The sequence below is a fragment of the Chiloscyllium punctatum genome, chromosome 2 (assembly GCF_047496795.1).
Source record: "Chiloscyllium punctatum isolate Juve2018m chromosome 2, sChiPun1.3, whole genome shotgun sequence".
In the NCBI taxonomy this organism is placed as follows: domain Eukaryota; kingdom Metazoa; phylum Chordata; class Chondrichthyes; order Orectolobiformes; family Hemiscylliidae; genus Chiloscyllium; species Chiloscyllium punctatum.
Genome location: NC_092740.1, coordinates 4,489,351 through 4,633,529, shown reverse-complemented (window position 1 = coordinate 4,633,529; position 144,179 = coordinate 4,489,351). Strand labels below are relative to the sequence as shown.

The window sequence follows — 144,179 nt, the reverse complement described above, 5'->3', positions numbered from 1 at the left end:
TGCTGTGAGGCAGCAGTGCTAACCACTGTGCCACCGTGCCGCCCAAAGATGTGCAGGTCAGGTGAATTGGCCATGCTAAATTGCCCACAGTGTTAGGTGCATTAGTCAGAGGGGGAATGGGGTTTTTTTTAGATTACATTACAGTGTGGAAACAGGCCCTTCGGCCCAACAAGTCCACACCGCCCCGCCGAAACGCAACCCACCCATACCCCTACATTTGCCCCTCACCTAACTCTAAGGGCAATGTAGCCTGGCCAATTCACCTAACCTGGACATCTTTGGACTGTGGGAGGAAACCAGAGCACCCGGAGGAAACCCACGCAGACACAGGGAGAACGTGCAAACTCCACACAGTCAGTCGCGGGAATTGAACCCGGTCTCTGGCGCTGTGAGGCAGCACTGTGCCACATGGGTTACTCTTCGGAGGGTCAGTGTGGACTGGTTGGGCCGAAAGGCCTGTTTCCTCTGAAGATGGTTTGGTCTAGGACACTCCCCTGAGGAATTTGGGTGCTTGTGCTGCAGTGTGTCCCTGTCTCTGTGAGCCAGACCACCTGGGTTCAAGTCTTATCTGCTCCAGGGCTGTAACTGATGTGTAAAAAAAAATCAACCCCTGATGATTTCCTGATGAGGTAAATGAACTTCAATAACCTGATTCTCTTAGCAATGCACTGGGGTCTATTGACCTTGCATTATTACAATAACAAAAGTCATCACATCTTTGAAATTTGCAAAAAGCAATGTCATTACCGAGCAAGGCGGTTGTTTTCTAAAGAGTTGGGAGGCGGCTGCCTTCCCTCGTGGGCTGGCGGTTGTTGTTTGAATCCGGACCCAACCATCGCCGTCCGGCGGTGGGGGGCTGAATTTTACAATCGTCTCTGATATAACTGTTTTGGAGAGCCCCAGGAAATCCCTCGGTTTTTTCTTCTGAGAATATCGATGTTAACGTTTCCCGCAGGGTGCGCCTATGATTTGTTTTCACGAATCAATCCCAATCCCGGGCCTTCTTGCCGATTGGGCTGCTCCAACCGTCAGTTCGCTTTTGGCGGGAAAGGACTTCAACTGCGCGAAACAAGAAACCGAGTGAGAAACCATTAATGTCGGAGGAAAAATTGGGCATAAAGTGGGGGGTGGGACGGGAACTCAGGATATAGCGTAAGAAACTCGGAATAGAGACCCAGAAAGTCATGCTTGAGGGAAACGGCGGGCATAGAGAGCGAGAAAACCAGGATAGAGAGAAATAACAATGGATAGAGATGAATAACCCAGGATATAGAGTGAGAACCCAGGGACAAAGAGGGAAAACCTACAAAATCGACGAAATCCCCAAGACAGAAACCTGGGCTGGAGAGGGAAAACCTGGGGTATAGAGGAAAACACTGAGACAGAGAGAGACCTGGGCTGGAGAGGGAAAACGTGATTAGCCTGCTTCTGCATTGTTGGGATTCCATGAAGAGTGAAAAATCTGGGATAGAAAAGGAAAAAGCCAGGTCAAAAGGAAAAGCCTAGGATAGAGTGTGAGAAAACCCAAGACGGAGAGAAATAATCTGGGATAGAATAGGAAAACTGGGGATAGAGAACAGAAAGCCTGAGATGTAGAAGAATAACCTGGAATAGAGAGGATAGAATGGGATAACCCTGAATAGCGTGTGACTAACATAGGATAGAAAGTGAGAAAACCCAGGATGGAGAGGAAAACTTGGGATATGGAGGAAAATCCAAGGTAGTGAGAAACCTGGAATAGAGAGAGAACCCAGGGTATCTGGAGAAAATATTTGGAATATAGAGGAATAATGTGAGATGGATGGAAAAAATCTTGGACAGAGAGGGAGAAAATCAGATATAAGGGGAAAAGTCCAAAATATGGGGGAACACCCCAGAATAGAGAGGAAAGCCCTGGGATAGTCAGAAATCCTAGGATATAGTGAGGGAACAAAACTGGATATAGAGGAAAAATCAGGACAGAGAGGGCAAAACCTGGGGTGGAGAGTGAAAGGGAGAAAGTGAGAACTGCAGATGCTGGAGATCAGAGTCGAGAGTGTGTTGCTGGAAAAGCGCAGCAGGTCAGACAGCATCTGAGAAGCAGGAGAATCAATGTTTTGGGCATTTTCCCTTCATTAGGAGAGGTGAAAGCTTGGTATCGTAAATAAGAAAACCCAGGCAGAGATTTAAAAACCCTTAGAAGGAAAATCCGGGGTAGCGAGGGAATAACTTGGAATAGAGAGTGAAAAACCTTTGGAAAATTCCAAGATAGAGAGGGTGAGTTCAGAATACACAGGGAACAATGCAGGATAAAGAGGGAAAACCCAGGATTTAGAGAAAAAATCTGTGGTATAGCGGGAAAACTCGAGATGGAGAAGAAAATCTGGGATATAAAGAGAAAAACCCAGGAAATGTCGGGACTAGAACGAGAATACCTGTGGAGAAAGTGAAGACTGCAGATGCTGGAGATCAAGAGTTGAGTTGAAAAGGGTGGTGCTGGAAAAGTACAGCAGATCAGGCAGCATCCGATGAGCAGGGGACTCGATATTTTGTGCATGAGACCTTCATCGGGAATGTGGGTGGGGGGAAAGGGGTACAGCAGATATAGTGCATCGTCCTCCGCCATTTCTGCCACCCACAGTCAGACCTCACCACCAGAGATACATTACTCACCCCATCCCATCAGCATTCTGCAGAGACCCTTCCCTTTGTAACTCCCTCATTAGGTCCATGCCCCACCAACCCACCTTCCACTCCCGGCAGCTTCACTTACTGCTGCGAAGTGTCTAAAACCTGTGCTGACACCTTCATCAAAGGCCCCAAAAGATCCTTCCACATCCGATAGAGATTTTCTTCCACATCCAGCACTGCACCTACTGTATCCATTGCTCTTGATGTGGTTTTGTGTACATTGGGGAGACAGGACACCAATTTGCGGAACACTTCAGAGAACATCTCTGGGACACATGCACCAAACAACCCCACTGCCCCGTAGCCGACCACTTCAACTCCTCAAAACAGAGTTGGAGAGAGAAACCTTGGATGGAAAGAGAAAAGAAAACCGGTATTGATAGTAAAAACAAACCCTGGGATAGAGTGACAAGAGAAGAACCGAATATAGAGATAGAAACATGGGATGGAGAGAGATAGAGGAACCCAGATGGAAAGAATGATAAAAATGAATTAGAGAAAAACCAAGGGTATCAACAAAAAAAAGGGATGGAGAGAGAAAATTATGGGATGGAGAGAAAACAAAATCCACATTACAAGAAAAGTCTGGGAGCGAGAGAGACAAACTCAGGAAGGAGAGATTCAGAAACCCAAGATAGAAAAAAACCTGGGATGTGAGAGACAGAGAGAGACAAAACCCAGAATAGATAGGGGGGGGGGGGGAAACCCAGGATAGAGAAAACAACTGACATAGAGCAAGAGAAACTTGGGATGAAGAGATGAAAGTGGAATAAAGAGAGCCAAAACCTCAGTGAAAAGAGAGAAAGAAACCCAAGATAAATAAAAAAGAGATAGAGAGAAAGAAAAACCTGGGATAGAGAAAAATCTCAGGAAAGAGAGAGAAAAACCTGGAATAGAATGGTAAACCCCATGATGGAATGACAGAATGGGACAGTTAGAGAAACTTGGGATACAGAGAAAAACCAGTGTAGAGAGAGAGTGGGAAAAGACCTAGGATAGAAAAAGAAACCTGGCATGGAATGAGACAAAAACTTGGGATAGAGAGAAAAAATGTGACTACAGAGAAAAAATCCAAGATATCTATAGAGAAGAACACGACGATAGACAGAAAAGAAAGGTTAAGGAGAGAGAAAAGCATGAGAAGAAGGGGAAAAATCTGGGGTACAGAAAGAAACACAGGATAGAGGGAGAGAAGGTTTGGGGTAAAGGTTAAATAATGAGAGACATAGTAAAATTCCTGAGACGAAGAAAGAAAATCCACGATAGAAAGGTAAACCTGCATAGAGTCACATAGATATACAGCACAGAAACAGACCCATGGTACCAGGTATTGGGGTAATGCATTGGCATTGTAAGAGAGAGAGCGGGTATAGAGGAAAAACCTTGAATAGGAAGATAAAATTAGATAGAAGTAGAAACCTGGCAGAGAGAGATAGAAACCTGAGGTAGCGAGTGGAAAACCCTGGATAAAAAGAGAGAGAGAGAGAGAGAGATAACCATCCAGGTGGAGGGCAAGGACAGATATCCCACGGTTGCAGAGAGGGATATAGTACATACTTTGATAATAATCAGAGTGAGTTTGAGATAAGGCAAGCAGATCAGACAGAGAGCTATCATATTGGATTGCAACAGCTATTAAAAATCATATTTTGGAAGGAGTTGTAGATGGAAAAACAACCCTAGAGTTGGAGGGATTGTGGTTGGGAAGGAGATAGAGTAGCAACTAGAAATATAGCTAATGGGAGGGAAAGAGAAACACCATTGGAGATCATTAGATAAGTAACACCAGGAAGTATATAAATATATACATGTATAGTTGTTTTTATACATAGAAATGCAATAAAATAATTCAATGTAACTTTAGAAAACAAAGTTAAAGATTTGTTGAGGCCTAAACTAAGAAATTATTTCAGGATCTTACAAAAGCTGAGAAACGTAATCACAAAAATGAAGAAAGTGACTCATGCGGCAAATCTGGATAAGTTGGTAGAAAACTTTTGCCTTCTGGAACAGGTAAGCAGATGAGGAGAATTAAGGGTTAACACTGTAGAACGGTAGGAAATATAATGGGATTCTGAAATGAGCTGTTGTCACTGTATCCCTAAACAAAGCTACACAAAATGAACACTTAAAAGACCTTATGGAAATACATAACAAGGTTATAAATGAAATAGAAGTTGTGTTGCTTAAAATATGGAGAGAATTCTTTCTTCACCATGACAATGGAAAACTGGTCATTCATTGTCCATTTTCATTTTTCAATAGAACAGTTTCACGTACTTAAAACTGGACCAGACAATTAAACATCTGAAAAATGAGACTTGTGATTTGTCATTCATGGATTGTAACTCGACTGATAGCAAGTTCAGGTGAAAGTAAGGACTGCAGATGCTGGAGATCAGAGTCAAAAAAAGTGGCACTGGAAAAGCACAGCAGGTCAGGCAACATTCCTGATGAAGAGCATATGCCCGAACTGTCGACTGTCTTGCTCCTCGGATGCTGCCTGCCCTGCTGTCCTTTTCTAGCGCCCCACCTTTCAAGACTAATACCAAGTTCAGGGCAATGAAGGGAGCAAAGAATTAAAATACTGATGCTGTTTTTATTTTTCTCCTTATTTTCTAATCAACCTCTTAAGAGATGTTAGTAGACACCTGTACAACATGTGGGACTTCACCCTGGGCTTGCTGGCTCAGAGTTAGGGACACCACCACTGCACCACAAGGGCTTTCCTTGGATTATTGATTTTTTTTTAACCTATTTTTCCAACGAACCTGTTCAAAGACTTGAATCTGGGTCTCCTGGTTGAGAGTTGGGATACAATCACTGCATCACAAGAGCCCTTAGCACAGCTTTCAAATTATTGGTCAAAGAATGTGGTGCTGGAAAAGCGCAGCCAGTCAAGCAGCATCCGACGTTTCAGGCATAAGCCTTTCATCAGGAATGAGGCTTACGGGACAAGGGGGCTGAGAGAAAAGTAGCTGGAAATGCAATAAGTAGATGAAGGTGGCGGTGAAAGTGATAGGTTGGAGAGGAGGGTAGAGCAACTTGGTGGAAAGGAAGAAGGACAGGGTATCATTCAAGATAGCAGAGCTGAGTTGGAAGTTTGGGACTGGGATAAGGTGGGGGAAGGGGAAATGGGGAAACTGGTGAAATCCATATTGATCCTGTGTGGTTGGAGGGTCTCAAGGCGGAAGATGGCGCGTTCCTCCTCCAGGTGTCAGGTAGTTAGGGTTTGGCGATGGAGGAGGCCCAGGATCTGTGTGTCCTTGGTGGAGTGGGAGGGGAGTTAAAGTGTTCAGCTACAGGATGGTGGGATTGGTCAGTGCAGATGTCCCAGAGATGTTCTCTGAAACAATCCGCAAGTTGGCGTCCTGTCTTCCCAATGTAGAAAAGACCACTTTGGGTGCAACAGGTGCAGGAGATGATGTGTGTGGAAGCACAGGTAAATTTCTGTTGATGTGGAAGGATCCTTCTGGGCCTTGGACAGAGGTGAAGGGAGAGGTGTGGATGCAGTTTTTGCACCTCTTGCAATGGAAGGGGAAGGTGCCGGGAGGGGAGGGTGGGTTGGTGAGGGGCATGGACCTGACAAGGGAGTTGCAGAGGGAATGGTCTCTCTGAAATGCAAATGGAGGGGGGAAAGGAAATATATATCTGGTGGTGGGTTCTGTTTGTAGGTGCTGGAAATGGCAGAGGATGATATGGTGTATCCAGAGGTTGGTGGGGTGGCAGGTGAGAACTAAAGGGGGTGTCCTTGTTGCGATTGGCGGGGTGGGGTTTAAGACCATAGGTGCGGAAAGTGGAGCAGATGCACTGGAGGACATTGTCGACTACATGGGAGGGGAAATTCTGGTCTTTGAAGAAGGAGGCCATCTGCAATGTTCTGTGGTGAAATTGGGCCTCCAGGGAGCAGATATGGCAGATGCAGAGGAATTGGGAATAAGGGATAGCATTTTTACAGGTGTGAGGGCGGGGCTGTCCCCATCTCCTTACCTCTCCCTCTTTGATGGTCTGTATTGCTCTCATTGGGTTTTGCACATACAGTAATCAATTGGAAAACGTGGATGATTTACTGGTGGTGGTGAATAGCACAGTGATTTGGTGATAGAAATTAAAAAAAATTCAGTATGTGTAAGAGGGCTTGTGGATCTTGAGAAAAAAGAAAGCAAAGTTACAGACTGGACCCCCCGCTTCTTCCTCACCTTTGGTGGTTTGCATTGCTCTTAAAGGCTTATGCATGTAAATTAATCAGTTAGAGAATACAGGTGATTTGGTGATGAAAGAAAAACAATTTGGTTGTGTGTAAAAGCACTTCTGGATATAATTAAAAAAACAGAAGAAGAGTCCCAACTGGTTTTCATCTGTTTACCTCCTGGAGCTGAAGCTTAAAATAAAGGCTAGACATTTCTCACAGCTTCTCAAATGTTTACGCATGTACTCATTTTAGCAACTGGATATTTGAAAGTGTTGGGCCTCCTTATTACGAGGTTGCTGTCATGAATTCTAATAACAGTAAAGTAGGTTGAGAGAAAGAAACAGTCACTAGCAGGAGTAGAGAATGCAGACGCAGCAGTTAACAGAATCATGGAAGGAAGCCATTTGGCCTATCACATATGGATCGTGAGCACTATTACATATTGCCAGTCTGCTGCTTTCCCCCCATACCCTGGCACATTACTTATATCCAAATAACTATCCGATGTACTCTTGAATGCCTCAATTAGACCTACTTCTACCACACTTACAGACAATGCATTCCATATCCTAACTATTCATTGTTTCTTCTCAAAAGTTGGTTCTCACCTGAATTTGCTTCTTTTGGACATTACTTTAAATAGAGTCATGGTGTCATACCGCACAGAAACAGACCCTTCAGTCCAACAGTCCATGCTGACCATAATCCCAAACTAAACCAGTCCTGTCCAGCCTGCAGGAACAAATTACTGCAGTTGCTGGAATCTGTACTGAAGACAACAAATGCTCGAGCATGCGAGCAGGAGGCTATGCTAAGTGACTGGCTATGGGAAGGTCAGGGTCCAGCTTGTGTACAGACCAGAGGTGCTTTGCAAAGCGGTCATTCAGTCTACGTTTGGTTTCTCTAGTGTAGAGTAGGCCACATTGGGTGCAGAAAATACAATACACAAGATTGCAGGAGGTATAGGTGAAATGCTGCTTCACTTGAAAAGACTGTTTAGGCCTTTGGATGGTAAGCAGGGAGGAGCCAGTAATTTTAACACAGTATCCTGCTCGCATGCCCACATGTCTGTCTTTGGCATGCTGCAGTGTTAGAACATAGAACAATACAGCACAGAACAGGCCCTTCGGCACAGGATGTTGTGCCGAACATAGCTTAAGCACGTATCCGTGTACCTATCCAATTGCCACTTAAAGGTCACCAATGATTCTGACTCTGCCACTCCCACAGGCAGCGCATTCCATGCCCCCACCACTCTCTGGGTAAAAGAACCTACCCCTGACATCCCCCCTATACCTTCCACCCTTCACCTTAAATTTATGTCCCCTTGTAACACTCTGTTGTACCCGGGGAAAAAGTCTCTAACTGTCTACTCAATCTATTCCCCGATCATCTTATAAACCTCTATCAAGTCACCCCTCATCCTTCGCCGTTCCTATGAGAAAAGGCCGAGCACTCTCAACCTATCCTCGTACAACCTATTCTCCATTCCAGGCAACATCCTGGTAAATCTCCTCTGCACCCTCTCCAACACTTCCACATCTTTCCTAAAAGAACTGCACACAGTACTCCAAATGTGGCCTTACCAAGGTCCTATACAGCTGCAACCTCACCTCACGACTCTTGAATTCAATCCCTCTGCTAATGAACGCTAATACACCATAGGCCTTCTTACAAGCTCTATCTACCTGAGTGGCAACTTTCAAACATCTATGAACATAGACCCCAAGATCCCTCTGCTCCTCCACCTGACTAAGAACCCTACCATTAACCCTGTATTCCGCATTCTTATTTGTCCTTCCAAAATGGACAACCTCACTTGACAGGGTTGAACTCCATCTGCCACTCCTCAGCCCAGCTCTGCATCATATCTAAGTCCCTCTGCAGCCGACAACAGCCCTCCTCACTGTCCACAACTCCACCAATCTTCATATCGTCTGCAAATTTACTGATCTACCCTTCGACTCCCTCTTCCAAGCACCCAGAACTGATCCCTGCGGAACTCCACTTGTAACTGGGCTCCAGGCTGAATATTTACCATCTACCACCACTCTCTGACTTCGACCGGTTAGCCAGTTCTCTATCCAACTGGCCAAATTTCCCTCTATCCCATGCCTCCTGACTTTCCGCATAAGCCTACCATGGGGAACCTTATCAAATGCCTTACTAAAATCCATGTACACTACATCCACTGCTCTACCCTCATCCACATGCTTGGTCACCTCCTCAAAGAATTCAATAAGACTTGTAAGGCAAGACCTACCCCTCACACATCCAGTGAAACACAGTGCAAACTGGAGAAACAACGTCTCGTCTTCAGACTAGCCACTTTACAGCCTTCTGGACTTAATATTGAGTTCAACACCATTAAATTGTAAACCGTTTTTTTTCTTTTAGCTTGTTATCATGTACTCCCCTCCTCCACCCCATTTACTGTCCTTTCAGGAAATACACCATTGTTCTGCCATTCTTACATTCTGATCACTTAATATAAACTACTAACATCTTTCTCCAGCAGTACCCTACACCTACCACCAACTCCTCCCCTCCCCCATACTTCACTTCAGCTCTGATGAAGAGTCATCTAAGCTCGAAATGTTACTTGCTGTCTCTCCATTTATGCTGTCTATCATACCTGTCCTTGGTCCATACCCCTCCAAACATTTCTTGTTCATGTACTTACCTAAAATCCTTTTAAATATAAAAATTGCACAACACCAGGTTATAATCCAACAGGTTTATTTGGAAGCACGAGCTTTCATCAGGTGGTTGTCAGGATGAAGGAGCAGTGCTCTGAAAGCTCGTGCTTCCAAATAAACCTGGACTATAACCTGGTGTTGTGTGAGTTTTAACTTTGTAGACCCCAGTCCAACACCTCCAAATCATGACTTTTAAATGTTGTAACTGTACCCGCGTCAACTACATCCTCAGGAATTTCATTCCACACACAAACCACTCTCTATGTAAAATAATTGCAACCATGCCTTTTAAAAATCTTTCTCCTCTAACCTTAAAAATAAGCCCCTCTGTCTTGAAATCCCCAGCCTAACAAAAGATACCTGCCATTCACCTTTTCTAAACCCCTCATGATCTTATAAACCTTTGATAAATCTGTGTCCTCTGTTTCTCGATCATTTTACGAGTGGAAACAGTTTCTCTGTATTGATTCTATCCAGGGCACCTGTCATTTTGAAAACATCCATCCATCTTCTCTTAGATTAGATTAGATTCCCTACAGTGTGGAAACAAGCCCTTCGGCCCAACCAGTCCACACCGACCCTCTGAAGTGTAACCCACCCAGACCCATCTCCCTCTGACTAATGCACCTAACACTATGGGCAATTTAGCATGGCCAATCCACCTGACCTGCACATCTTTGGAATGTGGGAGGAAACCGGAGCACCTGGAGGAAACCCATGCAGATATGGGGAGAATGTGCAAACTCCACACAGACGGTCACCCAAGGCTGGAATTGAACCTGGGAGCAGTGCTAACCACTGAGCCACCGTGCCACCCTACAAAAGGCATCTCTTCATGATGAATAGTCCAGCTTTATCAATCTATCCTCATAACTGAAATTTCTCACCATTTGAAACACTCTTCTAAATTGTTTCTGCGCACTCCAGTGTGTTGACATCCTGTAATATTTCACCCAGAACTGTACACAATACTGTAGCTGAGGTCTAACAACTGTCTTTCACAAGTTCAGCATCACCTCCTTGCTCTTGTGCTTTTTGGCCCTATGTACTAAAGCTGAGGACACTATACACTTTATTAATTGTTCTCTCAATTGGATGGACCATCCCGCATCGGCAAAGGCATTGTAAATGCCAACAGCAAACATAGCCTTTTCGACCCTGCAAGGTATTATTAACATCTGGTGTCTGGTGCCAAATTTGGGAGCACTGTTTCGTAGACTAGTCAAGCTACAGTCTGACATAGACATACTGTCATCGCAGGGCACATCCAGAAGAGATAGCAACTTAGTGGTATGCTGTCATGAGGGATTTGCCCCAACAGCCCTCAGCATTAACTTCAGACCCCATGAGGTCTCATGACATCAGGTCAAGTGGGCAGGTAAACATAGAACATAGACTTCAACCCATTGATGAATCAGTAATCCTCCATGGTGAACAGCATTTGGAGCAAGCATTGAATGTGGTAAGGGTGTAGAATGAACTGTATCCCTTACTTCCATTTGAAGGTTAGTTTTCAATCCTTATGGGAACGAAAACTAATTTTCTCAAACACTGAATTCATGGAATAGGGCAGTGTGGTGCCTAATAAATCTTCAACTTTCGTAGAAGTATAGTCACAACTATAACACAGTAAAATGAGATCACGTGCTACACAGGAAATACTTAATGTGGAATACTAAAAGAATTCAGTTTCAAAGTAAACCCCAATTTCAAACAATGGGCAATGTTCATTGAAAGAAGAAAGTTTTCTTTTTGTCAATTCATTCACCTTGCTATTTTCTGAAATGACATAAAGAATGCCTTCATATTTTTTTCGTTTTCCATTTCCTTACTGGGCTTTGGCTCGGCTTTTCCTCATCAGAGCATTCTTCTGCATCTGAGTTTTTTTTTAATTTCCCTATTCTATCTCCATTTCTTAAGCTGTTATTATTTTCTCAATTCCTTCTCTGTATCATTTTCTCTCTGCTGAATCTCTAGTTTCAGATTCTTAAATTTTCTTTCTCTTTCTTTTTCCTCAATTTCAAGTCTTTTAAGTCCCATTTAAGTTTGAAGCTGCTTTAGTTCTTTCTCATGTTCAAGTTCTTTAGTAGCAATTAAAATCTTGATAACTAAAGTGAATCATCATTTGGTGTACCTACCCCTTTGTTCTTTTACCAGTCTCAAACGCTGTCCCATATATTAATTATTTCAACCTTCTTCGCTTTTGTAGGAAATTCCACCTTTAACTCCTTTGCTAATTTTATTACTTCAATCTTAGTTAAGTCTTGGAAATCATTTGCAGGACAGTTTTATCTGCTTCCAGTGACAGCTTATTTTATTGTATGAGAAACCTGGTGTCTGTCCTTTGACCTTTTACCAATTAATCTTACTCAATGGCCACTCTCACATGTTCAAAGATTCTACACTGACCCTCCCCCCACACCGAAGCATTTGCGAAGGTCCTGAGTGGGGAGTTTATAGGTAATAAAGCCCCACTATTTCACAATCCGTCATAGATGTTGAAATGACCAATTCAATCACTAAGATAGAGTCATAGTGATGAACTGCACGGAAACAGACCCTTCAATCCAATTTATCCATGCCAACCAGATATCCTAATCAAATCTACTCCCATTTGCCAGCATTTGACCCATGTCCTTCTAAACCCTTCCTATTCATATACCCATCCAGATGCTTTTTAACTGCTGTAATTGTACCAGCTTCCACTACTTCCTCTGGCAGCTCATTCCATACATGCACCACCCACTGCATGAAAATGTTGCCCTTTAGGCCCCTATTATATCTTTCCCCTCCCACCCTAAAACTATGCCCTCTAGTTCTGGACTCGACCACCCCAGGGAAAAGACCTTGATTATTTATCATATCCAGGCCCCTCACGATTTTATAAACCTCTATAAGGTCACCCCTCAGCCTTGGATGCTCCAGGGAAAACAGCCACAGCCTATTCAGTCTCTCCCTATAGTTCAAATCCTCCAACCCTGGCAACATCCTTGTAAATCTTTTCTAAACTGTTTCAAGTTTCACAACATCCTTCCGATAGGGAGAAGACCAGAATTGCAAGCAGTATCCCAAAAGTGGCCTAACCATGTAAAGCTGCAACATGGCCTCCCAACTGCTACACTCAATGGTCTGACCAATAAAAGAAAGTATACCAAATGCATTCTTCGCAATCCTATCTACCTGCAGCTCTACTTTCAAGGAACAATGAACCTGCACTCCGAGGTCTCTTTGTACAGCAACACTCCCCAGGACCTCACCATTAAGTGTCTAAGTCCTGCTAAGATTTGTTTTTCCAAACTACAGAACTTTGCATATATCTAAGTAAAACCCTATCTGTCACTCTTCAGCCCATTGGCCCATCTGATCAAGATCCCATTGTACTCTGAGGTAACCTTCTTTGCTTTCCACTACACCTCCAATTTTGGTGTCATCTGCAAGTTTACTAACTATGCCTCCTATGTTCACATACAAATAATTTCTATAAATGATGAAAAGTAGTGAACCCAGCACCAATCCCTGTGGCACACCACTGATCACAGGACTCCAGTCGAAAAAGCAGCCCTCCCCAAACCAGTTCTGTATCTAGTGGCAAGTTCTCTCTGTATTCCACAAGATTTAACCTTGCTAACCAGTCTCCCATGGGAAACCTTGTCAAATGCCTTACTGAGTTCCATATTGATCCTACCACATCAATCTCTTTGTTACGTTTTCAAAAAACTCAATCAAGTTCATGAGACATGATTTCCCACACACAAAGCAATGCTGACTATCCCAAATTAGTCCTTGCCTTTCCAAATCCATGTAAATCCTGTTCTTCAGGATTCCCTCCAATAACTTGCCCACTTCAATGTCAGGTTCATTGGTCTATAGTTCCCTGGCTTGTCCTTACCACCTTTCCTAAATCGTGGCACCATGTTAGCCAACCTCCAGTCTTCCAGCACCTCACCTGCGACTATCGATGATACAAATATCTCAGCAAGGGGCTCAGCAATCCTAACTTCCCACAGAGTTAATTTGCCTGACGTTGACTACTATCTAAGTCAAAAGAAACCCACACCAGATTCCATCAGTAAACAAAATAAGTACAAAATATAAAAAAAAACTCTTTAATATGCGGTCAAACAGATTATTAATGCAAATTTAAATTGTATCCACCTTAAACTGAAGTATGCACATATTAATTCACAATTAGGGCTGACAAGTCAGAAGATTCTGCAGAAGTATCGTGAGTGGAAAACATAGTTTAAAAAATCTCTGAAGCAAGAGTCCAAATCAAAAAGGTGAAATGAGATGACTTTTTCACTGTATTTTTTGGCTTTGGCAATGACATCGCATTGTTCTCACTCATGGGTAATAGAAGGTCCTCAGATCAGTATCACTCAGTCGGACCTTAGTCTCTGCTTGAATTAGAAATTCTTCTTTTCAGAGTCTTTTGAGTGCATTTTTTTTCATTCAGATAATAAAGAGAGACCTGTCTTTGCTTGTAGGGTTTCTGGAAATCTGAATGCAAGCTCCTTCTCAGGTCTATGGCAAACTAACTTAAAAATGCAAAAACCATGTTGATAGTTTTCAGTATAATGGTATCGAGTGCCACCCTCTCGAACAAAACTATCAAGTCCGGCTTCTCTAAACGTTGCATGACCTTGTCGCAGGAACACTGTGCAGATCCACTTTTGATCTTTTGAGTTGTGAAAATAAAAACATCTAGTACAGTCTGTGCAACAGCAACAGTGTTTAAATTTCCATTATTCCCAGTTTATATTCCAAAATTATCTGTTGTCTTTACAATTCTTGCTGTTTATTTATCATACATATTACATTAGGTGGGTAGATTTTTGACTGCAGTTTCAAATAGTGATGAATCAAGCAACATAATTTATCTAGACCAAGTGTTGTTTTTCAGTTTTTCTTCTCATGAAACGTATGTTTCACTGTTGATTTAAAAAAATGTTAATTTGGCCCCTCCATCAGTGATCCATTTTATTTCAATGCAGAGACAGATGCATTTAGAATATCAGGTAGGGCAGAAATATTTGTTCTGTAAGGTGCAAAATAAAAGCTAATGGTGTAGTGAGTAATATATTGGTATTAATAGAAATCGGCTAGCTAACAGGAAACAGAGAATGGGCATAAATGAATCATTTTCACGTTGGCAAGATCTAAGTTGTGGCAATAGGGATCAGTGCTGAGACCGCAACTTTTTAGAATTTACCTAAAAGACTTGGATGAAGGGACTGAAGGTATTGTAGCTAAATTTGCTGATTACATAACGAAAGTTTGGAAAGAAAATATGAAGACGATATAAGGAGGCTACAAAGGGATTATAGGTATGTTCAGGGCAAATGGAGTATAATGCAGAAAATTGTGAAGTTTTTTTAGGAAAAATAAAAGAAAGAAACATATCATCTAAATGGTGAAACAGTGCAGCGCTGAGATGCAAAGGAATCTGGGTGTCCTCATGCACAAATCAGAGAAGTATACTATGCAAGTAAAGCAAGAGGAATTGAATGCTAAAAGCAAGAAGGTTCTATTTCAGTTTTGCAGGGCACTGGTGAGACCATATCTGGAGTTGAGTACTACCTAGGAAAAAGTGAGGACTGCAGATGCTGGAGGTCAGAGTTGAGAGTGTAGTGCTGGAAAAGCACAGCAGGTCAGGCTGCATCCAAGGACCAGGAGAATTGACGCCTAAGCGCTTCATCAGGAATCTGCCCGAAACATCAATTCTCCTGCTCCTTGGATGCTGCCTGACCTGCTGTGCTTTTCTAGCACGACACTCTCGGTTGAGTACTATCTCCTTCTTGAAAGAAGGATGTAAATGCAAACAAAGCAGTTCAGGGAAAAATTACCAAATTAATATCTGGAGTGGATGGTTTGTCTGATGGGGAAAGGCTTGACAGCTTAGGCTTGTATCCAGTGGAGTTTAGAAGAATAAGAGGTGACTTGATTGAACTATAATAGATTGTGAAGGGTCTTGACAGAGTTGATATGAGACAGACATTTATACTTCTGGGAGAATTTAGAAGTTGGCATTGCTATTTATAAAAAGGGTCACCCATGGAAGACAGAAATGAAAATAAATCTTTTCTCAGGGGTTTGTGAGTGTGCCTTTGAAATTTCCTCAAAAGGCAGAGGATGCAGTGACTTTGAATTATCTTTAGTCAGAGGTAGATAAATTCTTGAAAAGCAAGGGAAGATAGAATATTGGGTGTAGGCATGAATATAGCACAATCAGATTAGATCATAGAAGGCTCGAGGAACTGAGTGGCCTAGTCCTGCTCCTGATTTGTATGTTTTCATAAAGGAGTAGGCCAGGATGGAGTGACTTTGAGGGAAGGTTAGGAGTGATGATGCTCCTGTTGTTCATTTAGTCCTTCACATGGATAGAGGAAAGGAACAACCTTGGTGTGTTTCTGTTCTAATTCTATAAGTAATACATGTGCTTGCGTGGACTAAGGGCAGTTCAACCAAGTTGAAAACTTTTCCCTTTAGTGAAAAGGACTTTTTTGTGTTTAGACATGCCTGAATTGCTTTTGATATATCAATTTAGTTTCTTCTAATAATTTAAACTCATCGTGATAAGTTTGTAGCTTTCAGCACTTTATAAAAAATATTCCTGGGACATGGAAGTCTCTGCAAGGCTGGTATTAAACACCTTTTCCCAATTGTCCTGAAGAAGATGATGGCCTTCATGAATCACTGCAACCTGATTGGGTTGCAGCCACAGACCTATTTGGAAGGGAGTTGCAGGCTTTTAATCAGTAATGGTGGAGGAGGTGTTGGATGTATTAGAATGCGTGAAGGTGGAAAAATCTCGTGGTCCTAAGAGCAGATATGTCCAAGAACACTGCAAAAGGCTAGAGAAGAAATTGTGGGAAGCCTGGCTGATATTTTTGCATCATCTTTGCCATAGGTGAGGTCCCGGAAGACTGGAGGGTAGCAAATATTGTGTCATGATTCAAGAAGGGCTGCAGAGAAAAGCCTGGGACCATAGACCAGTAATCTTAACATCTGTGAGAGGTAGATTACTTGAGAAGATTCTGAGATAAGATATACGTGCATTTCGAAAGACAGGGTTTGATTAGGAGTAGTCAGCATGGCTTTGTGAGTGGGAGATCATGCCTCACAAATTTGTTAGAATTCTTTGATGAAGTGATCAGGAAGATTGATGAAGGCAGGGTAGTAGATGTAGTCAATACGGATTTCAGTAAGGCCTTTAATCAGGTTCCACATAGTAGGCTTCTCTGGAAGGTTATATCACATGGAATCCAGAGCAAGCTGGTAAGCTGGATAGAAAATTGGCTTGATGATAGGAAGCAGACGGTACTGGTAGAAGGATGCTTGTCGGCCTGGAGGCCTGTGACTAGTGGAGTGCCTCAGGGCCCATTGCTATTTGTTTTCTATATCACTGATATGGATGGGAATGTACAAGACATAGAGTCACAGAGTCATAGAGATGTACAGCACAGAAACAGACCCTTCGGTCCAACCTGTCCATGCCCACCAGATATCCCAATCCAATGTAGTCCCACCTGCCAGCACCCGGCCCATATCCCTCCAGACCCTTCCTATTCATATACCCATCCAAGTGCCTTTTAAATGTTGCAATTATACCAGCCTCCACCACTTCCTCTGGCAGCTCATTCCATATATGTACCACCCTCTGCGTGAAAAAGATGCCCATTAGGTCTCTTTTATATCTTTCCCCTCTCACCCCAAAACCTGTGCCCTCAAGTTCTGGACTCCCCCACTCCAGGGAAAAGACTTTGTCTATTTATCCTACCAATGCCCCTCATAATTTTGTAAACCTCTATAAGGTCACCCTTCAGACTTCGACGCTCCAGGGAAAACAGCCCCAGCCTGTTCAGCCTCTCCCTATAGCTCAAACCTTACAACTCTGGCAACATCCTTGTAAATCTTTTCTGAATCCTTTCAAGTTTCACAACATCTTTCCAATAGAAAGGAGACCAGAAATGCACACAATATTCGAACAGTAGTCTAAGCAATGTCCTGTACAGCCGCAACATGACCTCGCAACTCCTGTACTCAATACTCTGACCGATAAAGGAAAGCATACCAAACACCTTCTTCACTATCCTATCTACCTGCAACTCCACTTTCAAGGAGCTAAGAACCTGCATTCCAAGGTCTCTTTGTTCAGCAACACACCCCAGGACTTTAACATTAAGTGTATAAGTCATGCTAAGATTTGCTTTCCCAAAATGCAGCATCTCGCATTAATCTGAATTAAACTCCATCTGCCACTTCTCAGCCCATTGGCCCATCTGATCAAGATCCCATTGCAATCTGAGGTAACCTTCTTCGCTGTCCACTTCACCTCCAATTTTGGTGTCATCTGCAAACTTACTAACTGTACCTCTTTTGCCCACATCCAAATCATGTATATAAATGGTGAAAGGTAGCGGACCCAGCACCAATCCTTGTGGCACTCCACTGGTCACAGGCCTCCAGTCTGAAAAACAACCCTCCACCACCACCCTCTCTCTTCTACCTTTGAGCCACCTCTGTACCCAAATGGCTAGTTCTCCCTGTATTCCGTGAGATCTAACCTTGCTCACCAGCCTCCTATGGGGAACCTTGTCGAACGCCTTACTAAAGTACATATAGATCACATCTACTGCTCTGCCCTCATCAACCTTCTTTGTTACTTCTTCAAAAAAACTCAATCAAGTTTGTGAGACATGATTTCCCACGCACAAAGCCATGTTGACTATCCCTGAGCAGTCCTTGCCTTTCCAAATACATGTACATCCTGTCCCTCAGGATTCCCTTCAACAACTTGCCCAACACTGACGTCAGGCTCACTGGTCTATAGTTCCCTGGCTTGTCCTTACCACCCTTCTAAAACAGTGGCACCACGTTTGCCAACCTCCAGTCTTCCGGCACCTCACCTGTGACTATCGATGATACAAAAACTCAGCAAGAGGCCCAGCAATCACTTCTTTAGCTTCCCACAGAGTTCTCGGGTACACCTGATCAGGTCCTGAGGATTTATCCACTTTTAACCGTTTCAAGACATCCAGCACTTCCTCCTCTGTAATCTAGACATTTTGCAAGATGTCACCATCTATTTCCCTACAGTCTATATCTTCCATATCCTTTTCCACAGTAAATACTGATGCAAAATATTCATTTAGTATCTTCCCCATTTTCTGTGGATCCACACAAAGGCCACCTTGCTGATCTTTGAGGGGTCCTATTCTCTCCCTAGTTACCCTTTTGTCCTTAACATATTTGTAAAAAACCTTTGGATTCTCCTTAATTCTATTTGCCAAAGCTATCTCATGTCCCTATTTGCCCTCCTGATTTCCCTCTTAAGTATACTCCTACTGTCTTTATACTCTTCTAAGGATTCACTCGATCTATCCTGTCTATACCTGTCATATGCTTCCTTCTTTTTCTTAACCAAACCCTCAATTTCTTTAGTCATCCAGCATTTGCTTATCAACTGAAATCATGCTTTTCTTACCTTTTGAACAGAATTACCAATGACCTAAGTCAGCATGAATATTGTTCTGCAACAGGCAGCTGAAGCAACAGCTAACAGTGTTACATTTACAACTATTTACTACTCAGCTCCAGAGCAGCATGTTATATTTTAGTTGTAATATGAAATTGGTGCATGAATCTTTATTGATCCAGTTCCAAAACAGATTAAAGGTGATGGGATTCATTAATTTCTACAGTTTTCTCAGAATTCTGACACTATGAACGAGAAAAGAATTACCCTTCACAAAAAAATGTATCACTATGACACTTTTATCAGAAATATCGGACATTAGTTTTTTTGTAACATACCGGGAATTGATGCAATTGTTCTGTTCATGAAATGTAATCACACTCTTATACTGACATTACATAACAAGATTATTTTATTTTAATGTTCTATTCTAAACTGTATGCCGAGAAAATTCCCTGAGCAATCTAAGAATAGTAACATTTAAACTGCAAGCTAAGACAAGGTTAGCAAAATTAAATGTTTTAACTCTGGTCTCGGGCTAAAAATTCATTTGTGAAGTACTGGCTAACACTTTCTGTACCACACAGGTTGAATGTAAAAATATAAGGAGCAAGTGGAGGTCATTCAGCCCTTCAAGTCTGCTCTGCCATTCAATGAAATTCTGGCTGATCTTCTACTTCAACAATATTTGTCTAATATCCCCATATCCCCTTGTGTTTCTGAAAGCCAGAAATATATTAGATCTGTTCGAACATATTCAATGAAACTTCCATAGCCTTCTTGAGGATTTCAAACATTCCCCACCTTCAAAGTAAAGACACTTCTCTTCATCTCAGCCCGAAATGGTCTGCCCTTAGTCTGAGACCATGTGTCCTGGTCTAGACTCCACAACCAGAGAAACATTCTTTTTGTATTTTGCTGTCAATCGCTGTAAGAAAGTTCTTTATTTGAATGAAATTACTTCTCATTCTTATAAACTCCAGAAGAATACATGCCCAAACTATTTTATATTTCCTCACAAGACAATTTTTCCACTCCAGGAATTAGTTTAGTGAACCTTTGTTGCCTTCCCTCTATGGCATGTACATCTTTCCTCAGGCAGCCAAAACTGAAAACATTACCCCAGGTATATGGAGCAAAGTCTGACTATATACACCTTTACTCTGTAGCTCAGATCCTCTTTTCGTAAAGGCCAACACACCACTTGCTTTTTAAATTTCTTACTGTACCTGCATGTTAACTTTTACTGATTTGTTCTCAGGAAAAGTCAAGTTCCCTGGAAGTTCAGGGTGCAAGGAAGGCATGCATAACTACATCACATGCATCTGTCAGCAAAGCTAGATGCAGTATTATCCTGATTGATCCGTGCAAAGTAAAGGGTCACTCTGTCATTGTAGAATTTATAGCATTCAATAATTTTTCCTGATGTAGAGCTGTTGATAGCTGTATGTTTGATTCCTGGAAGTGCTTGAGAAAGTTCGCTAGACTGATAGCAAATATGTCTTACAAGGCGAAGTTGGGTAGATTGGGCTTGTACTTGTTCGAATGTGGAAGACTGAGAGTCACCTTGTTGAAACATACAGATTCTTAGAGGCCTTGACGGGTAGATGTAGAAACCCTTGTGGATCAATCTAGAACCAGACAGCATAATTTCAGGATAAGGGATGACACATTTAAGACAGAGACAAGGAGAATTTCTTCAACTGGCTTGCAGGAGATAGAGGTTGGTGCTTTTTGGACTGGAGGCCTGTGACCAGTGGTGTACTACAAGGATCAGTGCTGGGTCCATTGTTTTTTGACATTGCATACAGGAGGGAATGGTTAATAAGTTTGCAGATGACATCAACATGTAATGGACAGTGTTGAAGATTATTGCAGAGTACAAACACCTTGATCAGATGCGTGCCTTCAATGGTCATAACATTAAGTATAGCAGTTGGGAGGTTATGTACAACTGTTAGGACATTGGTGAGGCCAGTTTTAGAATATGGCGTACAGTTCTGGTCACTCTTTTATAGGATGTTGCTAAACTTGCGAGGGTGCACAAAAGATTTACAAGGATGTTGCTGGGCTGGATAGAATTGGACCTTTTGTACTGGAGCACAAGAGGTTGAGGGGTGACTTTAGAGAGGTTTATAAAATCATGAGGGGAATAGATAAGGTGAATAGCAAAAGTCTTTTCCCTCAGGTGGGTTAGTTCAAAAATGGGGCCATATTTTTAAGGCGAGAGGAAAAGGATTTGAAAAGGGACATGAGGAGCATGTCTTTACACCGACAGTGGGTTCGTGTGTGGAATTAACTACCAGAGGAAATGGTGAATGCAGATAAGATACAACATGTGAAAGACATTTGGTTAAGTACATGAAAAAGACGGATTTGGAAGGATATGGGCCAAATACAGTCAGATGGGACTAGTTTGGTTTGGGAACTTGGTCAGCATAGATGCATTGGACTGAAGGCCTGTTTCCATGCTGTATGACTCTATGGCCCGAGAGGTAACCTTTTCATGTGAAAGATGGTGCGTATATGGAACAAGGAGCGACCTGGAAGAGAAAGTAGTGGAGGCATTCATCATCACAACATTTAAAAGCTATCTGGATGGGTATGTGAATACGAAAGGTTGAGAGGGATGTAGGCAAAATGTTGGAAAATGGGATTAGGTCGGATTGGGATGTCTGGTCAGCGCGGACAAGTTGGATTGAAGAGTCTGATTTCATGTTGTATGACTATGACTCGCAGTGGTAGTGAATCTAGAATTCTTTGTCGCAGAGGACTGTTGAAGCTGGGTCCAGATCGTTAATGCCAGTTACAACATGGGGTAACTCTCCTGCTTAATTTAAAACCAGCCACACAGAAAGGATTTATCCCTTTGCAGTAATCTGTAAAAAAAATTGAGTGGCCAAGAACTATGTCAAGTAAAAATGAACAACTTTATTTATTAAAATATAACAATTAACCATTATTTACAATTTCTTTCTCTAACCTATCTTTCACCTTCCCTTCTGTAGTATTAGTCCAATAAAACTCCCAATTAAGATCAATCTGTTACATGCTAGGACTTGGCAGTCCTCCTCTTAACTGTTTAACTTTCCCCCAGTCTTATACCCTAGAGCATCGGATGGTGTCATTGGATTTTAAGATTGTCAATATACTCAATTCAAACTTGATTGGAAATTGGAATTTTTGGGGGGGTGTAATTTAAACTGATTGGCTGAATTTGAATTTGTTTTTTGTTTCCAGGCAACAAACTAATCGAGTTGTTCACCCCTGTGTTACATTGTTGCCTTATTGAGAACATTGGTGCTGTGTCTGTCTTAAAGGTACACCGACATCTTCATAACAATGCCTGTCGTAAATAGTTGTGGTCCCATCACTGATGCCTGCACACCTCCAGTAGTCACCGACTGCCATCCTGAAAAGGACGGGGGTCTAGATTAGAGTAGTGCTGGAAAAGCACAGCAGGTCAGGCAGCATCCATGAAGGGCTTTTGCCCGAAACATCGATTCTTTCCTGCTCATCGGATTCTGCCTGACCTGCTGTGCTTTTCCAGCACCACTCTAATCTAGACTCTGGTTTCCAGCATCTTAAGTCCTTGTTTTTACCATAGAACATAGAACATAGAACAATACAGCACAGAACAGGCCCTTCGGCCCACGATGTTGTGCCGAACTTCTAACCTAGATTAAGCATCCATCCATGTACCTATCCAAATGCCGCTTAAAGGTCGCCAATGATTCTGACTTTACCACTCCCACGGGCAGCGCATTCCATGCCCCCACCACTCTCTGGGTAAAGAACCCACCCCTGACATCTCCCCTGTACCTTCCACCCTTCACCTTAAATTTATGTCCCCTTGTAACACTCTGTTGTACCCGGGGAAAAAGTTTCTGACTGTCTACTCTATCTATTCCTCTGATCATCTTATAAACCTCTATCAAGTCACCCCTCATCCTTCGCCGTTCCAACGAGAAAAGGCCGAGAACTCTCAACCTATCCTCGTACGACCTACTCTCCATTCCAGGCAACATCCTGGTAACTCTTCTCTGCACCCTCTCCAAAGCTTCCACATCTTTCCTAAAGTGAGGCGACCAGAACTGCACACAGTACTCCAACTGTGGCCTAACCAAAGTCCTGTACAGCTGCAACATCACTTCACGACTCTTGAATTCAATCCCTCTGCTAATGAACGATAATACTCCATAGGCCTTCTTACAAACTCTATCCACCTGAGTGGCAACCTTCAAAGATCTATGTACATAGACCCCAAGATCCCTCTGCTCCTCCACCTGACTAAGAACCCTACCATTAACCCTGTATTCCGCATTCTTATTTGTTCTTCCAAAATAGACAACCTCACACTTGGCAGGGTTGAACTCCATCTGCCACTCCTCAGCCCAGCTCTGCATCATATCTAAGTCCCTCTGCAGCCGACAACAGCCCTCCTCACTGTCCACAACTCCACCTATCTTCGTATCATCTGCAAATTTACTGACCCACCCTTCGACTCCCTCATCTAAGTCATTAATAAAAACTACAAACAGCAGAGGACCCAGAACTGATCCCTGCGGAACTCCACTTGTAACTGGGCTCCAGGCTGAATATTTACCATCTACCACCACTCTCTGCCTTCGACCGGTTAGCCAGTTTTCTATCCAATTGGCCAAATTTCCCTCTATCCCATGCCTCCTGACTTTCCGCATAAGCCTACCATGGGGAACCTTATCAAATGCCTTACTAAAATCCATGTACACTACATCCACTGCTCTACCCTCATCCACATGCTTGGTCACCTCCTTGAAGAATTCAATAAGACTTGTAAGGCAAGACCTACCCTTCACAAATCCGTGCTGGCTGTCCCTAATCAAGCAGTGTCTTTCCAGATACTCGTAAATCCTATCCCTCAGTACCCTTTCCATTACTTTGCCTACCACAGAAGTAAGACTAACTGGCCTGTAATTCCCGGGGTTATCCCTATTCCCTTTTTTGAACAGGGGCACAACATTCGCTACTCTCCAGTCCCCTGGTACCACCCCTGTTGCCAGTGAAGACGAGAAGATCATTGCCAACGGTACTGCAATTTCCTCTCTTGCTTCCCACATAATCCTAGGATATATCCCGTCAGGCCCGGGGGACTTGTCTATCCTCAAGTTGTTCAAAATGTCCAACACATCTTCCTTCCTAACAGGTATCTCTTCTAGCTTATCAGTCCGTTTCACACTCTCCTCTTCAACAATACGGTCCCTCTCGTTCGTAAATACTGAAGAGAAGTACTTGTTCAAGACCTCTCCTATCTCTTTCGACTCAATACACAGTCTCCCACTACTGTCCTTGATCGGACCTACCCTCGTTCTCGTCATTCTCAGGTTTCTCACATACGCATAGAATGCCTTGGGGTTATCCTTGATCCTATCCGCCAAGGATTTTTCATGCCCTCTCTTATCTCTCCTAATCCCTTTCTTCAGGTCCCTTCTGGCTATCCTGTATCCCTCCACTGCTCTGTCTGAAGCCTGTTTCCTCAACCTTATGTAAGCCTCCTTCTTCCTCTTTACTAGACATTCAACCTCCCTCGTCAACCAAGGCTCCCTCACACGACCATTTCTTTCCTGCCTGATCGGTACATACATATCAAGGACACGTCGTATCTGCTCCTTGAAAAAGTTCCACATTTCCACCACATCCTTCCCTGACAGCCTATGCTCCCAACGTATGCTCCTCAAATCCTGTCTTACAGCATCGGAATTTCCCTTCCCCCATTGTAAAATCTACCTTGTTGTGCGCACCTATCTCTCTCCATAACCAAGGTGAAAGTCACAGAATTGTGGTCACCATCACCAAAATGTTCACCCACTAACAAGCCCACCACTTGTCCCGGTTCATTACCGAGTACCAAATCCAATATGGCCTCCCCTCTGGTTGGACACTCTACATACTGCGTTAGAAAAGCTTCCTGGACACACTGCACAAACACCGCCCCATCCAATCTACTTGATCTAAAGAGCTTCCAATCAATATTTGGGAAGTTGAAGTCGCCCATGACTACGACCCTGTGGCTTCTGCACCTTTCCAAAATCTGTTTCCCAATCTGTTTCTCCACATCTCTGCTGCTATTGGGGGGCCTATAATAAACACCCAACAAGGTGACTGCACCTTTCCTATTTCTGACTTCAGCCCATACTACCTCCAGAGGCAGATCCCCCTCAAACTTCCTTTCTGCAGCCGTTATACCATTTCTAATTAGCAATGCCACCCCCCCTCCTTTTTTACCACCCTCCCTAATCTTACTGAAACATCTGTAACCAGGAACCTCCAACAGCCATTCCTGTCCCTCATCTATCCACATTTCCGTGATGGCCACAACATCGTAGTCCCAGGTACCGATCCACGCCTTAAGTTCACCCACCTTATTTCTGATACTCCTTGCGTTGAAGTATACACACTTGAGCCCATCTCTGTGTCCGCAAGTAGTCCCTGTCAGTGCTACCTTCTCCACAGCCTCCCTACAGTCTTGGGCATCCTGACACACAGCTAGCTTACTTGCTGGACTACAAGTCCGGATCCCATCCCCCTGCCAAATTAGTTTAAACCCCCCCGAAGAGTGCTAGCAAACCTACCCCCCAGGATATTGGTGCCCTTCTGGTTCAGGTGCAACCCGTCCTGTTTATACAGGTCCCACCTTCCTCAGAATGCAGTCCAATTGTCCAAATATCTGAAGCCCTCCCTCCTACACCATCCTTGCAGCCACGTGTTCAACTGCACTCTCTCCCTATTCTTTGCCTCTCTGTCACGTGGCACCTGCAACAACCCAGAGATGACGACTCTGTCTGTCCTAGCTTTTAGCCATCCTGAAAAGAACACCTTTATCCCCAAATTCTGCACTCTACCAGTCATCCAAACCTTTATTAATGTTAGTACATTGCCCTTAACACCTAGGCCTTTAATCTTATTTCACAGCCTCCTGTATGGCACTTTGTCAAAGGCCTTCTGGAAATCTAAATAGATCATATCCAGTGGCTCTCCTTTGTCTTATTTGCTTGTTACCTCCTCAAATAATTCCAACAGGTTTGTCAGGCATGACCTCCCCTTGACGAAATCATACTAACTCAACCCTATTTTAGTTTGCATTCCAAGTACTCCGCAGACTCATCCTTCTCATGATATGTGCAAATCATGAAAACTTGAGTCGCCCTGGTGACTAAGTATGCAGGAGCTGTGCCATCTGCAGCTTCTGGCAAACTGCATTTCGGAGTTGGAAATACTGGTGGGTTCACTGTGCTCACACTGCAGTTGATGACTGAACTGACAGAAAGGGCATGGGTGACATCCAGGCAGTGAAGAAGATGGCAGGTGGTGTAGGAGTCCCCTGTGGCCATCCTTCTTTCTACCAGATTATACCACTTTAGATTCTGTTGAGAGAGCTGACTGTGCAGGGAAAGCAGTGGCAGCCAACTTCATGACAGCATGGATAGGTCTGCAACATTTGAGAGGTGAAAGGATAACAGTCGGGCTATCGTAGTGGGGGATTCAATTGTAAGGAGAACAAGCAGCTACAAAGAGACTTCAGGATGGTATTTTACCTCCTTAGTGCCAAGATCAGGGATGTCACTGATTGGCTACAGGGCATTCCAAATGGGGAGAGCAATCAGACAGAGACTATGGTACATGTTGGTACCAATGACCTAGGTAGAAAAAGGGATAATATCCTGCAAGCAGATTTAGGGAACAAGTAAATAAATGAATGAACAGCACCAATAAAGTAGTAATCTCTGGATTACTTTAAGTCGTTGCACTAGTGAGTATAGAAATAGGAAGTTATTCACAATGAATGCACAGCTGGAGAAATGGTACAAGAGGAAAGGCTTTAGATTTCTGGTACATTAGGACCGTTTGTGGTGGTAGTGAACCCGGTACAGGGAGTTGGGTTGCACCTGAACTGGAATAAGATCAGCATCCTTGTGGGGAGTTTTGCTAGTGCTGTTGAGCAGTATTTAAATTAACTTAGTGCGGGATGGGATGCAAAGAGAAGGTTCAGCGGGGAAAATGATCAGACAGAAGGAGCAACTTTTTTATGCAGAGGGTGGCACATGTATGGAATGGACTGCCAGCAGAAGTGGTGGAGGCTCGTACAATTGTAACATTTAAAAGGCATCTGGATGGGTATATGAATAGGAAAGGTTTGGAGCGATATGGGCCAGGTGTTGGCAGATGGGACTAGATTGGGTTGGGATATCTGGTCGGCATGGACGAGTTGGACTGAAGGGTCTGTTTCCATGCTATACATCTCTAAGACTCTCAGAATTATAGGCCTGTTAAGGCACAAGAGGTTTTGGCTGATATTTATTTTAATGCAAGGAGTCTGACGTGCAAGGCAGATGAGTTGAGGGTATAAATTAAAACATGGGGGAATGATATAATTGCTATCTCTGAAACCTGGTTGAGGGCAAAGAATAATACAGCACAGGAACAGGCCCTTTGGCCTTCCAAGCCTCGCCAACATGTTTTGCCATGCCATACTAAAACTGTCTTCACTTACAGGATCCATATCCCTCTGTTCCCTTCCTATTCATGTATTTGTCTTGGTGCTTCATGAATGCACCAGATTGTGGAATTTGAATTCAGTTTATAAAGAAACTAGAATAAAGAGTTTAATGATGACAATGAAGCCATTGTCAATTGTTGAAAAAACCCATCTAGTTCATTAATGTGAAGGAAACTGCCAGCCTAACTTAGTCTGGTCTACATTTGACTCCAGACCCACAGCAATGTGGTTGACCCTTAACTGCCCTCTGACTAATAGGTATAGGCAATAAAAGCTGGCCTAGCCAGCGATGCCCTCATTCATGAATGAATATAAATTTTAAAAAGTATCCCAGGCTGTTGAGTGAGGCAAACAAGGAAATGGCAGAAGTGCCTGGTAATAAGTTTCCATTTCTCTCTGGCTACAGGAGAGGTATCAGAGGACTGGAGGACAGCTGATATGGGGGTACTGTTATTCAAGAAGAGAACAAGTGATAAACCAGGAAGCTACATAACAGTCACTCTCACCTCAGTGATGGGGAATATTGAAAGCAATTCTGAGGGGCAGAATTAATCTGCATTTGGAAAAACAGGATTAACGTTTTAGGTTCAGGGATCCTTCTTCAGGTGCTGCCAGACTTGCTGAGTTTCTTCAACAATTTTCCCCTCGGCAGTCCTTTCTGTTACCTATTCAAAAATGCTCCGGCAAGCTAGTTGATACTGACTGTTCTAAATCAACCACATTTTCCATGTGACTATTATTTCTACTCCAAATAATTGTTTCTAGAAGTTTCCCCTCCGGTGAAGTCAAACTACTTGATGCAGACTTTCTGTGCTAATCCACAATTTCACTTTCATGCCTTTTTCCCATATCCATTGATTCTCTTATTAACTAAAAATCTATCTCAACCTTGAAAATACTTATTGGCCCATGTTATGAAGATGTGGGTGTACTGTACCTTTAAGAGAGTTAAAAGCTAGCAGAACTACCTAACACAGCACCAAGTGTTCTGAACAAGATATAATGTAACATTTGGTCGAACAAAAACAAATTCGAATTAGGCCAATCAGTTTCAATTATATCCCGAAAAATACCAAACTCCAATCAAGTTTGAATTTAGTTTATTGACAATCCGATGCTTGGGGGCTATAAGACCAGGGAAAATTGAACAGTTAGGAGGAGAACTGCCAAGCCACAAGCATTTGCAGACTGTCCAGCGAGTAGCTATCTTAAAGGTCCCTTTATTGATAAGTGACCTGTGAAACAGAAATCTCTAAGAAGAAGAAAAGAAGACAGAGGAAGACATAATGAAAAATTTCAATATCTGGCTGGTTTTAAAAAGTTGAATTTTGATAAATCCTAATCAAATGTTTTATCGGACTAGTATTGTAGAAGGGAAAGGTAAAAGATAGGTTCGAGGAAGGAGTTGTAAATAGTTGTTAGTTAATTATTCACTGTTATACCTTAAGAAATAAAGTTTTTCATTTTTACCTTAAATACTTCTTGGCCTCTTGCATTTTCACAGATTACTGCATGGGGTAAATATTTTCTGTGTTGCTGGTTTAAATTAAGAAGGAGGGTTTACCCCCATGTCATAACACCCACCTTCAACAGCCGTCTAAAGTAGAGAATTCCGCTGATTGTCTACCCTCTGAGAGAAAAAAAATCCTTTCCATCTCTGTCTTAAATGGGCAATCCCAGACTCTGAGATATGTCCTCTGGTCCTGGATTCTCCCAAGAGCGGAATCACCTTCTCGTAGAACATAGAACAATACAGCGCAGAACAGGGCCTTCAGCCCTCCACGTTGTGCCGACCTGTGGACTTTTCTCAGCTCGTCCCTCTACACTATCCCAAAATCATCCATGAGCTTATCTAAGGATTGTTTAAATCTCCCTAATGTGGCTGAGTTGACTACCTTAGCAGGTAGGGCATTCCACGCCCTTACCACTTTCTGTGTAAAGAACGTGCCTCTGACATCAGCCTTAAATCTATTACCCCTCAATTTGTAGTTATGCCCTCTCGTACAAGCTGATGTCATCATCCTAGAAAAAAGTCTTTCTCTGTCTACCATATCTAATTCTCTGATCATCTTGTATGTCTCTATCAAATCACCCCCTTAACCTTCTTCTTTCCAATGATAAAAAACCCAAGTCTCTCAGCCTTTCCTCATAAGACCTTCCCTCCAGACCAGGCAACATCCTGGTAAATTTCCTCTGCACCTTTTCCATTGCTTCCACATCCTTTTTGTAATGGGGCAACCGGAACTGTATACAATATTCCAAGTGTGGCCACACCAGCATTTTGTAGAGTTGCAGCATGATATTGCGGTTCCGGAACTCAATCCCTCTACCAATGAAACCTAACTCACCATATGCCTTCTTAACAGCACTATCCACCTGGGTGGCAACTTTCAGGGATGTATGCACATGAACTCCAAGATCCCACTGCACATCCACACTACCAAGAATCTTTTTATTGACCAAATACTCTGCCATGCTGTTATTCTTCCCAAAGTGTATCACCTCACATTTAGCTGCATTGAACTCCATTTGCCACCTCTCAGTCCAATTCTGCAGTTTATCCAAATCCGCCTGCAACCTGGAACATTCTTCCAAACTGTCCACTACTCCACCAACTTTAGTGTCATCTGCAAATTTACTAATCCATCCACCTATGCCTGCGTCTAAGTAATTTATAAAAATGACAAACAGCAGTGGTCCCAAAACAGATCCTTGTGGCACACCACTAGTAACCGGACTCCAGGCTGAATGTTTTCCATCAACCACCACTTGCTGCCTTCTTCCAGAAAGCCAATTTCTAATCCAAACTGCTAAATCACCCTCAATTCCATGCCTCTGCATTTTCTCCAACAGCCTACCCCGTGGAACCTTTTCAAAGGCTTTACTGAAGTCCAAGTATACCACGTCAACTGCCCTACCCTCATCTACATGCTTGGTCACCTTCTCAAAAATCTCAGTGAGGTTTGTGAGACATGACCTGCCCTTGACAAAACCATGTTGACAATCTGAAATCAAATTGCTAGATGATTATAAATCTTACCTCTTATAATCCCTTACAAAACCTTTCCTACAACAGAAGTAAGGCTCACTCATCTATAATTACCTGGGTCATCTTTGCTGCCCTTCTTGAACAAGGGCACAACATTTTCAATCCTCCAGTCCTCAGGTACTAAACCCGTAGACAATGACAACTCAAATATCAAAGTTAAAGGCTCTGCTATCTCCTCCCTAGCTTCCCAGAGAATCCTCGGATAAATTCCATCCGACACCCAGGGGACTTGTCTACTTTCATTTCTTCTAGACAGCTATGCATAACTAACCTCAATCCTTTCTAGTCTAATATCCCGTACCTCATTTTTCTCCTCTACGATATTCTCCTTTTCCTGAGTAAACACCGATGAGGAATGTTCATTTAGCACCTCTCTGATCGCTACAGGGTCCACACTCAACTTCTCACTTCTGTCTTTGACTGGCCCTATTCCTACACTAATCATACTTTTATTCCTCATATATCTATAGAAAGCTTTAGGGTTCACCTTTATTCTATTTGCTAAAGACTGCTTGTGTCCTCTCTTTGTTCTTCTTAACTCTCTTTAAATCCTTCCCAGCTGATCTGTAACTCTCCATCACCTCATCTGTACCACCTTGCCTCATCAGCACGTAAGCCTCTTTCTTCTTAACAAGAGATGCAATTTCTGTAGTAAACCATGATTCCCTTACCTTATCACTTCCTCCCTGCCTGACAGGGACATACCTATCAAGGACACGTAATATCTGTTCCTTAAACCAGCTCCACATTTCAATTGTTGCATCCCCTGAATTTTGCTACCCCATTCTATGCATCCTAATTCTTGCCTAATCGCATTCTCCATATCTACCCTCCCAAGACCTCTGAGAGCCTTGTATATTTAAATAAGGTCTCCACTCATTTTTCTAAATCTCACATCACCAGATCCAAAATACTCCGTTTCTGGTTGGATCCACAATGCATTGTTCTGGAAAACTCCTGAACACACTCTTTGAATTCTTCCTTATGGCTACCTTGGCCAATTTGATTTTCTCTGTCTACTTGAAAATTAATATCTGTCATGATTAATTTACTTCCTGATTTTTTTCTGTCCTACAGTATAGCTACTGTTAAGGGGCCGATGGACTACTTCCTTCAGTTACTTCTTCCCCTGGTTATTTCTCACCTTTACCCTTATAGATTCTCTGCCTTCCAATCCCAAATTAGTTCTTGCTGTTATACTTAGTCCATCTCATGCAAACAAAGCTACCCCATTATCCTTTCCTTGCTGCCTGTCCTTTCCAAAAGTTGCATAATCATATTTAATTCCCAGCTTTGATCTTGCAGTTTTATTTCCATAATGGCTATAAGATCATACCATTAATTGCTAAACAAATAAAAAAGAAATGTGGATGCTGAAAACCATAAACAAAAACACAAATTGCTAGAAAAACTCAGCAGGTCTGGCAGCATCTGGAGAGAAAGCAGATTTAACATTTTGAGTTCAGTGATCCTTCTTCAGATTCTGCCACACTCACCGAGTTTCTCCAGCAATTTTCATGAACCTCTATTTATGCCACTAATTCATTTATTTTGTGACAACAGATATTGCATGCATTTAAAAGCCATTAATTTTGCCTTTATCCCATTATTTCACTCCTTGATCCCACCTACATTTTTATGTTTGTACACTCTGTCCCTTCCTTTCTCATTCTGGGCATCATTACCTACATCCTTTTCGAAGACTTTGAGGTTTGTTTTTGTCGTTTCCTGGTAGTCTTTTGTTCATAATCCTTCTCTGCTTATCATTTTTGCACCACCCTTCTGAACCTACCGTATTCAGCTAGGGTTTCAACTTTGTTTACTATGAAGCACCTGACATTTTTTCTTCAAATTTCTATTTTCTTTGAATTCCAAGGAGCTTTGGATTTATTTGTTTCACCTTGTCTGTACTCAGACCATCTCTTCTGATAAAATTAATTCTGTCCATGAAGCCTTTGCAATATCATCTTTCTTTGGTATTGTAATGCTGTCCTTAACCAAACATGCCACCACTCCTTTTTTGCCATTCCCTTCTTTTCCTGTTAACAGGAATATCAAACACCTAGATTTGACCTTGCCAAAACCAGATCTACATTATTATCACACATTATAATTCCGCAAGGCAGCCTGTGCCTGGAACTTCCTAATCTTATTAATTACATTCCATGCATTCACATATACAGAGCTTAACTCTGATTTAAACTTTATTACTTTCTTCCCTTACTACCCTACCTATTAACTTGTTATTCTCTATTTCAGTGACATCTGCCTCTCACAACAGTTTGACCACTCTGATATTATTTTATAGTTTTCTCATATGGTTCCACACCAATACTGCCTTTAAAGATAACATTAGGAGGAGATGGTGGTTGAGTGGTAATGTCATAATCAGACCAGAGGCCCAAGCTAATGCTCTGGGTCATGAGTCCAAAGTCACCTCTGACTCCAGGTATATAGCAATGTGGTTGACTCTAAATGCTGTCTGAAAAGGCTTGCTAGCCACTCAGTCATTCAGGATGTACTTGCCAGAGACACCGATATCCTATAAAAGAAGAAAGAAAATTCTCGTGCTAATTTTTTTCGTCAAAGGTTAAGTTATCACCAGCCTGCTGTTAATAATTAGCAGAAGCAATTTTTTTGCTGTTGTTACTTCTAAGTATTTCTTTACATTCCTTAGAAAATAGCTGAAACTCAGGGGAGAAATAATCTCTTGGAGATTCAGTTGGAGGAAGCAAATCGTTTGGTGAAATTAACACAGACTAAGGAAAACTGTATGCAAGAAGGTAATAAGATTTGTACTGGCGCTTCTTTTGTTTGTTTGCAGTCTTTCCTTACCCAATTTATTGAAGAAATTGAGTAATTCCTTTCATGACATTTTCAGAAAGCCAGCTGAAACGGCTTATGAGAGATTCATTGCGCAGACCTTTGCAACTCTGACATCAGAACTACAAAAGACTACATAGGACTCCAATAACTATAGTCACAGATGTGAAATACAAGTTCAGAACAGAAAAATCACAGAATATTGACTCAATTTGAATAACTTCCAAATGGCTATATGATTAATGCATGCCTGTTCAACACAATGCAAGCAGCAAGGTCTCTTTTGTCTGCCTCTTGATATACATGCATTTTTGTGAAGCTTGCTTTATTTGCATTGTTAATTGAAACACTCTAAATTTGGGGGACTCAGGATTGATACTTCTGGTAATATTTAAAGCTAGCATGCTCTCGTTAAAGTTAGCCAGGAGGTCCATTCTGTCTGGAGTACATCCTATTCAAGCTAAATTTACTAGAAAGTATTGAAGAATATAAGAATACTGGCCCCCACTGCATGACAGACTTTGGTGAAGTAAGTGGAAAAGAGGAGAGGTGTCCTGTTTCCGTAAGGGCACCAGGGCTCCAGGCTCAGTGTGAAAAGGCAATGAGAATATCGGATGCTGCCTGGCCTGCTGTGTCTTATTATGTGCAAATCTTATTATGTACACACAGTCCAGTGATAACGAATCTACAAACAGCTTCCTCTACTGCTTGAAAAGGTCAGCAGTATGTATAAAACTTATAATGAGTTTGGATTTCAGTAACATGTTTTTCAAAAGTGTATCAATTCCTTCCAAAATACTTGCTTTTAGTCTTATATCCATTTCAGTCTACAATCAATAATGCAGAAAACTAAAGAGGTATAGTCTTTACACTTCTCCTTCTGAATGGTATTGATTGTGAGTTTGAAGTTACTATGGAAGGTATCTTAATGAGGAGAAAGTGAGGACTGCAGATGCTGGAGATCAGAGCTGAAAAATGTGTTGCTGGAAAAGTGCAGCAGGTCAGGCAGCATCCAAGGAGCAGGAGAATCGGCGTTTCGGGCATAAGCCCTTCTTCAGGAATGCATTTATTTGTACGCAGTATGTAGAATAGTTTGTTGTAGGTTGTGCACTGATGTATCAGTCTGCACATAGCATCCCAGCATCCGTATTTCACTGTCTCCAAATTTCCCCTTTAATAATCTTGTCGTATAATGTACTCCTTGGCATAAAAGACAGGTTTTGGAACCTGATTCTTGGAATTAGAACTTAATTCAATTAGCTATTAATTTCATCCTGAGATAATCCTCTACAAATATCCAGGACCACATTCCAATCTGGTCTGAACTCCTCTTCCATCTTTTTATAAACCTATAAACTGTAAAACATATGACATAAATATAGGGATTAGGAACAAAGTAGTCTGTTTGGCCCCTTGGACCTGCTGTTCTATTCAAAAAGATCGTGGCCAATCTGTTTGTGTTTTGAATTCCACAGTGCCATCTACTCCCAATAACCCATGAATCCTTTGCCTAACAAGAATCCATCAACCTCAGTCTTAAAAAACAATTCAACAACACTGTTTCCACTTATTTCTGAGATAAAATTCCTGGAACACATAATCCCCTGACAGAAACAAGAATCTGCTCATCCCTGACCTGAAATAGTGACCCCTAATTTTAAAACAACGTTGCTCACACACATCACTACTTACTCTTCTGAACTCTAGTGAAAAGATTGCCCAAAATGTTCATCCTGTCCTTGTAAGACAACTCATTCATTCCACATTATACTCCATCTGCAAATTTACCCCCCAATCTTAACTTGTATAGGTATCCTCCTCAGTTAAAAATAAAAGATGCTGGAGAACTTCAACAGTTCTGGAAGCATCTGAGAACAGAGAAAAATAGCTAACATTTTGAGTCCAAAGACTACTCTTCAGCATCCTCCTATGTCCTTTTCACAGCATATGTTCCTCCCTATCTTTGTCATTTACAGTTTAGCTGCCATGACATCACTCCTCTCATTTAAATCATTGATAATAATTGGAAAAGGCTACTGCACTTGTCACAACTGCCAATCAGAGATCCATTAAAGCATACTCTCAGTTTTCTGCCAGCTAATCTTCCAGCCATGTTAGCATATTATTCCCCCACCAATAAAAGCACAATGATCTTTTATTTTCTTCATATCCTTGTATGTGGCACCTTGTCAAATGCCTTCTGGAAATGCATTCCTGAAGAAGGGCTTATGTCCGAAATGTTGATTCTCCTGCTTCTTGGATGCTGCCTGACCTGCTGCGTTTTTCCAGCAACACATTTTTCAGGTGTCTTAACGAATCAACGCAGTGCATTGTGTAGATGATACACACTACTTCCACAGTCCATTTGTGGTGGAGTGAGTGAGTGTTTGAAAGTGGTGCCAATCAAGCAGGTTAATATTTCCTGGATGGTATTAATTTCTTGAATATCATTAGAGTTCATCCAGGCAAGTGGATGAGTTGTGCCTTCCAGATGTGAATAAGCTTTGGGGATTTAGGAGGTATGTTGATCATTGCAGTGCCCCCTTCAGGTGGAAGCAATGCATGTTTGTGGATGTGATGTCAATTAAACAAACTGCTTTGTTCTGGATGGTGTCAAGCTCCTTGAATGTTGTTGGTGCAGAATTCATCCAGGCAAGTCTGGAATATTCCATTACATTTTAACTTGTGCCTTGTAAATATTGGATAGGCTTTGAGAAATTAGAAGGTGAGTTATTCACTGTAGTATTCCCAGCCTCTGAAGTGCTGTTATGGCCAACGTATTTATCAGGCTTGTCCAATTGAGTTAAGAGTTATAGAGTCACACAGCAGGCTTGGCCCATATTTCTCCAAACATGTGTAATTCATGTACTTATCTAACTGCCTTTTAAACATTGTAACCATACCCATATCCACTACATCCTATGGAAGTTCATTCCACACACAAACCCTGTGTGAACAGATTACCCCTCATGTCCCTTTTAAATCTTTCTCCTCTCACCTTAAAATATACCCCCTAGTTGTGAATTCCCGCATCTGGGAAAAAAGACTATTCTGCCCCTCATGATTTTATAAACCTCTATAAGGTCACCCCTCAACCTCCTATGCTCCAGTTAGAAAAGTTCCAGCCTATCCAGTCTCTCCTTTTAACCCAAGCTTATAGCTTGAGATACTCAAGTTCAGGGAGTCTGTCCAAATGCAATCTGGGGTTAGGCAACATTCCATTCAATAGGACCAGCATCAAATATCAGGGGAACTGGTTAATGTCATTTGGGAATCCACAAAGACCATGATCAGAGATCAGGTCAGCCATGGCTTCGGGCTGATTGCTGAAATCAGTAAAATCCTGGGGTGAAATCCAATGCTTGCTCTGAATGATGCAAGGAGGCTTGTGTAGGAATCTGGGAGATGACTGCCAAAAGGGGTGGGGCAGTCGAAACTGGGGTTGGAAATCAGAGTAATTTGTGCATATGGGAACAAGAACAGTGAAGTGGGAGAAACTCAAGTGTATGGAGGGGCTACATGGAACAGAATTGAAGGTCATGAAAGAGGTATATTGGCAGTGTCCTCCACCATGGCCTCCACAGAAGGAGCATAGAAGAGCAAGATTGACATCATTAAGTGTAATGATGGGGTTCAGGGGTTAGGACAAACAGTGGACATTAAGTTCAATGTAGTGGGTCTCAAAAATTGAATTGATGGAAATTAGCTTGCGTGCTAGAGCTAGGTAAAAGGACTCTGGGTATACTGTCCACTTGGCTGAATGAACTCTAATGACATTCAAGAAATTAGTACCATCCAGGAAATATTAACCTGTTTGATTGGCACCACATTCAAACACTCACTCACTCCACCACAAATAGACTGTGGAAGGAGTGTGTAGCATCTACACAATGCACTGCGTTGATTCATTAAGACACCTTCCACAGCAACTATGATCACTACCACTCAGAAGGAGAAGTGTAAAGACTGTATTTCTTTAGTTTTCTGCACTATTACAAATTCTAAGATATGCTCTTTTTCCTAAATTATGTGAATTCACAAGTACCGACTTGGATTATGTTTTTCTGCTCAAGGACTTTAAATCTATGAATATCCTAAACAAGCATGCATATAATCTTTGATCCCTAATCAAAATATTCAACTCCTAAACAAGACTGCACTTGTGCCAACAGCAGTCTGTTTTTTTCTTTTCAGCAGTATTGTGTTTGGTATTGGAAATCCTTCAACCAGTACTGCCTTGGATATTTATGTTTTTCAGAATGCAGTTTGCTGCATGGAATGATAGCAGAACTACAGGTTACTATTCAGAAACAATATGATGTGAGAGGTAAGGGCTCATGGTAACTTCAACTCATGAAATTAAATAGTATATGAAAATAATAGAATTTTCTTCCTTTGATTTAGAAAAGCCTCCTGCTCTTTTCTCTCCTTTATCCATTTTCTTCCTTTTCTAACAACAACTAGGAAGTTCACCGACTCAGTGGAGATTGAACAGGAGTCTGGAATTTGAATTGTTACCTCATAGTGATGGAAAGGGATAGGTACATGCCACAGGGCAAGAGTTTTCAATTATAATGTGATGAGGCAAGACTGAGGATGAATAGAATGGGGTATCAAAATGCAGGGGATGGGGACAATCAAAATGTGGAGCTGCTTTAAGGGACAGACATTGCATGTCCTTGATAGGTATGTCCCTGTCAGGCAGGGAGGAAGTGATAAGGTAAGGGAACCGTGGTTTCCTGCAGAAATTGCATCTCTTGTTAAGCGGAAGAAGGAGGCTTATGTGACAATGAGATGAGATGGTTCAAATGAAGCGATGGAGATTTACAGAATAGCTAGGAAGGATTTAAAGAGAGAGTTAAGAAGAGAAAAGAGAGGACATGAACAGTCTTTAGCAGGTAGGATAAAGGAGAACCCTAAAGCTTTCTGTAGGTATGTTAGGAATAAAAGGATAACTTGAGTCGGAATAGGGCCAGTCAAAAACAGAATTGGGAAGTTGTGTGTGGACCCTATCGAAATCGGAGAGGTGCTAAACAAATATTTCTTATTTTTTTACGCTCAGGAAAAGGAGAGTATTGCAGACGAGAACAATGAGATACAAGATATTAGACTAGAAAAGATAGAGGTTAGTTACGAACAGGTGTTATCAATTCTAAAAGGAGTGAAAGTAGACAAGTCCCCTGGGCCAGATGGTGGACTGGTGGAAAAAGTGCAGAGGCATGAGATTGAGGGAGATTTAGCAGTTTGGATTAGAAACTGGCTTTCTGTAAGACGGCAGTGAGTAGTGGTTGATGGAAAATATTCAGCCTGGAGTCCGGTTACTAGTGGTATGCCACAAGGATCTGGTTTGGGACCACTGCTGTTTGTCATTTTCATAAATGACTTAGACGCAGGCATAAGTGGATGGTTTAGTAAGCTTGCAGATGACACTAAAGTTGGTGGAGTAGTGGACAGTGTGGAAGAATGTTGCAGGTTGCAGGGGAACTTGGATAATTGGGCTGAGAGGTGGCAAATTGGGTTCAATGCAGATAAATGTGAGGTGGTTCGCTTTAGGAAGAATAACAGAAAGGCAGAATACTGGGTCAATGGAAAGATTCTTAGTAGTGTGGATGTGCAGAGAGATCTTGGTGTCCATGTACATAGATCCCTGAAAAATTGCTGCCCAGGTTGATAGTGCTGTTAAGGCATACGGTGAGTTAGGTTTCATTGGTAGAGGGATTGAGTTCTGGAGCCATAATGTCACGCTGCAAATGTACAAAACGCTAGTGCAATATCATTTGGAATATTGTGTACAGTTCTGGTCATCCCATTACAGGAAGGATGTGAAAGCATTGGAAAAGGTGCAGAGAGATTTACCAGGATGTTGCCTGGTCTAGAGGGAAGGTCTTATGAGGAAAGGCTGAGAGTCTTGGATCTGTTCTCATTGGAAAGAAGAAGGCCAAGAGGGGATTTGATAGAGACATACAAGATGATCAGAGGATTAGATAGTATAGACAGTGAGAATCTTTTTCCTAGGGTGATGATGTCAGCTTGTACGAGGGGACATAACTACAAATTGAGGGGTGATAAATTTGAGACAGATGTCAGAGGCAGGTCCTTTACTCAGAGAGTGGTAAGGGCGTGAAATGCCCTACCTGCCAGTGTAGTTAGCTCAGCCACGTTAGGGAGATTTAAACAATCCTTAGATAAGCACATGGATGATGATGGGATAGTGTAGGAGGATGGGCTTAGATTAGTTCACAGATTGGCGAAACATCGAGGGCCAAAGGGCCTGTTCTGCGTTGTATTATTCTATGTTCAATAGGTAAAATTCAGGTATTCCAATATTTTACATTAAGTATTTACATTTCAGAATAAATTTGTTTCTCTTCTATTCAAGTTGTCACCAAGAGTCAAGTGACCCTAAGCTATGATATTACAGAACTTAAGTACTGATGGGAAAAGATACATTTTGCCAAACTAGATAAAGTCTTTGTTTAGAATTTTGTGAGCATGGCCTTGGTCGGACATGGTCAGTACCTCTCTGCTGAACAGCAGCAGTGACAAGGTGTATGACATAATCAGCCAATCATTAGGAAAATCAGCAAACCTAGCAACACACCAGCACTGCAATTCATGTACAAACATATGAATCAGGAGTGGACGGTTGGGCCCCTTGAGGCTGCTCCGCCATTCAGCTAGCTCATGTCTTTTGTTTTATTAATTCAGGGGATGTGAGTACAACTGGCCAGGCCAACATTTATTACCCATCCCTAATCGCACAGAGAGTAATTAAGTATCAATTGCATTGTTGTGTGTCTGGAGTAACGTGTAGGCCAGACCAAATAAGGATAGCAGTTTCCTTCCCTTAAGAATAGTAATGAACCAGGTGGGCTTTTCCAACAATCAACAATGGATTCATAGAACATAGAACAATACAGGCCCTTCAGCCCTCGAAGTTGCGCCGACCTGTGAACTATTCTCAGCTCATCCCCTACACCAGAGTGGGAAACCTTTTCATGTTGGAAGGCCGCATTATGTTAGTTGTAATCTAATAAGGCTGCATTCAAGAAACTTCAATTATATATTCTTCAAAATTCACATTATTTTGTAAAAATCTAACTAGAGTTGCATTATAACGAAATCATGAGCATAGCAGGTGTCGAAATAGCAATTATGACTTACCAATCTTTTAATTGTGGCAGTCAGTCTGTGATGATTATTTCATTGAATTTTCTTTTACTCTCTGGTATTTTAAATACATTCATTTTAAGATTAAAATAAAAATAATAAAGGACGAAAAGAAAACATATTAATAAAAAATAAAAGATTTGTTCTGCAAAATTTGGATTCATTCAAAAGGCCACACACAATGGCCTAGAAGGCCGCATGCGGCCTTAAGGTTGTAGGTTCCCCACCCCTGCCCTACACTATCCCAAAGTCTTCCATGTGCTTATCTTAGGATTGTTTAAGTCTCCCTGATGTGGCTGAGTTGATTACATTAACAGGTAGTGCATTCCACATCCTTACCACTCTCTGCATAAAGGACCTGCCTCTGACATCTGTCTTAAATCTATCACCCCTCAATTTGTAGTTATGCCCCCTCATACATGCAGATGTCATCATCCTAGGAAAAAGACTTTCACTGTCTACCCTATCTAATCCTCTGATCATCTTGTATGTCTCTAACAAATCCCCTCTTAGCCTTCTTCTTGCCAATGAGAACAGGTTCAAGTCTCTCAGCCTTTCCTCATAAGACCTTCCCTCCAAACCAGACAACATCCTGGTAAATCTCCTCTGCACCTTTTCCAATGCTTCCACATCCTTCCCGAAATATGGGGACCAGAACTGTACACAATATTCCAAGTGTGGCTGCACCAGCATTTTGTATATTTGCAGCATGATATTGTGGTTCCAGAACCCAATCCCTCTACCAATGAAATCTAACTCACCATATGCCTTCTTAACAGCACCATCCACCTGGGTGGCAACGTTCAGGGATCTATGTACATGGACTCCAAGATCCCTCTGCACAACCATACTACCAAGAATCTTTCCATTGACCCAGTACTCTGCCTTCCTGTCATTCTTCCCAAAGTGCATCACTTCACATTTAGCTGCATTGAACTCCACTTGCCACCTCTCTGCCCAATTCTGCAGTTTATCCAAGTCCGCCTGCAACCTGTAACATTGTTCCAAACTGTTCACTACTCCACTGACTTTAAATCTGCAAATTTACTAATCCATCCATCTATGCCTGTGTCTAAGTCATTTATAAAAATGACAAACAGCAGTGGTCCCAAAACAGATCCTTGTGGCACACCACTTGTAACCAGACTCCAGGCTAAATATTTTCCATCAACCACCACTTGCTGCCTTTTTTCAGAAAGCCAGTTTCTAATCCAACTGCTAAATCACCCTCAATTCTATGCCTCTGCATTTTCTCCAACAGCCTACCATGTGGAACCTTATCAAAGACTTTACTGAAATCCATGTATACCACGTCAACTGCCTTACCCTCATCTACACACTTGGTCACCTTCTCAAAAGACTCAATGAGGTTTGTGAGACATGACCTGTCCTTGCCGAAACCATGTGGACTATCTGAAATCAAATTGTTGTTTGCTCGATGATTATAAATCTTATCTCTTATAATCCCTTCCAAAACCTTTCCTACAACAGAAGTAAGGCTCAATGGTCTATAATTACCTGGGTCATCTCTACTGCTGTTCTTGAGCAAGGGCACAACATTTCCAATCCTCCAGTCCTCTGGTACCAAACCTGTAGACAATGACAACTCAAATATCAAAGCCAAAGGCTCTGCTATCTCCTCCCTAGCTTCCTAGAGAATCCTCAGATAAATCGCATCTGGCCCAGGGGACTTTTCTACTTTCATTCCTTCTAGAATTGATAACACCTGTTCGTAACTAACCTCGATCCTTTCTAGTCTAAAATCTCATACCTCATTCTTCTCTCTACAATATTCTTCTTTTCTTGAGTGAAAACTGACGAGAAATGTTCGTTTAGCACCTCTCCAATCTCCACAGAGTCCACACTCAACTTCCCACTTCTGTCATTGACTGGCCCTATTCCTACCATAATCATCCTTTTATTCCTCACATACCTATAGCAAAGCTTTAGGGTTCTCCTTTATTCTATTTGCTAAAGACTGTTCATGTCCTCTCTTTGCTCTTCTTAACTCTCTCTTTAAATCCTTCCCAGCTGATCTGTCACTCTCCATCGCCTCATCTGAATCATCTAGCCTCATCAACACATGAGCCTCCTTCTTCTTCGTAACAAGAGATGCAATTTCTGTTGTAAACCACGGTTCCTTTACCTTATCACTTCCTTCCTGCCTGACAGGGACATACCTATCAAGGACACGCAATATCTGTTCCTTAAACCGGCTCCACATTTCCATTGTCTGCATCCCCTGCATTTTGCGACCCCATTCTATGCATCCTAATTCTTGCTTAATCGCATTATATTTGCCCATGCCCCCATGATAACTCTTGACCTGTGGCATGTACCTATCCCTTTCCATCGCTAAACTAAACGTAACTGAATTATGGTCACTCTCTACAAAGTGCTCACCTACAACTAAATCAAACAACTGGCTTGGTTCATTACCAAGCACCAGATCCAGTGTGGCCTCCCCTCTTGTCGGCCCTTCGACATACTGTGTCAGGAAATCCTCCTATACACATTGGACAAAAACTGATCCATCCAACGTACTAGAGGTATTGCATTTCCACTGAATGTTGGGGAAGTTAAAGTCCCCCATAATGACCACCCTGTTCCTTTCACTCCTCCCCAGAATCATTTTGCTAATCCTCTCTTCCACCTCCCTGGAACTCTGCGGAGGCCTATAAAAATCTCCAAGCAGTGTGACCTCTCCTCTAACCTCAGTCCACACTACCTCAGTAGATGAGTCCTCATCAAAAGTTCTTTCAGCCACCGTTATACTAACCTTGATTAACAAGGCCATGCCTCCCCTCTTTTACCACCTTGCCTGTTCTTAATGAAAGATCTAAACCCTGGTACCTGCAACATCCATTCCTCACCCGCCCTATCCATGTCTCCGAAATGGCCACAACATCGAAGTCCCGGGTACCTATCCATGCTGCAAGATATTTATTTCAGATACTTCTGGCATTGAAGTAGACATACTTCAAACCAGTTTGCTGTCCGCTAGCACATTCCTGTGAGCCTGAAATCCTGTCCCTGTCCTTCCTACTCTCATCCTCCTGTGCACTGCAACTTCACCTCCGGTTCCCAGCCTCCTGCTGAGCTAGTTTAAACCCACCCGAAAAGCACCAGCAAACTTCCCACCCAGGATATTAATACCCCTCTGGTTCAAGTGAAGACCGTCCTGTTTGTACAAGTCCCACCTTCCCCAGAATGAGCCCCAATTATCCAAGAACATGAAACCCTCCCTCCTGCACCATCCTTGCAGCCACGTGTTCAGCTGATATCTCTCCCTATTCCTTGCCTCGCTATCACATGGCACGGGTAACAAACCAGAGATAACAACTCTATTTGTTCTAGCTCTCAAGCTTCCACCCTAGCTCCTTGAAATCCTACCTTACATCCTTATCCCTCTTTCTACCTATGTCGTTGGTACCTACATGGACAACGACTTGAGGGCTGGTCACCCTCTCCCTTCAAGACCCCAAAGATACGATCCGAGACATCACGGACCCAGATACCTGGGAGGCAACACAACAACCGCGAGTCTCATTCGTTCCTTACAAACCTTCAATCTGAGCCTCTAACTATCGTGTCCCCAATGACTAACACTCTCCTCCTTTCCCTCCTTCCCTTCTGTGCAACAGGGACAGGCTCTTGCCAGAGACCTAGGCCCCACTGCATACCCCTTCAACAGTATTCAGAACGGTATACATGTTTTGCAGGGGAATGACCACAGGGGATCCCTCCACCGACTGTGTTTTCCCCCTTCAAACAGTGACCCAGCTTTCTTCGTGCCTAAGAGTAACTACTTCCCTGTAACTCTTGTCTATCACAGCCTCTGCCTCCCAAATGATCCGAAGTTCATCCAGCTCCCAGTCCAGTTCCCTAACACGGTCTTGGAGGAGCAAGAGTTGTGTGCACTCCCTGCAGATGTACTTGGATGGAATACTAATGGCATCCTCACTTCAAACATCATGCAGGAGAAACATTGCTATCCCTGCACTGCCATCCCTGCTAGTCCCCTTATAACAAAGTAAAAGCGAAGAAACACTTACTGGATATGTACCTAGTCTTTAAGGTTACAAGAGGTGGTTGGGTGGGAGGCTCTATAAAGGTAGGGTCTCAGGTTGAAAAAACACTGACTTATATAGTTGGATGGAAATAAAAGTAAGAAGTCCCTCCTTTCCCAGAAACCTCTGCTCTCTGACTTCAAATTTAAAAGCTCAAATCAGTGACGCACCGCTCTCGGCAGGCCCCTGGTCCAAGCTCCCGCCCTTCAAGCTGCTGCTGCCGCTGAGAAACAGATAATGGTTCCCATTATCATCTAGATATTTACTGATTTCAAATTTTACCATCTACTATGGCATAATTTAAACCTCAGTCCCCAGAGCATACCAGGGTGACTGAATTAATAGTCTATTTACAATAACACTAGACCATTGCCTCCCACAAGAGTGATCCATTTGTAACCTCAAATCTGTGTTCCCACCTAACCCAATAACCTTTCAACACCTTGCTTAACAAGAATCTATCCACCTGTGTCTTAACAATATTCAAGGACAATGCTTCCATCATTTTTTCAGAAGAGAGTGCCAAAGACTCATGACCCTCCAAGAAAGAAACTCACCTAATGTCTGTTTTAAATGGGCAACCCTGAATTTTTAAACAGTGACCCCTAGTTCTAGGTTCTTACATAAGAAACATCCACTTCACAAGTGCCCTGTGTTATACACACTGTCTAATTTATGTGCTTGTTGGAATATAGAAGAATGAGAGGTCATCTTATTGAAATGTACAAGATTTTTAGTGGACTTAACAGTGTAGGTGCAGAAAGATTGCTTCTCCTTGTCGGAGAGTCTAGGTTCACAGAGCATAATCTCAAAATAAGAGGTCATGAATTTAAGATAGAACTGAGGAAGAATTTTTTTCTCTAGTAGGATTTATATCTGTGGAATTCTTTGTTGCAGAGGGCTGTTGAGGCTGCGTAATTAAGTATATTCAAAGCTGAGATGGAGAGGTTCTTCATAAGTGAGTCAAGGGTTAGGGGAAAATGTTTAAGATTCTTGCTCCCTGAATGGCAGGAGCAAGGACTGAAGGAAGAATGAGCTAACTGATCAAAGTACCATGATACAGGGAAACATTCAAAAGTAGGAGAGAAAAGAGAAATGTAGTTGTAATCAGATAGTATAGTCAAGAAATAGCAATGTGACCAGGATCAAGAGTCCCAAAGGCTGTGTGACCTGTCCGGTGCACAGGTTCAAGGTAGTTCATCTGGGTTGCAGAGGAACTTGGAGTGTGAAGGGAAAGATCCAGTCGTTCTGGTTCAAATGGGTACCAGTGACATAGATATAAAGAGGAAAGATCCTCTGCTGGGCCTATATGAGCAGTTAGAGGTTATATTAAAAAAAAAGAACCATAAAGGTAATAAACTCTGGATGACTATTTGAGCCACTAGCTAATTGGCATAGGGTCAACAAGATTAAAGAAGTAGACGTGTGGCTCAAAGATTAGTGTAAGAGAAACGTGTTTGAATTTGTGGAAAATTGGCACTATTACTGGGGAAGGATGGGTTCAGATGGGTTACTAGTATGATGCTGGGACCAGAGTCCTCACGAATTGCTTCACTAGGGCTGTAGATAGGACGTTAAATTAAAAATACAGTTTTGGAGGACGGGTAGGTGTGGGGGGAGTGTCAGTAGAAAATTATAAAATCAAAGATAAAGGGTAAGGTGGTATTGAAGATTAGTGGTGGACTTGATTGTTACCAGAAAATAAAATGAAGGGATATGTAAAAGTTGATGGTTGTGGTTGTGGAGGGTCAGTCATCTCAGCTCAAGGACATCTCTGTAGGAATTCCTCAGGGTAGTGTCCCAGGTCCAACAATCTTCAGCTGCTTCATCAATGACCTTCTCTCTGTCAAAAGGTCAGAAGTGGGGATGTTCACCAATGATTGCACAGTGTTCTTCACCGTTCGTGACTCGTCACATACTGAAGCAGTCTGTGCTCAAATGCAAAAAGGTTTGGACAATATCCAGGCCGGGGCCAACAGGTGGAAAGTAGCATTTGCGCCAAAGGCCAGACAATGACTATCACCAAGAAGAGACACTCTAACTATTGCCCCTTGACATTCAATGGTACTACCATCTCCGACTCCCCCAGTATCAACATCATTGAACATAGAATGTTGCAACGCAGTACAAGCTCTTCATCCCTCTATGTTGTACTGTCCTGTGAAATTATTTGATATCCATCAAACCCACACTGTTCTATTATTGTCCACTATTGTGGCAACATTCAGGGATTTCTGCATCTGGACATCGAGAACTTTCTGTTCATCGACACTGCCAAGCATTTTACCATTAGCCCAGTACACTGCATTCCTGTTATTTCTTCCGAAGTGAACTACCTCACACTTTTTCGCATTCAACTCCATTTGCCACTTTTCCGCCCAGCTCTGCATCTTGTCTATGTCCCTCTGTAACCCACAACATGCTTTGCCACTATCCACATCTCTGCCTACCTCAGTGTTACCCGCAAATTTACTAATTAATCCTTCTACGCCCACCTCCAGATCATTTATAAAAATGTCAAACAGCAGTGGTCCCAAAAAAGATCCTTGCAGCTAATCACTGGTAACTGAGCTCCAGGATGAACATTTCCCATCAAACACCACCCTCTGTCTTCTTTCAACTGACCAATTTCTGATCCAATTCAGTAAATCACCTTCAATCCTGAAACTCCGTATTTTGTGCAATAGCCTACTGTGTGGAACCTTATCAAATGCCTTACTGAAGTCCATATACATCACATCAACCACTTCACCTTCATCCACCTGTTTTGTCACCTTCTCGAAGAACTCACTAAGGTTAGTTAGGCACGACTTACCCTTCACAAAATCGTGTTGACTATCCCTAATCAAATTATTACTTTCCAGATGATTATAAATCCTATCTCTTATAACCTTTTCCAACACCATACCCACAACCAAAGTAAGGCCCACTGGCCTAAAATTAGCATGGTTGCCTCAGCTCCCCTTATTAAACATGGGAACAACATTTGCTATCCTCTAGGCCTCTGGTACTAATCCTGTTGAGAGTGATGACATGAAGATCAAAGCTAAAGGCTCTGCAACGACCTCCCTGGCTTCCCAGAGAATCCAAGGATAAATCCATCCAACGCAGGGTTCTTATCTATTTTCAGCTCTTCCAAAATTGCTAAAAACTCTTCATTGTCAACCACAATCCCATCTAATCTAGTAGCCTGTATCTCCATATTCTCACTAATATTGCCCTTTTCCAAAGTGAATACTGACAAAAGGTATTCATCAAGCATTTCCCCTGTGAGCTCAGATTCTATACACAACTTTCCACTGCTATCTTTGATTGGTCCTAATCTTACTCTAATCATTCTTTTATTCCTGATATACTGAGAGAAGACCTTAGGATTTTCATTGATCCTATCCACCAATAACTTCTCATGTCCCCTCCTGGCTTGGCCTTTGTGTGGAGCCGCAGGAGATGGGGCAGATACTAAATGAGTAATTTGCATCAGTATTTACTGTGGAAAAGGACATGGAAGACATAGAATGTAGGGAAATAGATGGTGACATCTTGAAAAATGTCCATATTACAGACGAGAAAGTGCTGAATGCTTGCAAAGCGTAAAAGTGGATAAATTCCCTGGAACTGGTCAGATGTACCCTAGAACGCTGTGGGAAGCTAGAGAAGTGATTGCTAGGCCTGTTACTGAGATATTTGTATCATCGATAGTCATGGGTGAGATGCCGGAAGACTGGTTTTTGGCTAACATGGTGCCACTGTTTAAGAAAGGTGGTAATGACAAGGCAGGGAACTATAAACCAGTGAGCCTGACTTCGGTAGTGGGCAAGTTGTTGGAGCAAATCCTGAGGGACAGGATGAACATTTATTTGGAAAGCCAGGGACTGATTAGGGATAGTCAACATGGTTTTAGGAGTAGGAAATCATGTCTCACGAACTTGATTGAGCTTTTTGAAGAAGTGACAAAGAGAATTGATGAGGGCAGAGCATAGATGTGATGTATATGGACTTCAGTAAGGCGTTCGACAAGGATTCCCATGGGAGACTGATTAGCAAGGTTAAATCTCATGGAATACAGGGAGAACTTGCCATTTGGATACAGAACTGGCTCAAAGGTAGAAGACAGAGGGTGGTGGTAAGGGTTGTTTTTCAGACTGGAGGCCTGTGACCAGTGGAGTGCCACAAGGATTGGTGCTGGGTCCACTACCTTTTATCATTTATATAAATGATTTGGATACGAGCATAAGAGGTACAGTTAGTAAGTTTGCAGATGACACCAAAATTGGAGGTGTAGTAGACAGCAAAGAAGGTTACCTCAGATTAGAACAGCATCTTGAACAGATGGGCCAATGGGCTGAGAAGTGGAAGATGGAGTTTAGTTTAGATAAATGAAAGGTGCTGTATTTTGAGAAAGCAAATCTTAGCAGGACTTATACATTTAATGGTAAGGTCCTAGGGAGTGTTGCTGAACAAAGAGACCTTGGAGTACAGGTTCATACCTCTTTGAAAGTGGAGTCGCAGGTAGATAGGATAGTGAAGAAGGCATTTGGTATGCTTTCCTTTATCGGTCAGAGTATTGAGTACAGGAGTTGGGAGGTCATGTTGCAGCTGTACAGGACATTGGTTAGGCCACTGTTGGAATATTGCGTGCAATTCTGGTCTCCTTCCTATCGGAAAGATGTTGTGCAACTTGAAAGGGTTCAGAGAAGATTTACAAGGATGTTGCCAGGGTTGGAGGATTTGATCTATAAGGAGAGGTTAAATAGGCTGGGACTGTTTTCCCTGGAGCGTCGGAGGCCCTATAGAGGTTTATAAAATCATGAGCGGCATGGATAGGATAAATAGACAAAGTCTTTTCCCTGGGGTGGGGGAGTCCAGAACTGGAGGGCATAGGTTTAGGGTGAGAGGGGAAAGATATAAAAGAGACTTAAGAGACAACATCTTCACGCAGAGGGTGGTACGTGTATGGAATGAGTTGCCAGTGGAATTGGTGGAGGCTAGTACAGTTGCAGCATTTAAAAGGCACCAGGATGGTATATGAATAGGAAGGGTTGGGAGGGATATGGGCCAGGTGCTGGCAGGTGGGACTAAATTGGGTTGGATATCTGGTCAGCATGGACATGTTGGACCGAAGGGTCTGTTTCCATGCTGTACATCTCTATGACTATGACTCAATAAGAGCGTGCAGGAGCAGCAGTGTGCATTATCTGCAAGATGCAGTGCAGAAATTCACCAACAATGCTTAGACAGCACCTTCCAAACCCACAACCACTTCCATCTAGAAGGACTATGGCAGCAGGTGTTTGGGAACACCAACAACTGCAAGTTCCACTCCAATTTAGTAACCACCCTGACTTAGAAATATACCGCTGATCCTTCACAGTCATTGGATCAAAATTCTGAAATACCCTCCTCACCGGCTCTGTAGTCAATCCACAGCAAGTGGGCTGCAGCGATTCAACAAAGTAGCTCGCCACCACCTTCTCAAGGCCAAATAGGGATTGGCTATCGATGCTGGCCAGCTGCCGACATCCAAGTCCCACAAATGAATAAATAAAAAGTCATATTGTGCTAAGGAACCATAAAATTGTTGGGAAGTTCAATAAAACAACTTAGAACATTACAGCGCAGCACAAGGCCCTTTGGCCCTTGATGTTGTGCCAACCCATGGAATCAATCGGAAGCCCATCTTACCTATGCAATTCCATTTTCAATCATATGCCCTTAAAGTTGGCAAATTACTACTGTTGCAGGCAGGACATTCCATGCCCCTACTACTCTCTGAATAATGAAACTACCTCAGATATCTGTCCCATAACTATCACCCCTCAATTTAAAGTTATATCTCCCCATGCTAGCCATCACCATCCGAGGAGAAAGGCTCTCACTGTCTACCCTATCTAACCCTCTGATTATCTTATATGTCGCAAGTCAACTCTCAACCTTCTCTCTAACGAAAACAGCCTCAAGTTCTTCAGCCTTTCCTCATAAGACTTTCCCTCCACACCAGGTAACATCCTAGTAAATGAACCCTTTCTAAAGCTTCCTCATGCTTCCTTTAATGCGGCAACAGGAACTGTACACAATACACCAAGTGCAGCCGCAGCTGCAACATGACCTCATGGCTACAAAACTCAATCCCTCGACCAATTAAAGCTAACACACCATATGGCTAACAACCCTATCAATCTAGGTGGCAACTTTCAGTGATCAATGTATGTGGATCTCTCTGCTCATCCATGCTGTCAAAATCTTACCATTAGCCCAGTACTTTTTATTCCTGTTACTCCTTTCAAAGTGAATCACCTCACACTTTTCCGCTTTAAACCACATTTGCCACCTCTCAGCCCAACACTTATCTATGTTCCTCTGTAACCTGCAACATCCTTTGACATGATCCACAACTCCACTGACCTTAGTGTCATCTGCAAATTTACTAACCCATCCTTCTATGCCCTCATCCAGGTCAATTATAAAAATGACAAACAGCAGTGGCCCCAAAACAGATACACCACTAATACATCATTAGTAACTGAACTCCAGGATGAACATTTCCCATTAACCACCACCCTCTGTCTTCTTTCAGCTAGCTAATGACTGATCCAAACCACTAAATCACCCTCAATCCCACGCCTCCATACTTTGTACAATATTGGGAACCTTATCTACCATTGGGAACCTTATCAAATGCCTTTATATGAAATCAATAAACTGCCTTATCCCTCATCCACCAGTTTGTTCACCTCCTCAAAGAACTCAGTAAGGTTTGTGAGGCAAGACCTACACTTCACAAAACCATGTTGACTATCCTTAATCAACTTATTCCTTTATAAATGATTATAAATCCTGTCTCTTATAACCATTTCCAACACTTTACCCACAACTGAAGTAAGGGTCACTGCTCCATAATTTCCAGAGTTGGCTACTCCCCTTCTTGAACAAGGGAACAACATTTGCTATCCCCCAGTCTTCTGGCACCATTTTCTGTGGACAATGGTGACATAAAGATCAAAGCCAAAGGCTCTCCAATATTCTCCTAGGCTTCCCAGAGAATCGTAGGATAAATCCCATCCAGTTCAGGGAACTTAGTTACTTTCACACTTTCCAGAATTGATAACACCTCTTTATGCACCTTAATCCCATTTAGTGTAGTAGCCTGTATCTCATCGACCACATTGTCTTTTTCCGGCGTGAATACTGACAAAAAATATTCATTTAGCAATTCTCCTATCTCCTCGGACTCCACGCACAATTTCCCACAACTGTCCTTAATTGGCCCTAATCTTACTCCAGTCATTCTTTTATTCCTGATATACCTGTAGAAAGCTTTAGGGTTTTCCTTGATCCTATCTGCCAACAACTTCTCATGTTCTCTCCTGACTCTTCTGAGCTCTCTTTTTTTAAGTCTTTCCTGGCTAACTTGTAACTCTCAAGCACCATAACTGAGCCTTCATATCTCATCTTAACATAAGCCTTCTTCTTCCTCTTGACAAGAGATTCAACTTCTTTAATAAACAGTGGCTCCCTCGCTCAACCATTTCCTTCCTGCCTGACAGATGCATACTTATCAAGGACACACAGTAGCTGTTCATTGAATAAGCTCCACATTTCAATTGTGCCCATCCCCAGCAGTTTCCTTCCCCATCTTATGCATCCTAAGTCTTGCCTATTCGCATTATAATTGTCTTTCCCCCAGCCATAATTCTTGCCCTGCAGTATATACCTGTCCCTTTCCATCGATAAAGTAAAGACAACTGAATTGTGGTCTCTATCACCAAAGTGCTCACTTACCTCCAAATCTAACATCTGGCTGGATTCATTACCCAGTGCCAAATCCAATGTGGTCTCGCCCCTTGTTGGCCTGTCTACATACTGTGTCAGGAAACTCTCCTGCACACATTGGACAAATACTGACCCATCTAAAGTACTCAAACTGTCGTATTTCCGGTCAATATTTGGAAAGTTAAAGCCCCCATAACAATTACCCTGTTACTCTCACTCCTATCCAGAATCATCTTTGCTATCCTTTCCTCTATATCTCTGGAACTATCGGAAAGTGTGATATAATTATTATTCAATACATTGTTGAGCTATGTTCGCAGTTACTTAAATTGAAACCAACATTATGATGCAGTTTGTAGGCAGCTTACTTTTACAGGCACTGACGTGAGGATTTGAAATTTCTAACGGGCATCAGTGCCATTTGCAGGAGAATAGAGATACCTGTTGCAATTAATCACTATACAGTAGAAAATCAACCTATGCTGAAAATGAGAGTTGAACGATATGCTGCATACTACACAGTAATTCACATGGCAGACAGAGTACAAACGTGGCTGGCTCTCACATTGAGCTGTAAGGCTGGGGATCTGAGTGCTGTGGGGGCCATAACATCTGATTAAAGTTTGAGAACCTCTACTGACACTTCCAAAATGCTCTCAAGACACAACTGAAAAACGTGTGCACAGTACCGCTGCCAGTACTGCCAGGGACATCATTTCCATTCCATCCACTTTTTTTTTGTTATTCACTTGTAGGACATGGGCATCACTGGTTGGCCAGGATTTATTGCCTGACCCTAGCCCTTATTTATTGTGCTGTTTTGGGGTGCCGTCATATTTATTACAAGCAGAATTATTTCATAAAATGCAGTTGTACAGAACGTTCAACATGTACACATTGAGATTTTCAGGAGTGTCAGGAGGCCTTCAAGTTTTGACTTTTATTATGAGTATTACTACTTCAAGCTCCCTGAAATATGAAATAACTCTGAGAAATGAAGCCCACTCACTTCAATAATTTCAGTCCGAGATAAGATCTGAATCAGTAGTATCGTTTATTACGCTCTTGCAAGAGGGGCGTTGTGTCCACTGACCACAAGGCAGGGACACACACACACACACACACACACACACACTGAAGTTAACGAGTGCACAATATTTATGTAATTCGTTTCTCTTCCCTCCTCCCATTGCTCCTCCCCTGTTTACATCTGTTTCTAATCTAAACCCAACTGTTTATCTCTGAACTCATCCAGCATTGTCCGTGACAAAATGTTTATCTCTGGCCTCACAAGGCCGTTTGACCACCTCCCTCTGTGGTGTTATTGTTATTTATCCTTCTTCACTGCCATCTGTTTCTGTGCTTATCAAAGCAATGTTTCCTTTTATCTTTTATTCACACTGAGCTTTATAACCTCTTAATGGTGGTCCTTTTTGTTTGTTTTTGCAGAACCGGGAAACAGATGCTTGTAACTGTTTGTACAGGCATATCTTACTCAACCAACACCCACCTCCCCTGATAGCCCAAACTGAGCCTTGTGATTTTTGCAGAAAGAACAACTTGTACAATTCTTTTCCTTACAACTCTCAGTCAAAAAAATTTTTTTCAAAAACAGTTGAGGGAAACTAAGGAGAAATTTGGAAAGCTTTATTCAGGTAGAAATTAATTAGGTCTGTTTTCCTTAGGAAAGTGAAGCTTGATAAGAAGTTTAGTCAACAAATTCAAAATTGTGAAGGTCTGCAGAGAATAAATAGGGAGAAACTGTCTCCATAAGCCAAAGAATGAAAGGTAGGAACGCAGAGATTTAAGTAATTTGAAAAAGAAGCAATGATGAAATGACAACAAACTTTTTCACGAAATGAGTTGGTAGGATCTGGCAAATACTCCTTGACTGTGTGACTATCGGCTTGGTTGAGGCTTTTGAAAGGGAACTGGATTATAATCTAAAAATGAAGAATATGCAGGGTTACAGCATGAAGTTTGTCTAGAATGTTGATACTAAGGACTAAGGACTGCCTCATTATCTGAGGATTTCTAAGTGAAACTGAACACAGTACCTTTTAATAAAATCGTACCTGAACTTCTACAACAATTCCACTTTTCTGCCCCCATATCTTTTCTATTAGTTTCCAAAAGTCTATCAATCTTAGTCTGGATAGCATGTGAGCATTCAAATTCCTCTCCGCTGTACAATTCCAAGTACCGCACAGTGCATGGGGTAAACATGAACTTGCAGAATTCCTTTGATAAGATGCAATGTAAGAAAGTTATAAAAGTATCATTATAAAGGTAAGGGGATGTGCTAGAAAACCTGTGGGAAAATTTTTCCCTCTTTTTGTGTTTGCTGTTAGTTGGATAGTTTGTTCTCCTTATTGATAAATACCATATGTTACTATGTTTATAATTTTATTTATTAAACGATTGATTAATTGAATTAATAGATTTTATAACAATTCTGTACTTTTACAGATGAAAATGAACATTTTAAAAAGTGTATCCAAGATCTAGAAGAAAAGTTAAGAATAGCTGAACAGGTAAGATCTAATTAATGCAACTTTGCACTGGTTTTAAGGCTGTGAAATTTTATGAAGCTGCGAGGAGTGTTCTTTAATTGTTACAGTTGACTGTCAGGTACCTGCTGTAAATAATGTACATCACCTAAATATGTGATGCATAGAACTTTACCAGTCAGATGGTAGCCTAGTTTTATGTCACAGGACTTGTAATTCAGAAACCCAGACTAATGCACTAAGGCTGGTGAAATTTAAGTATGGAGTGAATAGACTATAAAGTGCTTTGATCAAGAGCCAACCTGTAATTAACTTTTTACCATGGACTTGCAAGTATTTCGCAACCTCATCCTTAATAACAAATCTTACCAACAATCAAGATCAGGCTCATCAGCCTATAGTTTCCTGCTTGTGCCCCAGCTGTTGATAATCTTTATTAATGATTTTTATATGAGGGCCAGTTTTAATATTTACAAGCTTTCAGCTGATGCAAAACTTGGTGGAAGTTTCAATTGTGAGGAGGATATAAAAAGGCTTTGAAAGGCTTTAGACATGCTGAGTGAGGTGGCAAGAATATTGCGGATGGAAATAACGTGGATAAATATGAGGTTAACCACTTTGATAGGAATAAAGATGTGTTGATGTCCAAAGAGATCTAAGTGTCCTTGCAGCAATATTTGGAAGTCAAATGGTATAGAGCCATAGAGATGTACAGCATGGAAACATACCCTTCGATCCAACCTGTCCACGCCGACCAGATATCCCAACCCAATCTAATCCCACCTGCCAGCAACCGGCCCATATCCCTCCAAACCCTTTCTATTCATATACCCATCCAAATGCCTCTTAAATGTTGTAATTGTACCAGCCTCCACTACATCCTCTGGCAGCTCATTCCATACACGTACCACCCTCTGCATGAAAAAAGTTGCCCGTAGGTCTCTTTTATATCTCTCCCCTCTCACCCTAAACCTATGCCCTCTAGTCTGGACTCCCCGATCCCAGGGAAAAGACTTTGCCTATTTATCCTATCCATGTCCCTCATAATTTTGTAAACCTCAATAAGGTCACCCCTCAGCCTCAGACGCTCCAGGGAAAACAGCCCCAGCCTGTTCAGCCTCTCCCTATAGCTCAACTCCTCATTAAGCTTTATTGCAAAAATTTGATTACAGGAGCAAAAATGTTTGGCTTTTTATTTAGAACACAGATGAAACTGCTGCTGGAGTATTTTGTGCTGCTCTGATTCCTTTGCTAATAGAAAGATACTTACCATAGAGGGAGTACAATGGAGATTCAACAGAGACTGTCCCATCAGGAGAGATTAAGAAAACTGGGCCTGTATGTTCTTGAGTTTGGAAGAATGAGAGGGAATGCCATAAAAAATAACAAAATTCTTAAAGGGATAGCAATAGCAGATGCAGGGAGAAATTTTCCCCTTGCTGTGAATGCAGCATCAGAGCCAGGTCTAACTCAATCTCAGAATAAAAGGCAGGTCATTTAGGATTAAGGTGAAAAGGAACATCTTCACATGGAGGGTGGTGAATTTTATAGCTCTCTACTCCAAAGTGATGTAGGAGCTCAGTCATTAAATAACTTCAAGAGAAAGACTAATAGATTTCTGGTTACTAACGACATCAAGCAATATGGGGATGTGGCATTGAGGTCGATGATCAGCCATGAACTAGATGTTGTCATTGTCGGCAATCACTTGTTAGCGAGTGTGATTGTCCAGCTAGGAAATTCTGTGTCACTGATCACATCCTTGCATGGCTGATGAGCCCAAGCCTACAGTTGCATCTCAGACCACACATTGGGCTGGTGTTTCCAGGAAGAAGAATTGGTCATTGGTCTCGAAATGGATGACATTCTTTTCTCAGGCTCTTTTTCTGTATTTCCTTTTGTCAACAGGTGTTCTTGAAGAATTGTGCCCGTTAGTACAGGAGGTTTCATCAAGTCAGTTTCTTCTGAGCAAGGATTTCCCAGGCATTGATTTATATGTTGCATTTCTTGAGATGAGTCTTCATAGAGTCTTTGAAACACTTCCATTGTCTTCCTATTGTTCAAGTGCCTTCCTTGAGCTGGGAAAAGATTTGGCCATTGGAGTTCAGGCATCCTACACACATGGCTAGCCCAGAGGAATTGGTTTGTTGATGTTGGTACTACTTCAAGGACACTGATGTTAGTACACCTGTGCTCCCAGCTGATGTGGAGAATCCATCTCAAACAACGTATAATCTGGAATACTGAAGTAGGCTCAAGGAACTGAGTGCTCTCAATGTCTCATGATCCCATATTTTCATGTTGGAACACTAACTACTACACAGAATGACAACCTGTCTTAAAACCTCACTAGTTTTCAGTACAGAGCCATTCACTTATTTTGCGTATATGTCATAATGGCAATTTCAGTACTTTCAAAAAGGGATAAAGGATGTGCAACTAGAATGGGTGGCTATTATTTTTGTTTGCATAGAAAGCAAACAGAAATATGAAGTGACCATAACTGGCCAAAAAGTCCTTTCCCAAGTTGTAAGTTCTAAGTTTCTATGTTTATTTACATGTATACATAGACAACTGTGTTTCAATGAGTGAAGTAAAGCATTGGACAAGGTTCCGCATGGTAGACTAGTTAACAAGGTTAAACATATGGAATACAGAGAGAACTAGCCGTCTGAATACAGAGCTGGTTCAAAGGTTGGAGACAGTGGGTGGTGGTAGAGAGTTTCTTTTTGGATTGGCGGCCTGTGACCCGTGGTGTGCCAGAAGGATCCATTGCTTTTTGTTGTTTATATAAATGATTTGGTTGTGAACAGAGGAGGTGTGGTGAGTAAGTTTGTAGATGACACCAAATTTGGTTGTGTCGTGGATTGCAAAGAAGGTTACCTCTGAACAACGCAACCTTGAAGAGATGGGCCGAAGGCCTGAGGAGTGGCAGATGGAGTTTAATTTAGATAAATGTTTGATGCTGCATTTTGGAAAGGCAGATCAGAGCAGAACTTATATACTAAGTGATAAGGTCCTTTTTTGATTCCCTACAGTGTGGAAACAGGCCCTTTGGCCCAACCAGTCCACACCGACCCTCCGAAGAGTAACCGATCCAGACCCATTTCACTCTAACCAATGCACCTAACACTGTGGGCATCTTAGCATGGCCAATTCACCTGACCTGCACACCTTTGGACTGTGGGAGAAAACCGGAGCACCTGGAGGAAACCCACGCAGACACGGGGAGAATGTGCAAACTCCACACAGACAATCACCCAAGGCCGGAATCGAACCTGGGACCCTGGTGCTGTGAGGCACCAGTGCTAACCACTGAGCCACCATGCTGCCCTTCCTGGGCAATGTTGTTCCTACAGTGTGGAAACAGTCCCTTTGGCCCAACAAGTCCACACCAACCCTCCAAAGAGTATCCCACCCAGACTCATTCCCCTATTACTCTACATTTACCCCTGATTGATGCACCTAACCTACATATCCCTGAACGCCACGGGCAATTTAGCATGGCCAGTTCTCCGAACCTGCACGTCTTTGGATTGTGGAAGGAAACCCATGCAGAAACGGGGAGAATGTGCAAACTCCACACAGACAGTCGCCCAAGGGTGGAACCAAACCTGGGTCTCTGGCACTGTGAGGCAGCAGTGCTAACCATTGACCCACAGTGCCGCCCACATGCATTGAATGTAGGAGTTGGAAGGCCATTTTGCAGCTGCATAGGACATTGATTAGGCCACTTTTGAAATACTGCATTCAATTCTGGTGTCCTTCCTATAGGAAGGATGTTGTGAAATTTGAAAGGGTTCAGAAAAGATTTACAAGGATGTTGACAGGGTTGAAGGGAGAGGCTAAACAGGCAACTTTTTCATACAGAGGGTTGTACGTGTAAAGAATGAGCTGCCAAAGGAAGTGGTGACTAGGCCAGGGGTATTTTTCCTGGAGCATCGTAAGCTGAGGGGTGGCGTTACAGAAGATAATAAAATCATAAAAGAGATGGATAGGATGAATAGCCAAGGTCATTTTCCCAAGATAGGGGAGTCCAAAAGTAGAGGCTGGTACAATTACAACATTAATGGCATTTGGATGGGTGTGTGAATAAGAAGGGTTTAGAGGGATATAGGTCAAATGCTGGCAAATGGGACTAGATTAATTTAGGAAATCTGGTCGGCATGGATGAGTTGGACTGAAGGTCTGCTTCCATGTTATACAGCTCTCTGACTCTATGACTGTAAGAGGGGGAATAGAATCAAAGAGCAGGATTATGGAATTTTGGCACAAGAGGGACTGTAAGTTCAGTCTACAATTATTTGCACTCAAGAAACTTTGCAGTTAAGACAGGACCTCAGAACAGGGTGGAGGCACTTCAGGGCCAAATAACTGTGCCTTCAGATTTGTTGGGGGTACTGCTGTGCTCAGTTCCGGAGTAACTAGGAGGAAGTGAGGACTGCAGATGCTGGCGAGTCACAGTTGATAAAGCATGGCACTGGAAACAGCACAGCAGTTCAGGCAGCATCTGAGGATCAAGAGAGTTGAAAATTCGGCAGAACCAATCTTCTGACCCAATCTTATAAAGGGGCAGCATGCACCTCAACTGCATACAAAACAACCCTCCCCCTTTATTTCAAGAGCTCCCAGTGAACAAATACACAACAGTTGTAAATATTATTGTATATATTTTAGCAGTAGTAGGCAACATAGTCAGACATATTTGCAAAAGCACAGAAAACATGGAATGACCACTCCACAACCACCTTGCTACCACCACCACCTCTTCCCACCACCCCCGGCTCCCCTGCCAACCAAACCTTATTGCAGTCTACATAGACATTAGTCTCTTAGGGATGACAGTTTCTAGAAGTTTGTCTCCTAAACTCATGGTGTTATCTTCGGGCCTTGAAAGCTCATTCCATTCAGCAGATGCTCCCTGACTGATTGGCTGCTATCATCCTATAATGTGGCTGCTGTTTCCTCCTGGGACAGAGACCTATGACAACACTGGTTCCATCTGATCCAGCTCTGAATTTTGAGATCAATCTCAGTTGAGATGTATTCTCTGGTCTACGAGCCTTCATGATAGCCTCTATCTTCTTGGGCACCTTGCCATCAATTACACAGCCCAGGTATTCAATGGAGTCCCTAATAAACTCACATTTGGCCCTTTTCACTTGTAGGCTGCTGCAACCTTTTTTTAGGGTTTCCTTCTAGATTTCTAAAAATGTACCTCTTCAAAAAAACCAGTGATCAAAATATCATCAAGGTAACAATGGACTCCTAGCAATCCACTTAAAATTTGATCCAAGGCCCTCAGGATCAGAGCCAGCAAAAGGGAGTTGTTTGAGGCAGAAAAATCCCGTGTGATTATCATAAGCGGCGGCTGAAACTCCTTCCTGACCCCATCTACAAGTAGGCTTGCGACAGATCCATTTTTATCTTTCCCACATTTTCTTTCTCAATACCAGCCCACTTAGTAGGTATTCTATGATTGGAAGTTGATATTGATCCACACTCAGGACAGGATTGACTGTGATCTTAAAGTCATCACAAATGTTATCTGTTTTTAAGACCAGAAAGATGGAATGGTCCATTCACTGGTGGTTACTAGTCACAGCACTCCTAGATTCTCCAGCAATTCCAGTTCCGCTTCTACTTTAGGCAGGATGGTGAATGGTATGGGATGTGCCTTCAGACTCATTGAAAGCTTCCAGCTTCAGCTGTATTTTAATTTCCACTCCTTCAATTTCACCCTGGGTTTCCTTGAAGACATCTTTATACTTGTCCAGGATCTCCTGCAAACACGTTTGAGTCTGCCAGTCTATTAACAACACTCTAATTCAACTTTATGTTTTGCAGTCAGGAACATCCAGACAATGCAGTGCATTTGCCTTTTACTACATAAAGTGGCAGTTCTGTCCTCTGGTCCCTGAAATTGTACTTTCATCAGTTCATAGCCCTTCAGTGGCATCACTTGTTCTGTGTTTGTCCATAGTGTAACCTTGACAGGCTTTGATGATAGTGCTCATAACTACTGATTCAGGAATCAGGGACACCACGGCACCCATATTCACTTTCATCTGCACTGTCTGCCCTCTAAATTTGAAAGAAACCAGAAACAATCAGTTTCTCTTTGATTGACATAATGTTTATTCCAAACCCTGCTGGCTCTGGTCCTTGCGCTTCTTAAGCAAACTCACTGTCTACCCTCTGGCTGGTGGCAAATACCTTATGCCTCATACTCAGGACTGTTTGTTTTTGACTCTCCTTCTCTTGTTTAGGTGTAACCGGCAATTTCAGGTAATATGACCCACTCGCTTACATTTTCAGCACTGGGCTCCTTGTAGCCAAATTTGCCAGATTGGCAGCATTCTGTGGTTGGTACCACATTCTGCTGAGTTTTCACTTACCTTATACACCTCGGCACTGACAACCAACTGTGTTGTTTAACTGGCTGCCAACTCTATCAAGGTAGTGATTTCAAAAGCTGCCTTGAAATCCAGGTCTCTCTTTGTTTGTAGCTTCCATTGAATGACTTCATGTCGGAGGTCACAATCCATCTAGTCCCGCAAGACATTCTGGAGGAAACGTCCAAATTCACAATGTTCCGCTAACCTCTTTAAGGCCAGCATGAATTGGGTGATGGGGTTGAGAGTGTGGTGCTGGAAAAGCACAGCAAGTCAGGCAGCATCCAAGGAGCAGGAAAATCTACGTTTCAGGCAAAAGCCCTTCATCAGGATGCCCTGTTTTGACCAAAATATCAATTTTCCTGCTCCTCGGATGCTGCCTGACCTACTGTGCTTTTCCAGAACCACACACTCGACTGACATCTCCAGCATCTGCTGTCCTCACTTTTGCCATGAAATGGGTGATGGACTCTCCTTCATGTTGAATCCATTTATAACAATAGAACCTTCCATGATAATCAGTGGCTTTAGTGCAAAATGACTTTCCAACACTTCACATTGTTCTTTATAGGTCTTTTGCATTGGTTTCTCTTGTTGCACCAGATTTCTTAGAATCACAAAGGCCATGAATGATACTCAAGAAAACCAGTACTATCAGCCACTTCAAGTATGCATTAAAATGTTCAGTGTACAAAATCCAACCAACTGTCTCTTCGTTAATCATCCATATTGGCCTGCCATTTGAGTCTAGGTAGCCGGTAGCTGCTTTCAGCCCGAGTCCCCTCAGTGAATACTCTCTCCGATGATTTCAGTAAGTTCCCAGCTAAGTAATCCCCTTTACAGCCATCGGCTGCAGCCTGAGTCTCCTCATGACCACTGCCCTCTGCCAGCTCTCTGGTGAGTACGCTTCTTCACGGCGTCGAATGCAGCCTGAGTCCCCTCGCAACTGCTTCCCTCAACATTTTGGTCTGTCTCCCAGCAAGGTGACCTTGCTATTTCTCGAATCCCACAGTTTTCAAAGTCCAGGCTATATTCGATTTCCTCCTTCCTTCCAAAAATGGTGGTTGTATACAGTTGACGGGCCATGACTCAAGCTCGTTGCCAGTTATTATGTTTGGGTCTAATTATAAGCTATTAAAAGACCATGAAGTAGGCCCGTAGAACTTTGAACTAGGACATTTATTATATGTTTTTACAGCTAAATGATTAGATATAGACTGACCTTAAGCTCAGCCCTGAGGGTCATCTAGGCAAAAGTGAGGACTGCAGATGCTGGAAACCAGAGTTTAGATCAGAGTAGTGCTGAGCACAGCAGGTCAGGCAGCATCCGAGGAGCAGGAAAATCAATGTTTCAGGCAAAAGCCCTTCATCAGGAATGGAGGCCCTGTTACTGAACGTCAGTGGTGAAAGGAGTGAATTTTTATGATTGTGGTGCCAATCAAAGTGCACTGCTTTGTCCTGGATGATGTCAAATTTCTTGAGTGCTGTAGAAGCCACACTCATTCTGGCAAGTGGGGAGTAATCAATCACATTCCTGATTTGTGCCTTGTAGATGGTGGAAAGGCTCTGGGGAGCCAGGAGGTTGAGTTACTCGCCTCAGTATTTCTAGCCTCTGATCTGCTCTTGAATCCACAGTTTTTATGTATCAAGCGGTCAGACAAGTGACTTGGAATGTTTTTCTAAGATTGAGGGTTGTTAAAGTACACAAGATTCCCCATTTTATTTTAGATGACGTTTGAAAGAAAGCACAGATCACATTTCAGTACTTAGTAAGAATTAGTATATTTTATGGATAAGTGGATTTCAGCTACAGATAAACAATTATGAATCACTGTTACATAATTTTTATAAATGACCTGGATGAGGGCTTAGAAGGGTGGGTTAGTAAATTTGCAGACGACACAATGGTCGGTGACGAAGGATGTAGTAGGTTGCAGAGAGACATAGATAGGTTGGAGAGCTGGGCTGAGAGGTGGCAAATGGAGTTTAATGTGGACAAGTGTGAGGTGATACACTTTGGACGAAGTAATCAGAATGCAAAGTACTGGGCTAATGGTAAGATTCTTGGGAGTGTAGATGAGCAGAGAGATCTCGGTGTCCATGTATACAGATCCCTGAAAGTTGCCACCCAGATTGACAGGGTTGTTAAGAAGGCATACAGTGTTTTGGCCTTTATTAATAGAGGGATTGAGTTCTGGAACCAGGAGGTTATGCTGTAGCTGTTCAAAGCTCTGGTGCAGCCACACTTGGAGTATTGTGTACAGTTCTGGTCACCGCATTATAAGAAGGATGTGGAAGCTTTGGAAAGGGTGCAGAGGAGATTTACTAGGATGTTATCTGGTATGGAAGGAATGTCTTACAAGGAAAGGCTGAGTGCCTTGAGGCTGTTCTCGTTAGAGAGAAGAAGGTTGAGAGGTGACTTAATAGAGACATACAAGATAATCAGAGGGTTAGATAGGGTGGACAGGGAGAGCCTTTTCCAAGTATGCGGATGGCAAACACGAGGGGACACAACTTTAAAGTGAGGGGAGATAGGTATAAGACAGATGTCAGACATAGTTTCATTACTCAGAGAGTAGTATGTCTATGGAATGCTTTGCCTGCATCGGTAGTAGATTCACCAAGTTTAAGTGCATTTAAGTCGTCATTGGACAGGCAAATGGGCGTACATGGAATAGTGTAGGTGGGATGGGCTTCAGATTAGTATTCCTGATGAAGGGCTTTTGCCCGAAACGTCGATTTCGCTGCTCGTTGGATGCTGCCTGAACTGCTGTGCTCTTCCAGCACCACTAATCCAGTATTTGCTTTCCAGCATCTGCAGTCATTGTTTTTACCTCTTCAGATTAGTATGACAGGGCGGCGCAACATCAAGGGTCGAAGGGCCTGTACTGCGCTGTAATGTTCTATGTTCCATGTTCTGTAATTCTATTTACTAATACTCTAATCCCTTTATAAAACTCCCCCTACATACCCATACAGTCAGCTGCAGTCAGACACAAAGGAAATTTAAATGTCATGGATGGAAAGAAAGACTGGGAGGATAGTCCAATGGTCCCTGTCCATAGCATTCCCTAAGATAATCCTTTTGGCTTGTCAGCACCCTTTTGTTCCTGGAACAGTCTTCTCCAGGAACTTTCACATTCTTGCAGGAGATTTGAGATGATTGGTTCACACTTAAAAAGTCTCTGACATATTTGTGAAAAGCCGCAGGTTAGAGTAACTGAAGAGAGGTTTCATCGAATCCCTACAGTATGGAAACAGGCCATTTGGCCCGTTGAGCCCATATAGGCCTTCTGAAGAACATTCCACCTAAACCCACCCTACGATACCCTATAATCCTAATTTCCCATGGCAAATCCACCTAGCCTGCACATCCCTGGACATTATGGGCAATTTAGTATGGCCATTCCACCTAACCTGCACACTTTTGGATTGTGGGAGAAAACCAGAGCAAGCCCATGCAGCTTGGGGAGAATGTGCAAACTCCACACAGACACTTGCCCGAGGCTAGAGTTAAAAATGGGTCCCTGGCACCATGTGCTAACCCCTGAGCCACTATGCCCGTCAGGGTTTCTTCAGGTTTGAGATGCTTTTTAAAGCAGAGTAAAGGGCAGCTCTTTCCTTTTCGGTGGCCTATAGCTTCTGACCAAACATTCATGTGCACAAGCTATTCATCTGTCTGGAAGCCAATTACATACCTGTTGGCAAGCACTTCTGGTCACCATTCCACAAACCAATCCACTACTTGTTGCCAGCCAAATTTCCATTAAAAAAATCTCTTTGCTCCACGTTTAGATTAGATTACTTACAGTGTGGAAACAGGCCCTTCGGCCCAACAAGTCCACACCGCACCCGCCGAAGCGCAACCCACCCATACTCCTACATCTACCCCTTACCTAACACTACGGGCAATTTAGCATGGCCAAATCACCTGACCTGCACATCTTTGAAGTGTGGGAGGAAACCGGAGCAAACCCACGCAGACACGGGGAGAACATGCAAACTCCACACAGAGAGTCGCCTAAGGCGGGAACTGAACCTGGATCTCTGGTGCTGTGAGGTAGCAGTGCTAACCACTGTGCCACCATGCCGCCCACATTGTCTGCAGTGATCTTGGGATGGCATAGTGGCTCAGTAGTTAGCACTGCTACTTCACAGCGCTAGGGACTTGGACTCAATTGGGCAACTGTCCGTGTGGAGATTGCACAATCTCCCTGTATCTGCGTGAGTTTCCTCCCAAAGTCCAAAGATATGCAGGTTATGTACATTGACCATGCTAAATTGTTCATACTGTCCAGGGATGCACAGGATGGGCGAGTTAACCATGGGAATTGCAGCATTACAGGGATAGGGTGGGTCTGGGTAGGATGCTGTTTGGAGGGTCAGTGTGGATCTGATGGGCCAAATGGCCTCCTTCCATACTGTAGGGATTCTATGATTGAACAAAAAGCAGTATAAAAACAGCGCTTAACACCAAATGTCAGGTACTTTGCTTTTAAAATGTTCAATAATCATATGCACAATCCTTAGATTTTAAAACATGCCTTTTCTCATTTCAGTCCACAATCAAAAGTACATAAAAATAAAAGCCACATTCTTTACTGGATCGCAGGAAGAGGGAGCACTGAAAACAAGGGCAGTGGCTGGCTTCCAGCAGACATGCCCTTGCCCTATGTCAAGTCTGCCATTCAGGCACCAGTTGTCCTGATTGAGGGATGCCCTGCCTCTGTGCTGACAGGTGAAGGAGTGAACCAGGGTGTCCCGAAGGAAACAATATCTGCAGAATGCTGATAAGGGAGTAGAGGGAAATAAAAACAGAATTTGATGGAGAAACTCAGCAGGTCTCGCAGCATCTGTGGAGATAAAACTGAGTTGACATTCCAGTCCAATAAGCCTTCAGAATGCTTTGTGAGAATGTATAACCATGGCGACTGTGGGAGTCGGTGGGTTTGTAATGGAAGAGAATATATGACTGGTGATGACACCCTGCTGGAGGTGTTGGAAATGGTGGATAATGATACTTTGCATGCACAGGCTGGTGGGGTGAAAAGAGAAGAGTTGGGGTTCCTATCACGGTTGTGGCAGGGAGGGAGTGAGAGTAGAAGTGTGAGAAATGGGTTAGACACAGCTGATGGCCTGTCAACCACGGTCACAGGGAATCCTCGATTGAGGGAAAAGGTGAAGGTGTCTGATGCCCCCATGTGAAAGATGGCATCATCAGAACAAATGCAACAGAGACAGAGAAATTGGAAGAGTGGAATGGAGTTCTTACATGAAGCAGGGTGTGAGCATGTATAGTCGAGGTAACTGTGGGAATCGATGGATTTGTAATGCATATCGGTGACCAACCTACCCCTGAAGGAGAGGAAGTGAGGAGTCAAAGATGGATCAGGTGAAGTTGAGAGCCCAAGATTGAAGTTGGTAGCAAAATTGATCACTTTTTCCAGTCCCACACGAGAGATAAGTCTTGTTGATCTCCTTTCTTTCTCAGGCCACAGATGGCCCAATTCATCAGTGCATTTCACAACATAAATTCCCAAATATGTGAAGAACCAGAATGTAAAGATAAAATTACCATCATCCGAGCAGACTATCAGGCTCCTCTTTTATTGGAGATGACTGGTGGTAATTTAACCTGAGAGTTCCTATGCCTAAGGTGAAGAGTGAGGTTGAGAAGTTGGGAACTTTACAGTAGCCTCAGCTGGTGCTGGAATTGAACTTCATTGTAAATAATCCATCCAGACAACTGAGCTTACCAGCGCACTTATAGTGTATCAGGTCAGTATGAGAAGAACAATTGTGTTACAATGAGCAGTAACAAATATTGTTAGCCTGCAATGTTGCAAAATTTAACTCGAATCTGAGGCAGCTGCAGCTTCAGAGCTGATTGATCCTATGCATCAACCAAGGCAATGAGATAGCAACATCATATTTACATGCTGCCTCCAACAGAACCTATTTTGGCAGGTTGTGAAATGTGATCCCTATGCTCAAAGAATGATGGGGATCATCACAATATGTTTGCAGGAGCAGAAAAATCATATTGAGAAGCTGTTGTTAGAGATGAAAAAAATGGAACAGGAGCACAAGATGGGATGTATCAAGATTCAACAAGACCTGAGCAGAAAATGTGAGTATTTGGTGTACTGTTACCAAGAGACAGAAAGGTCAAGATTCGTAACTTCAACAACCCAAAGCATTCCTACAATTGATTTTAATGGGCAAATGAATCAAATGACTAACATCAATGATTCTTGTTTTTCTGCCTCACCTGTGCATCTCATTGCTAAGTACATTTAAACTTTTAGTGGTACTTTAAAGGGGACAGCTACCGACTCAATTGTTGCAGACAGCCACAAGCAAAGCAACATTGCTTAGCATATTGGTAGACATTGGTAAACCATTTTAACAAAATAGGGATAAATACCTTAATGGCATAAACATTAAAGAAACATTAATAAACACTACAAATATTTTTAAAAATAAGTTTAAGAAATTTTATGTTTAAAGACAATCAGTATTGACCAGTTCTTTTGAGTATTTACATATGGAGAAATTTGGTCACGCAGAACTAAGTTGATGGCAAAAGAGATGCTGTTGAAGATTATTGTGCACTCATCAGGACAGAGGCAAGAATACCTAATTTTAAAGGGGAAACTATTTAAATTAAACTACACACAAAACAGCTTGGTGATGGTTGGTAAGTGGATTCTGATTGGCCAAGATGTTGTAATTGAGAATGCAGGGAAGTATCACCCAAGACACTTACATAACCTCAAAAATGACAACCAAAAGGAATTTCTCCAGCCTTTTCAATGAAACTAAGGCTTGAGTTGCTCTGTTCACAGATACTAGACCAATCAGAGCCCACTTTTCTTCAGTTTCTCTGACTTTTCTTTATTTTCTACAACTCTGAGTGAAGAAATTGTCGCTCAAATGAATCCTAAGAGGCCTATCTTTTTTAAAACACAAGGTTGCTATATTTGACATTTGTCCAGAATAATGACAATTGTAACTGGGGTGAGGTTTGTTACTGTCAACAGAAACACTCCCCTGTGAACACAGCCCTATCTGAAACAAGAACAGAAATTGCTGAAGAAATTCAACAAGTCTGGCAAAATCCGTGGAGAGGAAGTAGAGTTAACATTTCGGGTCCAGTGACTCTTCTTTAGAACTGATTGTAGCTTGGAAAAGATTGATATATATTCCTGAAGATGGGGTGTACGTTGGAGGAGGAATGACACGTGGAGATGAAGCCCAGAGAGAAAGAATAGCAGTTGGACAGGCAAAGGAATGGGTAAAGATTATCCTGGGGAATCAGTAGCTGCTAATGGGGACCATTAGTAACTGACAGTGGGTTGATTGTGGCAAGAGCCATTGTGATGACAAAGCCTGGTATGTGGGAATTGGTTTAAGGAATTGGGGTAAGGTGCTCAGGCCCTAAAATTATTGAACTCGATATTGAGTCCCGAAAGCTGCAGAGTCCCTGAGCAGAAAATGATGTACTATTCTTCCAGTTTGCACTGAGCTTCACTGGAACACTTCATCAAGCCTGAGATAGAGATGTTGGCCAGGGAGCATGGTGGTGTATTGCAGTGGTAGGCAACAGGAAGCTCAAAGTCATTTTGATGGACAGAATGTCCATGGTAAAGAAGAGGACCCACGCACTGGAAATTCTGAAAATGACATAAAGCTTCAGAAGAATCTTAAATGTCAATGGGTAGAGGCCAGATAAAGGGAGAAAAAAATCAAACCAAGGTAGGAAGAGATGAGTTCTGTGGGGCAGAAGCAGGCAGAAACAATGGGTCTGTCGTGCCTTCCTTTTTTGGATTTTGAGAAGGAGATAGAAGTGGGCTGTGTAGGGTTAGGGGACTGTGAGCTTGCAGGCAGCTGGGGGAAGATCACCAGCTGAAATGATATTAATGACCATTGTAGACATAATCACCTGGTGGTTGAATGGTGGGGTCGTGATCCAGGGTGAGAATAGGAAGAGGCGTCTGAGAGCTGACACTTTGTTTCTGCACTGTAGAGGCCAGTACACCAAGGACCTAACGTACTGCCCCCTCTGCAATGAAATTAAAAGAAAAATCCAAATCTTGGATTTCACTTATGCAAAGGAGGATGTGAGTAGGGAGGACATGGACAGGATTTCACTGTCACAGGAGTGTGCTGGCAGACAGCAAGCTGGTTTGAAGTGTGTCTACTTCAATGCCAGGTGTATCCAGAATAAGGTAGGTGAGCTTGCAGCATTGATGGACCTTGTGGAGATTGGAGAGGTACTAAACAAATATTTCTCATCTGTTTTCACTCAGGAAAAGGAGAATGTTGCATAGGAGAACACTGAGATATGGGCTATTAGACTAGAAAGGATTGAGGTTAGGAAGGAGGAGGTGTTATCAATTCTAGAAGGTGGGAAAGTTGGTGAGATACTGGGCCAGATGGGATTTATCCAAGGATTCTCTGGGAAGCTAGGGAGGAGACGGTGGAGCCTTTGGCCTTGATCTTTGAGTCATCATTGTCTGCAAGTTTAGTACCTGAGGACTGGAGGATTGCAAATGTTGTGCCCTTGTTCAAGAAAGGCAGGAGATGACCCAGATAATTATAGACCAGTGAGCCTTACATCTTTTGTACGAAAGGTTTTGGAACGATTATAATCATCTAGCAAACAACAATTTGATTGGAAATAATCAACATGGTTTCGCCAAGGGCAGCTTATGAGTTTTTTGAGAAGGTGACCAAGCATGTAGATGAGGATAGGGCAGTTGACATAGTGTACATGGTCTTCACTAAAGCATTTGATAAGGTTCCACGTGGTAGACTTTTGGATAAAATGTGGAGCATGGATTTGAGGGCGATTTAGCAGTTTAGATTAGAAACTGGCTTTCTGTAAGAAGACAGTGAGTGGTGGTTGATGGAAAATATTCAGCCTGGAGTCTGGTTACTAGTGCTGTGCTACAAGGATCTGTTTTGGGAACACTGCTGTTTGTCATTTTTATAAATGACTTGGATGCAGGCATAAGTAGATGGTTTAGTAAGTTTACAGATGACACTAAAGTCAATGGACTGGTGGACAGTGTGGAAGAATGTTACAGGTTGCAGGGGGACTTGGATAAACTGCAGAATTGAGCTGACAGGTGGCAAATAGAGTTCAATGCAGATAAATGTAAGGTGATTCACTTTGGGAAGAATAACAGGAAGGCAGAATACTGCGTCAATGGAAAGATTCTTGGTAGTGTGGATGTGCAGAGAGATCTTGGAGACCATAGGTCCCTGAAAGTGCCACCCAGGTTGCTGTTAAGAAGGCATACGGTGTGTTAGGTTTTATTGGTAGAGGGATTGAATACCGGAGATGTAATGTCATGCTGCAAATGTACAAAATGCTAGTGCGGCCTCTCTTGGAGTATTATGTACAGTTCTGGTCCCCATATTTCGGGAAGGATGTAGAAACATGGGAAAAGGTGCAGAGGAGATTTATCAAGATGTTGCCTGTTCTGGAGGGAAGGTCTTATGAGGAAAGGCTGAGGGACTTGGGTCTGTTCTCATTGGAGAGAAGAAGGCTAAGAGGGGATTTGATTGAGACAGACAAGATGATCAGAGGATAAGATAGAGTGGACAGTGAGAGTCTTTTTCCTAGGATGATAATGTTGGCTTATACGAGGGGGCATAGCTTCAAATTGAGGGGTGATAGATTTAAGACAGATGTCAGAGGCAGGTTCTTTACTCAGAGAGTGATAAGGGTACGGAATGTCCTGCCTGCCAATGTAGTTAACTCAGCCACATTAGGGGCATTTAAACAGTCCTTGGATAAGCATATGGATGATTAGATTAGATTAGATTACTTAGATTAGATTAGATTACTTACAGTGTGGAAACAGGCCCTTCGGCCCAACAAGTCCACACCGCCCCGCCGAAGCGTAACCCACCCATACCCCTACATCTACCCCTTACCTAACACTATGGGCAATTTAGCATGGCCAATTCACCTGACCTGCACATCTTTGGACTGTGGGAGGAAACCGGAGCACCCGGAGGAAACCCACGCAGACACAGGGAGAACGTGCAAACTCCACACAGTCAGTCGCCTGAGGTGGGAATTGAACCCGGGTCTCTGGCGCTGTGAGGCAGCAGTGCTAACCACTGTGCCACCGTGCCGCCCAGACAGTGTAGGAGGATGGGATAGTGTAGGAGGATGGGCTTAAATTAGTTCACAGGTCGGTGGAACATCAAGGGCCGAAGGGCCTGTTCTGCTCTGTATGGTTCTGTGTTTTATGTTCTAACTTGCTGGTGTGTCATCAAATGGGAGAATTGAGTAGATTCCTGCCCACATGTGCATGGTATGGCCTCTCCCCAATCTGAGTTCATTGGCACGCAGTAAGTTGAGTGGGAGCAGCGGCCGAGTAAAAGCGAACCCGGGAGACTACAGCTAAGGTAAGACGGTTTGTTTTAAAATTACTTATCTGTAGCGGGCAGCGGTGTTTTTTTTCTCTCTCTTCACAGAAAGAGCGGGAGCAGCAGAGGAAGTGACGGCAAACAGAGGGGCAGCCGGGAAGGAGAACAGTGAGTATAAATACTCACCCTTTAATCACCAACGGTCATTTGAGTGGGAGCAGCCGCGTGAGCTGGGCGGAAGTGAGGTTGGAGCGCATAGCTGGGAGGGAAGGTAAGTGATTAGTATTTGAGTGGGTGTGTTCTAGACCCCAGGTCCTACTTTCGTAGGGCCTCCTCTAACCTAACTTTAAAGTCCACAGGTAAGTGACTCAGTGTTATTGACTCAGTATTCTTGTTTTTGGAGACAAAGTGTACAGTCATGGCAGCGCAGGTGGTGGAATGTCCCTCCTGCAGGATGTTTGAGGTAGGGGTGACCACCGATACTCCTGCCGACTTCGTCTGCAGGAAATGCAGTCAGATCCTGCTCCTCACCGAACGGGTTAGGGAACTGGAACTGGAGTTGGATGAACTGAGGATTATTCGAGAGGCTGAGAGGGTGATTGATAGAAGCTACAGGGACATAGTTACGCCGGAGAACAGAGGTAGCTGGGTAACAGTTAGAGGTGGGAAGGGGAAGAAGCAGGCAGTGCAGGGTTCCCCTGTGGTCGTTCCCCTAAAAAATAAGTATACAGCTTTGGAAACTGTTGGGGGGGGGGGACAGCCTTGCAGGTGTAAGCTGCAGTGAAGGGGTCTGTGGCTCTGAGACTCAGAAGGGAAAGGGGGAGAGGAGGAGAGCGCTAGTTATAGGGGACTCTCTAGTTAGAGGGACGGACAGGCGGTTCTGTGGACATGGGCGAGACTCTCGGATGGTTTGTTGCCTCCCGGGTGCTAGGGTCCGAGACGTCTCGGACCGTGTCTTCAGAATACTTAAGGGGGAGGGTGTGCAGCCAGAAGTCGTGGTACACATTGGCACCAACGACATAGGTAGGAAGAGGGGTGGAGAGGTCATTCAAGAGCTCAGGGAGTTAGGCTGGAAGCTAAAAGCTAGGACAGACAGAGTCATCATCTCTGGGTTGTTGCCGGTGCCACGTGACAGTGAGGCAAAGAATAGGGAGAGAGTGCAGTTGAACACGTGGCTGCAAGGATGGTGTAGGAGGGAGGGCTTCAGATATTTGGACAATTGGACTGCATTCTGGGGAAGGTGGGACCTGTACAAACAGGACGGGTTGCACCTGAACCAGAAGGGCACCAATATCCTGGGGGGTAGGTTTGCTAGCACTCTTCGGGGGGGTTTAAACTAATTTGGCAGGGGGATGGGATCCGGACTTGTAGTCCAGCAAGTAAGCTAGCTGTGTGTCAGGATGCCCAAGACTGTAGGGAGGCTGTGGAGGAGGTAGCACTGACAGGGACTACTTGCGGACACAGAGATGGGCTCAAGTGCGTATACTTCAACGCAAGGAGTATCAGAAATAAGGTGGGTGAACTTAAGGCGTGGATCGGTACCTGGGACTACGATGTTGTGGCCATCACGGAAACGTGGATAGATGAGGGACAGGAATGGCTGTTGGAGGTTCCTGGTTACAGATGTTTCAGTAAGATTAGGGAGGGTGGTAAAAAAGGAGGGGGGGTGGCATTGCTAATTAGAAATGGTATAACGGCTGCAGAAAGGAAGTTTGAGGGGGATCTGCCTCTGGAGGTAGTATGGGCTGAAGTCAGAAATAGGAAAGGTGCAGTCACCTTGTTGGGTGTTTACTATAGGCCCCCCAATAGCAGCAGAGATGTGGAGAAACAGATTGGGAAACAGATTTTGGAAAGGTGCAGAAGCCACAGGGTCGTAGTCATGGGCGACTTCAACTTCCCAAATATTGATTGGAAGCTCTTTAGATCAAGTAGATTGGATGGGGTGGTGTTTGTGCAGTTTGTCCAGGAAGCTTTTCTAATGCAGTATGTAGATTGTCCAACCAGAGGGGAGGCCATATTGGATTTGGTACTCGGTAATGAACCGGGACAAGTGGTGGGCTTGTTAGTGGGTGAACATTTTGGTGATGGTGACCACAATTCTGTGACTTTCACCTTGGTTATGGAGAGAGATAGGTGCGCACAACAAGGTAGATTTTCCAATTGGGGGAAGGGAAATTACGATGCTGTAAGACAGGATTTGAGGAGCATACATTGGGAGCATAGGCTGTCAGGGAAGGATGTGGTGGAAATGTGGAACTTTTTCAAAGAGCAGATACGACGTGTCCTTGATATGTATGTACCTATCAGGCAGGAAAGAAATGGTCGTGTGAGGGAGCCTTGGTTGATGAGGGAGGTTGAATGTCTAGTAAAGAGGAAGAAGGAGGCTTACATAAGGTTGAGGAAACAGGGTTCAGACAGAGCAGTGGAGGGATACAGGATAGCCAGAAGGGACCTGAAGAAAGGGATTAGGAGAGCTAAGAGAGGGCATGAAAAATTCTTGGCGGATAGGATCAAGGATAACCCCAAGGCATTTTATGTGTATGTGAGAAACCTGAGAATGACGAGAACGAGGGTAGGTCCGATCAAGGACAGTAGTGGGAGACTGTGTATTGAGTCGGAAGAGATAGGAGAGGTCTTGGATGAGTACTTCTCTTCAGTATTTACGAACGAGAGGGACCGCATTGTTGAATAGGAGAGTGTGAAACGGACTGTTAAGCTAGAAGAGATACTTGTTAGGAAGGAAGATGTGTTGGACATTTTGAACAACTTGAGGATAGACAAGTCCCCCGGGCCTGACGGGATATATCCTAGGATTATGTGGGAAGCAAGAGAGGAAATTGCAGTACCGTTGGCAATGATCTTCTCGTCTTCACTGGCAACGGGGGTGGTACCAGGGGACTGGAGAGTAGCGAATGTTGTGCCCCTGTTCAAAAAAGGGAATAGGGATAACCCCGGGAATTACAGGCCAGTTAGTCTTACTTCTGTGGTAGGCAAAGTAATGGAAAGGGTACTGAGGGATAGGATTTATGAGTATCTGGAAAGACACTGCTTGATTAGGGACAGCCAGCACGGATTTGTGAAGGGTAGGTCTTGCTTTACAAGTCTTATTGAATTCTTCGAGGAGGTGACCAAGCATGTGGATGAGGGTAGAGCAGTGGATGTAGTGTACATGGATTTTAGTAAGGCATTTGATAAGGTTCCCCATGATAGGCTTATGCGGAAAGTCAGGAGGCATGGGATAGAGGGAAATTTGGCCAATTGGATAGAAAACTGGCTAACCGGTCGAAGTCAGAGAGTGGTGGTAGATGGTAAATATTCAGCCTGGAGCCCAGTTACAAGTGGAGTTCCGCAGGGATCAGTTCTGAGTCCTCTGCTGTTTGTAATTTTTATTAATGACTTAGATGAGGGAGTCGAAGGGTGGGTCAGTAAATTTGCAGATGATACGAAGATAGGTGGAGTTGTGGACAGTGAGGAGGGCATTTGTCGTTTTCAAAGGGACTTAGATATGATGCAGAGCTGGGCTGAGGAGTGGCAGATGGAGTTCAACCCTGCCAAGTGTGAGGTTGTCCATTTTGGAAGAATAAATAAGAATGCAGAATACAGGGTTAATGGTAGGGTTCTTAGTCAGGTGGAGGAACAGAGGGATCTTGGGGTCTATGTACATAGATCTTTGAAAGTTGCAACTCAGGTGGATAGAGTTTGTAAGAAGGCCTATGGAGTATTATCGTTCATTAGCAGAGGGATTGAATTCAAGAGTCGTGAAGTGATGTTGCAGCTGTACAGGACTTTGGTTAGGCCACAGTTGGAGTACTGTGTGCAGTTCTGGTCGCCTCACTTTAGGAAAGATGTGGAAGCTTTGGAGAGGGTGAAGAGAAGATTTACCAGGATGTTGCCTGGAATGGAGAATAGGTCGTACGAGGATAGGTTGAGAGTTCTCGGCCTTTTCTCGTTGGAACGGCGAAGGATGAGGGGTGACTTGATCGAGGTTTATAAGATGATCAGAGGAATAGATAGACAGTCAGAAACTTTTTCCCCGGGTACAACAGAGTGTTACAAGCGGACATAAATTTAAGGTGAAGGGTGGAAGGTATAGGGGAGATGTCAGGGGTGGGTTCTTTAGCCAGAGAGTGGTGGGGGCATGGAATGCGCTGCCCGTGGGAGTGGTAGAGTCAGAATCATTGGCGACCTTTAAGCGGCATTTGGATAGGTACATGGATGGGTGCTTAATCTAGGTTAGAAATTCGGCACAACGTCGTGGGTCGAAGGGCCTGTTCTGTGCTGTATTGTTCTATGTTCTATGTTGAGATGAGATCCTAAATTCAGTGCGACACTGTGAACACCTGAGCCAGCGATACTAAGATCATATTGCTGCTGTCTGTGCCATTTAGCACAAACACAAAGCCAGGATGTTTGTCATAGTTTTTCAGGCCTTTGTTGAAGTGTTCCTGATACAATAAGTCAAGCACCAAGCAATAGACAGGTCTAAGTGATGCCACAATCAACAAATCCAATCCTAGCTTCTGCTACATCTATTGTAAATGATGATGGACAATTAAACATCTCAGTGGAGACACGATCCACAAGTATTCCCATCCTCAATGATAAGCAGGAGAAAGTGAGAACTGTAGATGCTGGAGCTCAAAGTCAAGAGTATGGCACAGCAGGTCAGGCAGCATCCGAGAAGCGGGAGAATCGACATAAGCCCTTTATCAGGAATGAGGGTTGTGGGCCGGGGGTTGAGAGATAAATGGAAGGGGGTTTGGCTGGCGGGAAGGTAACTAAGAATGCAATGGGTAGGTGAAGTTGGAGGAGAATGTGGTAGTTCGGAGAGAAGGGTGGAGTGGATAAATGGGAAAGACGATGGACAGGTCAAGAGGGTGGTGCCTAGTTGGAGGCATGAGACTGGGATAAGGTGGGGGATGCAGGAAATGAGGAAACTGGTGAAATCCACATTAATCCCATTTGGTTGCAGAGTTCCAACATGGAAGATGAGGCGTTCTTCCTCCAGGCATCAGGTGGTTAGGGTTTGGCAATGGAGGAGGCCCAGAACCTGCATGTCCTCGGTGGCATGAGAGGGACAGTTGAAGTCTTCAGCCACAGGGCAATGGGGTTGCTTGGTGCATTTGTCCCAGAGATATTCTCTGAAACGATTCGCAAGGTGGCATCCTATCTCCCCAATGTAGAGGAGACCACATCAGGGTGCTGGAAATGGGGTGAGGGCTGGTGGGGGTATGGCTGATAAGGGTGGGGAGGGAAATATATCTCAAGTGGTTTGTAAATAGACCCCACCACTAGGGATATACTACCCTTCCCACCCGTATCAAAGTTCCAGAGAGACCATTCCCTGCGGGACTCCCTTGTCAGATCCATGCCCCCCTCACCAGCCCTCACCCAACTCCTGGCACCTTCCCCTGCCACTGCTGGAAGTACAAAACCTGCACCCACACCTCCCTTCCTTACCTCAATCCAAGGCCCCAAAGGATCCTTTCACATCTGACAGAAATTTACCTTTACCTCCACAACTATCATCTACTGTATCCATTGCACTCAATGACATCTCCTGTATATTGGGAGACAGGGTACCACCTTGCGGATTGTTTCAGAGAACATCTCTGGGACATCTGCACCAACCAACCCCACTGTTCCGTGGCTGAACAGTTCAACTCCCCCTTCCACTCCCCTGTGCAGGTCCTGGGCCTCCTCCATTGCCAAACCCTAACCACCCAATGCTTGGAGGAAGAATGCCTCATCTTCTGCTTTGGGACCCTGCAACTACACAGTGTCAACATGGATTTCAACCGTTTCATCATTTCCCCTCCCCTCACCATATCCCAGTCCCAAGCCTCCAACTCGGCACCACCCTCTTGCCTTGTCCATTGTCTTTCCCATCTATCTGTTCCACCCTCCTCTCTGACCTATCACCTTCTCCCCCACCTTCATCTACTTGTTGCGTTCTCAGCTACCTCACTCAGCCCCACCCCCCTCCCATTTATCCTGTAATCCCGGGCCCACAAGCCCCATTCCTGATGAAGGCTTCTGCCTGAAACGTCAATTCTCCTGTTCCTCGGATGAGCCTGACCTGCTGTGCTTTTCTAGCACCACACTCTCAATTGAACAATAAGCAGCTCACCACAGCAGTGTGAAAGATATGTGTTGAAGATTTTGTCAGAAGTACTGAGCAGATACTAAATCTTAGCTTCTAGAGATCCCCAGCATCACTATTGCCAGTATTCAGCCAATTCAGTTCACTCCACATGATATTAAGAAACACTCGAAGGTACTGGATACAGAAAAGGCTATTGGCCCTAATAATATTCCAGTAATTGTACCAAAGTGTTGTGCTCCAGAATATGCCTTTCCCACAGCCAATTTACTGTTCCAATACAGCGACAACAATGGCATCCAGCAATGTGGAAAGTTGTCCAGCTATCTTTTGTATTTAAAATGCAGGATACATTCCATCCATCCAGTTGCTGCCCTTTACACCTACTCTCAATCATTGGTCAAAAGATCGAAGGTGTCATCAACAGTGGTATCAAGCACTTAGCAATGACCAAATAAAAGTAAATTACTGCGGATGCTGGAATCTGAAACCAAAAGAGAAAATGCTTGAAAATCTCAGCAGGTCTTGCAGCATCTGTAAGGAGAGAAAAGAGCTGACTTTTCGAGTCTAATTGACCCTTTGTCAAAGCTAAAAAAAGGAAGAAATAGGGAGGTATTTATACTAGGCTGAGAGAAGGTGAGTCATGGCTCCAGAAGCAAAGGTAGCAATAAACAGGTGATAATGACAGTGCATAGAGAGATTATAGGGAGATTAGGAGCAGTGAATGACCAAGGCTGAAGCAAAATATGTGGGGGATGGGTGAAACAGAGGCAAAATGGAGAAGGGTAGTAAAGAGGGAAGAGGAGAGGGAAAAGGTGATGAGAGAGTGGGGAGCGAGAGAAAGAGAGACAATCAAGAAATAAGAGGTACAGAATAGTGAAATAAATATAAAAACATAAATAAAATAAATGAAATAAAATTATGGAGCTGATTGAAAACAGAAGGGTTGAGATGGGATAATCATCTGAAGTTGTTGATTTCAATGTTAAGACCGGCAGGCTGTAACGTGCCTAGTCAGGAGATGAGATGCTGTTCCTCCAGTTTGTGTTGAGCTTCACTGGAACATTGCAACAGGCCAAGGACAGACATGTGGGCATGGGAGCAGGATTGTGTGTTGAAGTGTCAAGCCACGGGAAGGTCTGGGACCTAATTGTGTACAGACCGAAGGTACTCAGCAAAGTCGGCTCCGATATAAAGGAGACCGTATTGGGAGCAACGAATGCAATAGACCAAATTGAAAGAGGTACAAGTGAAATGCTGCTTAATCTGAAAGGAGTGTTTGGGGCCTTGGATGGTGAGCATGGAAGAGGTAAAGGGGCAGGTGTTGCACCTTTTGCGATTGCATGGGAAGGTGCCGTGTGTGATGGGAGAGGTGTTAGGTGCGATGGAGGAGTGGACTAGGTTGTCCCGGAGGGAGGGAACGATCTCTGCGGAATGCAGACAGGGGGAGGGAAGGAAAGATGTGTTTAGTGGTGTCGTGTTGGAGTTGGCGAAAATGGCGGAGGATTATTCTTTGCATGTGAAGGCTGGTAGGGTGAAAGGTGAGAACAAGAGGGACCCGATCCTTGTTCTGGGAGGGAGGGGGTGAGGGTCGTGGAGCGGGAGATGGACCACACGCTGTCGTGAGCCCTGTCAACAACTGTAGGTGGGAAGCCACGGTTGGAGAACTGTCACCTCTTTATTGCTACCTTTGCTTCTGGAGCCATGACTCACCTTCTCTTAGCCTAATATAAATACCTCCTTATTTATCCCATTTTTTAGCTTTGACAAACGGTCAGTTAGACTCGAAACGTCAGCTCTTTTCTCTCCTTACAGATGCTACCAGACCTGCTGAGATTTTCCAGCATTTCCTCTTTTGGATTTAGCAATTTCCTGTTGACTGATTCTTAAAGTGTGTAAGAGAGGATGCAGAAAGGATGTTTCCCCCCATGGGACAGCAGGGTGCAGTCCTGGATCCTAGGTACACAGTCTCAGAGTAGGAGTCAAGCCATTTTGGATTGTGATAAGGACGAATTTCTTCACTCAACGTCTTTGGATTTCTCCACCCCAAATGGCTGTGGAATCTGACTAGAAACATTGATTGTGTTCAAAATATAAATCAGTGGATTTCTAGATATTAAAGACATTAAGGAATATGGTGATAATGTGGGAAAATAACATTGAAGGAGATTAGCCATGCTCTAGTTGAATAGTGAAAAGGATCAATGGACAAATGACCTATTCCTGCTCCTATATCCTTTATTTCTATGTTCCTCAGTATAGACAAGGAAAATGACATTGAGATAGATGATCAACTATGGTTCAGAATGGCTCAGCAGACTTGAGAGACCAATGTATTTCCAGTGAAATGTTATTTCTTTATATTCTCACAAAAGAGATTATGAAACCCTATGGGCAACTCTTCTTGAGGTCAGTGCTGATTACAGTGACTTCACCACTGACTGAAAATTATTGATAATTAAAATTGAAATGACTTTTGACTCCACTGTAGTTCAAAGTTGATTCCATATTAGTATTACAATTCTGAGTGCAATTGATTCTTAATACAGTGTAGCATTTAAGCAACAGTTTACAAGGAACAGTTGAAAAGTACATTTTTCCATTGATCCTGGGGTGAAATATCTTGACCCCCCCCCCCCATTCTTCATACCATTTACTCACCTGTATTTCCACACTTGTCAAATCTCCTTTTGATCCTTTCTGCACTTGAAATGATGCAAAATCTGCAGAATGTGTGACAAAATCACTGCAGAGAAATCCATTTGATCACAGCCTCAGTGTGTTCTGCATCCAGATGTAGACTTTGGGCTCCCTTTATTTGTCTTTTTTCTCAACGCCATTTGTTTTTCATTGTTGTAGTTAATGAAACAAAAATAAAGAACAATCTAAATCTATAAATATTATTGGTTAGTTGCAGTTTATTAAATTTTATATGATCTTTTCTAACTCTATTTTTGCCGTATCAATATTTGCCAGTTGAAATAAAGGAGGCAGAACTCAAGGAAATTATTGACAAAAAGGAAAGTGAGATTCAACTCCTAAATAAGCAGCTATGCTCTCAGGAGAGGGAAAAACAAAACGAGATTATCAAACTGCAGATGGAGGTAAGGACAGTTATTGTGTAAAAAAGCAACTTCCTTGAGAGAGTTAAACCAACCTTTCAGGAAGAGGGTAAAAGGCATCATGGGGCTCAGGCTTTCCCAATAGTTTAAAAGATGACTGCTCACATGGATAACCACTAGCATTCTGAAGCTACCATGCTCAGTGATGGACAGTCCTTCCAAATATGTTTGTGAAGGAGAAAATGGTGCTGCATTTATCTAGTTAATACGTGGAGGTCCTAGTGGACAGACTGGACCAGAGAGTGTTATCATCTTCCCAGAAGACCAGCTGAGGACCACAACCTGACATCCTGTGACCAGGGTGTGCCACAAGGATGAATGCTGGGTCCACTGCTTTTTGTCATTTATATAAACGATTTGGATATAAATAAGAGGTGTAGTAGTAAGTTTGCAGATGACACCAAAATTGGAGATGTGGTGGACAGGGAAGAAGGTTACCTCAGAGTGTAATGGGATCTTGATCAGATGGGCAGAGGAGTGGGAGATAGAGTTTAATTTACATAAATGTGAGGTACTGCATTTTCGAAAGGCAAATCAGGGCAGGTCTTTTACACTTAATAGGAGTGTTACCGAACAAGGATACCTTGGAGTTCAGGTTCATAGTTCCTTGAAAGTGGAGTCTCAGGTAGATAGGATAGTGAAGAAGGCTTTTAGCTGAAAATGTGTTGCTGGAAAAGCGCAGCAGGTCAGGCAGCATCCAAGGAGCAGGAGAATCGATGTTTCGGGCATGAGCCCTTCTTCAGGAATGAGGAAAGTGTGTCCAGCAGGCTAAGATAAAAGGTAGGGAGGAGGGACTTGGGGGAGGGGTGTTGGAAATGCGATAGGTGGAAGGAGGTCAAGGTGAGGGTGATAGGCTGGAGTGGGGGTGGGGGCGGAGAGGTCATGAAGAAGATTGCAGGTTAGGAAGGCAGTGCTGAGTTCGAGGGATTTGATTGAGATAAGGTGGGGGGAGGGGAAATGAGGAAACTGGAGAAATCTGAGTTCATCCCTTGTGGTTGGAGGGTTCCTAGGCGGAAGATGAGGCGTTCTTCCTCCAACCGTCGTGTTGCTATGGTCTGGCGATGGAGGAGTCCAAGGACCTGCATGTCCTTGGTGGAGTGGGAGGGGGAGTTGAATTGTTGACCCACGGGGTGGTTGGGTTGGTTGGTCCGGGTGTCCCAGAGGTGTTCTCTGAAACGGTCCGCAAGTAGGCGGCCTGTCTCCCCAATATAGAGGAGGTCACATCGGGTGCAACGGATGCAATAAATGATGTGTGTGGAGATGCAGGTGAATTTGTGGCGGATATGGAAGGATCCCTTGGGGCCTTGGAGGGAAGTAAGGGGGGCGGTATGGGCGCAAGTTTTGCATTTCTTGCGGTTGCAGGGGAAGATGCCGGGAGTGGAGGTTGGGTTGATAGGGGGTGTGGACTTGACGAGGGAGTCACGGAGGGTGTGGTCTTTTCGGAACGCTGATAGGGGAGGGGAGGGAAATATATCCCTGGTGGTGGGGTCCGTTTGAAGGTGGCGGAAATGACAGCGGATGATACGCTGTATATGGAGGTTGGTGGGGTGGTAGGTGAGGACCAGTGGGGTTATGTCCTGGTGGCGGTTGGAGGGGCGGGGCTCAAGGGCGGAGGAGCAGGAAGTGGAGGAGATGCGGTGGAGGGCATCGTCGATCATGAATCAACACGGACATTCGCAGCCACACTGGCACCACCCCCCAGCTTTTCCTCCGCTACATCGATGACTGTATCGGCGCTGCCTTGTGCTCCCACGAGGAGGTTGAACAGTTCATCCACTTTACCAACACCTTCCACCCTGACCTCAAATTCACCTGGACCATCTCAGACTCCTCCCTCCCCTTCCTAGACCTTTCCATTTCTATCTCGGGCGACCGAATCAACACGGACACTTCTCCAAGAAGGCCTTTAGTATGCTTTCCTTTATTGATCAGAGCATTGAGTATAGGAGTTAGGAGATCATGTTGAGGCTGTGCAGGACACTGATTAGGCCACTTTTGGAATAATGTGTGCAATTCTGATCTCTCTCCTATAGGAAAGATGTGAAACTTGAAATGGTTCAGAAAAGATTTATAAGGGCGTTGCCATGGTTGGCAGGTTTGAGCTGTACAGAGAGGCTGAATAGACTGAAACATCGGAGGCTGAGGGATGGCCTTACAGAGGTTTATAAGGTCATGAGGGGCATGGATAGGGTAAATGGACAAGGTCTTTGCTCTAGGATGGAAAAGTCCAGAACTAGAGGACATAAGTTTAGAGTGAGAGTTGAAAAATTTAAAAGGGACCTAAGGGGCGACTTTTAAATTCAGAGGGTGGTGCATGTTTGGAATGAGCTGCCAGAGGAAATGGTGGAAACTGACACAAGTACAACATTTAAAAGGCATATGGATGGGTATATAAAGAGGAAAGGTTGACAGGGATATGGGCCAAGTGCTGACAAATAGCACTAGCTTAATTTAAGGTATCTGGTCGGCATGGATGAGTTAGTCTGAAGGGTCTGTTTCCATGCTGTACATTTCTATGACTCTAAGTCTACTCTTTTCCAAATGTGGGTTAATCTTGTCCCTAAGAATTGTCTCCAATAATTTTACATCCACTGATAAAGGATCCTTGACCTATAATTTCCTAGATTATCCCTGTTGTCCCTTTTAAACAAAGGAACAGCATTGGCTCTTCCCCAGTCTTCTGGGACCTCATCTGTGACTAAAAAGGATACAAAGATCTTTGTGAAGTTCGCAGCAATCTCCTCCCTTACCTCGTTTAGTGGCTTGAGATAGATCCCAGCAGGCCCTGGTGACCTGTCTACCTTAATGTTTTTTTCAAGACACCAAACACCTCCTCCTCCTTAATATTGACATGTCCTCGAAGTTTTATCATGACTAACTCTGAAGAATCACTACGTTAAATACCTGACCCAGAATACTTACACCAATTCTGACTACAGTGTAAATGCTTCAATTATCCGTGTCTTCTTGACGTTTTCAGGAATCTTCATTTTTAACTCTTTTGCCAATGCTATTAACAGATCCTTTGTTTCATCGTGTAAACCAGTCAGGGATGCATGTTCCAGCTTTAAAAAAAGTTTTAACTAATTTCTGTATCATTTTAGATTTATAATATGATAAACCCGGTACAGGTATGCAGTCCTTTATCCAAAATCCTTCAGGCCAGTGGTTTTGGGTTTTGGAATTTTTAAGATTTCAGAATAATTGACATTTTTACAGTGAAATAAACAAAATTACAGAATAGCAGATCCATGTATAACTAGTACGAGCGCTGAGACACAATTGACGCCTGCCAGTGCTGGACCACGCCACGCCACCACATCTCATCTAAGTGACGTGGGCCAAGTGGGTGTGGAGTTTGGTCACCTGTTCACACACCAAACAATCTTGTTCTACAGAAAAAAAATCACGAAAAGATCTTTGGATTTCAGAGTTTTTCGGATTTCAGATAAATGATTGTGTCCCTGTACTTGTTCTTTATCATTTGCCAATTACTAATACTGCACATCCAATCTCTTGCTTCTTCATTCAGAAATCCTACACTAAGCCTCCAAACTTTGTTACAACTCTGACAAGGGTGTGCTGGCAATCAAGCTCCACCACTCCACCAGCCCTAGCAAGAGTATAGTTGTTTTATTTAATGACCAAATGGTCAATTTGGATTTTCTTATTACTGTTGTCTTGAGCAAAAAAGACTTTTGGCAGATTTCTTCAATGAATTCAAAAATATCTTGTTTACTGTAAACAAATATGTTTTAGAGAAGCAACAAAACTTACTAAACAACAAAGCTACTATGAGAATTAAACTATGTTCCACTTAATTCCACTATGTTCCACATACATTCACACACAGTAAGGGCAGGACACAGCTCTGCAGAGGTGTTATGGAAAAAACAAAATGGTAATAACAACCAACACCAGTGTGGATCTGAAAGGGTTGACTTCTCACAGTTTCTTCTGTTTCACTGTTGATGAGAACGGAGTAATGGAAGACCATCTGTTACGACATGGGCTAAACCCTCCTGCTTAATTTAAACCAGCAACACCGAAAGGATTTATCCTGTGCAGTAATCTGTGAATCAGTAATCAAGAGGCCAAGAACTATTAAAAGTAAAAAAAAACTTTATTTCTTAAAGTATAACAGAGAATAATTAACTAACAACTATTTATAACTCCTTCCTCTTAACCTATCTTTTATCTTCCCTTCTACAATACTAGTCCGATAACCCCCCCCCCCCCCCCCCCCACACCTCGATTAAGATATACCAAAAATTTAAGTTTTCAAAACTAGCCAGCTGTCAAATCTTTTATTTGGATCTTTCTGTGTCGGTATGGTGGCATGTCAGTTCTCCTCCCAACTATTCAATTTTCACTGGTCTTCTACCCACAAAGCATCAAATTGTTTCATTGGCTTTTAACATTGTCAATATACTAAATTCAAACTTGATTAGAATTTGGTATTTTTCAGGGTGTAATTTAAACTGATTGGCCTAATTCGAATCTGTTTTTATCTCCAGTCAACCAGCTACGTTAGCTACTCCAGTAGTTGGGCTACATGTTACATTATATCTTATTCAGAACACTTGGTGCTGTCAGGTAGTTCTACTAGCTTTTAACTCTCTTAAAGATACAGTACACCCACATCTTCATTACACATCAGACTGGATGAAAAATCAATTAGATCCAAACCTTGAATTGAGTTAGCAGTTATAAAGAGATATTTGGAACTATCTCTGATTTCCCAGAAACTACTTCACTGAGCTATTTCTTCAGCTGGATTTCTTTTAGTGGTTGTCTTTTGATCACTGAGAAATTTTGCTCTTGCCAGTTTTCTTCCAAATGCCAAAAGTCCCAGGCCTGTGACAAAAACTAAAAAAATGATTTATCTTTTTTTTTGGCAAGATATTAAGACCATGAAAATATCTTTTTAAAAGTTTTAAATTGTATCCTTTTCCAAACTTACTTGCTTTTCATGTAAGCAATAAATAAACACAGTTCTGATTAAAACTCGAAGACTGATTAAAATCCCTACAGTGTAGAAACAGGCCCTTCAGCCCAACAAATCCACACCGACTCTCCAAAGTAGTTCTCCTTGACATTTTTTAAGAGATCATATGATAAGTCCCTCACCAACCCAGTAATGTCAAAGCAGTTCTATTTTCAATTTTCATAATTCAAAATATGTATATGTGTGTGTTTCTAACAGTGTGAATGTAGTGTTAGGAATGATAGAGTTTAGTTGCTTAACTTCTTATTGTTGAATCATCTCTCTGTAGTATTTGTACTGAGTTAAACTATTTCCAGAATTTCCAGAATATTTCAAACTGAAAATCTAATGTATTGCACAATTTACTTTGTTCACTTTTGAATAAACTTCCCAAAAGAAAAGGAAACCTCATTGTACACCAGGAACACCCTCTCTCAGACTGTGTTTTAAAATAAGTCACCATGATTACCAAAACACTTGCAAGTTAATGATTAAACTACTTCAGACAGATCAAATCCATATGCCAGTAGTTCAAACCCAAACACTAAAATAAATAATATTAAAATATATGTACACTACATACCTTACAACACAGCAGGCTTGGACAATTGTGTGTAATTTGGCCTGATGTTTTTCCCAGTTGTCTGTATTTGCAACGGAGAAAGAAAGGGTGATTTTTAAAGAAAGTTTGTATTTCATGGTGATTAAACCAGTATTTTCAATTCATGCAGTTTAACACCAAGCTAGTGAAGATCCAGAGCACTTCAATCAAATCACCACATCAGGATTCTTCTGCATTGCCGCAGAATATCTTCAAGCGGGTGAGTTTTGAAACAAAATTCATTTAATCCAAAGGGTGGAACTTTGTCATCAATCTTATATCAATTTGCATCCTCTGAAGGCGGTGGCCCCATTTCTCCAAACAGCTTCCAACCTGTCCAGGGAGGAAGACATGCAGTTTCAGGTTTTGCTGCATTGCAAAGAGGGGATTTGAGTGAACACGTTTTCACCCAGAGGGTATTGGGGACCTGGAACTCACTGCCTGAAAGGGTGGTAGAGGCAAAAAATCTCAACACATTTAAAACATATTTGGATGTGCACTTGAAACAGCATGGCATACAAGGCTTTAAGGCAAGTGCTGGAAAATGTAATTAAAATAGATACTTGCTTGATAACTGGTATGGACATGATACATTCAAGGGCCGTTTTCTGTTGCACAGAGGTTTGTGAAACTTTGGAATTCTCCACAAAGAGTGCAATGGTAGCTCACACTTTGAATGGGTTCAAAATAGATTTCCGATTTTCACTGATTGTACAGGGACATGGGATTGGGTAGGTAAAAGGCAAAAAAGTGCTTGATCTGCTATGATCATATTAAATAGAAGGGCAGGCTCGACAGGCTGAATGGCTTACTCCTTTTCCTATGCTGGGCACACCATTGAGAAAGGTGTGGGTCTTAGTATGATCTTTGACAAGGTCCCACCCTGTAGGCTAGTCATGAAGGTTAGGTTGCATGGGATCCAGGGACAGCAAGCTAATTGGATTCAAAATTGGTTCAGTGGTAGGAAGCAAAGGGTGATAGTTGAAGGTTGTTTCTCGGACTGGAGACCTGTGACTAATGGTGAGCCACAGCAGTCGGTGCTGGGATCTTTATTATTTGTTATTTACATAAATGATCTGTTTGTGAATGGACAAGGCATGATTAGTAAGTTTGCAGATGATACAAAATTAGGCAGTATTGTTGATAGTGGGGAAGGTTACCAAAAATTACAGAGGGATCTTGATCAAATTTGGAAGTGGGCTGAGGATTGGCAAATGTAATTCAATTCAGATAAGTGTGAGATGTTGCACTATGGTAGGATTAAATAGTTAAGGCCCCAAGGAGTGTTATGGAACAGAGGAACCTAGGAGTACACGTACATAGTTCTTTGAAAGCAGTGTCACAAGAAGACAGGGTGATGAAGAAGGCAGTTAGCATGCTGGCCTTCATTGGTCAAGGCACTAAATACAAGAGTTGGGACATTATGTTACAGTTTTATAAGGCATTAGTAAGGCTGCACTTAGAGTATTGTGTGCAGTTTTGGTCACCTCATTATAGGAAAGACATAGTTAACCTGAAAAGAGTCCAAAGAAAATTTACAAGGGTGTTGCCAGGACTAGTCGGCTTGAGTTATAAGGAGGTGGAAGACCTGGAAAAATGGTGCACTGAGAACAACCTAGCTCTCAATGCCAGCAAAACCAAGGAACTCACTGTTGACTTTCAGTAGGATGTTACTCATGCCCCCCTACACATTAACAGCACAGAGGTGGAACGAGTGGAGAGTGTCAAGCTCCTGGAAGTGGTCATCCACAACAGGCTTTCTTGGACTCTTCATGTGGGCACACTAGTAACAAAGGCCCAACAACGTCTCTTCTACCTCAGGCAGTTGAGGAAATTTGGCATGATGGCAAATACCCTTGCCAACTTTGATAGGCACGCCATCGAGAGCGTTCTGTCTGGATGCATCACTAATCTGGTATGGCAACTGTACTGTTCAAGATCGGAGACGGTTACAGAGAGTGGTGAACTCGGCCCGGACAATCACAAAGACCAACCTCCCATCTATAGAATCTATCTACCAGGCCCGCTATCAAGGAAAGGCTGCCAGCATTCTTAAAGATCCATCTAATCCTGGCAATGTTTTTCTACAACGTCTACTATCAGGGAGAAGGTACAGAAGCCTGAACACACCCACCAGCCAGTTTCACAACAGTTTCTACCCTATTGTTGTTAGAATGCTGAATGAACTCACAAGGTTTATCAATATTTACTGTCTATGCTATTTAACTCTGTGATCTACCTGTATTGCTCACAAGACAAAGCTTTTCACTGTGCCTCTGTACATGTGACAATAAATTCAATTCAAGGAGAGGTTGGCCAAGATAGAACTTTATTCCTTGGATGGTAGGATAATGAAAGGTGACCTAATTGAGGAGCGACAATAGGATAAATGCATATTAGTCTTTTTCCTAGGGATGGTGAATTGAAAACTAGAGGGCATAGGTTTAAGATGAGAGGGGAAAGATTTAAGAAGGACCGGAGGGGCAACTTCTTCACACAGAGAGTGGTGCGTATATGGAATGGGCTGCCAGAGAAAGTGGTTGAGGCAGATACAATAGCAACATTTTAAAAATATTTGGCTATATAAATGAATGGGAAGGGTTTAGAGGGATATGGACCAAATGTAGGCAATTGGTAAAGTGTTGGAAAAGGTGATAAGAGATAGGATTTATAATCATCTAGAAAAAAAATAATTTGATTAGAGATAGCACGGTTTTGTGAAGGGTAGGTCGTGCCTCACATACCTTATTGAGTTCTTTGAGAGGGTGACCAAACAGGTAGATGAGAGTAAACCGGTTGATGTGGTGTATATGGATTTCAGCAAGGCGTTCGATAACGTTCCCAACAGTAGGCTATTGTACAAAATGCGGAGGAATGGGATTGTGGGAGATATAGCTGTATGGATCAGTAATTGGCTTGCTGAAAGAAGACGGGGGATGGTGGTTGATGGGAAATGTTCATCCTGGAGTCCAGTTACCAGTGGTGTAACGCAAGGGTTGGTGTTGGGTCCACTGCTGTTCGTCATTTTTATAAACAACCTGGATGAGGGTGTAGAAGGGTGGGTTAGTAAATTTGCACACGACACTAAGGTCGGTGGAGTTGTGGATACTGACGAAGGATGCAGTAGGTTACAGAGATAAGCTGCAGAGCTGGGCTGAGAGGTGGCAAATGGAGTTTAATGCGGACAAGTGTGAGGTGATTCACTTTGGTCGGAGTAACTGGAATGCAAGGTACTGGGCTAATGGTAAGATTCTTGGTAGTGTAGATGAGCAGAGAGATCTCGGTGTCCAGGTACACAGATCCTTGAAAGTTGCCACCCAGGTTGACAGGGTTGTTAAGAAGGCATACAGTGTTTTAGCTTTTATTAACAGAGGGATCGAGTTCCAGAACCATGAGGCTATGCTACGGCCGCACTTGGAGTATTGTGTACAGTTTTGGTCACCGCATTATAAGATGGATATAGAAGCTTTGGAAAGAGTGCAGAGGAGATTTACTGGGATGTTGCCTGGTATGGAGGGAAGGTCTTAGGAGGAAAGGCTGAGGGACTTGAGGTTATTTTCGTTAGAGAGAAGGTTGAGAGGTAACTTAATAGAGACATATAAGATAATCAGAGGGTTAGATAGGGTGGAGAGGGAGAGCCTTTTTCCAAGAATGGCGATGGCAAGCACGAGGGGGCATAGCTTTAAATTGAGAGGTGATAGATATAGGACAGATGTCAGAGGTAGTTTCTTTACTCAGAGCGTAGTAAGGGTATGGAATGCTTTGCCTGCAACAGTAGTAGATTCACCAACTTTAAGTACATTTAATCGTCATTGGACAAGCATATGGACGTACATGGAATAGTGTAGGTTAGATGGGCTTCAGATAGGTATGACAGGTCGGCGCAACATCGAGGGCCAAAGGACCTGTACTGCGCTGTAATGTTCTATGTTCTATATGCAAGTAATAGACAGAGCTAAGCGGTTCTACAACCAATAGATCTTTTTTTTTATTAGATTAGGTTACATTACAGTGTGGAAACAGGCCCTTCGGCCCAACAAGTCCACACTGACCCGCCGAAGCGCAATCCACCCATACCCCTACATTTATCCCTCACCTAACACTACAGGCAATTTAGCATGGCCAATTCACCTGACCTGTGACTGTGGGAGGAAACCAGAGCATCCGGAGGAAACCCATGCAGACACGGGGAGAACGTGCAAACTCCACACAGCCTGAGGTGGGAATTGAACCCAGGTCTCCAGCGCTGTGAGGCAGCAGTGCTAACCGCTGTGCCACCTTGCCGCCCCTCTGAACTCAGCAGTCCTGCCACATTCAATTCTAAATGGTGGTGGATAATTAAACAAGTCACTGGAGCAGGAGGCTCCACAAATATCCCCATCCTCAATGATGGAAGAGCCTAATATATTAGTGCAAAGGATAAGGCTGAAGTATTCGCAGCAATCTCCAGCCAGACGTGCTGAATGAATGATCCTTTTCAGGCTCCTGTAGTGGTCTGTAGCATCACAGATACCAGTCTTCAACCACATTGATTCACACCACATCATAACAAGAAATGGTCAGAGGCACTGGATGCTGCAAAGGCTATGGGCCTTGACAACATTCCAGCAGTGAAGACAGCACTGAAGACTTGTCCTCTAGAATTGCCATTCCCTTAGCCAAGCTGTTCCAGAACAGCCACAATACTGACATCTACTCGACAATGTGGAAAATTGCCAGGTATGCCCTATACACAAAAGTGAAACAAATCCAACAGACAAATTATCATCCCATTGACAGTGCTATTAAGCAGCACCTACTCGGCAATAACCTGCTCAGTGATGCCCAGTTTGGATTCCTCAGCTCCGGACTTCATTATAGCCATGGTTCAAACATGGACAAAACAGCTGAATTCCAGAGGTGAGGTGAGAGTGACAGCCCTTGACTTCAAGTTTGTATTTGAACCTGTGTGGCATCAAGGAGCCCCAGCACACAGGGGGCAAACTGTTCCATGGTTAGGATCATATCTGGCACATAGGAAAATGGATGTGGTTATTGGATGTAAGTCACCACAGCTCCAGGACATTTCTGCAACAGTTCCTAAGAGTAGTGTCCTGGCCCAACCATCTGCAGCTGCTTCCTCAGTGACCTTCCCTCCATCATAAAGTCAGAAGTAGGAACGTCCATCGATGATTGCACAATGTTCAGCACTATTCATGACTACTCTGACATTGAAGGAGTCTGTGTCCAAATGCAAAAGGTCTGGACGATATCCAAGTTTGGGCTGACAAGTGGCAAGTAGCATTCGCACCACAAAAATGTCAGGCTATGACCATCACCATTAAGAGACAATCTAACCATTGCCCCTTGATCTTCAGTGGTGTTACCATCACAAAATCCCCCAGTATCAAAATTCATGCCACACAAATGCTGAGCAATTACCATCTCCAAGAAGAAATAAACTAACCAACAACCCTTGACATTACCATCACTGCATCCAACTATCAACATCCTTAGTAGTACTATTCACAAGAAATTGAATTGCACTTGCCATATAAACATGATGGCTACAAGTGCAGGTCAGGAGCAAGGAATACTGAAGTGAGTAACTTACCTAATCACTGCTTGTCCACCATCAACAAGGCACAAGTCAGGAATGTGATGAAATACTTCCCACTTAACTGGATGATTGCAACTTCAACAACATTGAAGAAGCGTGACACCTCGAGACAAAACAACTCACTTGATTGGCGCCTGATCACAAGCATCTGCTCCCTCCACCATCAATGCTGAGTCACAGCAGTGTGTACTATGCAATTTTTGAGAAGATTTGTAGCTCAGGTTAAGGTTCAGGTTGTAATTTTGCTTGCTGAGCTGGTAGGTTTGTTCTCAGATGTTTCATGACTGTGCTAGGTAACATCATCAGTGAGCCTCTGTTGAAGCGCTGGTGTTCTGTCCCGCTTTCTATTTATGCGTCTTGGTCTAGAACAATACAGCACAGAACAGGCCCTTCGGCCCACGATGATAAGATGAGTGATATAATTTCCAGTTCTTTTTCTCAGAGTTTGTAAATGGGGTCCAAATCGATATGTTTATTGATAGAGTTCCAGTTTGAATGCCAGGACTCTAGGAATTCCTGTACATGTCTCTGTTTAGTCTGTCCTAGGATGGGTGTATTGTCCCAGTCGAAGTGGTGTCCTTCTTCATCTGTGTGTGAGGATACTAGTGATAGCTAGTCATGTTTTTAGATGGCTAGTTGGTGCTCGTGTATCCTGATGGCTAGTTTCCTACTTGTCTGTCCGATGTAGTGTTTGTTGCAGTCCTTGCAGGGTTTTTTGTAAATTACATTCGTTTTACTGGTTGTTGGTACAGGATCCTTTTAGGTTCATCAGTAGCTGTTTCAGTGTGTTGGTAGGTTTGTGGGCTACCATAATGCCAAGGGTTCGGATTAGTCTGATAGTCATCTCCAAGATGTCTTTGAAGTATGGTCATGTTTTGGAGATGCTGGTGTTGTACTGGAGTGTACAAAGTTAAAAATCACACGACACCAGGTTATAGTCCAACAGGTTATATGGAAGCACTAGCTTTCGGAGCGCTGCTCATTCATCAGGTGGTTGTAGAGTATAAGATCATAAGACACAGAATTTCTAGCAAAAGTTTACAGTGTGATGAAACTGAAGTATCAACACGGATACCACCATTACACGTGGGGACACCTCCCACCATGTACGTGGCAGGTACCCATGTGACTCAGCCAACATTGTCTATCTCATACACTGCAGGCAAGGATGCCCTGAGGCATTGTACATTGGCGAGACCAAGCAGAGGCTATGGCAACGGATGAATGGGCACCGCACAACAATCAACAGACAGGAGTGTTCTCTCCCAATCAGAGAACACTTCAGCAATCTGGAACATTTGACCTCTGACTTTGGGACAGGCGACAACAAAAAGTGGCTGAGCAGAGGCTGATAGCCAATTCTGTACCCATAGAGATGGCCTTAACCAGGACCTTGGGTTCATGTCACACTACAGGTGACCCCATTGCACAATGCACACATACTGACAGACGCAGACACACACACAGATGCATACAATCTCTCCTACAGACCCATATACCCATGCAGACCCTCTCTCATACGTTCACACATACATTCTCACACTCACACATGCATCCTCTCACAAACGTATACCCTTTACACTCACACTTGCACACATACATACACTCTTTCACAGACACTCAAACCCCCCCCCCCTCCCCACAAACACACCACCCACACTCCCACATGCACATATACACATATAATTTTGTGGGATGAATTTGTATTTGCAGAATTACATTTTACTTTGCTCAAAAACTGCATGAATTCATGTAAGGTTCTGTAAATCCATTTTTTTAGATTAGAATCAGTCTGACCATTGCGGCACAGACAGTCTCACATAGGGCAGCTCACATCTTAAGTCCATTATTTGGGCTGACATGACACTAATTGTTAAAATTAACTTGAGAATGTAACTTTTAAATGTTCCGTGATTTATATATGAAAGAACTGAAACCAACATGTTCATTCTTAAAGATGAGAGACTTAACAAACAATCCATTTTTTAATATATTATTTCAGTTACATCACACTGTAAAATTTTCCTATAAATTTTGTGTCTTACGATCTTGTACTCCACAACCACCTGATAAAGGAGCAGCACTCCAAAAGATAGTGCTTCCGAATAAACCTGTTGGACTATAACCTGGTGTTCTGTGATTTTTAACTTGATGTATGGTAGTGTGGCGAGAGTCTCTGGGCATGTTATGTCTTCTTGTTTGGGTTCGTTGTTTAAGAATCAGTGGACTGTGCTTATCGGTACCAGTTGTCCTTGAACACGTTGTACCTGTGAAGGTATTTTTCTTCTGCTGTTCATAGTACCTGGGTGCTGCAGTATGTTGTGGCCCACATAAATAATGTCCTAATGCAACTTCATTTGTGGGTATTGGGATGATTGATTCTCGGGTCTGTGTGTGTTGCTTTCCTGTAGACGCTGGTTTGCAGTTCCCCATTGACTGTTTGTTCCACTGTGACATCTAGGAAGGGGAGTTTGTTGTTGTTCTCTTCATCTTTGGTGAAATTTATGCCAGTAAGGACTTTGTTAATGATATTGTAGGTTTCCTCTAATTTGTTCCATTTTGTGATAACGAAAGTGTCATCCACATAGCGGACCCAAAGCTTGGGGTGGATCTTGAGGAGGGTTTTCGTTCTAGTCTCTGCATAACTGCTTCTGCTAAGAATCCTGATATTAGTGATCCCATGGGTGTCCTGTTGATTTGTTTGTAGGTCTTGTTGAAGGTGAAGTGGGTAGTGAGGTACAGGTCTATTAGTTTGAGGTTGCTGTCCTTGCTGATGGGGTTGGTGTTGTCTGGTGTTTGTGTCCTTGGTTCACCTAGTAGTGAGGGCAGTGTTTCTTTGGCCGGGCAGATGTTAATTGATGTGAGTAGGGCTTATGCCGAAGAAGACCATGCCTTCGTCCTCTTGTATCTTGGTGTCTTTGATGATGTTCAGGAATTCTTAGTGGAATAATTGGAATAGCATGAGTTTTACTAGATGTTTCAGTTTACAATGAAGTTCCTTTGCTAGTCTGTATGACGGTATGCTGGCAAGTGAGATTATGGGTCTAAGGGGGGCCCCAAATTTGTGTACCTTAGGCAGTCTGTAGTGTTAGATCCATTAGGTTTCATTCTTTGGAGATCTGTTTCTTAATTTCACCTGATTTGTGGAGTTTCTTCAGTGATAGCAAGTTTTGAGAAGATTTGTAGCTCAGGTTGAGATTCTGGATGTAATTTTGTTCACTGAGCTGGAAGGTTCGTTTTCAGAAGTTTCATCACCATACTAGGTAACATCATCAGTGATGCAGTGAAGCACTGGTGTTATGACCCTCTATCTATTTATGTGTTTAGGTTTCCTTGGGCTGGTGATGTCATTTCCTGTGGTGATGTCATTTCCTGTTCTTTTTCTCAGATGGTGGAAGATGGGATCCAAATTGATATGTTTCTGTGTCTTCAGTGTTGCTGTGATACAATTTTATAGCTGTGGAGTTGGCTCCATCGCCACCTGTTGGTAGGTGTTGGTATCTGAGTAGTGAGTTCGCCTTTTCAATGTACTGTTTTCTATTTAGGATGACGGTCATATGGGCTTTTGTCTTCAGAGAGGATTACAATATTTCTGTCTTTTCTGAGTCCTTGGGCTTTCCTTTCCTATGTGTTGAGAGTGTTCCCTTCTTTTTTCCTGCTTAGTGTTGGTGCTACAGTCTGTCTGATGGTCTACTGGAAACTAGCCACCAGGATATATGAGCACCAACTAGCCACCAAAACAAAATGACCAGCTACCACTAGTATCCTTACACACAGTTGAAGAAGGACACCATTTTGACTGGGACAACACATCCATCCTAAGACAGGCTAAACAGAGACACACACGGGAATTCCTGGAGGCCTGGCATTCAAACTGGAACTCCATCAATAAGCACATCAATTTGGACCCCATTTACCAACCTTTGAGAAAAAGAGCTGGAAATGATATCACCCACCTTAGCAGACCAAGACACATAAATAGAAAGTGGGACAGAACACCAGTGCTTCACCGCAGGCACACTGATGACATTACCTAGCATGGTGACAAAACACCTGAGAACAAACCTACACAGCTCAGCGAGCAAATTTATAACCTGAGTATGTACTATCTATAAGCACTGCAGAAATTCACCAAAGACTCTTAGATAACAACCTCCAAACCCCTGATCACTATCATCTAGAGAAACAAGGACAGCACACACATGAGTAGACCTCACCTTTAGGTCTGCCTCTGAGCCACTTACCATCCTGACTTGGAAATATAGCACCATTCCTTCACTGTCACTGGGTCAAAATCCTGGAATTCCCTCCCTAACTGTGTTGTATGTCTACAATCAGCACATGGATTGAAGCAATTCAAGAAGGCAGTTCATTTCTCCTGAGAATCCAATAACTGTTGGCCAAGTTAGCAATGCTTCTATCTCATAAGTGAGAGTTTAAAACAAAGGCATTGAAGTTTTCGATCAGGCACAATTGTATTGAGTGCTATGGCTATCTTGAAGGGCTGAACGACCTACTCCTATGTCTCATGAGCTGATGTCAACAGTGTGAGTTCAAGTCCCGGACTGACTGAGGTTACCATGATGGTCTCCCCTTCTCAACCTCGCCCCTTGCCTGAGGCATGATGACCATCAAGTTAAACTGCCACCAGTTGTGCCTCTGTAATGAGAGGGCAGCCCCATAGTCCTCAGAAAGTATCGTGAATTTATACACCGTGTCCTAGCTTTTCAAACCTGCTGTGCCATTCAATATGGTCACAGCTAATCTTCAGTTTCCACTCTAGTTTCCTACCTGCTCCCCATAATTTTTTGATTCCCTCAAAAACCAAAAATCTCAATTCAGAATACCTTCAATGCTAATGCAATTACAACTTTCTGCAGTAGACAATTCCAAAGAGTAGTATCTCTTTTAGTGAAGACGTTTCACCTAACCACAGTCCTAAATTATCATCTTTATCCTGAAATGTTGTTTTTGATTCCTCAGCCGGGGAAGCAATGTTTCAGTATCCACCCCTTCAAGGTCCTTTGGAATGTTGAATGTTGCAATAAAATTCACCTCTCCCCAACTTCTAAACTCTAGAAAATATAGACCTAATTTACACTCATTCATCATAGCTTAACCCAGTCGTACTAAACACTAATCTCATGATCCTTTGCTGTACCCCCCTCCTATGCAAATGTATTTATCCTTAAATATGAAGACCAAAACTATACATATTATTCCAGATGTTATCTCAACAAAGCTCTGCATTACAAGATTTCTTATTTTTGTTAACGAATTCCATTGAAATAAGGCCAACATATTATTTGCCTTCCTAATCACTTGGTGTACACCTTTAGTTTAACATTTTATGTTCCATTTTATAATCTCTGTACCAAATCATTTAATACACCAACATTTATAAGTTCATCATAATGTCTTTTTTCAACAAGACTCAAGTTCTGCATTACCAAATGATCATTTACAAATTTCATACCTTCAAAAATATTCTACTTTTCTCTTCTTAGAATCAGTGAATAACCTCACATTCCTCAACATTATATTCCTTAATTTGTCGCTTTATTCTCAGTCACTTGACCTGAGTATGTCCCTTGGCACCTTCTTCCTGTTACATTGCAAATTGCATTCCCATTTACCTTTGTATTACCAACAAACCTATATACATGATTCTCTATCTCTTTGTTGAAGCCATTAATATAGATTGTAAATAGTTCTTAACAATAGTTTGTTAACTAATTCTGTAGCCATGCTTATCTCTTAACGGTGATAGAACATTACAGCGTGGTACAGGTCCTTTAGCCCTCGATGTTGCACCGAGCTCTGAAACCAATCCGAAGCCCATCTAACCTACACTGTTCCATTTTCACGCATACGTTTATCCAATGACCAATTAACTGCCCTTAAAGTTGGTGAGTCGACTACTGTCGCAGGGAGGGAGTTCCATGCACCTACTTCCCTCTGAGTAAAGAAATTATCTCTGAAATCTGTCATTTATCTATCACCCCTCAATTTAAAGCTATGTCTCCTAGTGCTCACCATCACCATCTGAGGAAAAAGGCTATCACTGCCCACCCCATCTAATCCTATGATTATCTTATATGTCTCAATTAAGTCACCTCTCAACCTTCTTCTCTCTAGTGAAATCCATGTACGCCACATTAACTGCTTTACCCTCATCCACCTGTTTGGTCACCTTCTCAAAGAGCTGCATAGAGTTTGTGATGCACAAACTACCCCTCACAAAACCATGCTGACTCTCCCTAATCAACTTATTCTTTTCTAGATGATTATAAATCGTATCTCTTATAAACTTTTCCAGCACTTTACCAGAACTGAAGTAAGGCTCACTGAGCTATAATTATTAGGGTTGTCTTTACTCCCCTTCTTGCCTAATTACATCATAATTGTCTTGTCCCCATCTTTGCTATCCTGCAGTCTTCTGGCACTATTCCTGTAGACAATGACAATATAAAGATTAATGCTAAAGGCTATGCAATCTCCTCCTGACTTGCCTGAGAATCCTAGGATAAACCCCATTGGCCCCGGGGATTTATCTATTTTCACATTTTTTAGAATTGCTAAAACCTCCTCCTGGTGAACCTCAGTTCCATCTCATCAATACTCTGTATCTCAGTGTTCTCCTCAACAACACTGTCTTTTTCCAGTGTGAATACTGACAAAAAAATTAATTTCAAGCTTCCCCTTTCTCCTCGGACACCACGCACAACTTCCCACTACTGTCCTTGATTGGCCCTAATCTTACTGTCGTCATTCTTTCGGGTTTACCTTGATCCTATCTGCCAACAACTTCTCATGTCCCCTACTGGCTCTTCTTAGCTCTCTCATTAGGTCTTTCCTGGCTAACTTGTAACTCTCAAACACCATAACTGAGCCTTCACGTCTCATCCTAACATAAGCCTTCTTCTTCCTCTTGACAAGAGATTCAACTTTTTTAGTAAATGGCAGCCTGACAGGTACATACTTACCAAGGACACACTCTAGCTGTTCTAAAATAAGCTCCATATTTCAATTGTGCCCATCGCCTATAGTTTCCTTCCCTATCCTTTGCATCCTAAATCTTGCCTAATTGCACCATAATTGCCTTGTCCCCATCTTTAACTCTTGCCCTGCAGTATTTACCTATCCCTTTCCATTGCTGAAGTAAACAGAACTGAGTTGTAGTCACTTTTAACAAAGTGCTCACCCACCTCCAAATCTAACACCTGGCTGGATTCATTACCCAGTTCCAGGCTTCACCCCTTGTTGGCCTGTCTACATACTGTGTCAGGAAACCTTCCTGCACACATTGGACAAAAACTGACCCATCTAAAGTACTCAAACTATAGTATTTCTGGTCAATATTTGGAAAGTTAGAGCCCCCATAACAACGACCCTGTTACTCTTGCTCCTATCCAGAATAATCTTTGCTATCCTTTCCTCTATATCTTTGGAACTATCAGAGGTCTTCAGAAAACTCCCAATGGGGTGACCTCCTTTTCTGTTTCTAACCTCAGCCCATACTACCTCAGTAGATGAGTCCTCAAATGTCCATCGTAATACTGTCCTTGACCAACAATGCCACACCTCCCCCTCTTTTACCATCTTCTCTGTTCTTATTGAAACATCTAAATCTCAGAACCTGCAACAACCATTCCTGTCCCTGCTCTTCAAACCACCTTCCTGCTTGTCAGTGGACTCTTGCAACCTTGAAACCTTATTTCTGACCTCACTACTCTCAAACTCCTGGACAGTGGAACTACAATCTAGGTTCCCAGCCCCCCTGCTGAATTAGTATACACCCTCCCAAAGAGCTTTAGCAAACTTTCCCCTTCAAGGATGTTGGTACCCCTCTGGTTCAGGTGTAGACCATCCAATGTGTAGAGGTCCTATTATGCCAGAATGAGCACTAATTATCCTGTAACATCCCTGTAGCCACGTGTTGAACTCTTCTCTGTCCCTATTCCACGCTAACACGTGGCATGGGTAACAAAACAGAGATAACAACTCTGTTGTAGCTCTAAGCTTCCACCCTAGCTCCTGGAATTTCTGCTTAAATCCCATCCCTTTTCCTGCCTATGTCATTAGTGCCTATGTGGACACAACTTGGGGCTGCTTCCCCCTTCCGCTCAATAATCCTGAAAACACAATTAGAGACATCACAAACCCTGGCACCTGGGAGGCAACACACCAACCATGAGTCTGTCGCGTTCCCGCAGAACCTCCTGTCTGTCTCTCTAACCATAGAGTCCCCAATGCTCAGCTCTTCTCCCCCCACCCCTTCTGAGCAATAGGGACAGACTCTGTGCCAGAGACCTGTACCCCATGAATTACCCCTGGTAAGTTCTACCTCCCAACAGTATCCAAAACTGTATACTTGTTATTGAGGGGAATGGCCACAGCGCATCCCTGCACTGCCTTCAGTTCTCTTTCTGTCCCCTGACTGTAATCCATCTGTCTTTTTCTTGTACCTGAGGTGTGACTACCTCCGTGTAGCTCCTCTCAATAACATCCCCCACCCCCCCCCCCCCCACCCCACACCTCCCGAATAACCTGAAGTTCATCCAGCTCCAGTTCCCTAATGTGGTTTTCAAGGAGCTGGCGTTGGGTGCACTTCCTGCAGATGAAGTGAGCAGGGACACTAGTGGTGACCTTACCTCGCACATTCTGCAGGAGGAACATTCAACTGCCCTAACCTCTATTCCCACTATTCTAAATTCCCACTATTGAAAAATAAAGAATAAAAAAAATAATTACCTTACCAATCCAGCACACAGAACTTTTTTCTTTTGGTTAGAGGAGGACGATGGGTGGGAAACATCAACTAAGTAGTGTTTCAGGTAACACAACCACCCACATATATTAGTTCACTTACTCAGCAGTCCCATGTCTGCTTCTGCTCAGTGTGTGCTCTGCCCGTTCACAAGGTAAGTTTTTAAATCAGTGATTCACCTTCCCGGCAGCCCCCAGTCGTCGCTCCTGCTCTTCCTGCTGCTGAACACAAAATGGAGGGACCCTAATGCTCGAGGTTATGTGAGAAAAGTGAAAGCATCAACAAGTTGACTAACATTTTTTTCTCAACAGAAGTTGCAACATTTGCAAGAGGAAAAAAACCGAGAGATTGCAGCACTTCGCCGGACCATTCGCGAACTTGAACAGCAGCAAGATTGCAGTCAAAGCTCATATGTTAAACGCCGACGGTTTTAGTATCAACATATTTTGGTGCACAGTCTTGCTATAGTTGCAATGTTGTCACCCTATCTCTAATTCACACTTGTGTTTTTTGAGGATCTATTCACATTCTCTATTTGAGCTCTAGGTTTCTGTTACACTGTCTTGATTGTACAACTGAATATTTTGTTAAAAATTGTATTTCTGATGAAATGTTTAAATGTAATAAAATTCCAACAGTGGAATAGCTAAAAGGTAGTGTTAAGAAGTTCAGCAATTTTAATAGGTATATTGAAATTATAATGTAATTCTTATTACATTATGCAGTCACATTCAGGTTCTACATTTTGGGAGAATTTTAATGTGGCAGTACAAATGGGTTTGGGTATGGGTAACATGTTCAGACTAAAGAGAATAGATTTTCATTTCCTAAATTGGGATCAAATACAGGTAAGACAGAAAACCGTAGGTGTTCTGCAGGATTCTGGATGTCTGTCTTCCTGCCTTTAGCCACTTTCATGAGACCAAGGTAGAGAGAGTGATCTCCAGAATGCACCAACCCCTATAAAGGAGGCAACTGATACCATGTTTCATGTGTATAACTCAACATTGGATTCAACACAAGATCTTTATTAAAGTGAACTTAAGATGACCACCTACAGTGTGTGCTTCATGGTAAGTAAGTAAAGTTGCCATAGTCCCAGAAAATCACAGGGCTGTTCTGTCATTAGAGACAGACAATTGGTGGTGATTTATTCTGAGGGTCATCGAGCAAAGGGAGAGGTGGAGAAAGAGGGTCCTTCATGGTAGTGTTAGCTGGTACAGGAATTGAACCCACACTGTTGCAAACCAGTTATGCAGCCAACTTAGCTAACCAACCTCCTCCGCAATGTGACTGTCCTATGAAGAGAGATTGGTTAGCTTGGGCCTGTGTTCACTTGAGTTTAGAATAATGAGAAGGGATCGACTGAAATGCGCAAAATTCTATCAGGGCTGGACAAAGTAGATACAGGAAGGATGTTATTCCTGATCGGGGAAGTCGAAAGTCAAGGGTCATAATCTCAGGTGATGAGATAGACCATTTAGGATAGAGATGAAGAAACATTTCTTCACTAAGAGGGTAGTGAACCTGTAGAATTCTCTACCACAGAAGGCTGTGGATGCCAAGCCACCAAATATATTCAGGAAACAGACTGATAAAGTTTTAGATAATAAAGGTAGCAAGAGGTGTATGGAGAAAGCAGGAAACTACTTTTGAATTAAGGATCAGCCATGATCATATTGAATGGTGGAGCATGCTCAAAGGACACGCTCCTGCTCCTTGTATCTATATTAAAGTGAATAGCCAAACAACTTTCTATATTTCATCTGCCATGTTGTTACCCACTTACTCAGCCTGTCAGAATCCTTCTGAGGTTAAAGATTTCAACTTGCCATCTCCCTGATTAACTGTCTTCCTGGCAGGAAAAGTGGCTGATCCCTTGTTTAACTGATGAGACCTGTTAGCCAGGCTGTGGAGTGGTCTTTTCCTGATGAAGGGCTTTTGCCCAAAATGTTGATTTTCCTGCTCCTTGGATGCTCCCTGACCTGCTGTGCCTTTCCAGCACCACTGTAATCTAAACTGTGGAGAGGTCAGTCAAATCCTCAATAGTTTTTGAGACTTTGACCCACCTGATCTCCATTTCCCAACATCCAACACCACCATTCCGCCCCCCCTCCCCAACTCGCAGAATGCAAAAGTATCTTGGTGTCCAAGTACATAGAAAGTAGTCACCTAGGTTGATAGGGTTGTTAAGAATGCATACGGTGTGTTAGCTTTTATTGATAGAGGGATTGAGTTTCTGAGCCATGAGGTCATGCTGCAGCTGTACAAAACTCTGGTGTAGCTGTAGTTGGAGGATTGCTTACAGTCTGGTCACTGCATTATAGGAAGGATGTGAAAACTTTGGAAAGGGTTCAGAGGATATTTATTAGGATGTTGCCTGATATGGAGGGAAGGTCTTATGAGGAAAGGCTGAGGGACCTGAAGAGAGAGAGCTGAAGGTTGAGAGGTGACTTAATTGAGATATATAAGGTAATAAGAGGTTTAGATAATGTGGACAGTGAGAGCCATTTTCTTCAGATGCTGATGGCGAACACAAGGGGGCATAGCTTTAAATTGAGGGGTGATAGATAAATGACAGATTTCAGAGGTAATTTCTTTACTCAGAGTAGTAGGGGGCATGGAAAGCACTGTCTGCAACAGGTTTGCCAACTTCAAGAGCATTTAAACGGTCATTGGATAAACATATGGATGAAAATGGAATAGTGTAAGATAGATAGGCTTCAGATTAGTTCCATAATATCGAGGGCTGAAGGACCTGTATTGCTGTAATGTTCTATGATCTAAAAAGACAGACTCTCTATCAGATTGCTGGAGAAGTAAGCCTCAAAGGACTGTCTTTGGCTGTTGGCTTCAGATTGGTCAGCAGCTCTTGAGGAACCAGAAAGCTATGCCCCCTTGTGTAATAGGCTGAGATACTCACAGAAGCTTGCTAGTTCTTAACATTCTGATTAGCATGCAATAGGTTAGGTTTTCTCTGTGGTGGGGATGACATGTCAGGTGACAGCTAGTACTGCTGGCCCATACATTCTTAAAAGAGAAATCACGGCCTTGGATTTTCTTTTGTTCCATTGACCTTTTCAGGGTTGTCATCTTTTAGTTCGGTTTCATTCAGAAGGGACCGGGATGCATCATTATTCCCCAAAATGGTATTTTAATTTAAAGTTAATAATGTTACTTTTCTACTTTTGGTTTTTTGTCACAAGACTCCTTTATGGTTCTTTAGTTAATTTACTACTTAATTTACTTGATTAACTTAAACATGTGAAAATAGATACTTCCACAGGGGCTGGAGTGCAACATCAACTCTGTAACGATTTTGATGCAGTTCTGTCAAGGTTTTGTTTTTAGTTGTAATTACATAACATGCCAACTTCTAAAGGGGACCTCATTCTTATTTAGTTACTGCAGTGTTGGTAATGGCAAAGTGGAGCACAATCAGGAATCAGTTGCCTCGGGAAACCTCAGTTCTGTCTCTAGATCGTAAGAAATCTCAGGGCATCAGGTCACATATAGACAAGGAATTGCTTCCCCAAGATTATCACCAAAATGTCCATATTACAGAGGAGGAAATGCTGGATGTCTTGAAACGGTTAAAGGACCTGATCAGGTGTACCCGAGAACTCTGTGGGAAGCTAGAGAAGTGATTGCTGGGCCTCTTGCTGAGATATTTGTATCATCAATAGTCACAGGTGAGGTGCCGGAAGACTGGAGGTTGGCTAACGTGGTGCCACTGTTTAAGAAAGGTGGTAAGCCAGGGAACTGTAGCCTGACATCGGTGGTGGGCAAGTTGTTGGAGGGAATCCTGAGGGACAGGATGTGCATGTTTTTGGAAAGGCAAGGACTGATTAGGGATAGTCAACATGGCTTTGTGCATGGGAAATCATTTCTCACAAACTTGATTGAGTTTTTTGAGGAAGTAACAAAGAGGATTGATGAGGGTAGAGCAGTAGATGTGATCTACATGGACTTCAGCAAGGTGTTTGACAATGTTCCCCATGGGAGATTGATTAGCAAGGTTAGATTTCACAGATTTCAGGGAGAACTAACTATTTGGATACAGAAGTGGCTCAAAGATAGAAGACAGAGGGTGATGGTGGAGTGTTGTTTTTCAGACTGGAGGTCTGTGACCAGTGGGGTGCCACAAGGATCGGTGCTGGGTGCTCTACTTTTGTCATTTACATAAATGATTTGGATGTGAGCATAAGAGGTACAGTTAGTAAGTTTGCAGATGACACCAAAATTGGAGGTGTAGTGGACAGTGAAGAAGGTTACCTCAGATTACAACAGGATCTTGACCAGATGGGCCAATGGGCTGAGAAGTTGCAGATGGAATTTAATTCAGATAAACGCAAGATGCTGCATTTTGGGAAAGCAAATCTTAGCAGGGCTTATATACTTAATGGTAAGGTCCTAGGGAGTGTTGCTGAACAAAGAGACCTTGGAGTGTAGGTTCATAGCTCCTTGAAAGTAGAGTCGCAGGTAGATAGGATAGTGAAGAAGGCATTTGGTATACTTTCCTTTATTGGTCAGCGTATTGAGTACAGGAGTTGGGAGGTCATGTTGCGGTTGTACAGGTCATTGGTTAGGCCACTGTTGGAATATTGCGTGCAATTCTGGTCTCCTTCCTATCGGAAAGATGTTGTGAAACTTGGAAGGGTTCAGAAAAGATTTCCAAGAATGTTGCCTGGGTTGGAGGATCTGAGCTGTAGGGAGAGGCTGAACAGGCTGGGGCTGTTTTCCCTGGAGCGTCGGAGGCTCAGGGGTGACCTTATAGTGGTTTACAAAATTATGAGGGGCATGGACAAGGTAAATAGGCAAAGTCTTTTCCCTGGGGTCGGGGAGTCCAGAACTAGAGGGCATAGGTTTACGGTGAGAGGGGAAAGATATAAAAGAGACCTAAGGGGCAATGTTTTCATGCAGAAGGCGGTACGTGTATGGATTTAGCTGCCAGAGGAAGTGTTGGAGGCTGGTACAATTGCAACATTTAAGAGGCATTTGGATGAGTATATGAATAGGAAGGGTTTGGAGTGATATGTGCTGGGTGCTGGCAGGTGGAACTAGATTGGATTGGGATATCTGGTTGGCATGGACGGGTTCGACCGAAGGGTCTGTTTCCATGCTGTACATCTCTCTGACTCTAACTAGATACATACTCAAAATAGATTTACATCAAGTCATAATAAAACCCATATAAAACCAGCCAGAATCATTACTGCAGCTAGACAAAAGCCCTGGACAGTATGGCCGAAATATCTGTGTCGATATACTTCAAAAAGGGCTGCCATGTTTTATGAAATAATTATGTTTTTTGGTGCACCATCTTTGTGAGGAAGTCAAGGGGGATATATTCCATGACTAACCTGTGCCAGTTCGAAAGTCCTGGTGCGCCCTCAGCTACCCAATTCACTAAAACTGTTTTCCTTGCACAAGAAGAAAGAATGGTAAATAATTTCCTCCTGTACACATTCAGGGAGGGAAAATCTGAAGAGCCCAAAAGTAGGGACATTGGATCCAATCTAATCTCCGTACCCAAGATCTGTGTCAAGGCATTCGCTACTCTGTCCCAATACCTGCAGACCTTATGGCATATCCATAGACAATGCGTGAGAGTGCCACCTTCTATTTTATATTTAGGACACATTGGGGATGCTCCTGCCTTGAATTTTGCAAGTCGTTCAGGTGCCATATGAGCCCTATGGAGTGTCTTTAATTGAAGTGCCTGAGCTCTATTACAAATAGAGATTTTTCTGGCATCTTCTCAGATGTCCTCCCACATTTCTAATGAGACTTCCAACCCTAATTCTTGATTCCAGGTTTTAAATAATCATTCCATGTCCTTGGATAGTTTATTATATGATGAGTGATAAAGAGTACTAACCGAGGGGGGCCCCATCGGCCATAGCACTCTCCTTTCCCTATCCAACTTGTAGGGATTATTTATCAGTGTGGTCTTCTTTTGTATATAATCTCATATTTGGAAATACCGAAAAAGGTCCCTGTTAGACAGTCCAAACTTCTGGTGTGACTGTACAAAGGAGGTCATAACCTCCCCATCAAACAGGTCTCCCAAGCAGGCGATACCTCTGGAATTCCAAGGTTTAAATGTAGTGTCTGTCAGCCCTGGCTGAAATCCCAATGCTCCCACTATAGGAGTATAAGGGGAGGTTTTTTGCAAGTTGCCTTCATCTTGTCGCATTATCCTCCAGACTTTAATTGTATTTAATACGATAGGGTTTTTACAATAGTCTATAATAGCTCTCATCTTGTCCATAAATAAAAGATTGATGAAGGGACATTTTGTTTGGGAGGTCTCAACATCTAACCAGATTGATTGTGGGTCACGAGACCCAATCAGCTACATAAGATAATAAGGAGCTCAATTGATACCTCCTAAAATCTGGAAAGTCCAGTCCTCCCCTTGCTTGTGGGAGCTGCAGCTTTTCTAATTTGATAAGGGGCCATTTATGATTCCAAATAAAGGAGCCGAGCCAGCCGTAAAACTTACGCAACACCTGTCTCAGCAGCATCAGGGGGAGTGTTCTCATAGGATATAGAAGACAAGATAGAATCTTAACTAGGGCTTAGGTAAAAACGAGGTAATTGTCCTATTCCCCCTAGTCCAGAAACTCCCCACATACGTTCGAGACACCACCCACGCCCTCCACCTCCTCCAAGACTTCCGTTTCTCCGGCCCCCAACGCCTCATCTTCACCATGGATATCCAATCCCTCTACATCTCCATCCGCCATGACCAGGGCCTCCAAGCCCTCCGTTTTTTCCTCTCCAGACATCCCCAACAGTACCCTTCCACTGACACTCTCATTCATTTGGCAGAACTGGTCCTCACCCGTAACAATTTCTCCTTTGAATCCTCCCACTTCCTCCAGACCAAAGGGGTAGCCATGGGCACACGTATGAGCTCCAGCTATGCCTGTGTCTTTGTTGGCTATGTAGAACAGTTGATCTTCCGTAATTACACCGGCACCACTCCCCACCTCTTCCTCCGCTACATTGATGACTGCATTGGCGCCACCTCGTGCTCCTGTGAGGAGGTTGAGCAATTCATCAACTTCACCAACACATTCTACCCTGACCTTAAATTTACCTGGACCATCTCTGACACCTCCCTCCCCGTCCTGGACCTCTCCATCTCCATTAGTGACAACCGACTTGACACTGACATTTTTTACAAACCCACCGACTCCCACAGCTACCTGGATTACACCTCTTCCCACCCTATCTCTTGCAAAAATGCCATCCCGTATTCCCAATTTCTCCGCCTCCACCGTATCTGCTCCCAGGAGGACCAGTTCCACCATAGAACACACCAGATGGCCTCCTTTTTTAGAGACCACAATTTCCCTTCCCACGTGGTTAAAGATGCCCTCCAACGCATCTCGTCCACATCCCGCACCTCCGCCCTCAGACCCCACCCCACCAACTGTAACAAGGAGAGAACACCCCTGGTGCTCACCTTCCACCCTACAAACCTTCGCATCAACCAAATCATCCGCCGACATTTCTGCCACCTCCAAAAACACACCACCACCAGGGATATATTTCCCTCCCCACCCCTTTCCGCCTTCCGCAAAGACCGTTCCCTCCGTGACTACCTGGTCAGGTCCACACCCCCCTACGACCCACCCTCCCATTCTGGCACTTTCCCCTGCCACTGCAGGAACTGTAAAACCTGCGCCCACACCTCCTCCCTCACCTCTATCCAAGGCCCTAAAGGAGCCTTCCACATCCATCAAAGTTTTACCTGCCCGTCCACTAATATTATTTATTGTATCCGTTGCTCCCAATGTGGTCTCCTCTACATTGGGGAGACTGGGCGCCTCCTAGCAGAGCGCTTTAGGGAACATCTCCGAGACACCCTCACCAATCAACCAAACCGCCCCACACGGCCCAACATTTCAACTCCCCCTCCCACTCTGCCGAGGACATGGAGGTCCTGGGCCTCCTTCACTGCCGCTCCCTCACCACCAGACGCCTGGAGGAAGAACGCCTCATCTTCCGCCTCGGAACACTTAAACCCCAGGGCATCAATGTGGACTTCAACAGCTTCCTCATTTCCCCTTCCCCCACCTCATCCTAGTTTCAAACTTCCAGTTCAGCCCTGTCCCCTTGACTTGTCCAGACTTGTCTGACCTGCCCAGCTCTTTTTCCACCTATCCACTCCACCCTCCCCTCCCTGACCTATCACCTTCATCTCCTTCCCCACTCACCCATTGTCCTCTATGCTACTCTCCCCCCCACCCTCCTCTAGCTTATCTCTCCACGCTTCAGGCTCATTGCCTTTATTCCTGATGAAGGGCTCTTGCCCGAAACGTCGATTTCGCTGCTCGTTGGATGCTGCTTGAACTGCTGTGCTCTTCCAGCACCACTAATCCAGAATCTTAACTAGGGCTACACTGCCTAACCAGGATATTGGGAGATCTCCCCAGCATTGAAGGTCTTGTCTTATTTTCTCTAATAAGTGCACAAAATTAGCTTTATACAGCTGACCAAATACTGGGGTGATAAAAATACCTAAGCACAGAAAACCTTTTAGTGACCACCGAAATGGAAAGCAAGATCCGCCTGGTAAATTGGATACATTGGCAAGACCTCCCAACAGCATGGCCTCAGATTTCACAAAATTGATTTTATAGCCTGAGAATATACCAAATAAATTGATCACTTGGATTAGGTGGGGCACGGATATCAAAGGATCACTTAAGAAGAGGAGGACATCATCCACATAGAGAGTGATTTTATGTTTGCCTGATCCAACCCTCGGAACTGTTATGCCAGGGTCAGTTCGTACAGCTTCCGCCAGCGGTTCAATCACTAGCGTGAATAATACTGGTGAAAGAGGACATCCCTGACGACAACCCCTGCCTGCACTAAAGCTACCCAAACTTAAACCATTGGTGATCAAAGCTGCTTTGGGATCATTATATAATACTGAAACTCATTTAGTAAATACCTCTCCGACACCAAACCTGTCCAGTGTATAAAAATGATATGGCCATTCAACCCGATCAAGTACCTTCTCTGCATCCAAGGAGACAGCTAAACCTGGTTTTGTTTCCTGTTGACAGGCTTGTATCATATTTGAGACCCTTCTAATATTATTAGTTGACCTGCGGCCCTTTATAAACCCTGTCTGGTCCTCTTTTATGATGAATGGTAAGACCCTCTCCAATATTAATGCTAACATTTTAGAAATAATTTTGAAATCCACATTTAGTATGGATATGGATCTATATGATGAGCAATCATCTGGGGCCTTTTCCTTTTTAAGAATAAGAGAGATGTTTGCTTCTCTCAACGAAGGCGGGAGGCAGCCCTGACTTGAGTAATTATACATATTTATGAGTGGCCTGGCCAGTTCCCCTATAAATTCTTTATAGAACTCAACCTGGAATCAGTCTGGTCCAGGCACTTTGCCACTCTGAAGGGGGCATTCAAGATCGACACCTGCTCCGAGGTTAAGCCCGGAAGGGCCAAATTTTTAAAGAAGGATTCCATCTTCTCAGTTCTATCCTCACAGTCCTGCGATTTATACAGTTCAAAATAGAACTTCCTAAAGATTGTATTGATCTTTTTACGATCACAAGTCAGGGTACCAGCACTTTCTCTAATGGACGTAATAGTTTGAGGAGCTTTCTTCTTTCTAGCAAGGTATACTAGGTATCTGCCAGGCTTGTCACCATACTCAAATAATCTCTGCTTTGCAAATAACATTTCCCTCTTTGCTGTTTGGGTAAGTGCGGTATTCAAGGCTGCCCTAAGGGCTGTGATCCTTTGTAGCTTAGTAATAGAAGGCACTGTTGCTCTCCCTTTTGTCTTTTCCGGGTCGCAGAATATGAGATGACCAAGCCTCGCGCAGATGCCTTAGTGGTCTCCCACATCATCGACGGGTTACTGGCTGTACCTGAATTAATTTCCCAGAAGATTTTGAATTCCTGTAAAAAATACTTTATAAATTTGCTATTCTTCAGTAAGAAGGGATCCAAAGGCTAATGTCGGGGGCCTATCCCATCATCCCTAATCTTAACTTCTATGATGGCTAGCACAACGGGGCATAGCTTCACATTGAGGGGTTATAGGTATAGGACAGATATCAGAGGTAGTTTCTTTACTCAGAGAGTAGTAGGGGCATGGAATGCACTGCCTGCAACAGTAGTAGACTCGCCAACTTTACAGGCATTTAGGTGGTCATTGGATAGGCATATGGACGAGAATGGAATAGTGCAGGTTAGATGGGCTTCAGATTGTTTTCACAGGGCGGTGCAACATTGAGAGCCGAAGGACCTGTACTGCGCTGTAATGTTCTATGTTCTCTGGTAAAATATACTGCGGCATGATCAGAAATAGCTATATTACCTATTTTACAAGATAGTATGGAATTCAAAAGGATCAAGGGGACAAAAAACATATCAATTCTGGTATGGCACTTGTGTGGGTTAGAGTAGAAAGTAAAGTCTCCACCCTGGTGGTGAAGGCACCTCCATGCATCTACTAGCCCTAGCTCCTTATTCAGATCTGCCAGTTGTCTAGATCTCAGAGATATACCCGTAGTACTCTTCGGTATCCTATCTGTTCTCTGGGTCCATAATACAGTTAAAATCTCCTCCTATAATTGTATGGCGGACTCCAAAAGCCAACAACTTAGAAAGCGCTTCCATTACAAACTTAAAGGAATGCGTCGGGGGGCAATAAAGGTTCAAAATTCCATATTCCTCTCCATGTATTAGGGCTTTCATCAATATATACCATCCAGATTCATCTTTTATCTGGCTTAACATTTGGAAAGGAAGATTCTTCCAAATAAGGATGGCTACTCCCTGTCTTTTTGATCTGAAAGATGAGAACAAAGCCTGATCAAATCCACCCTGTTGTAGCTTTAAATGTTCTTTGTCAAGTAGATGTGTCTCCTGTAAGAGAGCTACATCAACCCTCTCTTTTTTGAGACTTGATAATATCTTTTTCCTTTTGATTGGTGAATTACTCCCCTTGACATTCCAGGTGCACCACCTCAGCGAATGGCTAGCCATGATCATCCAGGCAAGCCCGAGACCTCCACAGGAGGAAGAACCCCACTCAGAAAACCTTGAATAAAGACCGTAGGAAATGCACAAATATAAAAATTCTTTAAAACGTTTAAACCAACACAATTAAAAGCTATTCCTAAGTAAAAAAAAGCGAAACATATTTGAAAGGAGACTTTCCCCCTTGCTCCCAGGGGGAATAACTACCTATCGATAACCCCACCATAACCTCTCCTAGCAAGGGCCCTGCCCTCAGCCCAGGCATTGTCGAATGGAGTAGACATATTCAAATATTTTATAAAACCAGAATTAAAAGTGATTAACTTAGGTTAGTAATTTAAAATGGGCATTCTATATATGTTACTAATGACAGTAATTTTTAAATTTTAATATGTTTTTCTGCTATGTTAATGACATTTAAGTCTTTATTCTGTACCCCCTGTATAGGTCAGGAAAGTAGGGACCTGAAATGTGGCCTTTTGTGAACAGGTGGTAAACCTAACTTGAAATAAGAAATGTGAGCAATAATGTTATTTGTTAATTAAAGAATGAATGATAGAGCAGATATTAAATGGAAATATACCTTGTAAGCCATTTGGAGGAATAATGCATGTGATAGGGAGATAGAGGTATGTACAACTGATGGAACTCCCAAATGCTGGGAGATGCTAAAAGCTGAGTCTGAGTGGGTAGATGGGAGGTAACAAAAACGGGATCAGGAGAAACACTTTAGGGACACTAAGGCTGAGGAAGATGAAAAAGGGTTTAAGTAACAGCACTGTAAAAATAATCTATGTTCTACTCGAATCCCAAGCCTATGTCTGGCATATTTGAGGAAGGGATTAACACTGATAGGAATGAGGAATGGGGATTTTATCCCAGGATACCCACTGAGCCCCGAACATCTCCCAATAGTCCCCAGCACACCCCCGATTCTAAACCTCCACCTTGCTTTGAAGATGAAGGGTTCGGTATCAGTTACCCGCTTCAAAGCCAACTTCATAGAGATGAGCGGCCTGGACCATCCTCAACCTAGGGCCACCCAGAGCCATGCCCATGACTGCAAGGAGAAACCGGCCTAATTTGCTTAATATGTCTGAAGGACAATACAGATGTATAATGGCACTCCTCAAGACTTGTTTGCTCTTTGCAGTATGATCCAGTCCCCTGAAGAAGTGACAAGGACAGATCGGCCAGGCTGCTGCACTTACGAGGTCTTGAAGGAGAGTTACCCGAACAATGATGCCCAGGCAGACCACTTAATCCGGTCATTAGAGTGAGCCTTACAACAACCTGTAAACATTAGTGACGTACTAGAATGCAAACCCAGACCTGGGGAGGTGGGAGATAATTATTGGGAACAGTTTGTTACCTGTTACAGAACATTTGCAGGTGATCAAGCCTTTACTCAAGAAGATGATTCACTTTTGTTTAATGCTATGCTTTTGCTGTGTATTTCTTCTGGTTTCGCTGACATTATCCGGACCAACATGAATTGATAAAATAGTGAAGAAGGTATTTGGTATGCTTTCCTTTATCGATCAGAGTACAGGAGTTGGGAGGTCATGTTGTGGCTGTACGTGACATTGGTTAGGCCACGTTTTGGAATATTGTGTGCAATTCTGGTCTCCTTCCTATTGGAAAGATATTGTGAAACTTGAGAGGGTTCAGAAAAGATTTACAAGGATGTTGCCAGGGTTGGAGGATTAGAGCTATAGGGAAAGATTGAATAGGTTGGGGCTGTTTTCCCTGGAGCATCAGAGGCTGAGGGGGTGACTTTATAGAGGTTTATAAAATCATGAGGGCCATGGATAGGATAAATAGACAAAGTCTTTTCCCTGGGGCAGGGGAGTCCAGAACTAGAGGGCATAAATTTAGGGTGAGAGGAAAAAGATATAAATGAGACCTAAGGGGCAACTTTTTCACACAGAGGGTGGTATGTGTGTGGAATGAGCTGCCAGAGGAAGTGGTGGAGGCTGGTACAATTGCAACATTTAAAAGGCATTTGGTTGGGTATATGAATAGGAAGGGTTTGGAGGGATATGGGCAGGTGGGACTAGATTGGGTTGGGATATCTGGTTGGCATGTACAAATTGGACCAAAGGGTCTATACATCTCTATGACTCTAATTCCTGTTTGCTAATGAGGTGTGCGATGATCTTCTACTGGGATGGCCAGAACAAGCACGAACCACGATCCAAGTTACAGGTAAAAACCAAATATGTCCAGCGACCTCACAATCCCTAAATGCCATGTGCCAACTCCTACAGGGTTGAATGGTATCAGGATACCCACTGAGAGCGGAACCTACCTCAGATGCCCACCCAGCAACTACAGCTGAGTAACCCTTTCCCATGGGGACCCTGGAAAAGGGACCAAGCAGGCCCCAGTATTGCACCTTAGGGACTAGCAACAATACAGTGAAATCCCCCCCTGGGTCAAATAGCAGTCCCTTGTTTTAACTGTGGGAGATATGGCCACTGGAGAGCGAAGTTTCTTTATTGTTATCTTGGACCTCCTGCAGGGATCAACATGCTTTCTTGAGTTGTAAATTAGCGAATATGTGTACTGACTTTCATTATACTTTTGCTGTGGCCCATGATTGCAGAGCCTTATGGAAACATAGAGGATTTTTAATTTCCACGGGACACCCTATGATCAATGCTGTTTTTGTCCAACCAGTCTGGCAGTTGTCAAATGTTTGGCTCACATTAATGCAACAGATACAGTCTCCAAAGGAAATGAACGGGTAAATGCTGCTGCCAAGGAGGCAGCCTTACATCCCAAACTTCTGATCCTATTGGGTTCCCAGCAAAACCTGCTTAGAAACAGTTTAAGGATCTGGGTAAAATACAGAAATTACAGGGTGCTGCCTCTGCTGAAGAGCCCAACCTATGGACTCAATTGGGGTGTTCCCTCAATACTCAAATCAAGCTGTGGGTTACCCCTGCAGCGGGACAAGTTTATGTTTCTTTTTTGCTCCGACTTATCTTAATTGATGATGTGCATAATTGTACACATGTAGGCAAGGAGGGAATGGTTAGTACTTTACTAACACCTGGTGGCACCCAGCTTTTCAGAAAGCAGCTGAGAAACAAACAAAAGCAAGCTAATTTGTGAAAAGACAAATGCTGGAAAAAGAATGCCCTGCAGTTGTGGAACCACCCCCTTGCCTGGTGGCCTTTTACTTGTTTACTTGATTTTATGGAATTACCTAGAGTACATTGTTATAAATATTGTCCAGTAATAGCAGATGTATTTAGTAGATGGATTGAAGCCATTCCAACGACTGTTAATACTGCTACAACAGCGGTGAAAAAGTGGGAAAATATCTGCATAAGTTAATCAAAACTCTTCAATATTTACTTTCACAGGTTCACTAAGCCGATTGTTTTAGATTAGATTACTTACATTGTGGAAACAGGCCCTTCGGCCCAACAGGTCCACACTGACCCGCCACCCACCCAGACCCATACCCCTACATTTACCCCTTCACCTAACACTACAGGCAACTTAGCATGGCCAATTCACCTGACCTGGACATTTTTGGACTGTGGGAGGAAACAGGCACCCGGAGGAAACCCACGCAGACACAGGGAGAACGTGCAAACTCCACACAGACAGTTGCCTGAGGCGGGAATTGAACCCAGGTCTCTGGTGCTGTGAGGCACTGTGCCACCCTACTGTAGAGCCTGGAGATTTTATCCTGATTAAGAACTGGGACCAGGGAAAATTGAAGCCAAGGTGGAAAGGACTGTTTCAGGTGCTGCTAACTACCCCAATGGCTGTGACCGTGCAAGAACAACTCTGCTGAATTCATTGAACCGACTGTAAATGAGCCAGTAAAGGAACAGACAAGAACTAAGAAAAACTACATTGGATACTGGTGGCTTTGATGACTTTGGGGGAATATTCCTTTGTGGCCTGTCTCCTTTAGCTGGCCCGAGGTAGCTGAATGGCTAATACACCGGGACTCTTATGATGATTCAGACAGACTTAATGAAGTATGGGAAAGGCAGTCAGCAGGATATGAGATCACCTTATTTAGAGATTGGTACTAACCTGGCTAACAGGTCCCTTGTACCCCCTTTCCTGGTAGTCCTTAACAATATTATTAATGAAATAATTTGCTTTAATAAAGATGGGAACTTCTCTAGTGGCTCATATATGGGGACTAGTCAATGCTCTTTCACTATCCCATAGATTGAACCGACTCAACATTTGACTAAATTCAGTTATTTTCTTTTCGATTGATTCTCTGTCCTTAACAGAACATCAAGTTCCCTTTGGAAAGGCCATGGCTTCAGGGCATGGACAGATGTATGTCCTACTGGATTAGTGGTGCTGGAAGAGCACAGCAGTTCAGGCAGCATCCAACGAGCAGCGAAATCGACGTTTCGGGCAAAAGCCCTTCATCAGGAATAAAGGCAGTGAGCCTGAAGCATGGAGAGATAAGCTAGAGGAGGGTGGGGGTGGGGAGAGAGTAGCATAGAGTACAATGGGTGAGTGGGGGAGGAGATGAAGGTGATAGGTCAAGGAGGAGAGGGTGGAGTGGATAGGTGGAAAAGAAGATAGGCAGGTCGGACAAGTCCGGACAAGTCAAGGAGACAGTTACTGAGCTGGAAGTTTGAAACTAGGATGAGGTGGGGGAAGGGGAAATGAGGAAGCTGTTGAAGTCCACATTGATGCCCTGGGGTTGAAGTGTTCTGAGGCGGAAGATGAGGCGTTCTTCCTCCAGGCGTCTGGTGGTGAGGGAGCGGCGGTGAAGGAGGCCCAGGACCTCCATGTCCTCGGCAGAGTGGGAGGGGGAGTTGAAATGTTGGGCCACGGGGCTGTGTGGTTGATTGGTGCGGGTGTCTCGGAGATGTTCCCTAAAGCGCTCTGCTAGGAGGCGCCCAGTCTCCCCAATGTAGAGGAGACCACATCGGGAGCAACGAATACAATAAATGATATTGGTGGATATGCAGGTGAAACTTTGATGGATGTGGAAGGCTCCTTTAGGGCCTTGGATAGAGGTGAGGGAGGAGGTGTGGGCACAGGTTTTACAGTTCCTGCGGTGGCAGGGGAAAGTGCCAGGATGGGAGGGTGGGTCGTAGGGGGGTGTGGACCTGACCAGGTAGTCACGGAGGGAACGGTCTTTGCGGAAGGCGGAAAGGGGTGGGGAGGGAAATATATCCCTGGTGGTGGGGTCTTTTTGGAGGTGGCAGAAATGTCGGAGGATGATTTGGTTGATGCGAAGGTTGGTAGGGTGGAAGGTGAGCACCAGGGGCGTTCTGTCCTTGTTACGGTTGGAGGGGTGGGGTCTGAGGGCGGAGGTGCGGGATGTGGACGAGATGCGTTGGAGGGCATCTTTAACCACGTGGGAAGGGAAATTGCGGTCTCTAAAGAAGGAGGCCATCTGGTTTGTCCTATGGTGGAACTGGTTCTCCTGGGAGCAGATACGGCGGAGGCGGAGAAATTGGGAATACGGGATGGCATTTTTGCAAGAGATAGGGTGGGAAGAGGTGTAATCCAGGTAGCTATGGGAGTCGGTGGGTTTGTAAAAAATGTCAGTGCCCAAAAAGTCGATTTTGCTGCTCGTTGGATGCTGCCTGAACTGCTGTGCTCTTCCAGCACCACTAATCCAGTATTTGGTTTTCAGCATCTGCAGTCATTGTTTTTTCCCAGATATATGTTCTAGCCTAACCACCTATAATGGCACCTACTTTGTTTGTGGGCTACAGGCCTATCTGTGGCTCCCTGCAGACTTGTGGGGATCATGTTACATTGGGTATGTGGTTCCCCTTATTTGAGTTTTAGACAGGTTGCCTTTGCCCCCAAGCACCAAGAGGTACCTCCCTGCTCTTCTCACATCTCTTGGAATGTCTTACCCCCCCCCCCATTGGCTTTTATTTACAGGGCACCCAATTAAGTAGATTGAGGACAATCCTGGAAAGCGTTGCTAATGATACAGCAAATGCCCTGACTAATTTTAATGCTAACATGGTCATGATCAGGACAGTGACCCTTCAGAATTGCTTGCCTTGGACTTTCCACTTGCTAAGGAGGGTGGGACCTGTGCCATTGTAGGAAAGGAATGTTGCACTTTTATTCCTGACCAGTCCTCCAATATCACTGATCTCTCAAGGCACATTATCCATGAAGTTCTTCAGCTGAATAACAGGCTATGGTGAGATGGATAGTATTGCGGGATGGTGGCCATTTAATGGTATCTTTGGGTGTATTGGGAATATCCTTTTTCATTTTGTTTCTATTATACTCACTGTTCTTATCTACCTTCTCCTTTCAAATGCTTGTTGTCCCTCATATTGAGCTGCTTCTACCATAACTCAGAAGACTGACCCAATTGATCAAAAGGAGGGAATGATAAAGTATGAAAGCAGTAATAGCTAAAAAGAACCTCCATAGTTACAGGACTCCATTTTGTATTAATAAATTGACATTTTAAAAAAGATAAGTTAGGTGATCATGAGAATGCATGAATCCTGGCACAGATTAATAGTTGTCCTATTTCTCAGACAGTTGCCATAATAGTTGTTATGAAACCATGATAATGACTAGAACAAGATAGTTCCTTAACTACTGACTTATATAACCCTGAATAGTTGGTTTGTTTAATATGTGTGAAAGAATCCTAGTAGAATTAACGGCTTTGTTCCTTATCTCATTCCCATACATTTACTCAAATAACAGAAACTGTCAGCGGCTTTATTTAACAATATTAAATTTATTAATTATCTAATGAGAACTAATTAACAAAGAAACACTGTATGGTGAGAAATAGAGAAAATAAGATAGTAGTGCGTACTAAGGGTATAAATGATGCTGTCTCTTTACTATGTTTCCAAGATCAGTTATTAGCATATTCAGGGTTATCTCTTATTGATACCCTGGATTTTTGTCGATTGATCTCTCACTGGCTTAATTGCAATGAAGTGTGCTTTTTGTTACTTATGTGTGGTCCGAGAATTTCTGAATCTACAATGCTAAATCGGATCAATTTATGGCAATGCAAAATTTGACATCCCTGAGGAAGTGTGGACCATCAGCAGGAGCAAAATTGAATTCAACCAAAATCTGTAACCCCATGGTCAGTAGAAACCCCACTCCGCCATTATCATTAATCCTGGGGATTGCATCTGTCACTCAATACTTTGATGTTCTCCTCAAAACATGGTGCTATATTTTCATCTCCTTGAAGAGTTGCCTGACATTTCTGCATTCTTCCTCCCTGGCTTAGTTTCCATTATTTCAAGACAACTATCCATATGTTGAACTTAGCAGCAAAAGACATTCCAAGATTTATAAAGGTTTTATTGTAAATCTATCAGTTTTACTGTAAAATCTATAACACCAATATTAGTTTCCATCTTTCGCCTTTTGAACCCTATCCTTGTCCAAACTCAGCTCTCTACTGGAGAAGAAGCCAGCTCTTATTTTTGTGTTAAACATTCACCATGATCGATGTCATTTAGAAGGACAAAGGCAACAGGTACATGGAAATACCACAATCTGCAAGTTCCTCTCCCAATCACTCACCATTCTGACTTCAAAGTGTTTTGCAGTTCCTTCACAGTCATTGAGTCAAAATACTGGAATTCCCTCCCTCATGATATTGTGGATCTACCTACCACACATGTAACCCTAACCCTATCACAGTGGTTTAAGAAGACCTCCACCTCCACCTCCATCTCCACCTTCTCAATGGCAACCACAGATAGGCAATAAAATCTTGCCCAGCCAGCAACACCCACATCCCACAAATGAATTAACAAAAAGATTGGAATCCAGATCAACCTTTCAAGAATCTTTTCATTAATAAAGAACCACTATCAAATCACCCATGCCACTGGTTAAAATACCAATTACCCATCACTGCCCACCAGGACATTTCTGACACTGTCATCCATTTCACAGAATCATAGCATCCCTACATTGTGGAAGCCGGTCTTTCAGCCCAAGTCCACACTGACCCTCTGAAGAGCATCCCACCCAGACGTCTCCCTGTAACCTGCATTTCCCAAGGCTAATTGAGCAAGCTGGCACATCCCAGACACTACGGGCAATTTAGCATAGCCAATCCACCTAATCTACACATCTTTGGGTGATGGGAGGAAACTGAAGTATGCAGAGGAAACCCACACAGACAAAGGTAGAACGTGTCAACTCCATACAGTGACCCAATTTAGTACTACTTACAACTTAGTGACGTCATTATTGAATATTTTGTTGCGTGAAAAGTTCTATTGAAATGCAAGCTGCTATTTTTGATAAAAACAGAAGGTATGAAAAAGCTTAAATCCTTAAGCAGGAACTGTGGAAAAGGAAACAGAATTAATGTCTCAGGATGATGACCTTTCCTCCGAACAGGTATGATGAAAGTTCAATGACTTGATATATTAACCCTGTTTCTCTCTTCATAAATGCTGCCGGACCTGTTGAATTTTTCCAGTATTTTCTGTTTACATTCCAAATTCCAGAATCAGAAATCTAACATTTTAATTTTGTATTATTTTTGTTTAAATCTAATTTGAAATACTAGCTATTGTATACACAACAATTAACTAATGGCGCAATTACATCAGGAACTAATTACTTTGTCCTAAAATTTTGTAGTATGTATCTGGTGTCAGGTAATGACTGCAGTATAAAGCGAACAGAATTGAAACTCCTGAAAGATTCTGTTTTGATCCAGAGTCAGGTTAAGCCTGAACTGTAGTTTTGCATTAATAATGTTAAATATCACACAACACCAGGTTATAGTCCAATAGGTTTAATTGGAAGCACTAGCTGTCGGAGCAGTGTTCCTGAATCAACCACCTGATGAAGGTGCAGCACTCCAAAAGCTAGTGCTTCCAAGTAAACCTGTTGGACTATAACCTGGGGTTGTGTAATTTTTAACTTTGCCCACCCCAGTCCAACACCAGCTCCTCTACATTGTGTATTAATAACATCAGTATATGAGCAAATTAAAATCTGTCTTGTGTAACTGATTCTTAAATTGACTAAAACTTAATTGCAGAATTGAATCTCAATGTCTAAATCAATTTTTCCAGTACAGATTGCCCAGCATAAAATATGTCTTCATCATTAATGGATTTCTTCATAAATAGACAAGACTGTGCCATTAGTGATTTTTGAAAACAGAATGTTTATTAAAATATTCAAACTAATAATTCCAGTGCACTACAGACATTCCAGAAAATCTAATTCGTTAACATTTACCATACGGGAATTCAGGTGAACTAGGGTAAATGGTTTCCCTGGTAACCATCATGAAATATGGTACTTGCTCTCAAATGATCTTTCATTTCCCTTGAATTAGGGAGTGGAGTAGATCTGAGTTGGAATTGCAACTTGTCTATTTATGACCCCCAACCTCCTGTTTCCACTGGCTGCATTTAATTACAAAAAAGGAGGAATTATTTGCTAATTTCTCTTTGAAATGTTCTTACTTGTTATAACTGAAATGAAAAAATGTTGGAGGAAGACTAAAAGTAGAAGAATCTCTTTATCTCAAAATTATTGTAGGAAACGAATATGATGAGTTGAAAGTACCAATCTGGTTAAAAAGTTGTTGGATATAATGCAGATTAGCTTCTCTACTTCACTTATCTTCCCTTTGCATTTGCCTTACATCAAATAGCAGCTCCTACAGAATAGTTTGTGCTGCTGTCCTCATAGAGGCAACCACAATGATTAGGACAACAAGCAATAGTGAGAAGGACTAATCGGTACCTTCTACTGATCAGCTTTGGAGAATGTTTGGCAGCAGATCAGCCCTCAAGATAGAAAAGAGGGCTTAGAGTGAACCTTGGAGCTAAAATTCAACATGGAGTTTCAAAGCTTTATGAAAATAGACAGCAGTTTACATTCCAACTGAAATGTTTACTGCTGCCTATCTTGTCATTCTCAGTTTTTATCTCCTTGTCAAGGTCCTCATTGCCTTTGGCTCACCTGATCTTGGGGTCAGAGAGCAAGGAGCAGGCGTCATTGTCAGGATTCAGTGAGGCTGTCCAGCCGTCCCTGTTCCTGTCATTGTCAGGATGATGACTGTGTCCTGCAGTGTCATGTCACCTCATTATTGGAGGATTTGTCACTGAGCAGCTGACGACAGTATCATCATCATCTGATCCCTGTTAACTCTGACATACCTTCGGGTTTTCACTTGAACTTTCTCTTACAGTTTGATTTGTGCATTCATAGTTGTGGTGAGCCATTATCTGCTGCCAGGTCATGAGTATCTGATTCTGCATCAACTTGGTCATGCAGATGGTGGGGATGGTAATGGCTTTGGGGATGTTTATGTGTATTATGCCCTAACTGCGTGGCATCCGTCCTGTTTTTCCGGAGTTGGTCATTTCTATAGACATTGGACCTGCGGTTCTGATGTAAATGGTGGTGCTCTCTGTGGAGTTTGCTTGAACCACTTGTTGTTATGTTTCTTGCAATACATTCCGGAGAATTATCCTGCAGGTACAAGGAGAGGACGTGTCAAACAATGAAACATAGGAAATATTTCAAAATACCTCAAATGTATACCTTTACATACTTGGATATCTAAAATAAAGTTATCTAGCCATTATCACACTGTTGTTTATAGGATCTTGCTGTGCATAATTGCAACATTACAACACTAACTACCATTTCAAAGTGCTTCATTACTGAAAAAATGCATTGGGAAATCTTATGGTTGTGAAAAGTGCAATAAAATTGGAAGTCCTTGTCTTTTTGACATTGAGTTATACTGATACCATTTATTCTTTCTTGAAATGTGGGTACCACTGAATTAAGTGTATTTTTGAGCCATTATAGGGGGCTAATTAAGGATCAAGCAGTAGGCCTGGCCAAGTAAGGATGCAGATTTCTCTCCATAAAAGAACATTATTAAACTGGATAAGTTTTCACAATTATAATTAATTACAGTTCTGTTGTCAGTAATTGCTAGTTTCATCATGACAATATCCTAGTGTGCTCAGTCTCTGCTGGGATTTCTGTATTTCTCAGTCAGATGACTGTTGTGCTCACTAATCCTCAGTCTATCATTCATCCAACTGTTTAACTCTCTAGTCTGTTCTCAGGTTATCACTGTGCAATGACTCAATAAATTTCCTAGCATTTGAATAATATAATAAATTCATGGTTTGGTACTTACTTGAACAAAAGAGCAGTTACTACATATTCTTTGACAATATGTTTTTATAATCGCATATGTCACGTATGGCTGTGTTAGGATGGTAAATGGCAGTTCCAGGTGATAAGTCAGTTGGCCACAGCTGTTAAAAAAAATTTTACAGTTTATTAGATTCCTACAGGCAGAAGATTAGAAATTTAAGTAGAGATATTTAAATTTGTTTCTATTAGAGCTGGTTAAAAAAAACCAGTGTATGTCGTTTGTGATATTCAACTTATAAAGTGATTGCAGAGTGTTGTGGAAAATTAAACATCAACAAAACCTTAACTAATTTTTTGGTAGTACAGACTTTAAGCATTGTTAAAAAGAGCTTTTTGTCTTACACTCATTAAAATCATGGTACATTGAACAGACTTTGACAAAGGGGCATCAATCTATACAGCATGAGAATAGGGTCCTAACTTATCAGTCCATCAATAGAATGGAGATGCATCAAGTACAAATAATTGTCAAACTTAATTCTCAGACCAGACAGAGAGATTTTGATTGGTCAGGATCTTGTCATGGGAATACAGCAGCAATCAATTGCCTCCGTGATGTTTTCTTCTAAAAAGGTATGTACAATGCATAGCACTACAAGCCCAGCTGATGGGTGTCCAGCCCAACTCTTAGCATAGTCCGGATTATTTAATGAATGATTCTCAATAGCAGAATAACATCCAATGATGGATATACTTTTGAGGCTTGCAATCTCAGGCTTATGGAACATGCTGACAGCCTAGAGTGGTTGACAGGATGTGTTAGGCATTGGGATGCCAATGTAACAAGCACTGAAATTCATATATCACATTACACATTTGTGTGGTTGCTAAATGTCTTTTTAGCTTGATTACAGGATCCTGGTAATAGAGAAAACCCATGGCTTGACTGTATAATAGCAGTTTGTTGTGAAGATACTTCCCTTCCCAGGAGTAGACTGAACTTCATTCAAGGTCCAAAAGTAGTATATGGAGCCTTTTCTTGAGTTTTGCAATATACAAGTGATGATTTGATCAGGGCATCCATAATCACACAGGATAAGCTCTATCTCAGCATCAAGCTTGGATGGTGAGCAAATGGCTAGAGCCCTATTCATGAGATTGCTAAAAAGATTGATCCTGTACTATGTGAGACTGTAGGAATTCAAATGTACAGACTGATTAGTGAATTTAGGCTTTTGGAAGATCATAATTAACCCATTGTCAAACTTCTCAGCTAAGGCACAAGCTAAGGGAGCTCATTAAATTGCTCCATTCTAATGGATGGAGTTTATTAAACTATAAAGAAATTATTTGATGCACATGCAGATTCAATTATTACAAACAATAGGATACGAGCTTCATTGTTCTTTCACTGAAGATGTGCTTCTCATGATAACCAACAACTACCTTAGCAATATTGAATCTAGTGGGGATTTCTTGGCAATGTACATGGTGTCATTGAAACTGAACTCACCTGCATGAGTTAAGTTTATGAGTTCACTGAACAGAGATTTCCACATAGATGGCCATGGTATAGTGGCATAATGCAAATGTCAAGAGCTTATTTGTGTTGGTAAATCAGTTAGCAATGTCAAGAGAGCATATTATTATTCTCAATATGTAAACCTTGTTTAGTCTTATTAATGTGGTAGTTAAGATTGACAAGTAACTGATCTTGCTGTATCTCCATACCAACAATCATCCAACCAATCAGCACTCTATTCTCATGCGGTACAAGATGTGTCTGTTTCTTGTTCATAGTTCTGATATATGCAACACTAAAAGCTTCAACTTCTTGTGTACTTTTAGAAATGTTTAAAAACACAACTCATTCTTTCAAGATGTTATAAACAAGAGACAAAGTTACATGGTGTGGTAGTGTAGCATCAATGCAATTTGCAGTGAGAAACATAGAGTATATACATACTGAAATGCCATTGACGATCTCAACATTAACCATTAGTGTAACAGACCTGTCATAGATAAGAAAATCATCCTTCTTTCCTTGGAGCAGGTCCCAAACATCAGCTTGATCAACATCCTGTTGATACACGGGAATTTGATTTTCCACCTTTGATTTTAAGAGTTGGTACTTTTCACGTGAGGCTTTCCCATGGTGATTTAACACAATGATGGAGATGTTCACAAATCCATTTTCACGTAGTTTTTGTTGCAGGACTGTCAAACTGAAATGATAAATTAAATTTATAAATCACAAACTGAAGATAGAATGTTAATGTAACTTAGCTAAGGAACTTATGAATAGAAATGTTTCATTAAGTTATTAATTAACACCGTTGATATTAATTATTTACAAACCAATAACGTAAATACGAGCAATGAAGTAAAAGGAAGGATAACTTTGTTCAAATGTTACTCAGCTTTCTGAAAGAAAACAAGTTATGCTACAGGTTTCCAAACCTGGAAAGTTGCTAAATTTGCAATCTTGCCTGCAGCATTTAAAAAGCAATAATTTTTGGCAGTGTTGGCAAAGCAGTATTTAATGGTATAAATTACATAAGTTGTTATTAACTTTAAAAAATTTGCTAGACTCTATATTCCATCAGCCTGGCAAGTAGCAAATAAAACCTCACTTTCGTGAAAGAAGGGAAACGGAAAAAGGTAGACTATAGTTAGTCAGCCTGACATCTTATCATGGGGAAAACGAATCAATCATTAAGGAGGTTATAGCTGAACACATAGAAAAACTTAAGGTAATTAAGAAAAGTCAGAATTGTTTCATTTCATGAAAGGGAATCATACTTAACTAGTTAACTGGAGTCATCTGAAGGAGTACTGTGAGCTGTGAATAAAAGGGAACCTGTGCTTGGATTTCCAGAAGGCAGGAGAAAGTGAGGACTGCAGATGCTGGAGATCAGAGCTGAAAATGTGTTGCTGGAAAAACGCAGCAGGTCAGGCAGCATCCAAGGAGCAGGAGAATCAACATTTCGGGCATAAGCCCTTCTTCAGGAATGCATTTCCAGAAGGCATTTGACAAGGTGCCACATACAAGGATATGAAGAAAATAAAAGATCATTGTGCTTTTATTGGTGGGGGAATAATATGCTAACATGGCTAGAAGATTAGCTGGCAGAAAACTGAGAGTATGCTTTAATGGATCTCTGATTGGCAGTTGTGACAAGTGCAGTAGCCTTTTCCAATTATTATCAATGATTTAAATGAGAGGAGTGATGTCATGGCAGCTAAACTGTAAATGACAAAGATAGGGAGGAACATATGCTGTGAAAAGGACATAGGAGGATGCTGAAGAGGAGTCTTTGGACTCAAAATGTTAGCTATTTTTCTCTGTTCTCAGATGCTTCCAGAACTGTTGAAGTTCTCCAGCATCTTTTATTTTTAACTGAGGAGGATACCTATACAAGTTAAGATTGGGGGGTAAATTTGCAGATGGAGTATAATGTGGAATGAATGAGTTGTCTTACAAGGACAGGATGAACATTTTGGGCAATCTTTTCACTAGAGTTCAGAAGAGTAAGTAGTGATGTGTGTGAGCAACGTTGTTTTAAAATTAGGGGTCACTATTTCAGGTCAGGGATGAGCAGATTCTTGTTTCTCTCAGGGAATGATGTGTTCCAGGAATTTTATCTCAGAAATAAGTGGAAACAGTGTTGTTGAATTTTTTTTTAAGACTGAGGTTGATGGATTCTTGTTAGGCAAAGGATTCATGGGTTATTGGGAGTAGATGGCACTGTGGAATTCAAAACACAAACAGATTGGCCACGATCCTTTTGAATAGAACAGCAGGTCCAAGGGGCCAAACAGACTACTTTGTTCCTAATCCCTATATTTATGTCATATGTTTTACAGTTTATAGGTTTATAAAAAGATGGAAGAGGAGTTCAGACTAGATTGGAATGTGGTCCTGGATATTTGCAGAGGATTATCTCAGGATGAAATTAATAGCTAATTGAATTAAGTTCTAATTCCAAGAATCAGGCTCCAAAACCTGTCTTTTATGCCAAGGAGTACATTATACGACAAGATTATTAAAGGGGAAATTTGGAGACAGTGAAATACGGATGCTGGGATGCTATGTGCAGACTGATACATCAGTGCACAACCTACAACAAACTATTCTACATACTGCGTACAAATAAATGCATTGCCAGCTGGCTGTGAATAGGAGTGAGTTTATATCAATGAGTATGAAGAGAAACAATTTTTATGATGTGGAACTCAAAAGTTGAGATTTTCAGTTCAGGTTGGACGCTGAGCAGCTGGAGAATTCTTGGGTTTTCACCCTGTGTCAATCAAACAATGCTACCCTATCTACAAAGGTGCATGTCCTAATTAAGGTGCTGGTGAGGTTCGTGCTCAATTAGTGATGGCCAGGAGGCAGGGTGAACTCCTGAATTGACATGTAGCGATGATTGTGGATTTTTAACAGATCTTTGACTTTGTACAGCAAGAATTGTCATGGCAGGTCTAATGGATGTATGGTATTCTTCAAAATTTGTCAGACTGTTTGAAAACATCTAGAATAAGGAACTGACCACTGTTAGAGTGGATGGTAAACTGATGGAATGTTCCAAATTAATAACTGGGGTGAGACAAGGATGAAATGTTGAATCTTGTAATGCAGGGTATACTAGATATAGGTTATACAGATGTTGTGCAACAAGATAGGATTAATGAATAATGAATAGTGAAGGCTAGGTAAGAGCAATCATAACGTGATTGAATTTTACATTCAGTTTGAGGGAGAGAAGAGTAGGTCAGCTTTTAAAATTTAAATAAAGCCAATTCAGAGAGCATGAAAGCCTGGCTGACAAAAGTGAATTGGCAAATTGGGTTAATGAATAGGTCAATGAAGACGCAGTGGCAGACATTTAAGCGTATATTTCAAAATATACAGAATTAATATGTTTCAACAAATAAGAAAAATTCCAATGGATTTCATTCCATGCACCCACTGTCTGTGGCTAAGTAGAAATATCAAAGACAGCCTCAAACTTAAAACAAAAGCATGTAACTGTGCAAAGACAGGCGGCACTTAAGATGATTAGACAGAATATAAAAAACAAGAAAAATATCACAAATAAAGAGGGAGAAATTAGAGTACAAGAGGAATCTAGTCTGTAATGTAAGAGGAAATGGTGGGAGTTTCTATAAATATTTAAAGAAGAAAATAGTTAACAAAGTGAGTGTTGGTCCTGCAGAAAGTAGAAGTGACAGTGAGGAATTAATAACAGAAAATAAAGAATTGGCAGATGAGTTAAAAGGTTATCCTGCATCAGTCTTCACCATACAAAGCACCAGTAACATCCCAGAAACAGGGATACATTGGGAAATGGAAGGGAGGGAGTAGCTCAGAAAAATAAATTACAATTATCAGGTAAGTGGTGCTGACTAAAATTGTTGGAACTGTGGACTGACAAAAATTGATAGACTTCACCTTGGTGTCTAAAAAGAAGTGGCTAGTGAGGTTGATGAAGTAATGGCTTTAAATTTTTCCACAAAGATCCCAAATGTCGGGATGGTAGAAAGCAAATGTAACTCTCATTCAAAAAGGGAAGGGAACGGAAAAAAGGAAATGACAGGCAGGTTGGCTTGCCATCTGTCATATGGAATTTCTTAAAAACTATGATTAAAAAGGTTCTATACCAGCACTTGATTAAACTCAAGGTAATCAGGCAGAGTCGACATGATTTTGTGACAGGGTTATCATATTTGACCAATGTTGTGGTTCTGTTCGCTGAGCTGGGAATTTGTCTTGCAAACGTTTCGTCCCCTGTCTAGGTGACATCCTCAGTGCTTGGGAGCCTCCTGTGAAGCGCTTCTGTGCTGTTTCCTCCGGCATTTATAGTGGCCTGTCTCTGCCGCTTCCGGTTGTCAGTTCGAGCTGTCCGCTGTAGTGGCCGGTATATTGGGTCCAGGTCGATGTGTTTGTTGATAGAGTCTGTGGATGAGTGCCATGCCTCTAGGAATTCCCTGGCTGTTCTCTGTTTGGCTTGTCCTATAATAGTAGTGTTGTCCCAGTCGAATTCATGTTGCTTGTCGTCTGTGTGTGTGGCTACTAAGGATAGCTGGTCGTGTCGTTTCGTGGCTAGTTGGTGTTCGTGTATACGGATCGTTAACTGTCTTCCTGTTTGTCCGATGTAGTGTTTTGTGCAGTCCTTGCATGGGATTTTGTACACTACATTGGTTTTGCTCATGTTGGGTATCGGGTCCTTTGTTCTGGTGAGTTGTTGTCTGAGTGTGGCTGTTGGTTTGTGTGCTGTTATGAGTCCTAGTGGTCGCAGTAGTCTGGCTGTCAGTTCGGAAATGCTCCTGATGTATGGTAGTGTGGCTAGTCCTTTGGGTTGCGGCATGTCCTCGTTCCGTTGTCTCTCCCTTAGGCATCTGTTGATGAAATTGCGAGGGTGTCCGTTTTTGGCGAATACTTTGTATAGGTGTTCCTCTTCCTCTTTTTGTAGTTCTGGTGTGCTGCAGTGTGTTGTGGCCCTTTTGAATAGTGTCCTGATGCAACTTCGTTTGTGTGTTTTGGGGTGGTTGCTTTCATAGTTTAGGACTTGGTCTGTGTGTGTGGCTTTCCTATAAACCTTTGTGGTGAATTCTCTGTTCGGTGTTCTCTGTACCATCACGTCTAGGAATGGGAGTTGGTTGTCCTTTTCTTCCTCTCTAGTGAATCGGAAGGGAGAGACAACAGAACGAGGACATGCTGCAACCCAAAGGACTAGCCACACTACCATACATCAGGAGCATTTCTGAACTGACAGCCAGACTACTGTGACCACTAGGACTCATAACAGCACACAAACTAACAGCCACACTCAGACAACAACTCACCAGAACAAAGGACCCGATACCCAACATGAGCAAAACCAATGTAGTGTACAAAATCCCATGCAAGGACTGCACAAAACACTACATCGGACAAACAGGGAGACAGTTAACGATCCGTATACACGAACACCAACTAGCCACGAAACGACACGACCAGCTATCCTTAGTAGCCACACACACAGACGACAAGCAACATGAATTCGACTGGGGCAACATAGAACATAGAACAATACAGCACAGAACAGGCCCTTCGGCCCACGATGTTGTGCCGCACTTCTATCCTAGATTAAGCACCCATCCATGTACCTATCCAAATGCCACTTAAAGGTCGCCAATGATTCTGACTCTACCACTCCCTCGGGCAGCGCATTCCATGCCCCCACCACTCTCTGGGTAAAGAACCCACCCCTGACATCTCCCCTATACCTTCCACCCTTCACCTTAAATTTATGTCCCCTTGTAACACTCTGTTGTACCCGGGGAAAAAGTTTCTGACTGTCTACTCTATCTATTCCTCTGATCATCTTATAAACCTCTATCAAGTCACCCCTCATCCTTCGCCGTTCCAACGAGAAAAGGCCGAGAACTCTCAACCTATCCTCGTATGACCTACTCTCCATTCCAGGCAACATCCTGGTAAATCTTCTCTGCACCCTCTCCAAAGCTTCCACAGCTTCCAAAGCTCCAAAGCTCCAACACTACCATTATAGTGCAAGCCAAACAGAGAACAGCCAGGGAATTCCTAGAGGCATGGCACTCATCCACAGACTCTATCAACAAACACATTGACCTGGACCCAATATACCGGCCACTACAGCGGACAGCTCGAACTGACAACCGGAAGCGGCAGAGACAGGCCATTATAAATGCCGGAGGAAACAGCACAGAAGCGCTTCACAGGAGGCTCCCAAGCACTGAGGATGTCACCTAGACAAGGGACGAAACGTTTGCAAGACAAATTCCCAGCTCGGCGAACACAATCACGAGCACCCGAGCTACAAATCTTCTCCCAAACTTTGAATATTTGACCAATCTTTTGGCGGTCTTTGAAGGGGTAACAACTGCTGTAGTTTAAAGGGAAACTAGAGGATATAACTGTACTTTGATTTTCAGAAGGCATTTGATAATGGGCCATAATAAGAGTTCTTATAGAAAATAAAAATTTATGGTGTAATGGCTTAGATTGAGGATTGACCGACTAACAGGAAGCAAAGCAGGTTGGCAAGATATAATGAGCAGAGTACTACAATCATTGGTGTTGGGGGGGGTCTTATAATTTATATAAAAGGACCTAGCAGTTTTGGGCCTGCTATCTAAGGAAAGAGGACATTTACAAGAATGATCCCGGGGATGAAGGACTTGTCATATCAAGAGAGGTTGGGAACTCTGGTTCTCTACTTATTATAGCAGGACGCAGGGAAAATCAGATTGAAGTTTCCACAATACAGAGAACCCTGGATAAAGTGAATGTGGAGAAGATGTTCCCATTAATAAGAGAGAGACTAGGACTAGAAGGCATAGCTTTTGACTGAAGGGACAACCCTTCAGAACTGAGATAAGGAGGAATTTTTTCAGCCAGACGATAGTTAATTTGTGGAACTCATTGCAGAAAGGAACTCTGGAGGTCAAGTCATTCAGTGTATTTAGGACAGACATATAGTAAGAAGATGGAAGGCTGGAGAATGGAGTTGAGAAACATATCAGGCAAAAGTGAGGACTGCAGATGCTGGAGATTAGAATCAAGAGAGTGGCGCTGGAAAAGCACAGCAGGTCAGACAGCATCTGAGGAGCAGGAGAGTTGATTTTTTGGGCAAAAGCCCTTCATCAAGAATGCCTGTAGAGAGAGGAGAACTTCTTCAAAGGTAGGCATCTTTGGGAACATATCAGCCATGTTCGGATGGCAGGGCTGACTCAATGGGCCCAATGGTTTAATTTTTATTGTCTCAGGTGTTGCTGTCAAATTGGCTGATGGCACAAAGATAGGTTAAAAAAAATTGTGAAGAAGACACAAAGAGGTTACAAAATAAGATAGGTTAAATGATTGAGGAAGGATGTGGAAAATGGAGTATTATGCAGGGAAGATGTGAAATTGTCCATTATAGCAGGAAGAATGAAAAAGGATATTATCTAAATGATGAGACATTGCAAATCACCGAGATACCAAGGAAACTGGGTGCCCTGGTTGCTTTTTGATAAAACAAAGAAGGAAGGATTTATACAATTAATGGTAGGTCTCTGGGTAGTTTTGTTGAACAGAGAGACCTAGGGGTTCAGGTACATAATTCTTTGAAATTTGTGTCACATTGTGACAGGGTAGTTAAGAAGGCATTTAGCACATTTGCCTTCATTGCTCACACTTTTGAGTATAGGAACAAAAACAGAAATTGCTGGGAAAGCTCAGTAAGTCTGGCAGCATCTGTGAAGAGAAATCAGAATTAACCTTTCGGGTCTGGTGACCCTTCCTCAGAACGGGAGTTAATAAATGCTGTAGTTAATAGGGGAACTGGAGGATATACTGTACTTTGATTTCCAGAAAGCATGTTTTTCTTTGAGTAAAGGAGTTGGGACATTATATTGAGGGTATAAAGGACATTGGTGAGGCATTCTCTGGAGCACTGTAAAATTCTAGTCACCCTGCTATAGGAAGGATATTATTAAATTGGAGAGGGTTCCGAAAAGACTTAATCAGGATATTGCCAGGAATGCAGGGTTTGAATTATAAAGATAGGCTGGGACTTCTTTCACTGGAATATAGGAGGTTGAGGGGTGACCGTAGAGGGACTTATAAAATCACAAAGGTGATAAGGTCATAGATAAGATGAATAGCAAGGGTCTATTCCTTAGAATGGGGGAGTTTGAAACTAGGGGTAATATTCTTAAGGTGAGAGGAGAAAGATTTAAAAACAACATAAGGGGCAACCTTTTCTAGATGGAGGATGGTTCATGTGTGGAATGAACTGCCAGAGGAAATAGTAGAGGCAGGTACAACATTTAAAAGACATTTGGATAAGTACATGAATAGGAAAGGTTTGGAGGAATATGGGCCATATACAGGCAAGTGGAACTAGTTTGATTTGGGAACATGGTTGGCATGGACGAGTGGACTGAAGGGTCTGTTTTTATACTGTATGAATATGACTATGAATTTAAAAAAGATTACTATGCAGGTCTAGCAAGTAATTAGGAAAGTTTATAGAGTGTTATCATTTATTGCAAGGGGGAATCAAACACAAAAAAGGTGTATTATGCTTCAATTATAAAGTGCATCGGTGAGGCAAAATCTGGAGTACTGTGCACAGTATTGATCAATTTCTTAAGAGGAAAGATGGATGTGAATGTGTTGCTAACAGTGCAGAGACATTTTCCAAACTGTAATCACAAAAATAGGTAAATTTCTTCTAACTTATTGATATAATCAGGAACAAATGTGTTTAATTTATTGTCATTGCCTGAATGAGCAGGTTGTCATCCAACGTAAGGTTTGGCAAATTAATCTTGTATCCAATGGAAGTTAGATTTAGAAGATGTACTTGTAACATAAAATCCTCAAGATTCTTAACAGGGTAGATGTGGAGAGAATGTTTCCTGTGTGGTAGAATCTCAAATTAAGGGGTTACAAATCAAGGGCTTCCATTTAAAACAGAGGGTTGTGAGTCTTTGGAACTCTCTTCCTGAAAAGGTGATGTAAACAGAGTCCTTGAACATTTTTAAGGCAGAGATAAATAGATTTTTGTTAAGAAAAAGGTGAAAGGTTATGGGGGGGGTGGGGTGGGGGGAGGTGGGAAGTAGATTGGCTATTACAAATAGGTGGCCTGGTGGCTGAGTGGTTAGCACTGCAGCCTCACAGTGCCAGGGGCCTGGGTTCAATTCCAGCCTTGGGTAACTACCTGTGTGGAGTTTGTACATTCTCCTTGTGTCTGTGTGGATTTCATCTGGGTGCTCTGGTTTCCTCCCACAGTACAAAGATGTATAGGCGAGGTGGGTTAGCCATGGGAAATGCAGGGCTGAAGGGATGGTTCAGGGTCGAATGCTCTTCAGAGGCTTGTTGTTGATCCTATGGGCTGAATGGCCTGCCCCCACATTGTAGGGATTCTACAAAGATAAGCCATAGTCCTATTGAATGGATTGCAGAATTAGATTCTGTAAATGTCTACAATCTTGAGGTGTAAATAATTATAATAGAATCATAGAATCCCAACAGTGAAAATCAAAATGAGATCATTCTAGCTTCTTGCCACTAGGGTGCATTGTTTTCCCCATAGGCCATCAGAGACCTTCAATAACACAACTTATTTTCATTAAAACTTGGAAAGGAGCATGAAAAGTTTTGGACAGCAAAATGATCCACACAGAGGAGACCTTTTGGCCCATTGTGCTGTGCGAACTGTTTAGAAGAGCTATAGAATTGTATGGTTGAATGAAAAAAAACTGCTGAGCAAACTCTATTAGTCATTATTTGCCAGATGCTGTTTTAAATCCTAGCAATGTAGCTGGGAAAAAAAACATTCATTTCCAGTTCAACTGAAAGTTTGTTAATTTGTGATTTTGCTGTTCAAACCACTGTGTGTGCCTATCTTCTACTTAATGACCTTGTACATACTGAATAGTCTCTCCAGAAACCTATATACAGTAAAATGATTCCACCTTATTGACATAACCAGGAACAAATACATTTAACTTATTGCACTTACCTAGATGCCTGAGACAGACAGAAATGTCAGCTAGCCTGGAGCAATGCAACCACTGTCACTTTGCCCAGAGAATCATTCATTGGTGCTTTCCCTCCTATGGTCCATGCTGGTGGCTTGTTGCAGTGCCCCTGACTCTCCACCCACCCCACCAGGAGCAGGCAGAGAGTCAGGGCAACACCCAGCCCTTTTTGCATTGATGCTCAGGGCTTTGGCTGAAAGAAAAACATTAAAGTCTTGACTAGATCAAATTTTAACAAGTTCTTTAACTGGATAGTACATATTTTGGACATATCCCATATTTCCAGATTTTCATTTCAGACAACCATCAATCTCCAGTTCACCATAATGATAATATTATTTTATAATAAACCACAATTTTATTGGAATATAATTTTATTAATTGTACTTTCATAGAACAGCAATTTGGACAGCATTAAAAGATTCTCAATGCATTAGGACACTCAACAAACCAAAATCTTACTTAGTGTCGTGATAAAAGTGTTAAAGCAAAATGCTGCAAATATAGAGTGAGCATAAATCTGCCCAGAGGATGTTTGATTCCTTTCGGATAACTGGGCATTGCCACTTCATTTCAAAATTCATTTGCATTACATGGATTATATGATCTTTGCTGGTTAATTTGGGATCACATCCTCTGATCCTATCAATTAAATTGAATTTAATTAAGCATCCCTCTTTTTGGGAACAGAATGGTGTGATTTAATCCAATTCTCTATCGGTCAGAGTTAGAAAACCCAAACTAACATTTCACCAGAACAGAAAAATCATCAGTTATGTTTCTTTTTGGCACTCCCACAGTCAGAGTGTTTCCAGTATTTTCTGGGTTGATTTCTGCAACTGGACTGTTTAGTCTAGTGCTTAAACATTTAGTACCACAAGGCCATAAGGCATTGAAGCAGAAGTAGGCCATTCACCCCTTTTTTGTCTGCTCCACCATTCATTCAATGAGATCTTGGATGATCTCATAATTCTCAACTACATTTTCCTGTTTTTCCACAGAACCTTTAATTCCTTGCTGATTAAAATTCATCTGTCTCAGCATTGAATGTACTTTACGACCCAGCTTGGACAGCCCTCTGTGGTAAAGAGTTCCACTGATTCTGTATCCTCTAAGAGAAGAAACCCCTCATCTCTGTCTTAAAGGGTGTGATCCTTATTCTGAGATTGTGCCCTGTGGTTTGAGACTCTCCTGCAAGAGGAAGCAATCTTACCCTTTCCTGTTAAGTCCTCTAAGAGTCTTCTATGTTTTAATAAGATTACCTCTCATTCTTTTATATCCCAATGTGTAAAAGTTCAACTTACTTAACATCTCCTCACAAGATGGTCCCTCCATCCGGGATCAGCCAAGTGAACCTTCTCTGAACTGCCTCCAATGTCAGTAAAGAGCCCAAGTCCTTAGTTAAGAGCCCAAAACTGTTCACAATATTCAAGCTGTGGTCTGATTAGTGTCTTGTGCTTTTATATTCCAATCTCTTTGAAATAAAAGCCAACATTCCACTTGCCCTCACCATACTGAAGAGTCTGTTTCCATTCTGTACAAGTCTATGATTCTTTCACCCTCTGAACCCAGGCACTTGCTTCTTGTGATTTGTGGATGAAGACTTACAAATCACTAGGTTGTGTAGATTTATGCAATCTTTCTCCATTGAAAATATTCAGCTGTTTTCTTCCTGTTAAAATATATAAATCTCCCGTTTTCCCATCTTATATTTCACCTGCCAAGTTTTTGCCCACTCACTTAACTGGTCTATGTTCCTCTGCAGTCTCTGTATCATTCTCACCATTTGCCTCCCCACCTATTTTTGTGTCATCCACAAAGTTGGTGAGAGTAAATTCACCTTTCTTATCCAAGTCATTAATATATATTGTAAATAATTGTGGCCCCAGCAGTGATCCCTGTGGTTCTCATGCAACGATGGATACGTCGGCTTCCAAGAGGTCAATTGTGTTCGGGGATTCTGTAGTCAGAAGTACAGACAGACGTTTCTGTGGCCAGCAGAGAAAAAACAGAATGGTGTGTTGTTTCCCTGGTGCCAGGATCAAGGGTGTCTCAGAGAGGGTGCAGAATGTTCTCATGGGGGAGAGGGGCAGGGCAGGAGGTCATTGTCCACATTGGAACCAACGACATTGGAAGGGAAGAGGTTGAGACTCTGAATGGAGATTACAGAGAGTTAGGCAGAAATTTAAAAAGGAGGTCCTCAAGAGTAGTAATATCTGGATTACTCCCAGTGCTAAGAGCTAGTGAGGGCAGGAATAGGAGAATAGAACAGATGAATGCATGGCTGAGGAGCTGGTGTTTGGGAGAAGAATTCACATTTTTGGATCACTGGAATCTCTTTTGGGGTAGAAGTGACCTGGAGAAGAAGGACAGATTGCACCTAAATTGGAAGGGGACTAATATAGGGCAGGGAACTTTGCTAGAACTGCTCGGGAGGATTTAAACTAGTACGGTGGGGGGGGGGGGGGGGGGGGGGGTGGGGGGGTGGGACCCAGGGAGATAGTGAGGGAAGAGATTGATCTGAGACCGGTACAGCTGAGAACAGAAGTGAGTCAAACAGTCAGGGCACGCAGGGACAAGGTAGGACTAATAAATTAAACCGCATTTATTTCAATGCAAGGGGCCTAATAGGGAAGGCAGATGTACTCAGGGCATGGTTAGGAACATGGGACTGGGATATCATAGCAATTACAGAAACATGGCTCAGGGATGGGCAGGACTGGCAGCTTAATGTTCCAGGATACAACTGCTACAGGAAGGATAGAAAAGGAGGCAAGAGAGGAGGGGGAGTGGCATTTTTGATAAGCGATAGCATTACAGCTGTGCTGAGGGAGGATATTCCTGGAAATACATCCAGGGAAGTTATTTGGGTGGAACTGAGAAATAAGAAAGGGATGATCACCTTATTGGGATTGTATTATAGACCCTAATAGTCAGAGAGAAATTGAGAAACAAACTTGTAAGGAGATCTCAGTTATCTGTAAGAATAATAGGGTGGTTATGGTAGGGGATTTTAACTTTCCACACATTGACTGGGACTGCCATAGTGTTAAAGGTTTAGATGGAGAGGAATTTGTTAAATGTGTACAAGACAATTTTCTGATTCAGTATGTGGATGTACCTACTAGAGAAGGTGCAAAGCTTGACGTACTCTTGGGAAATAAGGCAGGGCAGGTGACTGAGGTGTCAGTGGGGGAGCACTTTGGGGCCAGCAACCATTATTCTATTTGTTTTAAAATAGTGATGGAAAAGGATAGACCAGATTAAAAAGTTGAAGTCCTAAATTGGAGAAAGGCCAATTTTGACGGTATTAGGCAAGAACTTTCGAAAGCTGATTGGAGACAGATGTTCGCAGGTAAAGGGACGGCTGGAAAATGGGAATCCTTCAGAAATGAGATAACAAGAATCCAGAGAAAGTATATTCCTGTCAGGGTGAAAGGAAAGGCTGGTAGGTATAGGGAATGCTGGATGACTAAAGAAATTGAGGGCTTGGTTAAGAAAAAGAAGGAAGCATATGTCAGGTATAGACAGGATAGATTGAGTGAATCCTTAGAAGAGTATAAAGGCAGTAGGAGTATACTTAAGAGGGAAATCAGGAGGGCAAAAAGGGGACATGAGATAGCTTTGGCAGCGAGAGTTAAGGAGATTCCAAAGAGTTTTTACAAATACAATAAAGACAAAAAGGTAACTAGGGAGATAATAGGGCCCCTCAAAAATCAGCAAGGCGGCCTTTGTGTGGAGCTGCAGGAGATGGGAGAGATACTAAATGAGTATTTCGCATCAGTGTTAACTGTGGAAAAGGACGTGGAAGATATAGACTGTAGGGAAATAGATTGTGACATCTTGAAAAATGTCCATATTACAGAGGAGGAAGTGCTGGATGTCTTGAAATGCATAAGAGTAGATAAATCCCCAGGACCTGATCAGGTGTATCCTAGAACTCTGTGGGAAGCCAGAGAAGTGATTGCTGGGCCTTTTGCTGAGATATTTGTATCATCGATATTCCTGGTGAGGTGCCAGAAGACTGGAGGTTGGCAAACGTGGTGCCACTATTTAAGAAAAGTGGTAAGGACAAGCCAGGGAACTATGGACCGGTGAGCCTGACCTCAGTGGTGGGTAAGTTGTTGGAGGGAATCCTGAGGGACAGGATGTACATGTATTTGGAAAGGCAAGGACTGATTAGAGTTAGTCAACATGGCTTTGTGTGTGGGAAATCATGTCTCACAAACTTGATTGAGTTTTTTGAGGAAGTAACAAAGAGGATTGAAGAGGGCAGAAGACTAGATGTGATCTATATGGACTTCAGTAAGGTGTTCGACAAGGTTTCCCATGGGAGACTAGTTAGCCAGATTAGATCTCAGAATACAGGGAGAACTCACCATTTGGACACAGAACTGGCCCAAAGGTAGAAGACAGAGGGTGGTGGTAGAGGGTTGTTTTTCAGACTGGAGACCTGTGACCAGTGGAGTGCCACAAGGATCGGTGCTGGGTCCTCTACTTCTTGTCATTTACATAAATGATTTGGATGCGAGCATAAGAGGTACAGTTAGTAAGTTTGTAGATGACACCAAAAGTAGAGGTGTAGTGGACAGCGAAGAGGGTTACCTCAGATTACAACAGGATCTGGACCAGATGGGCCAATGGGCTGAGAAGTGGCAGATGGAGTTTAATTCAGATAAATGCGAGGTGCTGCATTTTAGGAAAGCAAATCTTAGCAGGACTTATACACTTGATGGTAAGGTCCTAGGGAGTATTGCTCAACAAAGAGACCTTGGAGTGCAGGTTCATAGCTCCTTGAAAGTGGAGTCGCAGGTAGATAGGATAGTGAAGAAGGCGTTTGATATGCTTTCCTTTATTGGTCAGAGTATTGAGTATAGGAGTTGGGAGGTCATATTGCAGCTATACAGGACATTGGTTAGGCCACTGTTGGAATATTGCGTGCAATTCTGGTCTCCTTCCTATCAAAAAGATGTTATGAAACTTGAAAGGGTTCAGAAAAGATCTACAAGAATGTTGCCAGGGTTGCAGGATCTGAGCTACAGGGAGAGGCTGAACAGGCTGGGGCTGTTTTCCCTGGAGCGTCGGAGGCTGAGCGGTGACCTTATAGAGGTTTACAAAATTATGAGGGGCATGGACAAGGTAAATAGGCAAAGTCTTTTCCCTGGGGTTGGGGAGTCTAGAACTAGAGGGCATAGGTTTAGGGTGAGAGGGGAAAGATATAAAAGAGACCTAAGGGGCAACTTTTTCACACAGAGGGTGGTACATGTGTGGAATGAGCTGCCAGAGGATGTGGTGGAGGCTGGTAGAATTGCAACATTTAAGAGGCATTTGGATGGGTATATGAATAGGAAGGTTTTGGAGGGATATGGACCGGGTGCTGGCAGGTGGGACTAGATTGGGTTGGGATATCTGGTCGGCATGGATGGGTTGGACCGAAGGGTCTATTTCTATGCTGTACATCTTTATGACTCCACTAATTATCGGTTTCCATCCTAATAATAGCCCCATTATACCAACTCTCTGTCTCTATTAGTTAGCCAACCCTCTATCCATGCTAATAATTAACCCCAATACTTACTAAGTTGCCTAAGGTGTAGCACTTCATCAAACACCTTCTGAAAATACAAATTCACTGCTTCCCCTTTATCTATCTGGCTTGTTCCCTCCTAAAAGAATTTTAGTCAATTTCTCAGGCATGATTTCCCCTTCATGAACCCATGTTGTCTCTGCTTGGTCATAGTCTGTATTTCCAACTGCTCTGCTATTACATCCTTTAGAATAGACCCTAACATTGTTCCAATAACAGACATTAAGCTAACAGGTTTATAGTTACCTTTTTTTTGTCTTCTTCCATTTTTAATGAAAGGTATTACATTGGCACATTTTCAATCCTCTGGAGATTTTCCAGAATTTAAGGATTTCTGGAAGATTATTCCCAGTAATCCAATATCTCTGCAGCTACTTCCTTTAATATCCAATTTCATATTGGTCTTGATATTAGTTATCTTCAAAGTTTATTGTCTTCCTTCTTTGATACCTTATGGTGGTTTTAAAAGCATTCCCAATGCTCTGGGCTCCCACACTGCATGACTATTTTTGTTCAGTTTGATGCCACCCTTAACTTTCCTGGTTAACCATGGTTGCCTTATTCCCCTTCCTAGAATCCTTCTTCCTCACTGGGATATATCTTTGTTGCGAGTCTTGAACTATTTCCTCGCTTTTGCCCGAAACGTCGATTTCGAAGCTCCTTGGATGCTGCCTGAACTGCTGTGCTCTTCCAGCACCACTAATCCAGAATCTGGTTTCCAGGATCTGCAGTCATTGTTTTTACCTCTATTTTCTTAAAAGTCTATCATTGTTCCTTAATCATCTTTGCTGCTAAGCTCCTTCCCCAGTCCATTCCAGCCAGCTGTCATCATTCCTTTGTAATTAGCTTCATTTAGCTTTAGCACAGTTGTTTCCCAGGTTCCTCCTCTCAAAGTGGATGTTAAATTTTACCACATTATGTCCACCGTTTTCAAGGGGATCTTTTACTCTGAAATAATTTATTAAATCTGCCTCATTGTTCAGCTGCAGATCAAAAATATCCTGATCCCTGGTTGGTTCCACAATACTTTATCCCAAATCCTCACAACTGATTCTTCCCCATGGCTTCCCCTGACTCTCCTCGTCTACATGATTAATGTACTGTGTTACATATCCTCTTAATCTCTTGGTTTATTCCCTGTCTCTCCGTCCAGCTCCTGTTAGTGGGCCGACAGACCACACCTGCCAATTTTATTTTATTTTTAGCTCCATCCAGATGGAGCCTTGGGTCTTCGGATTCAAGATCAGTTTTTGCTTTCGGACGTATCCCATCCTGCACTAACAAAACTACTCCACCTTTCCTTTCAGTCCGTCCTTTCAAAAAGTCACATACCCCTCAACATTTAATTCTCAGCTTTGAAATCTCTGTAGCAACCCCTCCATAATGGCTATAACATGATACCTTTGGGCAGGCACGGTGGCACAGTGGTTAGCACTGCTGCCTCACAGCGCCACAGGCGACTGACTGTGTGGAGTTTGCACATTCTCCCCGTGTCTGCGTGGGTTTCCTCCGGGTGCTCCGGTTTCCTCCCACAGTCCAAAGATGTGCAGGTTAGGTGAATTGGCCATGCTAAATTGCCCGTAGTGTTAGGTAAGGGGTAGATGTAAGGGTATGGGTGGGTTGCGCTTCGGCGGGGCGGTGTGGACTTGTTGGGCCGAAGGGCCTGTTTCCACACTGTAAGTAATCTAATCTAATCTAATTAACCTGTATTTGTGCACTTAATTCATTTATTTTGTTCTGAATAAAAGTACAGATTCACTAATTTTGGCATTTTACTGTTTTTGCCCCTTTGATCCGATTTACTGCTTTTCTTAACGTTTGAATACTCTGTCCCAGTCCCCACTCCCAACCCTCCCCGCCTCTAATTCATTGAAAGCTCTCTCGGCAGACCTTGCTGGGTCCTGGATGGAGATGTTTTGCGCTGGTGAAACATCCAATTCAGATAATGGAGCTGCATTTATAGTTTGAAACTGACAGTGGATGGATTTCCAATAAGTTTCATTTAGATCTTCAGATAACTAGAATTGAAATAGAAATCCACATAACACGGCGAATTGTTTTCACCAGCCCAGGGGATTCTCGATTGATCATGTTCTGTTTTATTTAAATTACAAGTTCTAACTATTGCCACCAAGCAATACAGATATGCACAGATTTGGTGTGTGAAAGTTTCCAGAAGTTGGTGCAATTCTGGTGTTGGCAGATGCCTGTGTAAAGCACTAACAACGTCTGTTAATTCTGCAACAATTTATGCTCACATCTATTGCACAGATTCTAATGTTGTCAGATTAAAAATAATTCCTACAAATACTAAAATGCAACCTAACTCTACAAAAGATTTTTGAAAAGGGTCCTAAAGAAGATTTTAAAAGACGCAGGTTCTGAAATTAATGCAGTAGAAACTGGGCAGTAATTAACATAATTATTCGCAGGGTTCAAAGACATTCCATTCACAAAACCTAAACGTGTAACTCCAACCAATGGCTTGTTCGGATCGGACTTTTCACCATAAACTGCGTAACTCAATCCCACATAAGCCACTGAATAAATTAGACGACATAGCTGATTAAGAAAAAAATGATCATTTTTAGTTGTTTGCTTCATTAAACTTGACACGTTTTAAAACAAAAGTACGCTGACAAAATAAGGAAAAAGTATCAATCTACCTTGCATTATTTACTTATTTTAATATTTTAATGCAACATATCCGTTAACTTTATTAAAAAGTACAACATTATGCCTTACGTGTTGTTTTGGTTTTCCTGTTTCGTTCTGATTCTTGCTCCGATTAGTCTTGTATACTGGGTGGCCAGCTGTTCCTCGCTATTTATATTCCTGTTGTTTGTCTGTTTGCAGTCACAAGATTTGGCTCAAAGTTCACAACTGTCAGCCACATTGTAAAAAGAAAATCAGCAACTATGTTCCCAGTTCCCAATTTCTTGTCTTTTTTTAAAAGCTATTGTTTGAAAAAGGCAACAGTCAAATACTTATTCAGATATTTCCTCATGGTGTTACTATAATTTTCAGGAAGTTAAAATATTTCAAGGCCCTGTGGTAGAATGTAGAATATTCGAAAATAAACAATTTGTCTAAAATTAACTGCTTCCAGAAGTTTTTGTTTCAAAAATTCTCCACCACCACAAAAGATAACAAAAAATCTGAGCAACAAAGTAGTCTATGAAATTTGGTGAAAATATCAGGGTCTTAATTTGGAAGTGACAAATTTTGGATAATTGCTTTCCTTCTACAGGTCAAAGCTCCATTTAATGATTAATTCCTAGTTAATCTAGAAAGGGATGAATTCCATTGTTAAGTCAATCTAAGCAGAAATATCCAAGACTGTTTCTGCTTGCCTGCTTCACAAGGCTATATACAAGCACAGTAGTAACGTTCATTCACCTGGCATCTTTCACGTGATTAAACATCCAAGGCTTTGCACAGTAAGTGAGTGTTATGAATCAAACCACGATGATGAACCATAGAAAGTGGTATTAGGTCATATAACCAACATCCTGATGAAAGAACATGGAGCACAGAACATTACAGCGCAATACAGGCCCTTCAGCCCTCGATGTTGCACCTACCTGTGAAATTAATCTGATGCCCATCTAACCTACACATTCCATTATTAGATTAGATTAGATTCCCTACAGATTGGAAACAGGCCCTTCAGCCCAACCAGTCCACACCGACCTTCTGAAGAGTAACCCACCCAGACCCATTTCCCTCTGACTAATGCACCTAACACTATGGGCAATTTAACATGGCCAATTCACCTGACCTGCACGTCTTTGGATTGTGGGAGGAATATGTCTAATGCCCATTTAAATGCCCTTACTGTCAACAAGTCTGTTACTGTTGCAGGCAGACGGTTCCACGTCACTACTACGCTCTGAGTAAAGAAACTATCCCTGATACCTGTCCTAAATCTGTCACCCCTCAATTT

The 144,179-nt window shown here is 42.6% G+C and overlaps 2 protein-coding genes across 2 annotated transcripts; one reads left to right on the top strand and one right to left on the bottom strand.

Moving 5' to 3' along the window:
• The first annotated feature begins 26,601 nt into the window (after positions 1-26,601).
• Positions 26,602-113,255, top strand: LOC140493663 (coiled-coil domain-containing protein 152). Its single transcript, XM_072592367.1, has 9 exons — positions 26,602-26,694; positions 33,302-33,407; positions 37,706-37,774; positions 54,927-54,991; positions 67,390-67,492; positions 80,831-80,958; positions 86,695-86,784; positions 101,245-101,366; positions 113,129-113,255. Exons 1-9 carry the CDS (start codon positions 26,602-26,604, stop codon positions 113,253-113,255), a joined length of 903 nt encoding a protein of 300 aa, XP_072448468.1.
• Positions 113,256-121,106: 7,851 nt separating this feature from the next.
• Positions 121,107-143,113, bottom strand: LOC140493979 (selenoprotein P-like). Its single transcript, XM_072592920.1, has 5 exons — positions 142,979-143,113; positions 134,628-134,839; positions 125,103-125,315; positions 123,131-123,251; positions 121,107-122,445 (listed from the first exon to the last, which is right to left on the bottom strand). Exons 2-5 carry the CDS (start codon positions 134,819-134,821, stop codon positions 122,176-122,178), a joined length of 798 nt encoding a protein of 265 aa, XP_072449021.1. The 5' UTR covers positions 134,822-134,839; positions 142,979-143,113; the 3' UTR covers positions 121,107-122,175.
• Between the last annotated feature and the right edge of the window lie 1,066 nt (positions 143,114-144,179).

Coding starts and splice junctions, on each gene's coding strand:
- LOC140493663 (XM_072592367.1), top strand. CDS start 26,602: ATGGTATTTTACCTCCTTAGTGCCAAGATCAGGGATGTCACTGATTGG. Junction 86,785..101,244: donor CGCAGAATATCTTCAAGCGG/GTGAGTTTTGAA, acceptor TTTTCTCAACAG/AAGTTGCAACATTTGCAAGA. Junction 101,367..113,128: donor GTTAAACGCCGACGGTTTTA/GTATCAACATAT, acceptor TGCTCTTTGCAG/TATGATCCAGTCCCCTGAAG.